Genomic DNA, 144,179 nt, shown 5'->3' on the forward strand with positions numbered 1-144,179 from the left:
TACAAAACTTAGCCAGGCATGGTGGTGCATGCCTGTAGTCCCAGCTACTCGGGAGGCTGAAGTTGGAAGATTGCTTGAGCCTGTGGGGTGGGGGTCAAGGCTGCAGTGACCCGAGATTGTGGCACTGCACTCCAGCCTGCACAGAGTGAGACCCTGTCTCAAAGAAAAGGAAAGAAAGATTAATAAAAACAAGATATGTACTCCCGCTTATTCCAGTTTAGGGTTACAGGTGGCCGGAGCCTATCCTGGCACAAGGCAGGAATCAGCTCTGGACAGCACACAGGACACCATCCCATTGCAGGGCACACTCATACACCCTGACACTCACTCGGACTGCAGGTTTGCAAATGAACCTCACCTGCACAGCTTTGGGATGTGGGAGGAAACCAGGGTATCTGGAAGAAACCCACACGGACAGTGGCCCTGGCCTCAAGCGGATTTTTTTTTTTTTTTTTTTGAGATGAGGTCTTGCCCAGGGTGGAGTGCAGTGGTGTGATCGTGGCTCACTGCAGCCTCGACCGCCCAGGGTCAAGTGATCCTCCCATCTCAGCCTCATGGGTAGCTGGGATCACAGGTGTGCACCACCATGCCCAGCTAATTTTTAATATTTTTGTAGGAATGGGGTCTCACTATGTTGCTCAGGCTGGTCTCAAACTCCTGGGCTCAATCCTCCTGCCTTGGCCTCCCAGAGTGTTGGAATTACAGGCATGAGCCACCATGCCTGGACTCATCAATGTTATCATGAAACGATCTTGCACAAAATGATGTTATTCAAGGATCTGCTGTATTAACAAAGGAGTGTATTAGCTTCCTAGGGCTGCCACAACAAAGTACAATAAACTAAGTGGCTTAAAACAAGAGAAATGTATTCTCTTACAGTTCTGGAGGCTGGAAGTCCAGAATCAAAGTGTCAGCAGGGCTGGCTCCTTCTTGGGGCTCAGAGGGAGAATGTGTTCCATGCCTTCTCCTGGCTTCTGGTGGCTGCCAGAATCCTTGGCATTCCTTGGCTTGGAGCTGCATCACTCCAATCTCTGCCTCTTTCTTCCCATGATATTCCCACTGTGTGTCTGTATCTTTTTTCTTCTCCACTTATAAGGACATTAGTCATTGGATTTAGGGACAACCTACTCCAGTATGATCTCATTTTAACTTGATTACATCTGCAAAGACTCTATTTCCAAATAAGATCACATTTACAGGTAGCAGGGGTTAGGACTTGAACATATCTATTTGGGGGGAATACAATTCAACTCTCAACAGGGAGAAACAGATTTTTTCATCTGACACCTTCTTACAGGCTTTAATTTCAGTGACTCTGCAAGAGGGGAGGACATAAAAACCATGTTTTTTTTTTTTTTTGTTTTTTTAAATGGAGTATTTTATGTAACTGGTGTTCTAAGGAACATGTTTGGGGAATAATGCCTTGGGTGAGTGAGGAGACTATTTAGCAGTGGCCACTCACTTTACGAAAGATTCACAGTCACTGACCATATAGTCTGGTTGCCTAATGGTAGATGCTTCTTATGGCTGTCCCTCAAGAGATTGTTGGCAGTCCCTGTGGCCTCTTTGTAAAAGTTCCCATATCTGGCTGGTGAGGCTGCAGTAGTATGGTGGGGGAGACTGGCCAAGCAGGCCATCCTGGAGGACAGTGTGTTTGTGTTCTGATGTTTGTGGCTACAGTGCTCTGGTTTCAGGCATCCTGGAACTTCCATGATGTTGCATTTTTTCTGAATTCTGAAAGGGGATATACAATCTGCATGTTCAAAGGTGAAATGAGGGACAGTTGACAGGGCTGTTTTATCTGGATGAGTAGGTTGTACAATGCATGTCTCTAGGGGTGGAATTTACATAGTGGAGATGGTAGATCCAATTTTCTTGTAATAGAGTGTCCTGTTCTCAGAACACCAGTATTTTGTGACAATTTTCCAGCAGGTGGCATAAAATGTCTTGAGGAAGGGGCACCTTTTTCTAGTTCTCACAAAGGTGACATATGGTAAAGAGGTGGCCCTGAGTGGGAGGGAGAAGCCATCATCAACTCTTGGAATGTGAGATCTGAAAGGCCTCTGAGAGAGTATTGGTCCATCTCTGGAATTGTTAGGACTTTTGCTTACAAATAATAGAAACCCAATTCCAACTGGCTAACACCAACAGGAAACTAATAATCAGAATGCAAGAACAGGAATGCAGCTGGGGCTCAGGAACATGCTGAATCCAGGTACTCTGACATGGTCAGGACTTACAACTCTCTCTTTACCTGCTTTTTTCCCTTAGTCCAAAACATGGTGGGTAGACAACTCCTGGGTGTCACATGTTGGAAGTTCAGCAGTCAGCAGAGACTGACCTCCTCTATGCTCCAGCGTTAAAATCTCAAAGACCTAGGATTTGATAGCACAACAGGGTGACTATAGTAAAAAATAATTTAATTGTACATTTAAATTAACTAAAAGATTATAATTGGATTGTTTGTAAAACAAAGGATAAACACTTGAGATGATTGATACCCCATTTACCCTGATGTGATTATTACGTGTTGCATGCCAGTATCAAAATATCTCATGTACCCCATGAATATGTGTGTACTATGTACCCACAAAAATTAAATATAACAAGTTAAAAAAACCCGCCCCATTACAGGAGAGGTCCAAATGAAAACATTTCTTTGAGTTTAACTGGCCACAGGTCCAATGGTTTCCTATCCACCACACAGTGGGTAAACAGCTCAAGGGCGGGCTGCCCGCCAGCATAAACCTTTGAGTGGCAAACACTACCAGGGTGGCCATGGAAAATGCCCTCTTGCTGACCATAATTGTACAGAATGTGTGTAAATAAAAGCTAAAAGGAAAAAGAAAGAAAATTCTTTAGCTCTTCCAGAAGAGGCAAACGGAGAAATGAAGAAATATAAAGAGATAGGCACTACATAAATACTAAGTACTATAAATAGGGCATTTCCCAACCCACTAAATATTTTGATATTTTCCAGGGATGGAGCCAGAGATGTTCTGGAAGGATAAAGGAGACTGCATGAGTAATTGGGGTGGGGTAGCAGAGAGTTTGCCAATCCCTACCTCACTGGGTTTTAGTTATGTTTCAGTTAATCTGCCTCCTCATTTATGAGGCAGGTATTGTTAGCTCCACTTTTCAGATGAGGATACTGAGATTCAATAAGGTTATTACTCAAACTTACGGGAAAGCCAAGATTTCACAATATTTCAACCCAACTCGAGTTTGTCTAATACCAGTGCGTACCAATGGTATTATTAATCCAGACTGGGCGATGAATTAAAAACTCTGACGTGACGTTTCTGCGGGTTTCTGGAACAAGCCTGGATCACCTGGGGACGGGGTGAAATTGGCGTTGCCCTCCTTGCAGTAATAGCTGCTATTGTTTTGCAGCAGTTATTATGGATCAGATACTGTGCTGGGTCTATGATCTCATTTAGTCCTTACGACAATCCTGTGAGGTTGGCATTACTATGATCTCTATTTTACAGGTTAGGAAACTGAGCCTTAAATAAACTACTGGCTTTTCCTGAGTATTCTGTGAATAAATTCCTATTACTGAAATACTTAAAAGGGTTAGATTAATAAATTAACAAAGCCTTCTTCGGAGCAACTGTGCTGAAATTCCGTACGCGTGACGTTCCCACCCTCTGCCACTCGGTGACGTCACGATCAAGCCCACCACTGCGTTCCCAGCCAAGCTCTACCGCCGCTATCTCGCGAGAGCCGTAGTTTCTTCCATTCTGTTTTGGACATGCGCGGGGCGTAAGGCGCTTTGGCGACAGTGGTTTGATGGTTTTGTGTCAGTCTTCCTACAGCTGAGCTTCCACAAGACACTTTTTCCCTTTCAGCCACCCCAGATCTCGCGAGACTTGCTATTCTGCGCCCCCTCCCACCTTGCGCTTGCGCAGATCTTCAAAGTAGAAGGTCGCGCTTGGAGGAAGTGGCGGCTTTGAGTCCCGTAGCCCGAGCGCCGTTACTACTTCTCTGAAGCTTCTCTCGGCTGCTTGCCGAGACACCCTGCCGCCAAGATGCCTCGAATTATGATCAAGGGGGGCGTATGGAGGAATACCGAGGTAAGTCTCCTTTTCCCGCCGTCCGCTGCCCTCCGCTCCCTCTAGCAGCTTGTGCGCACGCGCGCGGAGGTCGGGGAGGCGACGAGGAGACCCTGTGGGGTCTGCGTGTAGGGCAGCCCGGGGGCTGACCCTCGGGGCCCTTTCCGTGTGTCCGGCTCCGTGTTGTGCGAGCGCCAGTAGGACAGGGACCGTGATGTCACCACCTGGCTACTCAGCTCTAAGCTCACTTGTTAGGCCCTGAGTGAACATTTATTGACTTGAATACGCCCCCTCTCACCGCCCCCCCGCCCCTGGAGGAACTCAGAGTTCCAACTCAGCCAGAGTTGGTCCCCCGGGGCACCACCCACTCTTAGTCCGGGCACCACGACTCTGTGTGATACTCAGAAATAAAGAAGTTGTCGTGGCCACAACTTTGTTTCTTCATTGACTTCCTTGCAGAGGGGAAGCAGTTTGAGTGCCAGGTTCAGAGAGCCCGTTTATGCTGGCATCTCTCTGGTTATCTGTTATCAGGGCATAACCTGTCTGCCATCCCGACAGATCCCAAGGTCTGTCTCTTTCTGTCACTGCCTTTGCCTAGATAGAAGCCAGAAAGGAAAAACTGCCTAGGATAGTCTCTGCTTCGTAGTGGATAGTGCCACTGGTGAGCCAAAGGGCAGTAGAGTGGGAGTCAAATAGAAATTAGATTTTAGTGCATTTTGTGTTCAGAGTATACCGAATTTATCAGTTTCTGGAGCACATCATATCTTTTCATGCTCTGTGTCTTTTTTTCGTTACATTTTATGGCTTCTTTTTTTTTTTTTTTTTACATCTTTTGCCTTTCTAGCGCTTGACATCTTTCTGATCATCCTTCAAACCTAGTTTGGAAACACTTCTTGGAATCTCTGTAAGAATTAGTTGCACCCCCGGTATTCTCATGGTACCTTGTTCTTCCGTTTGTTAGAACTTGCTTTGTCTTTTTGTAAGCATCACATCCTCTGTGTGGTACTGGGTAAGTTTCTTAACTTCTGAAAGCCTCAGTTTTCTACTGTTTCTAAATTGGGATAATGATACTTACCTCTCTCGAGGATTACACGAGTTAATACGTTTGGAATATTTAGATCAGAGTAGGGCACATAGTAGCCTCTGAGTAAGTGCTAGTTGCTCTTTCACCTCACCAGACAGCATTGCGAGAGGATCAGGTGTTGGTATCCCTAGAACCTAGGACAGTAACCAACATGAAGTAGGTTGCTCGACAGGTGTTTGCAGAATGAATCAAGTAGAGTAGGTATCTGCTGTAGCTATGTAATTGAAAATGTGTTTAAGTGTAGTTGTACTGCAACCGAGTTACAAAAAAGACAATGAAAACTGCCTCAGCTTCCACCAAGGGAACCAGACTGTTTAAATTGGAGAAGAGATGACTTCTGAGGGAGAGACAGATATAAAATCAAGTAACAGTAGGATTCCTATGCAGTGGTCAAAGCTCTGCAGTCTTTTTAAAAAGTATCTTTGATCATGGGAGATGTAGAGGATGGAGTGGGGTGTCTCAAGAGGCATGTACCTCAAATCCAATGTGGGGAAAAAAAGCCTAGAAGTAAAATCGCCTAAATGCATGCATCTATGGCTCCATTAACTTTCTTGTCTTTGGCTTGGCTTGCCAGGCTACCTTGAGGTTGGTGCATTCCACATGGCGATGGGTGCCCTGGTGAAATGGTATCTAGAGACGGGGGGAAATTGGAAGGAAAGCTGACTGGTGGGGTTGGGGTAGAAATATGTAATTCTTAGGTTAGACCTGAGTTGTGGGTTCTTGGGTCATAGTTGGGGTTAAGGGGCTGGAGGGGAAATGCCATGTATAAACTTGAGACAGGAGGCTTGGATTGGAGAATATATTCACCAGAGTCCCAACTTGCTTCTTGAGGCCTGGATATGTCCTGTTTGATAAGACCTTTCCCTAAGACCTGTTTCAAGGTAGAAGTTCAGGAAGTGTTTTTTGAGTGAGTGTGTAAATGAATGAGTTATACCTTTTTGTTGTTGTTGTGTTTTTCAGTTATCCTTTTTGAAGAGAAGGACAGCCACACGTTGAAGAATACTTTTTCTTAATCTTTGTCATAAAGTAGGGTTTCTCAGATTGGGCTGTTGCCACTCCCAGTTTATTGGAGAGTGTGGTGTAAGGGTGGGTAGCTGTCTTTCTAAGGGATTTCTTCTTAATTTTTAATTCTTGGTTTCTGTGATTACAGTTAATGAGGTTTTCATCCTTAGTCTTTTAACCTAGGGGTGTGTATGTGCATGTTATGTGTCTCTTTCTCCAACAGCCCTATCAGAGTTAATTTAAATTTTGTCTTTTCCCACTTGGAGTTTTGTGACTGAATGTACTCTTTGGCATTTTTTTTTAGGATGAAATTCTGAAAGCAGCGGTAATGAAATATGGGAAAAACCAGTGGTCTAGGATTGCCTCATTGCTGCATAGAAAATCAGCAAAGCAGTGCAAAGCCAGATGGTATGTATCAGTTTAATAAGTGGAAAACAGAAAAGGAGCTTAATTATGATGATGGAAAATGTCAGCTCTGTGAACCTTATCAAAGAAAGCAGACATTGTAATATAACAAGGCATGGAGTGGGAGATGGAAGTTGGGTTTTTGACTTAGCTGTCACTTGCTTCCTGTGTGATCTTAGGCAAGCCATTTTTCTATCCCTCTCCCCTGCCCTTGTTTTCTCCCAATTAGGGATAATAATACTTGGTCCTGACTGATAGAGATGTGAGTTGTCATCTAAATGGGTTAATGTATTTGAGAGTGCTTTGTGAAGCATACAAAGTCTACTTTCAGGGACAGATGAGCCCCAGCTTGTAAATTAATTGTGTTCTAAAAGTGCATAAGTTAGCTGTTTTAGAACTTACTTTCTCAAAAAAAAAAATGATAAATAATGGCTAATTTTCTAAGTAAGCTTACAGTAGTTGAGTTTCCTTATAATACAGCTGAAATGTTATATATTTTATAGTTAATATGTTATATATATTAAACATTTAATATGTTATATATTATATATAAAACATATTTAATATGTTATATATTATATATAAAAAACATATTTAATATGTTATATATATTAAAACATATAAGTCAGCTCTGAACCTGTGGTGTCACCTCTTTTTTATTTTTAATTTTTGAGACGGAGTCTCGCTCTGTCGCCCAGGCTGGAGTGCAGTGGCGTGATCTCGGCTCACTGCAAGCTTCGCCTCCCAGGTTCACACCATTCTCCTGCCATAGCCTCCCGAGTAGCTGGGACTACAGGCTCCTGCCACCATTCCCGGCTAATTTTTTGTATTTTTAGTAGAGACGGAGTTTCGCCGTGTTAGCCAGGATGGTCTCGATCTCCTGACCTCGTGATCCATCCACCTCGGCCTCCCAAAGTGCTGGGATTACAGGCGTGAGCCACCGCGCTCGGCTGGTGTCACTTCTTAAATCATAGGGTAGTGGACACGTGAAGCTATTTAGGGTGTTCTTGGCATGAGTTATTTAGCACCATCCCCAACTCATGTGGCATTAGGAAAATACTTTGGATTGTATAAGAATGACCTAATTTTCTAGACACCTGGTTAGGGGAAAGGATCAGAATGTAGAAATTGGCCAGGCATGGTGGCTCACATCTGTAAGCCTAGCACTTCGGGAGGCCAAGGCTGGTATCACCTGAGGTCAGGAGTTTGAGACCAGACTGGCCAACATGGTGAAAACCCCGTCTCTTCTAAAAGTACAAAAATTAGCCAGGCGTGGTGGCTACTTGGGAGGCTGAGGTGGGGGGATCGGTTGAACCCAGGAGGTGGAGGTTGCAGTGAGCTGAGATGGTGCCACTGCACTCCAGCCTGGGCGACAGAGCGAGGCTTTTTGAATGTAGAAATTGGCTGTTAAGAGGAAGATGATTTTTAGGCTGAAGAAATGGTTCTGATTTCTGTTTGTCTTAGTGGTACCAGTTCCTGCTCTCATATTTGGTAGGACTTAAGTCCTGTTTGCCTGCCTGTCATCCAGCTAAGTAGACTGGATGGAAAAGGTGGGCTGGGTGGGGAATTAGGAAAGACAGAGGGGATGTCATAGTAGTTTTACTTAAATTTTAAAACATATCAAATGAAAGGATACGGTGAATTTAGTCAGTGTAAGTCAAATGCTTAAAGAAATAAGCCATGGTGTGAGGATCAGAGCATGAGAAAATAGTATGAAAACTGGAAACACTGTAAGAAGCGTGAGTTTGTATTGTCTTCCAAATATTTCAAAATTTCTAGAAAAGTATAAATAAATAAAAACATGATAGTTGAGAAAGAAGGCATATGATCATGATTCAGTGAAGTAACGTTTTTTAACCATTACTAATTTTGCATAATTAAAATAAAATAGAATGTGATGAGATGGGGAATATTGACTGGGGTAAGTGTAACCACACAGCAAATATTCTGTTGTCAAAAAGAACAGTTTTTGTAATTGAAGGATGAGAGCACAAGTCAGTGTATCCATTGTGCAAATTGGATATTTATGCCAGGTAACTGATTAATATATAAAATGATCTATTTTTAATAGGTATGAATGGCTGGATCCAAGCATTAAGAAGACAGAATGGTCCAGAGAAGAAGAGGAAAAACTCTTGCACTTGGCCAAGTTGATGCCAACTCAGTGGAGGACCATTGCTCCAATCATTGGAAGAACAGCGGCCCAGTGCTTAGAACACTATGAATTTCTTCTGTAAGTGAGTCTTCAGAAAGAGCATAGAATATATGTATATGTTCTGAAAGAGGCTGAATAAACTTTGAGTATTTTCTGTCTTTAAACTTTTAATTATGGATGTGAGTAAACCCAAAGCTAAAGACATTGGATAATATTTTTCAAATCTCAGATGGTTGATCAAAATTATGCCTTCTGTCATATACGTCCTAAAATAATAATTTAAAAGAATTATACACGTCATGCATGTTCATCATAGAAAATCTGGGGAAAAAATAGTAAAAGAGCAAATAAAAGTCACCCATAATCACACTGCTAAGAATTAACTACTGGAACATTTTGGTTCTTTATTAATAGTTTTTTTTTTTTTAATTTGTATGGCCGTACTGCATTTGTGATTAGGATCTGTTTGGGTTCTATTTCAGAGTGATTGAAACCAGTCGCTGAAATTAGCAAATTTTAATATCATTTCTTTCAGATGAAGTGATAGTAAAAAGGCTTTATGTTGTTAAAGCCCATCCATTGGTTTTTTTGGGGGAAAAATATTGTCAGAACTTGAAAATCTGGTAATTTTAACTCTAAATGGTACTACAGTGTGACTAACTCCTATGGGCTTTTTTCTAGGGATAAAGCTGCCCAAAGAGACAATGAAGAGGAAACAACAGATGATCCACGAAAACTTAAACCTGGAGAGATAGATCCAAATCCAGAAACAAAACCAGCGCGGCCTGATCCAATTGATATGGATGAGGGTAAGTGTATGCTTTGAGGAATTTATTTCTTTGGTAACTGTAAACTCCTCGGGCCTCACTCTTTTAGTTCCTTTCTGAACTCCTCTACTTTAGAATCCCTTTTTTTTGGAGACAAGGTCTTGCTCTGTTACCCAAGGTGGAATGAAGTGGCACAATTATGGTTCACTGCGGTTTTGACCTCCTGGGCTTAAGCAATCCTCCCATCTCAGCCTCCTGAGTAGTTGGGACTACAGGTTTATGCTGCCTTACCTGGCTAATTTTTAAATTTTTTTGTAGAGATGGGGTCTCCCTGTGTTACCCAGGCTGGTCTCAAGCTCTTGGGCTTAAGCTGTCCTCCCTTTTCTGCCTCCCAAAGTGTTGAGATTATAGATGTGAACCACCATACCTGATCCCCAATTCTATCAGCAGTGTTCTTATTCTAAGTATCTTTCCAAATATGTCTAGTGTTTTCTGTTATAGAGTAGTTGCTTTTTCTGAACAGTGCCCCTTCATCTTCTGTTTCTTCAATTCAGTTAAATTAAGTTAATTAAGTGTTACTAGGTGTGGTGGTGTGTGCCTGTAGTGCTAGCTGCTAAGGAAGCTGAGGTGGGTCGATCTCTTTAGCCCAGGAGTTGGAGGCCAGTCTGGGCAACATAACCCCTTGAGCCCAGAAGTTGGAGGCCAGCCTGGGCAGCATAACGAGACCCTGTCTTTAAAATTGAGTAGTGTAATTCTACTGAGTAGATTTTTTAGAGGCTAGAGGTGAGCCCTTGAAGATCCTGTTTCTCATTCCTTTTCCATGGAGAGAGACATCAAGTCAGAATATTGGACCTCAGTCCTCCTATTAATTACTTATTTGACTATAGGCAAGTTATTTATTCTGTGTGAGAAGGCAACCTGTGAGACGGTGATGGAGACTTAACAGTGATTCTGGGAGGCATTGAATCAGGAATTCCACAATAGAAAGTATATGGTATCAACCTAAGTGTCCATTAATGGGTGAATGGATAAAGAAAATGTGGGCTGGGCCTGGTGGCTCACGCCTGTAATCCCAGCACTTTGGGAGGCTGAGGTGGGCAGATCACTTGAGCCCAGGAGTTCAAGACCAGCCTGGCCAACATGGTGAAACCCTGCCTCTATAAAAAAATACAAAAATTAGCCAGGTGTGGTGGCGCATGCCTGTAGATCCAGCTACTGGGGAGGCTGAGGTGGGAGAATCACTTGAGCCCGGGAGGCTGAGTTTGCCATGAGCCAAGATCAAGCACTGCACTCCAGCCTGGGCAACAGAGCAGGACCCTGTCTCAAAAAAAAAAAAAAAAAAAAAAAAAAAAAAAAAAAAAAAAAGTGTTTCACACACACACACACACACACACACACACACGAATACTATTTGGTCATAAAAAGCAATGGAATCATGTCATTTGCAGCAACATGAATGGCACTAGAAGTCATTATGTTCAGTGAAATAAGCCAGGCACAGAGAGACAAATACTGCGTATTCTTCCTCATATGTGGGAGCTAAAAGCATTGATCTCATGGAGTTAGAGAATAGAGTGATAGATGCCAGAGGCTGGGTATGGTGTGTGGGTGGGAGAGTGGGATTAAGAGAGGTTGGTTAATGGATACAAACATAGATGGGAAGAAATAAGTTATAATGTTTGATAGCAGAATAGGGTGACTATAGTTAGCAACAGTGTATTACATATTTCAAAGCAGCTGGAAGAGAGGTCTGAAATAAATACTCAAGGTGATGGATACCCCAGATTTCCTGACTTGATCATTACACATTCTATGCATGTAACAAACTCTCACATGTACCCTGTAAATATGTAAAGTATGTTGTATCAGTTAACAGAATCAGGAATTGGATTTTCAACCCGTGTGTGCCACCTGTTAGCTGTTTGACCTTAGACAAGTCATAAAATCTCTCTGAGCTTTGATTCTCTTTCTTCGAGATGGGGAATACTAATACCTGCTTTACCTTAGCAGGGTTGTTGTGAAGCACTCAGTGAATATTTGTTGAGTTTCTAAAATGTAAAGTTTGAACGTAGTGGTTCCCAAAGGCAGGCTGTGGCTAGGCTGGCTGCATCATTATCACAGGGGGAGCATTTAAAAATAGAAATATCAGGGCTTCTCCTGTATATACTGAGTCAGTACATCTGGGGTGGTGTGGGAAGCAAGGGAAGAGAAGTGATCTTGGAATCTGAGTATTTTACAAGTTCCCATGTGATTAGTTGGACAGCGTTGCATAGGAGTTGTTCTAAGGCATCAATAGTGGCATGTATTATTCCATTCTATAGAGCCATGAAAAATATATTGGATGAGAGAAATTGTTCTGAGGGGAAAAAAAAGTATCTAATGATAGCAGTTCTCTCATAGTTAAATAGTTTTTACCCTATTTCACAATTTGTGCTGTGCCAGTTAGTTGATGATAATGAAGGATACAATAATTGTAGCCACTGTTTAATGAATGCTTGTGGGATGCTTTACATATTTCATTTTACTTAGCTCTTCTCAAAATCCTTGTGAAATAAGAATTCTTATTCCAATTTTATAGGGAAACCATGCTTAGGGAGGGTAAGTAAGTGACTAAGGTCACATAGCTAGCAAGTGGTGGGCCTGGTTTTTAACCTAGGTTCTTTGACTTCAAAACTCAAGCTGTTTCCATTATGCTACACCATAAAATCAGTATTTTTATGTTTTTTTCTCATTTTGAGCAATAGAGTGTCTCTTACATACCTTGCTTCTAGAGTATGTAACAACTAAGAAAATACTTAGTTTTTCTTCTTTTAATTTTTGCAGATGAACTTGAGATGCTTTCTGAAGCCAGAGCCCGCTTGGCTAATACTCAGGGAAAGAAGGCCAAGAGGAAAGCAAGAGAGAAACAACTGGAAGAAGCAAGGTATGTGTGGATATAGGAATAAAAAGCAAAGTGTTTTTCTCACATAACAATCAACACAGAATACTTCTGTGACCAAATATGTGTTTTTTGTTTTTTTTTTTCCCTCCCCACCAGCAATCAGGCAATCAATTCTGAGTGGATAGCTGGGTGTCCTCTAATTCAGTTAATTCTAATACTGTTTACCTGGAGATAGCTCCAGATCTTACAGGTGGAGGACTTAGTCCCACAAGACTGAACCCCAGTTTTGATGCTGACCCTAAACCCCAGGTTATTTTGCTTGTGTTTCTGAGCAGCGAGCTGGGTTCCACCGCCCCTTCTTCGGGTTCCATTCATCTGCTAGAGGACTCACAGAACTCAGGGAAACACCCACATTTACAAAGGATATTTTAAAGGGTACAAATTAACAGCCCCATGAAGAGATACATAGGGTGAAGCCTGGAAGGGTCCTGAGTGCAAGTGCTTATGTCCCATTGAAGTTGGGATATGCCACCCTCCCAGCCAAGTGGGTGTGTTCTTGTTCACCTTTTTGGAAGCCCCCATGTATTTGGCTGCCCACAAGTTCTCCAGACTCTGTCCTTTTGGGTTTTTATGGAGGCTTCATTAAATAGGCAAGATTGATTACATCATTGGCCATTGCTTATCAACTCGACCTTCAGCCCTTCTCCCCTCCCCTGAGGTTGGGGGGTGTGGCTGAAAGTCCCAAGCCCTCTAATCCTGCCGTGGTCTTTCTGGTGACTGCCAGCTATCAGTCAACTCATTAACATGCAGAAAGACACTTATCACTTGGGAGAGTCCCAGGATTTTAGGAGTTACATTGTTGGAAATGGATGAAGACCAAATACGTTATTTCACAATGTGTGCTTGTCTCCATTCATAGTTCAATTATTAGGCTAGGCATCCTTAGGACCAATAAAACTGCATGATTTATTAATAACCCTGTTGGGTGAATAATAATTGGAATTGTCCAGTTCCTACTTCGCTGGTATTCTTTACCTTCTTTATTTCTCTGAAACTATCTTGTATTTTTTCCCCCTAACCATTTCAGAATATTTATAGACAACCATATTTAAAAAAAATTTAAGCTATGGCAGAAGTAATGCCCAGTTTATCCAGTATGTTGAGTGTGTTCTGTCGGCATATAAGAGCTTCATTTGTTGTAGCTATTTTGGAGTCAGATGACTGTAGGACACACAAGATTATGTGTCTTTTCTATGACTGCCAATTAGTTACTTTCCTTGATTGGTATTGGGAAGGCACTGGCTGTGAAACAGGAAACTTGGCTGAACAAAGAGGGAATTAATGAGCTTAGAACCAAATTTTAGGCCCTCATAGAAATCTTTATTTAAAAAGTAAATGAATATATATTACACATTGTCTTTCACAGAGGATTTTCTTCACTTTCCCCTTTTTCCCTTTTGGTTAATTAAGTCCATGATGGATATCAGTCCTAATAGTCCAGAAACCAAGATGATGTCACTAAAGGGCAAATCTGGACTGTGTAACAGCTTATTAGCTTCTGGGATTCAGGCCCTAGAATAACCACCCTATCCTGTACAGTGCCCCTTGTGGCCCCCAGGTTGGCCTGCTGGTTCTTCTTGACCTGATGACTAGCATTATGTTGTAATTAATGGCTTTGAAGTGCCAGATCCTGGGATGGAGGGTTTTTTAATGTCTGAGGATGCATGTTGGCAGAGCTGGCCAATTGCTAGCCTAGAATAGTTAGCTTATTTGGGGGTATTAGCTGCCTGGGACAGTAAACAGAAGCCAAGAGGAGGTACTAACTATTCCACCATTCTTGGCCACCTCTGTGTTTTGTATACTCTTTAGAGTTAAGTACTGTGAGTAAGGTTGGAAAAAAATCACTTTTCCATTTTTATCCATGGTTGTAGGGGACCAAATTTTTAGAGCCCTTTAACCGTGTGGATTGGGCCAGGGACACAGCAAATGCATATGTGAAAAATCTCCAAGTGTGGCTAGCATTGATTGCTTTAAATAAAATTTGCAGATTTTAATTTACCCTGTAATTTCTTGTAGGCATTCTTGTAGAGTCTACACATCTTTGTAAGTTATATTCTAACTGGCTGGATTGGCCTCTATGCAAAGTGCAGCGCAGGGCTATTTGCTTTTAAATGTTAAATTACAAATCTACCTTGTAACTTATAGCAGTTTTTTATTGATTATAAAAGTAACACATTTTTCCTTCAAGTATTGTTAATGTTCTCATTTTGGGACATAGGTAATATAATGCTATATGGCTTGGTTATATTCATTTAGCATTATTGTGTAAAGATTTTGTAATGTGGTTTGAAGTCCTTATTTCCATTATTTAAAGAATGAAATTACTTTAAAATTTGATATATATTTTTCTAAACTTTCCTCTCTCTCAACATAGATGTGCATTTATGTGTATATATGTACACTAACATTTATACAAAGTTGGATCATACTGTACTGTTTTAATGAGAAGTCAGCTGTAAATCTTACTGAGACTTCCTTGTAAGTGTTGAATCATTTTTGTCATACTGCTTTTAATTTTAATTTTAATTTTTTTTAAGAGAGGGTCTTTCTCTGTTGCCTAGGCTGTAGTGCAGAGTTCACTGCAGCCCTGCACACCTGGGCTCAAGCAGTCCTCTGCCTTAGCCCCTTGAGTAGCTGGTTCTACAGATGCATACCACCATTCCCACCTAATTAAAAAATTTTTTTTGTCGAGACGGAGTCTCGCTATGTTGGCTGGTCTTGAACTCCTGACCTCAAGCTATCCTCCTTTCTTGGCCTCCCAAAGTGCTGGGATTGCAGGTACGAGCCACTGTGACTGGCCTGTCTTACTGGTTTTAAATCTTCTCGTTTTTGGCTTTCAACATTTTTAATATGATGTGTCTGTTTGTAGATTTCTTTTTGTTTATCTTACTTGGAGTTCATTGAGCTTACGGGATATGTAGATTAATGTTTTTCAGTAAATTTTTCAAAATTTCAGCCATTATATATCTTCAAATATTTAATTCTGCTCCTTTCACTTCTCTCCTTTTGGTACCCCTGTTATGCTTATGTTGGTGGATTTAATAGTGCCACATATTTCTCTGAGGCTCTATTGATGTTTCTTCATTCTTTTTCTCTGTTTAGATTGCGTAATTGTTACTGCTCTGTTTTAAAGTTTGTTAATTCTTCTGCCAGTTAACATCTACTGTTGAGCCTCTCTAGTGAAGTTTACATTTCAGCTTTGTACTTTCTTTTGTTTTGTGTTTTGAGACGGAGTCTTGCTCTGTTGCCAGGCTGGAGTGCAGTGGCGCGATCTAGGTTCACTGCAAGCTCCACCTCCCGGGTTCACGCCATTTTCCTGCCTCAGCCTCCTGAGTAGCTGGGACTACAGGTGCCCACCACCACACCCGGCTAATTTTTTGTATTTTTAGTAGAGACGGGGTTTCACCATGTTGGCCAGGTTGGTCTCGATCTCTTGACCTCGTGATCTGCCCGCCTTGGCCTTCCAAAGTGCTGGGATTACAGTGTGAGCCACCACGCCTGGCTACTTTATTTTTTTTAAATTAAATAAATTTTTTTTTCATTTTTGTTATTCCATTCCTTTTCTAAGTTAGCTGATCAGCTTTGTGCTTTTCAATTTGAGGATTTCCATTTGGTTCTTTTTAAGCATTTCTGTCTCTTTACTGATATTCTCTATTTGATGCAACATTGTTATCATACCTTGCTTTACTTCTTGGTTTCCTTTTGTTCTTGGAACCTAATGGCTACTTTCAAGTTTGTTAATCTGACATCTGGTTGCACTCTCAGGCAGTTTCTGTTGCTTGCATTTTTTCTAGCATATGGGTCATTCTTTCCTGTTTCTTTGCATGTCTTATAATTTTTTGTTGGAAACTAGACATTTTAGATGATATTGTAGCAATTTTGGGTACTCCCCCAGCCTTCATTTATTATTTGCTTGTTTACTTGTTTGGCGACTGGTTTATTTTATTTTATGTTTTTGAGATGGAGTCTCGCTCTGTCACCCAGGCTGGAGTGCAGTGGCATGATCTCGGCTCACTGCAACTTCTACCTCCTGGGTTCAAGTAGTTCTCTTGCTTCAGCCTCCAGAGTAGCTGGGATTACAGGCACTCTCTACTGTGCCTGGCTAATTTTTGCATTTTTAATAGAGACAGGGTTTCCCCATGTTGGCCGGGCTGGTCTTGTGACCTCAGGTGATCCACCTGCCGTGGCCTCCCAAAGGCCTGGGATTACAGACATGAGCCAGCGTGTCTGAACAATTTTAGTCAATCTATTCTTCCCTTACCTCCTGTGAGAAATGTGAAGTATCTGATGTTGCTCCTCACAGGGTATGCTCACAGACACCCTGGGATGGCATGGTTTGGGCAGGGCTGTCTTTGACATTCCTTTCCCTGTTAAGTTTCACTGATTGCCAGCTGTTTGCTGTGTTGTTTTCAACAATGTCCTGGGGCATAAGTTGTACTACAAAGTGATCCAGTCAAATTTGGGCTCCTTTGAAGGGATGCTTCCTGATATCAGTGTTTGAGATTTATTCTCACCCCAGGAGGGCTCCTCCCAGCTTTTATTCCCTGTTTCTCTCTGGCAAACTAGTAGGCCTATAGATTTGGTATCTCCATTGAGTCTGTCAAGTTTTTTCCCAACTTGCCTTTTACCAGAACTTCCACTGTTTTTGATAGTACCCTTAGGCTAAAACTTCTCTACCCTCTGTTGCAATGAAGTCCTTTTGTTTGAGGAGAGATGTGGATCTCTCAGTTCTACGTCCTGCTTCTTCCCCAGGGCTCTGACAGGATATGTCTCCAAGTGACAGCCCTACTTTATTAGCTGAGTGTTTGGTGGGAAGTAGGGGATGGACAGCAGCCCAAGGTTTCCTTGGCTTGCCCTCCCCGTCCACCCCCAGTGTGGAACCCTCATCTCATAAGCCAGGGCAAAGGCTATCAGGGCTCCAGTATTCTCAGCAGCACTGTGTCCAAAGCTAGGACTTCTGTTTGGATGGAGGAAGGAAGCCCACTTTTCAGCCACTCTTAATGGAACTTTGCCACCAGAAATACTGATGTCCTAATCCTCCTGGAATGAAAGCCCTACTACTGGGAGCTGGAGGGGAGAAGGAGTCCTGGGTTCTTCGCTGCACTTGTGTGGAGTGGAGTCTCCATTTCTCTGAGCTGGGGGGAAGGAGGGAGTGGGTCTTGATTTAAATATTATATTCTTGTGTTTCTTACCGAGTTAAAGTAGATTTTCTTAATTTAATGTTTATATATTTGCTGTATCTGCTTCAGATCCTCTTCAGAGACTTTAATTGGTTATTTTTAAAATATATGTAATTTTCACCATTCTCCCTGGGTAGTGAGTTTATGGAGTTCCTCATGCTGTCATGCTGGAAGTTACTCATAGATACTGTTTTGTAACTTGTTTTCCGTCTTTCATATTGTGAATAGCTTTTCTTATCACGCAATCATTACAGTTATAGCAACGTAGGAAGATACAAAGAAAAAAAGTAAACATTAAATGGAATTCCACCCTCCAATGACTATCGTTATTAATATTTTGGTGGACATCCTTCATATCTCCTCAGGCATATATTCATTGATAGATATGCATAAAGTTCTTACGTGTTGCTCTGTAACATGTAAACTTTGTAACATTTTTTACACAGTGGTATGTCTTGGGCCTCTTTCCATGTCAGAGTAGATTTATAGCCTTTTAAAAATTTATGTAAATGTCTGTATAATATCTTATAAATTCATTTAATTTCTTACTGATGTTTAGATTGTATCCAGCTATCTACTATTATAAACAGTGCTTAGTGAACAGCTTTGTAATTAAGTCCTTGCTCATGGTGTAACTTACTTCCTTAGGCTAAAGGCTAAGGAGTGAAATTGCTGCTCAAAAAAATATGAAAATCTTTAGACTATGAATGTGTATTTCTAACTTCTCTTTGGGAAGAGATGCACCAATATACTTTTTCATTGCTAGTGCAGCAGACTGTCCATTTTTTGCAGCCTTGCCATTAAAACAAAACAAAAAACTGAATGGTATTAATTAGATATGCACAAATGGTACTTGTTAATTTAATTTGTGATTCTTTAATTGTTAAGTAAAACTTTTGTCATTTTAGTTACCTGCATTTTTTCTTTTGTGAATTGTTTCCTTTTACTCTTTTTACACCCTTTGAGTGCATTAAAAAAAAACAACTTTGCTTAGACTCTTTGTATTTAACCATCATACTATTTGCAAATATTTTTTCCTACTATTTGCCTTTTAATTTCATTTATAAATTTTCATAGTGTTACAATTAGAAGTTTTATGTCTCAAAGCTATTCAATGTGCAGATGAGTGGATTAAAAGGAAAAAAAAAGCTGTTGATTTTTTTCCTTTGCCATTTATTTAATTTATATTTAGTAAGTACATTTCCATCCAGAGATAAGATATGTATTTACTTGTAGTTCCTTTTGGTTTTTCTTTTTGCCTTATTATGTGCATGTGTGTGTGCACCTTTAAATTAAAACTAGGATTTGTTTTGGTGAATGGTGTGAGGTAAGGATTTAAATAAATATTTCTTCCCCAAATAAATAGATACTTTTTTTTAACTGTATGGGATAATTTATCCCTGTCACATGGCAGATGATTTTCGAAGTGATTTTGCATTCTTTTCAGACGTCTTGCCGCCCTCCAAAAAAGAAGAGAACTTCGAGCAGCTGGCATAGAAATTCAGAAGAAAAGAAAAAGGAAGAGAGGAGTTGATTATAATGCTGAAATCCCATTTGAAAAAAAGCCTGCCCTTGGTTTTTATGATACTTCCGAGGAAAACTACCAAGCTCTTGATGCAGATTTCAGGAAATTAAGACAACAGGATCTTGATGGGGAGCTAAGATCGTAAGTTGCCTTTCTGATTTTGGAAATGGAAAGGAATAGTAGGAGGAGTCTTACGAAGGGCCAAGTATTATCCTTGTCAGAGCCAGATTTTTATTATTTATTTATTTTAAATTTTTTAAAATTAATTTTTTTTTGAGACAGGGTCTTGCTGTGTTGCCCAGGCTGGAGTACAGTGGCACAAACACGGCTTACTGAAGCCTTGACCTCCTGGGCTCAAGCAATCCTCCCACCTCAGCCTCCTAAGTAGCTAGGCCTTCAGGTGCACACCACCACACCTAGCTAATTTTTTTAAAAGTTATTTTGTAGGGTGGGATCTCCTTTTGTTGTCCAGACTGGTCTCAAACTCCTGGGCTCAAGCGATCCTCCTTAAAGTGTTGGGATTATAGGCATCAGTTACTGTGCCTGGCCTAGATTTTTATTAGTACAATGTGGCCTACATATGGTTTTATTTATTTAATGGATTCATCTTTCTGAGAAAATCACGGACTCTGGCTGTCATGTTTTCGGCACAGAATGCTGTTTATGGCTCTTGAGTTGAAATGCATGACTCTTAATTGACTGTTTACTCTTTGAATCACATCTTAACTTTTATGTACGTTTATGAGTAGGTTAGTTTTACTAGTGGCTGAGGAATCTGTCAAAATTGAGTCTGGTATTTTTAGCCTTTAAAAAAAATTTTTTTTTTTTTTTTTTTAAGACAAGGTCTCACTCTATCACCCAGGCTGGAGTGCAGTGACGTGATCACAGCTCACTGTATCCTTCACCTCCTAGGCTCAAGCAGTCCTTCCACCTCAACCTCCCAAGTAGCTGGGAGTACAGATGTGTGCCACCATGACTGGCTAATTTTTTATTTTTTGTAGAGAGGTGGGTCTTGCCATGTTATCCATGCTGGCCTTGAACTCCTAGGCTCAAGCTACCCTCCCTTTGCGTCCCTCAGAAAGTGTTGGGATTACAGGCATGAGTCACCACTCCTGGCCGTTTTAGTCTTTTCTAGTGAAAAATTTTACCTTGTTTTTATTAAGAATAAATTAAAAGAAAAAACTTACTGATCCTTTCACTTGATGGGATAGATATACATTTATAAAATCTTTATGTTTTAGGGCACAGCAGATTTTCCCTATTTCTTGAGATTTTTAGTTTCTTTAAATCTCATATCTGAATATTGTAGGGAGAGTATTTTATGGTTGTCAAGGATTTTTTAAAGTTTTCTACTCCGTTGACCTTTCATTTCTGTTGACATGAATTGTTACAAAACAACAGCTATCAGCCATTGTAAAATAGGATTTTCTTAGATGTACTCCACTGTATTTATTCCTCAGATTAGGACTTTGCTTTAGGTAGGCTCTACAAATAAAGAGATTGAACAGGAAAACTATTCATTTGGAAGGAGCACTAAGTGGGGGAGGCAAGAAAGACACACAGAAGGGGGGGAGGTATTCCTGGAGCTTTGAAAGACTGCTTTGAGCCTGTCTTTAGGCTTCCTAACCATGTTTAGATGTCACTTGTCAGTATTAAGACAGCCTTTTTAAAAAAAGTTGTGAATTTTAAGAATCATGACAATTTAATAACAAGTTTTAAAGGGAAATTTAAAAATTGTGTTTTAATTTTATTTCTTTCATACACATTTTCCTTTTTACATACTTGTCATACTTTTTCCTGTGTGCACACGTTTTTATTGAATGTATTCATAATATAGGAATAGTTTTTGTTTTGACATTATGTGGAATATTTTGTTTATCACAATCTTCATACTTATATGTTTTAATATTTAGTACTTCAATTAGGGTACCTTATTAATGATTTTGTTGCTATTCTGAGTTTGCTTTCATCTTGAATATAGTAAGTAATGGTGTAGGGGACTACTTAATGTATATTGTTTTTGCCTTTTTTTTAGCTGTTTTCTTTTTTTTTTTTGAGATGGAGTCTTTCTCTATTGCCCAGGCTGGAGTATAGTGGTGCGATCTCAGCTCACTGCAACCTCCGTCTCCTAGGTTCTAATGATTCTCCTGCCTCAGCCTCCCGAGTAGCTGGGATTACAGGCACGCGCCACTATGCCTGGCTAATTTTTGTATTTTTAGTAGAGATGGGGTTTTGCCACATTGGCCAGGCTGGTCTTGAACTGCTGACCTCAGGTAATCCACCCACCTCGGCCCCCAAAGTGCTGGGATTACAGGTGTAAGCCATCGCGCCTAGCCTTTTTAGTTATTTTCTTAGAAATGAGGTTGTTTGTTCAAAGGGTTTGAGTATTTGTATGGATTTTAATGTTTTTGCCTATATGTAACTTAAAAATCTCTTTTCTACTTTGATCCATGACAGTGAAAAAGAAGGAAGAGATAGAAAAAAAGACAAACAGCATTTGAAAAGGAAAAAAGAATCTGATTTACCATCAGCTATTCTTCAAACTAGTGGTGTTTCTGAATTTACTAAAAAGAGAAGCAAACTAGTTCTTCCTGCCCCTCAGGTAATCTGATAAAAGCAAATTTTTCACTATGTGAATTTATATGCTTATATCATTTATTCAGCAAATGTTTGAAGGCCTGTGTACCAGGTTTGTGCTGGATGCTCTTAAGAAATTCACAGTTTAATGGGTGAGACACACATAAAAACAAGTAATTGTGGGCTGGCTGTGGTGGCCCACGCCTGTTATTTCAGCACTTTGGGAGACCAGGACGGGCGGATCACCTGAGGTCAGGAGTTCAAGACAGGAGGAGTTCCTGCTCAGCTTGGTGAAACCCTGTCTCTACTGAAAATACAAAAATTAGGCGGGATGGTGCCACGCACCTGTAATTGCAGCTATTCGGGAGGCTGAGGCAGGAGAATCACTGAAACCCGGGAGGTGGAGGTTACAGTGAGCCAAGATGGTGCCACTGCACTCCAGCCTGGGTGACAGAGTGAGACTCTGTCTCAAAAACAACAACAACAACAACAACAAAAACCCAAAAAAAAACCCCACAAGTAATTGTGATATAGTATGATAAGATAGCTTCAGCTTCTCTGTATAAATTATTGTATCAGATCTTAAACTGCTCATATGATGGTTTGGTAAGTAATTATCAGCTCTTAACATTTTGTCAACAGGGTAGAGCTTTAGGCTTCTTTTTTGTAGCTGATGAGGGTAAAGGTGTGGTTTGGCTTTGTGGACTTTAAGCTGCCTTCTCCCAGGGAATGTTTTGTTGTGTTATGCTTTTTTTTTTTGAGACAACAGTTGTGAAAATCAATGTGGGAGTTGTGGAGAAAAGAGATACAAACGTTCTTTCATTCAGCTTATTACAGGCTGTATTCTTTTGACTTACTATAGTTGGTCAGAAACATGGGACCTTAGAGTAACCTTTTTTTTTTTTTTGAGACGGAGTCTTGGAGTCTCGCTCTGTCGCCAGGCTGTAGTACTGTGGTGCCATCTAGGCTCACTGCAACCTCTGCCTTCAGGTTCAAGCGATTCTCCTGCCTCAGCCTTCCAAATAGCTGGAACTATAGGCGTGCGCCACCACGCCCAGCTAATTTTTGTATTTTTAGTAGAGACAGGGTTTCACCATGTTGGCCAGGATGGTCTCGATTTCTTGACTTCGTGAGCTACCATCTACCCGCCTCGGCCTCCCAAAGTGCTGGGATTATAGGCGTGAGCCACTGTGCCTGGCTAACCCTTTTTTTTTTTCTGTTTTGAGTAGTACAGCTTTGTAGAATTGGACAGATTTAGTGGTGCAGAAGAAAGGACTTAGGAGACCAGAAGAACTGTTTTCCCACATGAGCACATTGGCTGCATCAACACAAGATTCTTGGGCATAAACGAGTTTCGTCATATCCTGACATTCCTAGTGGGGATATTTATTAAATTGAAATTTTGTCTTTAATTTTTTTCTTAGTACACCTTAGGATATTTATTTTGGTAAAATTACTAACACAATACCTTTAGATTTTCTTAGGGATCTTGTGGCTCACTAGACTCTTTCTGTGTGATATTTTAATTGGTTTTCAGTCTTCCTCCTCCAATTTTGTATAAATACTGCTATTTTACATTCTTGGTACACTGATACGTTGATTTGAAAGAATTTCAGTATAGAGATACAGCCTTTGTAGCTTGATTCTATATCATATGTGAATTTTCCCCTCACATTCTGTAGGGAAGGCTTTCTAAAGCTATATTATGGAAACTTTCAAAGCCACAAAAAAGGTGAGTACTATCGTGAACCCGTGATACTAATCACACAGCTTCAGCAATTCATTTTTCTGGAATATGGAAATTTAAAGCTGTGTCAGCTCTCAGTTAAAATGTTGGGTTTTTTTTTTTTTTCAATAGAGACAGTTTTGCTGTGTTGCCCAGATAGGTCCTGAACTCCTGGCCTCAAACAATTTGCCCTCCTCGGCCTCCCAGAGTGTTGGTATTACAAGTGTGAGCCACTGTGCCCGGCCTCAGTTAAAATGTTGCTTACTATGATAATTGTGTCCTTTTAGATTTCAGATGCAGAACTCCAGGAAGTTGTAAAAGTAGGCCAAGCGAGTGAAATTGCACGTCAAACTGCTGAGGAATCTGGCATAACAAATTCTGCTTCTAGTACACTTTTGTCTGAGTACAATGTCACCAACAACAGCATTGCTCTTAGAACACCACGAACGCCAGCTTCCCAGGACAGAATTCTGCAGGTAAGGTGTCACGTAGTAGAATGAGCCTTTTACTTCGTTTATTGTCCTTAGAAGTATCATGCAGGAGAACTAAGTGGTTTGGTTGTGTTTCTTTTAGTGTAAATGGTTTGAAACTGAGTCCTGAATGCATAGATCTTGCAACATTTCTGTAGTAGAGAAGCTAAATAGATTCAGCAATAAGGTAGTTTTATTTTCACATTTATTAATTTATAACTTTTTGAAGCCAGCCCTTCTACCTTCATTAGTCTTTTGTACCTGTTAGTAAAGCATAGTTTTGTAAAATTTCACATTGCCTACGAATCCTAGAAAGAAAGAAATACTTCCTTGCATTTCTGTACTTAGCTTCACATAGTGTGCCCGCAGTTCTACTTTCTTCCCTCTCTCTAACACGTGGGGTAGACACAGCTTTGTGTGTTCCCAGGGTGTCTGTATACCAGAGAATATCCAAACCTACAAAACATAATTGGGTCTTTTGGTACCCTTACATCTCATTTCCTCATCTCTAATAGTCAGGAATGTAATTTTAAGGCTTTGATTCGAGGCAAACAGTTGTGTAAGGCTTAGCAAGAAAAACACTTGTGCCCCTCATCGATAGAGGTGCCTGTTACAACTCTTTGTTTTACTTACTACTAAAAGATCTTTGTTACTCATTGACCATTTTCAGTTTTAGGCATTATCTGTTGTTTTTCCACATGGAATTTGACATTTGGCTTTCACACCCTCTGTGTCCGTCATGCATACATTTTCTATTCCCCTATTGTCTGTTATAATTTGGTTAGCTTTATGTTCTTGGTTTATCTTATGACTCTGTAAATCCTATTCATTGCTAAACCATGAATTACCTTATAATTTGTGTAAGTTATACAAATATGTAATATTTGTACATATAGTATGTAATCCATAGCATACCATTGTACTTTGTGGTATAGTATTTTGTTTTTCTTGGAGCTAATACTTGTTTTATTCAGTTGCTAAGTTTTTTGACTAAGCACTAATTCAACTCTAGACTACGCTGGCTGTGTCTGTTTTCTCTAACCTGTGCTGACTTTAGATAGTCTCATCTTTTTGAAGAAATCTTTCTTAGAACTTCCGAATGTTCTTGCCTGAACTGATTATTCTTCAGAGCTTGTTTATAGCTTGTTCTTTTGATTTCCCTTCACTGTCACCCTAGAGAGTCCCTTGGATCCCCTCTTTGCAGACTCCTATGTCTTTGGCTTTCTTGGTTTACTCCCTTGTTCAATGAAGAATATCATTCAGTAGCTTTCAGAGAAAGGGTTCATAGGAGGTAGAATTTTTTTTTTATTAGTTTTTTTCATTGATAAGGAAAAATTGTATCTATTTATGGTGTACAGTATGATGTTTTGATATATGTATACCTTATGGAATGGCTAAGTCAAGCTGTTTAACATGTGCATTACTTCACATATTTATCATTTTTTTGTGGTAAGAACACTTAAAATCTACCCTTAGCAATGTTGAAATGTACAGTATACTGTTATTCACTATAATCACTGTGATGTATAATATCTGGAACTTATTTCTCCTGTCTTACTGAAATTTTTTGTCCTTTGACAGATATCTCCCTGGTTCCCTCACCCCTCAGCCTCTAGTAACCACCATTTTACCCTTTTTCTGTGAGTTTGACTTTTTTAGATCCCACAAATAAGTAAAATCATGGGGAATTTGTCTTTCTGTATCTGGCTTACTTGATGTAATGTCCTTCAGTTTCATCCATGTTGTCACAAATGACAGGATTTCTTTTTTAAGGCTGAATAGTATTTTTTTGTGTTTATGTATCACATTTTTTAATTCATTTCTCCATTGATGGACCCTTAGGTTGTTTCCAGAGGTAGAATTTTTCAAGATCTTGCATATCTGTAAATTACTAATCTACCCTCTTGGTTGATAGTATAACTGGGTATAGAATCCCAGATTGTGGTGGTTTTTGTTCACAGTGTTGAAGGTAGCACTGCAAGGTCTTCTGGCTTCCACTGTGCTCTTGAGACCTCCTATACTTTTCAGTTTGTTAAAAGGAAACCTCGTTTTTTCTTTTCTTGAAGCTTATATTATCTTACATGATTTATGATGCATGTTTCTTGGTGAAGGTCTTTTTCAACCACTGTGGATCTTTTCATTCCAGAGACTCATGGCCTTCAATTTTGTAAAATTATTTTGAATTAAAATTGTTTTTCTCCCTTTCATTGATCTCTTTATGAACCTCCAGGTTTTCTATTAATTCCTCTGCAGTTTTCTATCTTACTGATTTTGATTTATTCGTAGGAGGTTTTCTCAATTTTATCTTTATTCAGTTTTTAATTTACTATCATATATGTAATGTTTAAGAGCTTTTTAAAATTTTGTTCAGTATTTTTTTGCCATCTCTTATTTCATGAGTGTCTTATTTTTCTGAGGCTGTTAATGATGGTTTTGTTTTTATAAGTTTTCTTTTCCTTGCATAGTTTCTAAGTTTTTTGTTTTGTTTCCTTTCTGTCTTTCCTTATGGGTATTTCCTCAAATGTCTGGTGCTCTTTGCCTGTGTCTAGAAGTGGGTTGGGGGCAATCACAAGCTGATTGGAAGCTCCTTAGGTGTGAGTAGGCCTTCTTGACTCCTGGCTTCCCTGGAGGCTGATCTGGCTGGGATGTTTCATTGGGAGAGTTCTTGATGTCAGTGTTAGTTCTTTTTGCTTAGGTTAGTCATATTCCTCAGAGAAGTAATTTCCAGTCTCCTATCTACAGGGTATAAAGTTGGCCAGTCTCTGGGAACCTAGTTGGGGAAAAAGGCTGGATGTCTCCAATCTAAAATAAAAACTTCTGCTTCATTTCTCTATTTTCATAGTGATAATTTTGCTCTTAACTCTTCCTGGTATTCTCTGGTTTAGAAATCTTTTTTGTACTCTCTTCAGAGAGTAAAGCCCCTCTGTTTTCTGTAAATCCTGTGAGAGACAGAGAGAGAGAGAGAGAGTGTGTGTGTGTGACTAAAAATCCTATAGTCTTTGTTTTTTATTATCACTCTCCTTTTTCTTCTCATTTTATATTGTTTCGTGAAAGTTTCCGAAATTATGGCACACTAGTTATTAGCCAGCTCAAGGCTTTGAGGAGGTCTGAACATAGGGTTTCTCAAGTAAATAAGTAAAATATCTAGCATATCAGAAGTTTTAAAAACAATAATGTGATCTTGCATTTATTTCCTTGGATTCTGAACACAAGTAAGGAATGTGTTTCAGGGTGTTCAAGGCCAGGTAAAGTGTCAGATAAGCCTGTTCAGGCAGACTGGGAAAGAGAAAACCTAACCACTCACAGAGGAAATAAGGAGGGACCTAAACAGTCCAGAATACAGACAGGAATCCACTTAAACTGTATAGACTGTTAATAACAGGGGGCAATAATGGCTATAGGTATTGTAAGAATCCCACCAGCCATCTTCTCCTGGTGGCCCTGAAGTGATGGAGATGCTTCTGATAGAGGCTCTGTCAGTGTTACATGGCTTAGTATTGCTCGTGCATGTGCAGCACTTAGGCAGCCCTTTCATTAAAATACAGAGCATGCTTTCCTGGTTCTGTCACTTTATCCACGCCTCAGCCTTTCAGATGTCTCCACTTCTTTGACAGATAGGAATAACCTGTCCCCCACTTTTTTTTTTTTTTTCAGACGGGGTCTCACTCCCATTACCCAGGCTGGAGTGCAGTGGCACGATCACGGCCACTGTGCCCAGCCAGTTTTTTTACTTTTAGTAGAGACAGGGTTTTGCCATATTGCCCCAGGCTGGTCTCGAATTCCTGGGTTCAAGTGATCTGCCCACCTTGGCCTCTCAGAGTGCTGGGGATTACAGGCATGAGCTACTGCACCTGACCCCCCACTTTTTTCAGCGGTGCTGTTTGAAGAAGTTTGCAAGTGTGAATATTCACACTTGAAATAAAAAAAAAATAGTTTTGTTTTAATTTTGGGAAAAAATTACATTATAGGGCAATATAAGGGACATTTAATGGAACTCTTTTCATGGTTTTTAAACAGTTTTATTGAGATATCATTCTTACAGAATTCACCCATTTTTACTGTGTTTACCAAGTTGTATAGCCATCACCACAGTCAATTTTAGAATAATTTCATCATCCAGAAAGAAAACCCGTACCCATTAGCAGTCATTCCCCATTGCCCTCAAACCTGCCAAGTTTTTAGGCACCCATTAATCTACTTTGTGTCTCTATAGAGTTCCCTATTCTGCACATATATGTAAATGAAATCATATAATATATGATGTTTCGTGACTGGCTTTTTTCACTTTGCATAATATCGTCAAGGTTCATCCATGTTGTAGCTTACATCAGTACTTTATTCCTTTTTGTCGTTGCATAATATTCCATTGTATGAACATACCATGTTTTGTTTATCCACTTATCAGCTGATGGACACTTGAGTTGTTTCTACCTTTTGACTGTTAGGAATAATGCTGCTTTGAACAGATGTTTGGGTGGACATGTTTTTTTCCTTACTCTTGCGTATATACCTAGGAGTAGAATTGCTGGGTCCTGTGGTGACTATGTTTAACTTTATGAGGAACTGCCAGACTGTTTTCCAAAGTCGCTGCACTGTTTTATTTGTTTATTTTTGAGACACGGTCTTGCTCTGTTGCCCAGGCTGGAGTGCAGTGGTGCAATCATGGCTCACCGAAGCCTTGACCTCCTGGGCTCAAGCGATCCTCCCAACTTGGCCTCCCGAGTAGCTGGTACTACAGGCATGCACTACCAGGCCCAATTAATTTTCTAATTTTTTGTAGAGATGGGGGTCTCACTGTGTTGCCCAGGCTGGTCTCAAACTCCTGACCTCAAGTGATCCTTCTGCCTCAGCCTCCCAAAATGCTGGTATTACAGGCATCAGCCACCGCGCCTAGCCCATTGTACGTTTTTATTAGGAATGTGTAAGGGTTCTAATTCTTTACATCCTCACCAGCACTTGTTTTCTGTCTTTTTGATTATAGCCATCTTATAATCAAACAGATCCTAGTTGTGAAGTGATATCTTGTGTTTTTGATTTGCATTTCCCTAATAGCTAATGACATTTCTTGTGCTTATTGGTCATTTTTATATGTTTGTTGTTGTTATTGAGACAGGGTCTTGCCCTGTCACACAGGCTGGAGTGCAGTGGCGCCATTATGGCTCACTGCAGACTCAACTTCTCAGGTTCAAGCAGCCCTCCCACCACAGCCTCTCAAGTTGCCGGGACTACAGGTGTGCACCACTATGCCTGGCTAATTTTTTATTTTTGTAGAGATGGGATCTCACTATGTTGTCCAGGCTAGTCTCAAAGACCTGGGTTCAAGCCATCCTCCCACCTTGGCCTCCCAAAGTGTTGGGATTACAGGCGTGAGCCACTGTGCCTGGCCTGGCCTGTGTGTGTGTGTGTGTGTGTGTGTGTGTATATATATATATTTTTTTTTTAGAAATAGCTATTCATATTCTTTACCCATTTTTAAATTGGGTTATCTTTTTTTTTTTTTAATTTAAAAGATTTTTTTGTAGAGACAGGGTCTTGCTGGTGTTACGTAGGCTGGTTTTGAACTCCTGGCTTCAAGATTCTCCCACCCGAGCCTCCCAAGGTGCTAGAATTATATACGTGAACCATTGCACCTGACTGGGTTTTTTATAATTGTAAGAGTTCTTTGTATATTCTGGATATAAGTTCCTTATCTGATATATAACTTGCAGATGTTTCCTCTCATTTTGTAGGTTGTGTTTTCACTTTCTTGATGTTCTCATTTGCAGTACAGAAGGCTTATATTTTCATGAAGTATAGTTTAGCTATCTTTTTCTTTTTTGCTTATGCATTTAATCTTATCCAAGAAATTCTTTCCAACCCTGGGTCATGAAGAGTTACTCCTATGTTTTTTCCTCAGATTTTATAGTTTTAGTGCTTACATTTAGGTCTGTGATCCACTTTGAGTTAGTTTTTTATGTACTGTTAGGTGTGGATCTACCTTCATTCTTGGGCATGTGGATATCCAGTTTTCCTAACACAATTTGTTGTAAAGACTGTTCTTTTCCCATTGTATGTTCTTAGCAGCCCTTAAAAAATCAATTGACCATTAATGTAAGGGTTTATTTCTGGACTTTCAATTCCGTCTCATTGATCTGTTATCTATCCTGTGCCAGTACCACACTGTCTTTCCTATAGCCTTGTAGTATCCTTTTGTGTTTTTAACAGGCTTTTTAACTGATTGTTAAAGAATATTGAAGTAATGAGTGAATGTTAACTGGGACAGTAGTAGTTATTTTGAAAAAGCACAAAACAGGTTTAGAACCTGAGCCATATGCAGTAAGTTTGGGGCTTGTAACTTTGGATTTCTCTTCTAAAAGATGTGGGGGAAGTTAATATATTTGTTGGAATTAGGTTTAGCTGTAACAGAAAACCTCTAACAGTGGCCTAAATAGAATAGAGGTTTATTTCTGTTTCATGTTCTAAGTGTTGAGAGATAAATCAAACTGGGGCTTGTGTGGTACTCCCTGGTGTCAGGGACCTGGGCACCTGCTTTTTTGTCCTCCCCCATGTCAGGTTTCTCTTCTTAGTTTCTCCTTGTGGCAGGTACAGTCGCTGCAGGGCCAGCCATCATGTTTGCATATAGCCTGCAAGAAGGAGGAAAAAGGGCACACCCTTTCCCTTCTTAAGAACACATCTCTTGCACACATCATTCTGTCTGTCCTGCTGGCCAGAACTTAGGCACACATGTCCTAGCTACTGGGACATGTGATATTTGTTCTGGGTAGCCAGTTGCTGGTTAAGAATTGAGGCTTCTGTTACTATGGAGGAAGAGAATGGGTGCTTGGTGACAAGAAGTCTCTGCCACGGTAAAATAAATATCTATTAATGAAAATGATTATGATTGGTTGAAGCCCTTTGGAACCTCTAAGATGAACTGACAGAAGTTGAGATTTAGTCTAGTCTGTGACATTTTTTTGTAAAATTTTGATAAATTTTGTTTTCACTTTGTGAGCTTTTCTTGGTTCAGTGTCTCTGTTCTATGTGTGATAAAGGTGGTACCTCTGGCTGCTGTTGTGTGTAGCTAGGGATAAGAGAGGTTTGCTTCTGTCTCTTGGCCTCCTCTGACGTAGTCTAGGGTATATCAGTCAAGATTTAATTAAGGAAACAGAACCACTATGAAAATCATGGAATAAGGAATTTGTTAGCAGAATTAGTCCCATATACCGTTATGGGAAAAGCAGGGCATTAAAGGTCTGAAAAGGAGTGTTAAAGATCGGAGAAAGGTCACCAGCCCTGGTGTGGAGTGAGTCATAGCTTATAGGGAAATCTGGAGGCCAGGCATGGAAGTCTGGAGGGTTGTTGACTCTTTGTCACTACTGTTTCTGTGAGTTTGAAGCAGGAGTCTGGTCACCAGGGCTGCCTGTAAAGGAGGAGAATTGACTATATGGAGCAGTGGGGTGCAAGGACACGCTGAAACTTGCCAGCTCCTCTGCAAGTCTGTCACTACCTCTGACCAATGATGGCCTTCAGAGTGTAGTGGTTGCTACTTCACCTCTGTCACCTCTGCTTCTCCTTCTGCCTCTACCTCTGTTTTACTTTTGATGAACTCTACTCAGTGCCAAGAGGGAAGAGAATTCTGGGAAACATCCCAGTGTAACCAGGTCGACAAAGGATAATTCACCACATAGGAGACAGCTCTCAGATGCACTGGCATTTTACTGGGCCAATCTCATACTGGGCCAAACTCCCCCACTCCTTAGCCACACCATTTTTGGGAGTGTTGCCTATTTGTAATTTTGGCACATATGATATTTCACATGTCACCCACTCTTCCAGGAATATATACTTTTGCCATTTGATTCTTATTTCTCCTCTTTCCTATGCAGAAGATCTAAGCCTACATACGTTTCTTTCTAGTAAATGCTTTATATTTGGAATAGCAAAAAGGACACACACAGGGCCTTTGATAATGTGAAATTCAAGATTTTTTTTTCATGAATAAAGATATACAGAATAATGGAATAAGTCTTGCTCTGGTTATTTTCATTTTGCCTCAAAATTTAGTGATTTATTGCATTTTACTATGCTTATGACTTCTCTGAGTCAGGAATTCAGACAGGGCACAGAAGGAGTGGTTAGTCTGTGCTCCGTGATGTCTAGGGCCTTAGTAAGGAGGACTCAGCAGTTCTGTGTGATTTGATGGATAGGGGATAGAGTCATTTGGAGGTGTTGTCTTTCCATGTCTGGTGGTTGATGCTGGCTGTTGGTGGGGTGGGTCCTCAGCTGGGAATGTGGAGTGAATCTGCATGTGGTCTTTCCATGTGGCTTGGGCTTTCTCATAGCGTAGTGGTCTCAGAACAGTTGAACTTCTCACGTGGTATCTCAGGGCTCCACTGTGAGTGCGGTGGGAAGCTGCGTTATTTTTTCTAAACTAACCTGGGAGGTCAAGCACTGTCACTTTTGTTGTGTTCTGTTGGTTTCAGGTGAATCACAAGGCCACCTAGATTTATGGGGAGGGAACATAGACCCTACCTCTTGATGGAAGGAGTATCACAGTTGGATTTTAAGAACATGAAACATCAGAGAGAAGGTTGTGACCATCTTTGGAAAATAAACTCTGCCACAGGCCCTAAGTTGGACATAAAGAGATTTATGGGTACAAAGATAGCACTGAGGACAGGGTTACAGTAGAGGGACTAAAGAGAACATGGTCAGTTCTGTCTAAAGAGATCAGTAAGACTTCTAAAAGGGACCTGACCCCCACAAGTTGTTTTCTTGTGCAATGGAAAGGTTGCTTGGGAGTATCTTAAGTTCCCAGTAGAAGAAACAGACCTCAGAGAAACTAATGAAGACTGGATAGAGAATTCAGTGGTGAAGCCAGACTAAAACCCAGGCATTCAGACATTTGGCCTAAGCTCACACTGGGAAATTTGAATTCTTGTATTTCATGATTATAGAGAGGTTTGGCACAGGTAATAGGAGAAGTTTTTGGGTAATAGTAATTTCATATGTGAGGCCACAAAAGCACACCTCTACATATAAAACTTTATTTGATGTATAAAACTTTTTTTTTAATTTTGTTATTATGCTTTAAGTTTTAGGGTACATGTGCACAATGTGCAGGTTTGTTACATATGTATACATGTGCCATGTTGCTGTGCTGCACCCGTTAACTCCTCATTTAACATTAGGTGTATCTCCTAATGCTATCCCTCCCCCCTTCCCCCACCCCGCAACAGTCCCCGGAGTGTGATGTTCCCCTTTCTGTGTCCATGTGTTCTTATTGTTCATTTCCCACCTATGAGTGAGAACATGCGATGTTTGGTTTTTTGTCCTTGCGATAGTTTGCTGAGAATGATGGTTTCCAGTTTCATCCATGTCCCTACAAAGGACATGAACTCATCATTTTTTATGGCTGCATAGTATTCCATGGTGTATATGTGCCACATTTTCTTAATCCAGTCTATTGTTGTTGGACATTTGGGTTGGTTCCAAGTCTTTGCTATTGTGAATAGTGCCGCAGTAAACATACGTGTGCATGTGTCTTTATAGCAGCATGATTTGTAATCCTTTGGGTATATACCCAGTAATGGGATGGCTGGGTCAAATGGTATTTCTAGTTCTAGATCCCTGAGGAATCGCCACACTGACTTCCACAATGGTTGAACTAGTTTACAGTCCCACCAACAGTGTAAAAATGTTCCTATTTCTCCACATCCTCTCCAGCACCCGTTGTTTCCTGACTTTTTAATGATCGCCATTCTAACTGGTGTGAGATGGTATCTCATTGTGGTTTTGATTTGCATTTCTCTGATGGCCAGTGATGATGAGCATTTTTTCATGTGTTTTTTGGCTGCATAAATGTCTTCTTTTGAGAAGTGTCTGTTCATATCCTTTGCCCACTTTTTGATGGGGTTGTTTGATTTTTTTCTTGTAAATTTGTTTGAGTTCATTGTAGATTCTGGATATTAGCCCTTTGTCAGATGAGTAGGTTGCGAAAATTTTCTCCCATTTTGTAAGTTGCCTGTTCACTCTGATGGTAGTTTCTTTTGCTGTGCAGAAGCTCTTTAGTTTAATTAGATCCCATTTGTCAATTTTGGCTTTTGTTGCCATTGCTTTTGGTGTTTTAGACATGAAGTCCTTGCCCATGCCTATGTCCTGAATGGTATTGCCTAGGTTTTCTTCTAGGGTTTTTATGGTTTTAGGTCTAACATGTAAGTCTTTAATCCATCTTGAATTAATTTTTGTATAAGGTGTAAGGAAGGGATCCAATTTCAGCTTTCTACATATGGCTGGCCAGTTTTCCCATGATGTATAAAACTTCTGATGTGATGTGTTAGATTGATAGAAGGAATGGAAACATTGAAATCTGCCATGACTGGTATTCATTTTCTCTGTTAGCTTTCATTGAGAAAATGAGTAAGAATTCTGCCTGCTTCAAGATTTGTATAGTAGGACCAGAAGAGATTCTGCAAGCCTGTCTAAACTTTTAAACGTGCTTCTTTGTCTTCTTGTTAATCAGGAAGCCCAGAACCTCATGGCCCTCACCAATGTGGACACCCCATTAAAAGGTGGACTTAATACCCCGTTGCATGAGAGTGACTTCTCAGGTGTAACTCCACAGCGACAAGTTGTACAGACTCCAAACACAGTTCTCTCTACTCCATTCAGGTATTGTAAATGAACACGTTTTTTATTTTAGAAAAACTTGAATTCAAGAACTTAGCATATTTGCTTTAGTAATGTTTATGGAGAATGACTACTTATTGTGTTGAATTTTCCTCTTTGATTTCTTCTTCACAGTAATAAATAATAGTGTCCAGGAAATGGTTAAATACTGTGGAGTGCCTCCCCCCCTTTTTTTTTTAAGATGGAGTCTCACTCTGTCACCCAGGCTGGAGTGCAGTAGCGCGATCTCAGCTTATGGAACCTCTCTGCCTCCCGGGTTCAAGCAATTCTCGTGCCTCAGCCTTCCGAGTAGCTGAGATTACAGACATCCGCCACCATGCCTAATTGGAGTGTCCTTTTGCAAAGCTTTGGATCCTATCACGTTATTTTTGAATACTTTGTATTTGATTTTAGAGTAGATTGATTCATTTTTAATGATTACTTTGTGAATTTTATTAAAATTGTAATCCTTTTATGTGTGTATTACTATTGCTTTCCCTCCAGCATTTTATTATGAAAATTTCAGGCATTTAGAAAGGTTGAAAGAATGTGTGGAAGTTATCAGTATTGAAATGGAGTCACTTATGTTACATTTTAATGAAAAAGGAACCCTAATGCGCATATGCCTATGACAGAAATTATTGCAGGGACCTTCTGAAAACCACACAAATTCCAGATAAGTTGCTTCTGTGAAGACATTGCCCTACCAACAGCCAGTACAGGTTGGGCATCCCAAATCTGAAAATCCAGAATGCTCCAAAATCCAAACTTTTTTTTTTTTTTTTGAGACGGAGTTTCGCTCTTCTTGCCCAGGCTGGAGTGCAATGGCACAAACTCGGCTCATCACAACCTCCGCCTCCTAGGTTCAAGCAATTCTTCTGACTTCGCCCCCCGAGTAGCTGGGATTACAGGCATGCGCCGCCACGCCCGGCTAATTTTGTATTTTTAGTAGAGACAGGGTTTCTCAATGATGGTCAGGCTGGTCTCAAACTCCTGACCTCAGGTAATCCACCTGCCTCAGCCTCCCATAGTGCTGGCATTACATGTGTGAGCCACTGCGCCCGGCCAAAATCCAGACTTCTTGAGCACCAACATGACACTCAAAGGAAACGCTCATTGAAATGTTTCAGATTTTGAATTTCCTGATTTGGCATGCTCAACCAGTAAGTATAATGCAATTATCCCCAAATCTGAAAAAATCCCATATCTAAAAGTCTTGGTCCCACATTTCAGATAAGGGATACTCTTGTCTATACTGGCAATGAAAACAAATGCCGCCTCCTGTGATAAGTCCCTGTAACCAATGGTCATTGTTTCAAAACAGTTTACGTAGACTCCTCCCTTGTATCTTTAAAAACTTCTCCTTGCCCCAGCACCCTCAGGTGTACCTATGGTCTGTCATAGCACACATATCCCACATTGTGATCCCTTGCCGTTCCCGAATAAACTCTTTGTTTTGGAGACCCAGTCTCTCACCCATTTGTCAACTTAAAAGTTGACAAATGGTAAAGTGAACATCCATATACCCACCACTTAGATTCTAAGATCGTTAATATTTTACTATATTTGCTTTATCACATATCCATCCACCAATCCATCATATTTTTTAATGCATTTCAAGGTAACTTGCAGATATCAGTTTGTTTGATCCCAAAACACTTCCACATGCGTTAACTAGAATTCAGTATTTCTTTATAACTCTTTTGCTTAGTTTTAAGTTGCCGTTTTTTAAGAAGAATCTTTAAAATACAAATGTTATGGAAGCATGTAGTAGTAAAATGGAATTGGAACTTACAATGGTTGGAAATATTTGGGGTTTACTTTGAATTTTAAGTGTTAAGATATGTCTTCCTACTGGTTATTTAGTAGAGAAAGCACTTCAGGCTATTACACATATCATGACAGCAGAACCAAGAAGCATTGGCAGCCAGTCTTAAACATTTAACACTTCTTGAGAGTCTTGTAAGAGAGCATAATCCCTCATTTCCTATGTTTAGTCGGCTCTCTGTATCTGAGGATTCCACATTTGTGAATTCAACCAACTGTGAATAAAAAATATTCCAAAAAACTCAAACAGTACAACAATAAAAAATAACACAAATAAAAATACAATATAACAACTATTTATAGAGCATTTACGTTGTATTAGGTATTATAAATAACCTAGAGATGATTTAAAGTACATGGGAGGATGTGCATACGTTATATGCAAATACGATGCCGTTTTATATCAGGGAGTTGAGTATCTGCAGATTTTGGTCCTGGAACCAATCCCTGGTGGATACTTAGGGACAACTGTATGTCTTGTCTCTCACCTAGATTGTAAAATCCTTGGGGGCGGGAACCATGTCTTATGTGGTAACACCTTACCTATCAGGAATAGCTGTCTGGCAGCATCACCATTCTGCAACACACCAATATACAGGAAATAGGCAACCAGGAAAAAAAAAGACTTTGAATAATTAAAATATAGGTTGCTGCAAAATCTGTGGATCTTATTCCTAGGAGAATCTCTTAGGCCTCACTCAGGAACTTACTCATGTTTAGATGTGATTCCAAAAGTGTGGTGTTTGGTTTCTAAACAAAATGTAAAAGGAGGAACTATTTAAAGTGTGTACATTGGTAATAATGACAGTGACAGTGATGTGAGAACCAACAGCTTGATAGGGAGGGAGGAGACAAATATACATCAAACTCAAAGAGTCATCTGGGGTCATTGAGTATGGTGGCCCACCTCCCTGCCCAGTGCATGTTCTTAGCTGCCCTAATGTGCCAAGAAAAGGTTGAAATAATGTTTAGTGGACGTAGTTGAGGAAGGCAAGAAAATATCAAATGTAGTGATTATTGTAAGTCAGTAAAATAAAAATACCATGCTAGCTAGACCAAACATTGATTTTAAGCTAGAGATCCTAACAAAACCAGCTAGGCAGAATTTCTGAAATCTTTATTCTTTTTTTTCTATATTTCCTGTGAAATAATTTATGTGAAAAACATTTGAAAGCACAATCCAAATGTAAGTGGCACTTCTGTTAATTGGGATTCCTGTCTTTCTAGGACTCCTTCTAATGGAGCTGAAGGGCTGACTCCCCGGAGTGGAACAACTCCCAAACCAGTTATTAACTCTACCCCGGGTAGAACTCCTCTTCGAGACAAGTTAAACATTAATCCCGAGGATGGAATGGCAGACTATAGTGATCCCTCTTACGTGAAGCAGATGGTAAATGTCAATTCCCTTTTAATACTCTTAAATTTTTTTTTAATATCTCATGAGTGCCAAATTAAAATTTCTCCTGTTAGTGCATATCATATATACCTTAAGAATCTATACACCTATGGATGCCAGAAAAAGAATGATTTGTAAGACTTGATGAAAGGGAATATTTTGGGCTCAAAACCCACCATTCTTTGTGCTTACTAGGTTTGTGAATATTGATGTTTGTTGTTGATTTCACTGAAGTTTTCTTCAGCAAGGTGAGGTAGAAAGCTAACTGTAAAAGTTAAGTTTTGCTTCTGCCCATGTTACTGCGTTTATTACTTTGCTATTGGGCCTTATTATCTAATGCCACAGAAATCATTGTGAAATTAAAAAAAATAACTTCTAATGATACTGGCTTGTCTTCAGTTTAAAATTAATTCTAACCTCATGTATATATTTGGTTGATTTATATATGTTTTTTAAAGTTCAAATTGATATCAACTAAAGCCAACTCTGAATGGATATATAAGAATTAAATAGATTAAGAACCTCATGCATGCAGAGCATGCATTTGGACATTTGAGGGGATCTAAAGTTGAATAAAGATGTCCTTTGTCCTAAGGAAATTTATATTCTGGAGAGATTGACAGTAACTAAACTAAGTCCAAAAATAATTGCAATATCAGAACAGAATAAGCCCTTTGAGTAAAACCAATGTGCTTAGGGTAGTTAAAGAAGGGAATAATCACATTTGTTGGGTAACAGGAAAGCCTTATTAGAGGAGCTATATTCTGAAGGAGGGTGGGGGCTGTCCCAGATGGAGACTACAATATGAGTAAGCACGGAGGATGTTTTAGATATAGCAACTCATCTGTTCCTCACACCTGGTACATGTAAGTACTGAGGATGGATGGGAAAACTCTGGGTACCAGGAGGCTTTTTTGGGAACCAGGACTCTACTTTCTTTCATCTGCATGGGATTTAGTATTTCCATTAAAAATAAACACATACATACAAATTCAAGTATCTTTTAGAGTGGGTTTTATTAGTCCAAGGACAAACTAACTTTTGAACCTGTTCCTTTTATTTGTTGTTAACTTTTGGTGTCAGAAATGTGTTCCCTCAAAGTGGCCTTTTTTTCTGCCCTGGCCTCAGACCTCCTGTTGGAATATCCCAGAGTATCTTCAGTGATCACAAGTGAAAGTTTTTGGTTGGTCTTAATGTTGGGAAGAAGGGGGGATAGAAAATAAACATAAGACTTGTCTTAGCTCTGACGTCAGGATTATTTTTCTAGAATTAATATTAGGGTGATTTTTTTTAAGACTTTTTTTTCTCTTTCTGTGATTTTTAATTTTTGTAGATACATAGTAGGTGTATATATTTATGGGGTACATGAGATATCTTGATACAGGCATGCATGTGTAATGATCATATCATGGAAAATGGGGTATTCGTCCCCTCAAGCATTTAACCTTTGTGTTAGAAACCATCCAATTATTCTCTTAGTTATTTTAAAATGTACAGTTATTTTGACTAGAGTCACCCTGTTGTGCTATCAATTTTTAAGAGACTCATAAAATACTGGTGGAATGTTTAAGATGCATGAATTGAGAAGGACCACTTCTTTTCTACAGGAGAGAGAATCTCGAGAACATCTCCGTTTAGGGTTGTTGGGCCTTCCTGCCCCTAAGAATGATTTTGAAATTGTTCTACCAGAAAATGCCGAGAAGGAGCTGGAAGAATGTGAAATAGATGATACTTACATTGAAGATGCTGCTGATGTGGATGCTCGAAAGCAGGTGGGTGACTGTACTGAAAGAAGCGTGAGTTTGGCTGAATGTGTCAGTAGGCTCGAAGAATGAAGAATAGCCATTAAACGTCTCAAGATCCCTACCTAGTTCTTTTTAATATTGAAAAAACTTCTAAAGTAAATAACTTATGTCATTAATAATGTATCCTCACATAATTAATATACTCACAATATTGTGATGGACATTCTTAAAAATATATATGGAAATTTAAATACATTCTGTCAAATTCATCATGCTTCTCTAAAATACACATAGGTAGTCTTTTAGACATTGCTTCAATCTAGCAAAGAAAAGATGTTATTGGTTAGTCTTAAAAACAAATACATCTTGGTTCCTGGGTGGTGCGATGTACGAGCCTGTAGTCTCAGCTACTCGAGAGGCTGAGGTGGGAGGATTCTTTGGGCCCAGGAGTTTGAATCCAGTCCGGGGAACATAGTAAGACCTCTATCTAAACTGGAGTTGGAAATTTAGATAGAGTGTGTCAGAATAATATTAGTAACACTTTGTACTAATATATCTTATACGTAATTACTTTCTCATTTGCATGTAACAGCACAGTGATATAAACAGGATCGGTATTACAGGTTGAACATTGCTAATCCAAAAATCCAACATCTGAAATGCTCCAAAATTCAAAACTTTTTGAGTGCTGACATGATGCTCAAAAGAAATGCTCATTGAAGCTTTTTGGATTAGAGTTAGTATAATGCAGATGTTCTAGAATCTGAAAAAATCAGAAATCCAAGATACTCTGGGCCCAGATATTTCTAGTAAGGAATACTCAACAAGCTCAGATGAATTCAGGTCTCATGGTCTCAACTTTCTCAGGTCTCATAGTGGGTAAGTGGTGAATCCTAAACTAGAACTGATATTTTATGACCCCTTTCAGTAAGTCTTGCTGCAGTCCATTGCTGGATGATTTTAGGGACCTTGAATCTCAGGGGATTGGAGTGAGAATGACATCAGTGGAAATAATATTTTAGGAGGGACCCATGTGAATGTGCTTTTCAGTGGGGAGCAGAGGATGATATTTTTTGTGTTTAGTTCTCAGCTACTTTGAGTTACATTTACTCCTTCAGAAATGGCATGAAATTTTAATGTGTTATCCCACATTCATAAGAATCAGGAAACAATACATTTTTTGGCTGGCTTTTTGAATTAAAAGTCAGTAATTTTGGAGTGAAAGGGAAGAAAGAGTTTTGTCGTGGGAGTCTCTTTGGAGTTTAGGTTTTCCATTTAGATGAGAAAAGTTTGTTACGTGATATGGATCCATGCAAGTTTGGAGAATGCTCTAGTAGACATTGGAAGCTCTTAGTTTCTATTATAATGAGAGTGAATAGACTGATTCATTTCTATTGCCTTAGCATTGCCTTTCTACAAACTTAAACCGATTTCTAAACTTTAGCTATTGAACACACATGATCTTACATACCAAAGTGTTTTTAGCTTTACTGAGAGATATCAAATATGCTATAGCTGCAATAAAGGATATAAAAATCATTTTTTAGGCCATACGAGATGCAGAGCGTGTAAAGGAAATGAAACGAATGCATAAAGCTGTCCAGAAAGATCTGCCAAGACCATCAGAAGTAAGTGTTAGAATTTCTGGTTTAGGAAGTTTTAAGTTTCTTTTTATATGATTGCTGCATTTTACATCATTCATAAAGACTATAAAACAAAATTTCATCTACTTTCTGGAATATAGCAAAGTAGTTCTCAAATCCAGTCTTTAAAATGTTTCAGTAGTACCAGAAAGAATTTAGAAGGAAAAAAAATGGAAATTGCTTTCGAAAATGTAAAACTGCTGTTTAATTCATGCTGTAACAGGTAATAACATTAATATATTATAGTGATATGTTTAGTAATTGTATTTGTTTTAAAATTTTAGGTAAATGAAACTATTCTAAGACCCTTAAATGTAGAACCGCCTTTAACAGATTTACAGAAAAGTGAAGAACTAATCAAAAAAGAAATGATCACAATGCTTCATTATGACCTTCTACATCACCCTTATGAACCATCTGGAAATAAAAAAGGCAAAACTGTAGGGTTTGGTACCAATAATTCAGAGCACATTACTTATCTGGAACATAATCCTTATGAAAAGTTCTCCAAAGAAGAGCTGAAAAAGGTATGATTGAGCTGGAATATTTCTTCTTGAGATTTAGGTAGTTGTTAGGTGCTGTGTATCATGGACAAATAATGAACTTATTTTTCTCCGTTGGTATTCGTAAACAACTGAAATGTATGATTAGGAGATGCATGTTTAGATTAAGTGTTATGAAAAGGACATGCTTTAAATACCTCCATCCCCCGTGTTCAGTGTGATAGACCTTTAGCAAATAAACACCGCCAGGGTGTTTTTGGTTCATGGGTATTAATAGCTTGGTTGACAGTTGTTACAGTTGCCGTTTTCTGTATTCAGCTCTGCTATCTCTGAATAAAAATTAGATGCCTTTAGTACTTAAACATCACTTATTTAGAATAATATGAAGAGGTGAGAGAGAGAGACTAATATAAAAATATTTATAGATTAAACCTTTTACCTTTTGAAAGGAAGGAAGTATTTTTTTTTTGCTGAATATATTCCCCTCACATGATTTCCCCCCTACTCTTTTGGATAAAGACATGAAGAAATGATTTCTTGTATGAAGTCTGTATCTGGTCTTTTCTTCTATATGCATTTTATTCCTTCTGTTTTGACAGAGCAAACAACTGTGATTGTAAATAGAAATCTCCATAATTGTATAAGAAGATACAGCGGGTCTCATAGTTGGAAGCAGAGTGGTCATTAGCTTGAAAGTCTTTTTTTCTTTAGCCTTCAGCCCTGAGGAGCAGTGATAGACCCATGGATTTGGAATGAGCTGCTGCATACTTAGGATAAAACAAACAAGATTCTTACAAACTCTCCTGTCTTCTCTCCTTCATTCTTCCTCTTTCTTCGCTTCTCACAATTTCTTACTTTGTGTTTTCTTTATTGCATAAGTAATACATACTTATTATAGGATTTTTAGAAAATAGAGAAAGGAAGGAGGGTTTCGATTTATATTTCAACAACTTGTCCCTGATTTCAGAATAACTGAGTCACTCATTTTTTAGCAAGTGCAGTAGGGAAACTAACATCTGTTGAGTTGCCTACTCTGTCGAGCACATTTGATCATTGAACTGGGATTGAGAATCAGGCTACGAAATTGATACTTGCACAGTTTCCTCTTTTTAAAGTGAAAATATGAGGGAAAGAGGAATTTAGGAAATAAATTTTCCTAAATTGTGTGTATGGAAACCTGAAACAAGGATCACATTGTTGCTTTTGGAGATTCTGTAGAGGGTAAACCCTAACACAATTTATGAAAAATAATAATTCTAAGTATTGGTTTGTAATTGTTTGAAACAAAGTAGCTTAAATATTCTCTCATATTTTATCTGTGTATATTTCTCTTTGTTCCAAAAAGAATTTGAAGCAGCTGTTTAGTTAGCAGATTATTTATGGGTAGTTTAAAGATAACTTAGCCATATTCTCTCCTAATAATTATAAGATCTGAACTTGTAAATTTTTACTGTGTACAGTTTCAGAGTGAAATAGCATTTCTCTTTTAATAAAGTGTCAGATTTTCTTTAATATACTTTAAGATATGTTAAAATTGATTTGTTTCCATTATTTCTCTTAAGTTATTAAGTGTCCATTTTTTCTTCTATAGAGATGATTTTCCATCTTTTGTTAAAATTTTTTATCAATCATTTCTCTTGATTTTGTAGATTTTGATGTGTTTATTTTCATTATTACTGGAAAGATTGAAAGCCTTCTGTAAGGCACAGAAGGTGGTTCCCAGTTTTTCATAAGCCATGAAGCAAAGGGCTGGGAAAAAATTCATATGCTTATGGAATTCTGTGTGTCTGGCATTGGGCTAGGCTCTGTAGTATATTGTTCACTTAATCCTAATAACAAACACATCTGATCTAAGGTCAGCAGCATCATTGCTTGGAAAGCTGTTTTTCAGCTTTCCAGGCTGAAAAAGCCCTGAGAAATGGGCTCAGATAAGTTAAGCAAGCTCAAAGAGCTGCTTCAATGGTAAAGCTGTGATCTGAACCCAGGCCTGTCCAGCTTTCCCTCTCATTCTGTCATTTTACACTATTTTCTTTAGTAGTGAACTAAACTGGTTTATGATCTATCATCTAATTTGTGCACCAGTCTCATTATCTGGCAATGTCAGGGCATTCCTTCAGGATGAGAAAAATGCCATGTGACAAAAAGATGCCTAGCTCCCTTTTACCGTCACGTGAGGTCCTGCACGCACAGTGGAGTGGGAGAGTGGAAGGAGCACACCCAGTGGTGCCATTTGTATTCTACCTCATCTGCCTACTAACGATGTGGTCTTAACAAGTGGTTGAATCTCTATAAGCCTTAGTTTCATTAGCTTTTTTTTTTTTTTTTTTGAGACTGGATCTCACTCTGTTGCACAGGCCGGAGTGCAGTGGCGCGATCCCAGCTCACTGCAACCTCCACCTCCTGGGTTCAAGGGATTCTTGTGCCTCAGCCTCCTAAGTAGCTAGGATTACAGGCATGTGCCACCATGCCCTACTAATTTTTATATTTTTAGTAGACACGAGGTTTTGCTGTGTTAGCCAGGCTGGTCTTGAACTCCTGACCTCGTTATCTGCCCACCTCAACCTCCCGAAGTGCTGGGATTATAGGAGGGAGCCACTGTGCCCGGCCAAATTTCATTAGCTTTTAAATGAGGTTAATATCGGCTAATTTGTAAGGTGATTGTGATCTTTGGATATAATGTAGGTAAAACTTTTAAACCTAGTTTCTCACACACATAATAGGTACCTGAGAAATGATAGCTGCTGTTATAGTGAGTGAAAGCAAAGGATGTTTATACTTTTGAGGAAACATGGATGCTTGACTTTTAAAAAGCAGTCTGCATTGACTCAAAGGCTTCTTAAGCTGTTTTTCCTAGGTATTGTTATCCCCCCTTCCAAAAAACAACCAACCACATCTTGGCTTTGACTCAAGGCATGAGGGAAAAAATTAGTCTTCTAAAGCTCTCTGGATATGGCAAGTGTTTGTAGTACTTAAACTTATTGAAATTATTATTGTAAACAGGCCCAGGATGTTTTGGTGCAGGAGATGGAAGTGGTTAAACAAGGAATGAGCCATGGAGAGCTCTCAAGTGAAGCTTATAACCAGGTGTGGGAAGAATGCTACAGTCAAGTTTTATATCTTCCTGGGCAGAGCCGCTACACACGAGCCAATCTGGCTAGTAAAAAGGACAGAATTGAATCACTTGAAAAGAGGCTCGAGGTTGGTATCCTTTTAAAATTTTTATTTTAAATGTACTTTGATTGAGATAATGAACTAAATAATGCCACTGGAGACAATCTCAGAAAAATACACCTGAGGTGCTTATTGCCTTTTTAGTTCTTGGAGAAAACTACACTAAAGTGTTAGATCTTCCTTGGCCTTGTTCATTGTTGTTTTTGTTTTGTTTTGTTTTTGTTTTTGTCTTTTTTTAAAGAATTGTTGGCCTTCATGACTAAAGAGTGCCCTGCAAGTTGACCAGAGATCAATCAGAACCTTTAGATGTGGGAGCAAGGAGTCAAGAAGCCAATACTAGTCACTCAGAACAGGCAGATCATTGCTAGCATAGCCTGTTTTCTCTAAAAAGGAATCTCAGCAGTACCGAGGAGTTTTCTTTTTATAGCAAAGAGAGTACATTTACAAAACTTAAATACAATTCTGTTCATCCTTGGATTACTGTGAGTTTGAGTTAGGGAGGGCAGAGCTGGATTCTCTAGATAGTGGCTTCCATGATTTTCCATGTCTGTGAAAATGTTGAAAACATACTAGATGCAGTTTCAGGTTATGTGGTTTCTTAATATAGTCTGCATATTTTGAATTCCAGAATCTGTGTAGGCATTTTGCCAATGGCATATAAATTGTGGTTCACAGACCACCAGGCTACCTTGTGCATTCTTTTTTTTTTTTTTTTTTATTGAGACCGAGTCTCAGTCTGTTGCCAGGCTGCATGCAGTGCAGTGGTGCAGTCTTGTCTCACTCCAACCTCCACCTCCTGGTTTCAAGCGATTCTCCTGCCTCAGCCTCCCTAGTAGCTGGGACTACAGGCACGTGCCACCACGCCCAGTTAATTTTTGTATTTTTAGTAGAGACAGGGTTTCACCATGTTGGCCAGGATGGTCTTGATCTCTTGAGCTCGTGATCCACCCACCTCAGCCTCCCAAAGTGCTGGGATTACAGGCGTGAGCCACCATGCCCGGCTATGCCTTGCGCATTTTTAATGGTAATCTTTAGGGGCATTTCTAAGGCCAAGGTGGGATGGGAGAGAAGGGGTACTTCAGGCAGTCATATACAGAAAATCGTCTTGGTTTCCTCTTTTATGTGATTACCAGTTTCTCTTTACAAAAAGTGCATTTGAAAATATTTTTATTTAGGGTTAAAGCCAGAAGTAGTAAAATCACTTGGGGTGGTTGGGGCTGTATGGGGCTGAGGAAATGAGCAGGAAAAAGCAGTATCTTTTAATTTGAGTTATTCTGAGTTTTAATTTAACCATTAAGATCACATATATATATAGGTAGCTGATGGTTAATGCCTGTGAACCTCTTTTTCTCAGTGAGAAATGACTGGTTCTGAAGTAATTCTCATCTTGGGTAAAATCTTAGCAGTTCAGTGCTGCTAATTATTTGTATTACCAACTTCCAGCAGGGTGTGCTGTTGCTCTGTGTTGTGGTTCAGTGTTAAAGCCAGGGAAAATAGAACATCAGTGGTTAAATTGTAAGTTACATTTTTTTTGTTGTGTAGGCTTCATTTCTTATAAATGGTAGTTAGCAGTGTAATTGTGATCTAAGGTCAGCATCATCATTGATTGAAAAGCTATTTGGAAAGCTTCTTTGTATTATTTATATATAAATACTTAGGTTTCTGACTTAGTATGAAAATCTTCTCATTTGAGATGGGTAAACTCTTTTTGCCGCAAATGGCAAGAACATTTTGTGCTTTTTTAAATGGTAGAAATTTTTTTTCTCCCTAAATCTCATTTACTTTGTTGAAGCACTAACTTTCATGACAGCAAATAAATGTGTCACACAGTGAGTGGTGCCATAAAGTACAGTAATTTTTATATCTGTGTTGAATTGGTCTTATGAATTTTAAAGGGAAAAATACAGAAAGAACTACTCCTGTTCTTTTGGAGATTTATTTGGGTCGTTTATGAGCAACCATTAAAAACATGTGGTTCTCTTTGTTCAGTTCAGTACCAGGAACTGAAATCTTCCGTTGAACTATTTTTGTTGAAGGATTGGTGATTTTGGAGAATATTCATAAAGCAGTCTGAAGTCATTTTTCTTTTCTTGACTCTTGGATAACTTACTTTATTGTTTACCCAGCTAGTTACTTTTAAAGAATACTTAATCAAGTCCTTTAATTTGGTAAACTGTGCTTATTTCAAATGAAAGTTCATGAAATCTTTTAAAAAAAGAAAAGCAGCTCAAAGACTTGAATAAACAAACCCCCATTTTATTTGTATCCATCGCTAATTCAGAACTAGGTTTCTTTTGGCTTGTTTTAGTTTTTGAAGACACAGTTCTATTGGTTTGAAATACATAAATATTTTATTTCAATTGTGGTAATTCTTTCATTTCAGTTGATTGCTAAATTATAAACATTATTCAAAGTTTGTTGTGGGGAAGGAACTCCAGTTATATTGTATAAACTAAATGCTATACTTAAATTATCCTTTCCACTCTTAGGTTCAGGAGATAAGCCCTTCTCTCTAAGCACTGTATGCCATGGCTGCCAGTGTGTTTGATTTTTGCTGCCATGAACTTTGGAACCGTGAATCTAAATTATGGCCCTATCACTGCCTATCAAGCAAGATGAAGTCCAGCTTTGTCGTGGCTGTTGTCTCCTAAATGGATTAAAAAAAAAAAATGCCCTGAGGTTTATATTGGAGGTAGTCTTTGAGCCATTCATTACTCATGATTAATATTTGAAACTTAGCACTTAAGTGAAAATCCTTAAGATACTCATTTAAAACTAATAGAACCATCTCAGATTTTATGTAGAATGTGGTAGAGGATGTGTGTGTGCAAGGAGTTTGCAATAAATAGAATCAGAATGTAGTTACAGGTCAGAAATAAGTGGAAAAGGCTTCTGAATTGTAACCAAGTCCATGTATTTTATTCTGCTTTGGAGGCAGAATTGAGTTTAGAACATTGCCAGACTTTTGTGTGTAAAATAAGACAGCAAGAGCAAACACAGCAATGACAGTTAATATAAGGAAAGGAAAAGTTATGAGAGCATACCATGCTGAGTCCATTTTTACATGGTGGCAAAAAGCCCAGTGTATTTTAATAGCTTTAAAGGCATTAAGATACATCGTAGGGGAGTAAAGTGATTGCTGTTTATAGTGGTGTCCCAAATTAATAAGAAAAACTTTATTTCTTTTCAGTGTCATGTTTTTTTAAAAGGACGGGATGGCTATAATTCAGTGTAGGAAAAATTTTCACAAATGGTTAAAAATAAAAGAGCTTTAGTACTTTTATTTATTCACACATTCAGTAATTATTACTGCCTATCTACCACGTACTGGATACTGTTCTAGGTCCTGGGGATAACAGCAAGGAACAAGGCAGACAAGTTCTCTGTGTTTGTGGGCTTCAGTTACCTGGAAAATGCTTAATGTGTGGAGAACCTCGTTTTCTGATGATGCCAGATAAATGAGTCATTATGGTATTTAGGAAGTGGAAATAGAATTTTAAGTGTTCTAATTTGTTTCTACTTTAAGTGGAAATAGGAAATCATCTGAAGACATAATTATTTTGAGTGAAATAATTTCCAGTGGGTGCAAAAGTGAAATGAGAAGTCTGAATTTAGGCATGCCGTTAAATTTAATAGTATTTGAAATAGTATCTAAACTGCTGTGTTGAGGAAGTTTGGCTGAAAAGTGGATTTTGTCATGTTAGCTGTAAAAATGGAAAGGCTTTCCTTAGAGATAGAAAGTAGGTCCAGAAGTAATACTACTTCTTCTCCCTGTAATTTACTGGCACAGTCAACTGTAGTCAAAAAATATTATATTACATTGACTTCTTAGAAGTAAAGTAACTTAACACAGATAACACACTTAAAATCCTTCTCAGTGTATTTGTAGCTCTTGTGAGGACCCCTGACTTGTCTGAAGGTTATATTTCTGCAAAATTGGCTGCACAGTAGATCTCATTTTCTCAGTGATTTTCATTATAAAGTCAGATATTTTTACACAGAAAAAAATTTCCTTAATACTTTAAAGAGGGAAAACGTAGGGCAAGGATTTAGTTAGTAGACAGTTCTGGGTAGAGGGCTATATGTTGTCAGATATCAGCAGGTTTATGCTTATGTTGCCTTATGTAGACGTGGGGGAAGTGACTTGTGGTACAGGAGAGGAATTCACAGTACTTTGGAATACTCTCTCTTTCCCAAATTCTATTCTCTGCTATGACCCTTATAGGTAATGACAGATTTCGTAGTTGTCTCTGGTAAGAACTTTATGAGCTGGAACAGACATCTTGATACAACCATTGCTTCTGTTATGCCTCAACATGAATTGAATTTGTTTTATGCAGTTTACGTGTTTCACTTCCTAATGTATGCAGATATACAGTGCTCTTGTATTGCTTTGTTCGTGTATTAGTGTCCTTATAAAGGTTTTTAGTAAGGTTTTGCCTTCCTGGTTAGCATGCTTTTCAGGGATGCAATCTGATGGTTGCTAACTCGTAGATGCAAACAATAATTACTTTCTTGGACCTGCATCTCATCAGAGCAGAGAAGGTTCACTGATAAAAATGCTGGTAAGTGGTATAGAGATTAAAGGAGAATCACTCATGGACTCCTGTTGTTTGCAAATGTTTTGGTGATTGAACCACATCTTGACTATTATATGGGATCATATTGCTGATTGATGGACTGGGAAGTGGAGCTCCCATTGACTGCGTATTTATTTTGGGTATCCTTAAACCTGTTTTTCCAGTGGTATAAGGTTATATTCTGGGCCCCCAAGCAAGAGTTTCAGTGAGGGGTGCTCTTAATGTTTCTGAACCTCACTGTAACGGACTTTTACTGAAGACAGTATTGGAGACCCAAGGATAATGTGTTTATTTTGGAATTACTTAAGCTTAGTAACCTTAACAAACTTAGTGAGCTTGAAAGTAACAATTACACTTTTATAAGTCCCATACAGCTCCCTTTTGTAATGACCCGAGGAAACACTTATGGTTCCACTGATTCATCTCCTGGGGACCATCAGTTTTCCATTGGTCTCTGGCCAGTATTTTTTAGACAGTTTCTCTTCTATGCATTAAAAAAAATAACATTTCTAGGCGTCTTTCTATAAATAATACCTGTGCTTTGTAGAAGTTTTAAAAGAAGTAGAAAACATAAGAAAAGGAACCTACTATCCAGACACAATCACCTTAAACATTGTGGTGTATATATGCACCCCCCCGCCACATACTCCCATGTATCTTTTTTTTTTTTTAATGTTTGGATGAAGGTGTTTAAAACTAAACTGGGATCGTCGTATTCTACATTTTTCATTTAATAGTTGTACATATGATTAAACACTAGTTATATTCCACCCTACTTCTAAAAAGGTGGTAAATGGAACTTTTTTTTCTGTATAATTTTTTTGAGAGATATTTGTTTTCTTATAGTTTTATAGCTTGTTAATAAAAGAATTTAGAATTTTAAAATACAAACTGAGGAAAGTAAAAGCTTTTCTCAGGTGTCAAAATTCTTATAAGTGGGTACATGTAGGTGAGAGTCTAAATCAGGGTAAGAATGATGGTCAGAATCGCTAATTAAGGTCTTATTTCTTGTTTACATGTGTCTAGAATAATTTATTTTCCGGGGAGCTGTCTGGTGACATTTAAGCCATTCAGTTCCACAGCTTAAATTTTTTCAGGCATGTTTGCATTTCAGGGGGCTGAGCCAAGGAGGGGGACATTTAGTTTATTAGCAGTGGTGTGACCAGTGTATTGGACTTTCAATTAGTGCACAACTGCATGGCATCATCCCCTGGTGGCTGTGGCCTAGGGCAAGCCACAAAGCCACTTGGTGATGATGCCAGCAGTTGTGCCCTACTTAACCTCTCTGGGCCTTACATTTCCTTATCTGTAAAATTGGGTGAGTAATAGTTTTGTTTTTGTTTTTTTTTTTTTGAGATGGAATTTTGCTCCCGTTGCCCAGGCTGGAGTGCAATGGCAAGATCTTGGCTTGCTGCAACCTCTGCCTCCAGGGTTGAAGCAATTCTCTTGCCTCAGCCTCCCAAGTAGCTGAAATTACAGGTGCCTGCCACCACGATCGGCTAATTTTTGTATTTTAGTAGAGACGGGTTTCACCATGGGTCAGGCTGGTCTTGAACTCCTGACCTCAAGTGATCCACCCACCTTGGCCTCCCAAAGTGCTGGGATTACAGGTGTGAGCCACCGTGCCCGGCCGAGTAATCGTTTTTATTTGATAGAAGCATGAGTTTGAGATAATATAAGATTAAATGAGATACTGTATGATTAGCAAATAGCAGGTTTTAGTAAATGGGAATTCTCCTCCCATGTCTCTTCAAGTCTGTATCACCCTTAGAGTTACCTAAATTGGATTATACTTGGTTTGATACTATGAGGTATTAGGAACTAACCTCACTTTAAACAATCGGGTGGCCAAGTTTTTATATTCTGTAAATTTTGAGGAATGTCTGAAATTTGAGACATGGGCTGATTTTAGGAGAGAGATTGTTGTACTGAGTGAAGCTTAAAACTCAGATTTTGGTTAGTGTAAATAGATTTTACATCATTGTGGATTTTAATCTGACATTTCATGTATACATTTTGGTGTGTTGAAATAGTTGACATATTTGTAAATTTTAATGTCTCATTATATTTCACTACATTGATGTTTCATGTTTTGTGGTGTATGGTCTTGAGAAGGTAGCCTTTAGAGTAGATACAATATTGAATTTGACTTTTAAAAAATCTTATAAGAATTTTCAAATGTACCCCAAAGTATACTGGTATAATGAATCCTCATGTATTCTCACCCAGCTATGACAGTCATCAATCATAGCCACTCGTTTCCCCTGTTATCCCCCCTTCCACTATTATTTTGAAGCAAATTTTAGATACCGTATTATGAAATAGAATTACGATGTGTGAAATTTGTCAGCTTGGCCTTCCTACCGATTTGTATGTGGATATATTCTTAATTTCCTGCTTTGAATTGAAGTTTACCCTTTCATATTTGATCAAGTCAGCTTTAATTGTATCAAGTGTCGGTCTACTTTAAATTCCTATCAGTGATAGTGAACTTCATTTTATTTAAGACTATTAGAAATTTTGTGTCAGTACATATTTAAAGCACAGTATGGTGGCTTCTAAAGTAAGGTGCCCATCAGGGCAGTTGCTAGTGCTTGTTTTAAAAAATTAATTTAGAAATCTGACTGGTTAAATCTGAGTCTGATTTTCCCTTTTTCTTTGAATTTTAGGAAATAAAGTTTTATACTGTCTTGTACCTCAGTGTTGTTTCTATGTGTGGATGGGTGTTGGGAGGAGCTGGGCTGATTTAAGCTAGTCCTGTCCCTGTATGCATGTACATTTCATGCTTGAGGTTTATTGGCTTGAAGAAGACCAGAAACTTAGGTTAGGATTTTTCCTCTTAAAGCATATTGAGCAGTCATAGGTTGAGCATTTTACAAAGCATTCAGATACCTTCCTTCTTGTTTTAATAATCAAATGACAGGCGTAAGATAACTAAGTTCAACTTGAATATTAAAAGCTGTATTCCATTTCTTCTTTATATGTTTAATGACTATATAGTTATTTGGCTAAATTAATTTTTTTCTGTGCTTAAGTTAATTTTTGCACAATTTATGTCCATATTTGCTTGGAACCTTAGCGCAATATTTGAGCCAGAAGACGTACAAAGCTTGAGCTAAATGAAATAAAATTGTTGGCATTAAATGAAAGCTAACAACTTTGAAATTTTAAAATCTCTGATGGTTTGAGAATAATAAATGACTCCATTGGATGAGGTGAGGTAATTCTAAGATACAGGATACTGATAATACTAAACGTACCTTGATGACTAATTAAGCAGTTTCTGAGTATAGGTATTATGCTGTTAAACCAAATTGGAAATGGACTATCCATGGAGCACAGTGTATAGCTGAGTTATCAATGAGAATGTTAATTCGTATGACTAATTTTTAAAAAGCATTATATGTATTAATTTGAAATTCTTTGCAGTTAAGGTTTTGGAATGTGTGTTTGAATCCAGATGTGATTGGAATATGTAATAATGGGTATTCTTAGAACATGCTGAATTGTTTTTCTTTTTTGGAGACAGTGTCTTTCTCTGTTGACCAGGCTGGAGTGCAGTGGCACGATCATGGCTCACTGCTGCCTCCAACCTCTCAGGCTTGGGTGATTCCCGCCTCAGTCTCCGAAGTAGCTGGAACCACAGGCATGTGCCACTATGTCTGGCTAATTTTTGTATTTTTTGAGAGACAGTGTTTCACTCTATTGTCCAGATTGGTCTCGAACTCCTGGGCTCAAGCGATCCACCTGCCTTGGCCTCCCAAAGTGCTAGGATTAGAGGTGTGAACCACTGTTGCCTGGCTGAACATGTTAAATTATAGAAGAAGGAACTTGAATGTAACTTGATGGATTTAGTTGTTCATATCTTATTGGAAATGAGGACTTTTTGGTAGGTATAGTTGAGAAAACAACTGATACCTAGCTTGTGTAATGACTCTGGCTGAAACAGTTTGACATCCTAATTGCCTCTTAGAATCATTTGGGAGTTTTTAAGGACACAAAGATCTGAGGCCATTTAAATCAGAGTCTCTGGAGTTAGGGCACTGGTGCTGGTAGATTTTAAAAACTCCACTGGCAATTCTGAAGTTTAGCTGTGGTTGAAAACCACTGGCTTAAAAAGACATACTCCAGAAATATTTGAAGTGGAAGAGAGTGAGTATAAATTATCATCTTCTTTCCTTGATGGTGTTGTAAAATTTATGTGGCGGAAGTTTTGTCTTTTTTTTTTAAACTCTAACTCCATCCCACTACCGCCTTTCTAGAACTTATACTCAGAAAGTACTGCTTTTGATTTCTGGGGAAAAGTATTTTTGCATTTTGTATCCAGAAGAATTGAAGATGAGGAATTTTTTTTTCTCCTGTGGAGGTAATGTTTCTACTCCTTGTATACCTTATTTTTATAATATCCTTACTGAGATATAAATTACATACCATAAAGTTAAGACCATTTAAAGTGTATAGTTCAGTGGCTTTTAGTAAATTGACATAGTTGTGCAACCATTATTAAAACATTTACATCACCTCAGAAAGAGATTCTGTATCAGCAGTTACTCCCCATTCCCCGCAACCTGCTCACCCCTAGGAAACCATTAATTTACTTTTTGTATCTATAGATTTGCCTCTTTTGGATATTTCACATAAGTGGAATCATGTAATATGTGGTCTTTTGTGACGGGCTTCTTTTATTTAACATAATGTTTTCAAAGTTCATCCATGTGGTAGTATATATTAGTATTTCTTTTTATGGCTGAGTACCATTCCATTGTGTGGATAATACCACATTTTGTTTATCCATTTATCAGTTGATGGATATTTGGGTTGCTTCTACTTTTGCCTATTATGAATAATGTTGCTATGAACATTCGTGTACAGGTTTTCGTGTGGACATGTTTTCATTTCTCTTGGGAAATACTGGGAGTGGAATTACTTAGATACTTCCTTCACCTCATTTGAACTTCAGGGTTAGAAAATCTTCCCATAGAGTTGGGAAGCACCGCGAGTCAATGTTCTAACGCTATTTTTACACTGTAGGACAGAGGTCCAGTGTGTGTTTGGTCTTGTGGTCCACAAGGGGCAAACTCCTCACTTAAAAGAAGGACCAGCTGTTTTTCCTTGCTGTGTTTCCAGGAAAGGGTCCACGTAGACTTATATCGAAGTTGGAATTTTAATGAAGCTTTTAAAGCCTCATCCTTTTACTCCCTTAGTTGTTAGAGAAAAGAGCAAAATGTTTGAACTCTTAGTATCTGGAAAATAATAATGGTAATCAGACCTGACATTTGTTGACTGCTTATTCTGTGCCAGGCACTGGGCAGCTGAGGCTTTTTATGTCTGTGATCTTATTTAAGCTTCATAACAACTTATAGCAATGACTGCCATTTTACTGATGGAGAAATGGAGACACATAGGTTAAATAACTTGCATCAGCTCAAAACAGCTGGGCAGCAATGCTCGGTTGTAAGAGTGACTCACTCTTACCCCACTGTACTGTGCTGCCTGCCTTCAACCAGTATATCCTAACTCCCTTAGGAGACATATAATCATGGCCATGGAACTTGGTTTGATTTATCAGAGGTTCATTTATAAAGGACATTAACAGTTTTCATGAATTTATTGTTCAAGTAAATTGCAGAGGAATAAAAGCTTAACTTTTATAAAAATCTGAAGAAATGAATGGTTTTAAAGGAGCTTCTTCATTTAAATTAATTTTAGATCCATCTCATGTTTGTAAGGCACATACATGCAGTGTTACTCCCCTGCCTCCACCTCCCATGGGCTTGACTTAGACTTATTTATTTATTTATTTTGAGATGGAATCTTGCTCTGTTGCTCAGGCTGGAGTGCAGTCGCCTGATCTTGGCTCATTGCAACCTCTGCCTCCTGGGTTTAAGTGATTCTCCTGTCTCAGCCTCCCGAGTAGCTGGGACTACAGGTGTGCACCACCATGACTGGCTAAATTTTGTATTTTTAGTAGAAATGGGGTTTTGCCATGTTGGCCAGGCTGGTCTCGAACTCCTGACCTCAGGTGATCTGCCCACCGTGGCCTTCCAAAGTGCTGGGATTACAGTTGTGAGCCACTGCACCTGGCCATATTTTTTAAAGTTCTATTTTAATTGACAAATAATAATTTCATATATTTATGGAGTAAGATGTGATCTTTCCATACACATATGTGAAGTGATTAAATCAGCTAATTAACATATTAATCCCCTCAAATACATACCATTTCTCTGTGGAGAGAACATTTAAAATCCTTTTTTTTTTTTTTTTTTTGCTGTGGAGTCTTGCTCTGTCGTCCAGGCTGGAGTGCAGTGGTGTGATCTAGGTTCACTGCAACCTCTGCCTCCTGGGTTCAAGTGATTCTTCCACCTCAGCCTCTGGAGTAGCTGGGACTACAGGCGTGTGCCACCTTGCCTGGCTAATTTTTGTATTTTTAGTAGAGATGGCATTTCACCATCTTGGCAAGGCTGGTTGTGAACTCCTAACCTCAAGTGATCCATCCACCTCAGCCTCCCAAAGTGTTGGGATTACAGGTGTGAGCCACCATGCCCAGCCTAAAAATCCCTTCTTTTAGCTATTTTGAAATAAACATGATTCTGTGATTACCATGCTATGTAATAGATCACCAGAACCTATTCTTCCATCTAACTGAAACTTTGTACCTTTGACCAACATCTCCCCTTTCCCTGTCTACCCTTTACCCCAGTATCCTCTGGTAGCCACCACTGTACTCTCTACTTCTATGAGATTAACATTTCTAGATTCCATATACAAGTTACATCATATGGTATTTGGCTTTCTGTGCCCGGCTTATCATAGTTAGCAGAGTGTCCTCTGTGTCCATCTGTTGTTGCAAATAACAGGATTTCCTGTTTTTTAAAGACTGAATAGTATTCCATTCTATGTGTATACCATATTTTAAAAATCCGTATCTTGGCTGTTGTGGATAATGCTGTAAAGAACATGGAAGTGCAGACATCTCTTTGACATACTGATTTCAATTCCTTTGGATATGTATACCCAGAAATGGAATGGCTGGATTGAAAGATAATTCTGTTTTCAGTTTTTCGAGGAACCTCCATACTGTTTTCCATAATGGCTGTACTTATTTACAATACCACCAACAATAAACAGGGGTTCCCTTTTCTCCACATCCCTTGCCAACACATACTGTTTTTCATTTTTTTAAATAACCAGTCTAACAGATGCAAGGCAATACCTTATTGTGGTTTTGATTTGCATTTCTCTGATGATTAGAGATGTTAAGCATTTTTTTCATGTACCTGTTGACCACTTGTATGTTGTCTTTTGAGAAATGTCTATTCAGGTCCTTTCCCCATTTTAAAAATAGAGTTACTTGTTTTTTATTGAGTAGTTTGAGTTTTTTTGTTTGTTTGTTTGTATATTTTGGATATTAACCCCTTATCCAGGCCAAGCGTGGTGGCTCACACCTGTAATCCCAGCACTTTGTGAGGTCTTGTTCTTTTTATTGATTAAAAAGTTCTTGTTCTTTTTATTAATAGCTATGCCTTTTTTTTTTTTTTTTGAGACGGAGCCTTACTCTGTCGCCAGGCTGGAGTGCAGTGGCGCGATCTGGGCTCACTGCAACCTCTGCCTCCTGGGTTCAAGCTATTCTGCTGCCTCAGCCTCCTGAGTAGCTGGGACTACATGTGCCCGCCACCATGCCCGGCTAATTTTTACATTTTTAGTAGAGACGGGATTTCACTGTGTTGGCCAGAATGGTATTGATCTCTTGACCTCATGATTGACCCACCTCGGCCTCCCAAAGTGCTGGGATTACAGGCGTGAGTCTCCATGCCTGGCCTACTCTATGCCTTTTGATTGGGAAATGTAATCCATTTACAGAGTAATTATTGATAGGTGAGGACTTAACCAGTGCCAATTGTTTTCTGTTTATTGATCCTTTGTTCTGTTCCTCCTCTGTTGCTTGTGTGTGTGTGTGTGTGTGTGTGTGTGTGTGTGTGTGTGTGTGTCTTAATGGCTTTCTGTAGTGGTATGCTTTGGATTTTATCTTTTTATCTCTGTCTGTTACAGACTTTTGCTTTGTGGTTAACTTGAGGCTTACATAAAACAGCTTATATAACAGGATATTTTAAGTTGATAACAATTTTAATTGCATACACAAACTATACACTTTTACACCCCTTTCTCACATATTTTGTGTTTCTGATGTTATACTTAAAATTTTTATATAATATTTATTCCCTAAACAGATTGTTGCACTTCAGTTGTTAATAGTTTTGCCTTTTAACCTTTATACTAGAGATATAGTTGATTTACTCACTGCCATTAGAGTATTAGAATGTTTGGATATGACAATGTATATACCATGCCCTGGCCTGGATAAGGGGTTAATATCCAAAATATACAAAAAAAAGTTTTATACTTTAATATATTTTCATGTTACTAATTAGTGTTCTCTTCCTTCAGCTTGAAGAACTCCTTTTAGCATTTCCTGTAAGGCAGGTCTAGTGGTGATAAAGTCAGCTTCTGATTGAGAAAGTCTTTATCATCCATTTGGTTTTGAAATACAGGGTTGCTGGTTATAGTATTCTTGGTTGGCAGTTTTTTTCCTCTCTCTTTCTTCTCTTTTTCTTTCTTCTCTCTCCTGTCCTGTCCTGTCCTGTCCTTTCCTGTCCTGTCCTGTCCGTCTCTCTTTCTTTTCTTTTCCTTCCTTCCTTTTCTTTTCTTTTCCTTCCTTCCTTCTTTTCTTTTCTTTTCTTTTTTTTTTTCTATTTTTAAATATATCATCCCACTCCCTTCTGGCCTGAAAGGTTTCTGCTGAGAAATTATCTGATAGTCTTATGGAGGTTCCTTTATACATGGTGATATGCTTTTTTCTTGCGGTTTTCAATACTCTGCCATTAGTTTTTGACATTTTAATTGTGATGTGTCTTGGTGGGTCTCTTTGAATTTATCTTATTTGGTGTCTTTTGGGCTTCCTGGATCTAGCTTTCCACTTCCTTCCCCAGCCTTGGGAAGTTTTCTGCCATTATTTCTTTGACTATGTTAGTTGTTCTTTTCTCCTTCTGGCACCTGATAATGCATAAGTTGTTCTCCATGAAGGTGTCCCGTAAGTCTCTTAAGTCACTCTTTTTCATTATTTTTTCTTTTTGCTCCTGGGATTAGATGGTTTCCAGTGACCTGTCTTGTAGTTTACTGATCTTTTATCTGCTTGATCTAGTCTGCTGTCAAACTCCTATATTGAATTTTTCAGTTCAGTTTTGGTATTTTTCAGATCTATGTTTTCTCATTGATACTTTTTAATATTTTCTGTCTCTTTGTGGAAGTTCTCAGTTTGTTCTTGCATTGCTGTCTTGACCTCGGTGAGCATCTTTGTGACCATTATTTGGAATTTCCTGCTGGGTAAATCATATATCTCCAGTTCACTTGAGTTGGTTTCTATTGATTTATTTTTTTCCTTTTTTTTGGAATATATTTTCCTATTTCTTAATTGTTCTTGACTCTCTCTGTGTTGGTTTCTGTGCATTACATGAGACAACTGCCTCTCTCAGTCTTCTTAGACGGCCTTGTGTAGCAGAAGGATCTCACCAATCCATCCAGCTAGAGATTTTAAGAGACCTTTTAAATTTTTGTATTTGTTCAGACTGTGGTCTCTATTCTTGGTGCCATATTCCATCAGTACCCTGTGATCAGTAAGGTAGAAGCCAGATGCTCAGATGTAGCTGGGAAGGTTGAGGTGTTGGGTATGTGTCCTAGTTCCTTCTGTCATCATGTTGAAGTCAAGTGCTTGATTCTTCCACTCCCTCTACACTAAGCCGTCTCTGTGGCAAATGCCTGTGCTTGTGTTGTGGCTGCACTCTATGATCCTGGGGAGATATCTGCTGGAAGTGGGCTTGTAGTATGTCCACCTCTGTTTTCTGTGGTTTAGGGAGATTCAGGAATGCAAAGCCCTGTCACTTCCAGAGCTTAGGTTGTGAAGGGTACAGTCCCTTGTCTGTGTGGAGCTATAAAAGTGTGGCACTCAAGTCTGTGGACAAACTCCTTTTAGGAAGAATGAGTAGGCCTGGAATTATCAGTGGGATGTGCTGGGGGAAAGGCTCAGGATATGCCAATTTCCTGCTAAGGCTGCCTGAGGGGTACTGTTTGTCTCCCCCATTAGCTCTCTGATGCAAGCTAGAGGCCAGGCTGTCAAGTAGCCACTGGAAGAATATGCAGTTATAAACCCTTTTTGGAGAGAAAATGAGAGCTGCATGTTCCACACTGTTTTCTTCACTGCTCCCAGGGAGTGTAGCCCTAGAAAGTATTTGCACACCTGTTTAGAACCACCTCCTTGTTTTTTTGATCTAGAGAGACATGCATATGCCTAGTCTCTTCCATTACCACATCTAGGAGATTTAGGATATAGTCCTTTGGGTGGGTGCTGTGCAAATTGAGGCATTTGATGTGTGGACAAACTCCTTCTAGGAGGAATCGGTAGGCCTAAAGTTACTGCTGGGGTAGGCCAGGGGGAAAGGCTTGGAAAGTGTCCAGCTGCTGCTTAGGCTGCCAGAAGACTACTTTGCACTGTCGCATTAACTCCCCCATGCAAGTTAAAAGCCAGGCTGTCGAGTAGCCACTGGAAGACTGTGCCATGAGTGCCTTTCAGGGAGAAATGTGGAGCTTCACGTTCTTAGCTGCTTCTCTGCACTGCCCCCAAAGGGTGCAGTCCCTGAAAGTACTTGCATGCTTGATTAAAAGTATCTCTTTGTTCTAGGGATTTAGTGATCTAGGAAGACTTGCGCTAGATCCCTCAGCTCCCAGAGCCAGGAGATTTAGGATGCAGGCCCTTGGATGGAAATTATAAAAGTTGGGGTCTTGATGTGTGAACAGACTCCCAGAAGTACATTTTTGGGATATAGATGATGAAGATGGCTTGCAGCTAGTCCCAAAATAAATATGTTGAATGATAGCAGAAGTCATTTTCAGAAAGTAGACATCAGTTTTTCCCATACTGTGACATTCAAGCCCTCTTTGAAGTTCAATCATGGGTCAAATTATTATAAATAGATTATAGATTATTTAGGACTCACCTATAAAACCCTTTAGGTGCAAGATAAATCCTTCTTAAGCTTGATATTTTGTTACAGTAATTGAGCTATAAGGAGTTCTACTGTATTTTTTGCTTTGAGGCACATACATGAACGAAGGGTACCTTTTTAGCCCTGTTATTTAATAGCCTGCTTTTCTCGTGTATGCTGATGTGATCTTCCCCTGCTCTCCAGATAAACAGGGGTCACATGACGACAGAAGCCAAGAGAGCTGCAAAGATGGAAAAGAAGATGAAAATTTTGCTTGGGGGTTACCAGTCTCGTGCTATGGGGCTCATGAAACAGTTGAATGACTTATGGGACCAAATTGAACAGGCTCACTTGGAGTTACGCACTTTTGAAGAACTCAAGAAACATGAAGATTCTGCTATTCCCCGGAGGCTAGAGGTAACGTTATATATTGAACTGTTGCTTAAAAAGAGTGCTGCAAAGAATTATCAGGGCTGTCCTCTTTCACTTCTCCTGTATAGACTGTCTCTAAAGTTGGTACTGTCAGGCTTTTAAAAATGAGAGCCTAAAGTGTTTGACTTTCTAATCTAGAATTGCCTCTGTGTAGATGGATAGACCAGGCAAGTTGTAGATACAAAGGCCTTCCCTTACTCATTTTCTGTTTCATATGTAGATACATTGTGAAATGGAATACTTAGCTCTTGTAATTTGTCCCCTTGAAACTTAATTGCATCCCATTCATGTAGCTCAGTGAGGGGAAACTAAACCAGTATCTTTTTGTTTTATAACTTATGTTGCTGGGAACATAGCTAGTCCTTCCAAACCATCGAATTCCTATGACCAGGTTTGGATTGAATTTATCTCCCAAATGTGCATAATAGCTCCTGTCCAGCTAAAGGGCAGTCAGGGCTTCTTGAAGTGCATTTGTGGGTATTGATAAGACAGTAGTGGTTTGTTTATTTGAAGTAGCAGCAGGATTTCATATGACCAAATCAAAGAATGGCTGTGATACTGGTTTTATAGCAGAAGTATTTGATATGTTTGTTTCTCTTTGAAAAATATTTACCTCTTAAGAATCATGATTTAACTCAGCTGGTTTTTAAGATAATAAAGTACTGTAGATTTTTTTCAGTATAGTTACATCTAAAATAATTACTTAATTTTTTTTCTTTAAGTGTCTAAAAGAAGACGTTCAGCGACAACAAGAAAGAGAAAAGGAACTTCAACATAGATATGCTGATTTGCTGCTGGAGAAAGAGACTTTAAAGTCAAAATTCTGAAGTACAGTTTATATTCTGTCACAGGATTAATTAATTGCCGGTTTTCATACTCTAGAAGGCTGAAACTGATGTTTATCTTCACTGACAAATTTACCCACCATTTGTGGTTTTTCAGTTGTTTATTTTAAATGATATCGATCTTACACATTCTGTGTATAAAGACCTTAACTCCACAGGACGGACATTTTAGAGTTTAAATTATTAAGGCTATCATTCTTTTAGCAATGTCATATTTGCAAACTTTTTTAGTTTTGGCCTTTAATTTAAAAAGCCTAATTTTAAAGTGCTGCCTGTGAGTAACTCTCGAATAAAAACAAAATATAAAAAATTGAGAATGTAGCCTTTTGTTTGAAGTAATTAGATACTTAAGAGTGCCCGCAAACCAGCAGCTATGTACTCTGTGTCATATTTAATGAGTAACTCTTGGGTAATCAAAATGGTGATGCAGTATCTTAAACACTTAAGAGGCAGTTCTTTGTGGCTTTGTTAGTTTCAGCGAAGAGTGGTCATTTCTGTATACACTGACAAGTTAGATTAACTTTTTAGTACCTCAAATTTTTTTTTTTTTAATATCACCTTAAAGAAGGTCTCTTCTCTGCCAGCTACTTAAATAATTTATGGGTCAGGGCTTAAAAGATTTAACTTTCCTTACCCCATTATTTTCTTATAAGTATTTTTTGACAAAGGCATTTTAAAAGTTAATTTCAAGAAGGCCATCAAACTTAAAGCTCTATGTTTAGCATAAGAAGTCAGTTACATCAGTGTAGAATTTGGGGAATGGATAGAGGTGGAGATACTTAATTTTATAGAATTCATATAAATTGATTTAGTTACAGTATCAGTTGGCTACAAGCTCATTGTAGGCCAGCAATGTTTTGACATCACCAAAAACGTTTGCCCAGTCTTAGAATACTAGGGACTATAGGAAGGGAAGGGATTCATTCATTCATTCATTCATTCGATATTGAATGTGTACCCTGTGCCAGAGTCTTAGAGAGAGAACAACGAACAAAATAGGCCTAGTTCTTGTTTAGTAAGCTTGTAGTCTTTTGAGAATGACAGATGATTAAAATCCAAATGTTTATTTGGTGATTCTTATATGTCAGACACTTAAGTGTTGGGAGATAAGCAGTTATTAAGACAGTTCTTGCTCTCATGGAGGTGACATTAGTGGGGAGGAGATACTAAGTATGTACAGGGAAAGTATCAGACCATGAGTTTTAGATTCTATGGAGGAAATTAAAGTAGGGTGATTATGAGATAGTGAATGAGTGGCTATTTTAGACTGGACGATCAAAGAGACCTCTTGGAAGGCAGCTATGCTCACCACTATACCACTGCACTATGCCGCGCCGTACCACTATAAGCTGCACGGCCAAAGAGACCTCTTAAAAAGGTGACATTTAAGATAACATGTGATTGACATTTTAGAATGGGCTATCTTTGTGAGATTCGAGGAAAGAACATCCTAGGTGGAGTGAATAGCAAACATAAAGCCTCTTTTGTATGTTTGAGGAACAAAAAGGACAATGTGGCTAGAGTGTCAAGAATGGCATTTCTGTATATAAGGCCTCGTTGTATAGAGCCACATAAATAAGGCTATAATAAGGAATTTGGATCTTACTTTAAATATGATAAGAATCGATGAGAAGATCTAAACAAAGGAATGACATGATCAGATTTGGTTTTAGAAACATCACTATCTCCTTAGTGTGTAAAATCTCACCAGGCTGGAGATAGGGAAGCCAGTCCATTTAGGAGCCTGGTGCAGTGATCCAGACAAAAAAATAATAGTGATTCTAACTAGGGTCCAGGTAATAGTAGTGGAGATATGTGGAGAGACATGATAGGTATATACTTAATAGTCTTATCAGACCATAAATTGATATTTTCCTGGTATGTAGTCACTTAATTCAAATACTTTTTTCAGTAAGTTCTGGGTTTTCTAGGAAAAACTTCAGTATCATCAGTGAATAATGATAGTGTTTCTTCTGATAGTTTTATTTCACTTTTATTGCATGTTTTGTTATCTGAAATGTTTAGGACAATGTTAAATAACAATAATGATGTTAGACATTTTTGTTTTTTTCTTATTTTAATGGGAATGTCCATAGTTTTTACTTTTAAGTTTGCTGTTGGGAGTTAGTCTATCTGAAAGACAGTGTCTCTCTTTTAGTTTTTAAAGAGTTTGAATTAGAAATGGCTCTGGAACTTTAAACAATATACCATTTGGGCATCTATTAAAGCATTCATATAATTTTTCTCATTTGATGTTTTGATGAGGTATATTAATAGACTTTCCCACATTAAATCATCTTTGCACTCCTGGAATCAGGTAGATTAATTTTTAAAAGAAATTTTAAAGGATTTATAGTTTATTTGCATTTTTTGTAGACTTGAATTATATGGATTTAAAAGTCGATCTAATATTAATAAAGGCGCACTTTGTTTTCGAAATTTGAAGTAATTCACATACTTATAGCCTAAAAAAATCGGCAGGAATTACAAAATTTCAAAACTGGCGCATTGTAAACTGCATATGCATTTGCCAGGTAGCAGTGCCACTTGAAATGGTGAACAGACACACTGTTATCCTGTGTTAGTATCCTGTAAAGCCCAGGATTCTTTACCAGCACCATGCAGCAATTTTGGTGACTGTTTTACCATTCACACTGAGGCCAGGGGTGGTGGGTCATGCCTGTAATCCTAGCACTTTGGGAGGCCAAGGTGGGAGGATCATTTGAGCTCAGGAGTTCAAGATTAGCCTGGGTAGCATAGTGAGACCCTGTCTCTATTAAAAAATAATAACAATAAAAATAACATTCACATTGGTATTGTTCACTAAGGTATTGGTCGTTAAGGCATTCATTAAGGTATTGTTAAAACTTGTGTTAAGCATGTTAAAGTCTCAGTAACTTTGGGATAGAAATAAAATGTGATAAAAAGCTGAAAGAAACCACCACAAGGGAGAGTCCTTTTTGAAATATTAGAGACATAATGCTGTATAATAAAAAATGACATCAAAGAAAAACTACACTACAGTGATTGCAGACTTAATGTTGGCCAACCATGCATCCTCCCTAGAAATGCATTTGAATTTGATTTACTAATCTTTTATTTAGGAAATTTACATTTTTACATTAGTGAGATTGGTCTTTTGGGCTATTGTACTTTTTTTTTTTGAGATGGAGTCTTGCTCTCTCACCCGGGCTGGAGTGCAGTGATGCAATCTTGGCCCACTGCAACCTCTGCCTCCTGGGCTCAAGTGATTCTCTGCCTCAGCCTTCCAAGTAGCTGGGACCACAGGCATGTGCCACCGCACCCGGCTAATTTTTGTATTTTTAGTAGAGATGGGGTTTCACTATGTTGGCCAGGCTGGTCTTGAATTCCTGACCTCAGGTAATCCACCTATCTCGGCCTCCCAAAGTGCTAGGATTACAGGTGTGAGCCACCATGCCCAGCCTGGTTATTGTATTTTGATACTGGGATTTTGCTAGCTCTTTAAAGTAAATAGGATATCTGTATATCTTTTTCTGTGCATTGAGCAGTTATAACATGGGAATGATTTGTTCATGAAAGGTTGAAAGTCTGTACTTAATAGAACTTTTGAGTTCACAGTGCTTTCTGGAAATAATTTCTTTATAACTGTCAGTTTCTTTTGTGACTATTATGTTATCTATTTTTAAATTTAAGCAACTTTAAATTAAAAAAATTGCTTTGAAATATATTTTTCCTTTTATGTTTATTTAGTACATTTAGGTAATGTATACTTTTTAAGAAATATTTTTATTTTGTTTAAATTTAAACATCTGTTGTTAGCAGAAAATTCTAATAACAATCTCTTTTCTATTAACTTTGCCATTTCTGAGTTCTAGGAAATTTAGCTTCTCTTAGTTCTCCCACTTTTTACTTGACTAGACTTGTTAAGGGTGCACATTTTCTGTTCAGAAGACTCGTGTTTTTATTGGCTTATCTATTGTGATTTTGTTTGAAAATATGTTAATTTCTCAATTGAGGCTTATTATTTTGTTTTCTGTAGTTTTTTTGACTTTTTTGAGACTGATGCTTATTTTTTGCTTGTATACAAATGAATGTGTTGAAGACTTTTGAACTGTCTCTTAAGTTCAAATATGTTCACATCCCAGCCATTTTGATATGTAGTAGTCTTGTTTTCTAAGTAGTTTATCATTGTGTTTTAAATTTCTGGTTCAGTAATTAAGGTTTTCAAAATATCTGTATGGTTGGCTGAAATTTTTTTTTTTTTTTTTGCTAGTTGTGGGATTTTTACCTTATGGAAAAAAAAATGTGGTTTATGTAGTTTCTGTTTATTGAGGTTTGGGGGCCTAGCATCTTTAAAAAATGTTCTATGGATGTTATAAATGAAGATTTATTTAGTTTATATAGGACAGAGGTGAATATGTATTTATTCAACCAGTTTATTCAAATTTAATGTTCTTATTGTTGTTATTTTATAGATACCCTACAATAGTGTTTTCTTAAAGTCTCTGATTATAGTTGTTTCAATTTCATTTGCTTCTCTAGAGCTTTTGCTTTGTGTATTTTGATAGTGTTATTTAGTATAAAATACTTGCGTCTGTTACATACAATTCATAAGGAAGACTTCATGGCCTAAAGCTATCCTTTTTGTTTTGTTTATGCTTTTTGCCTGGAATTTTACTTTCTTTATTAGAATTTCTCTTCTTTCTTTGCTTATATTTGCATGATAAATTGTCTATCCTTTTATTTTCAACTTTCATATATAATTTTTAGTTGTCTCTTAAACAGCATATCCTGTTGAATTTTGTATTTCAAACCATTTGGAGAGTCTTTGGCTTTTAATAGGGTCTGTTTTGTTTTTTGTGCTAATTAATGACTTTAGTCTTCTGTAATCATGTCTTATACTTTCTCACTGATGTCTATAAATGGACTGTAATTTCTTGGTTTTAATTTTCTTAGTGATTTAGAAAATATACATCGTCTTTTAAATCTTACAAATAATTATGGTATCATTCAGGGTTTAGGATCTGTTCAGGAGAAAGAAAGCAAACCAGTAATTTGAACAAGGAAGACTCAATATGAAGATTACTGACCAGTAGTAGGGAGTTAACTACTAAGAGGGACAAAGACATCTCTAAATAATACAGGAATGGCAGATGTAGGGAGCAGCTGCTACCTGCAGACAGAGAGTAACCGAAGGAGGACTTGGAAGAGCCCTTTCCCGCCTCCTCAAAGGCTGAGATTCACATCTCACGGAAGAGAGAGTGGGTGGAGAAGTTTGCTGAGGTGCCAGGGTGCCAGGGAACCTCGCTAGGAAGTCACTTGCTGAGGGTTCTCGTGATACTTGGAGGAAACCTGCCTCCTGGGGCGTTAGCAGAACTCCAGAGCGCCCACACCACTGGGTCTCCCACGCCTCCCCTGCAGAGAGAGGTGCCACTGGTGGCAAGGAAGCCACATGCTGACAGTGACACAGTAGGAGCAAGAAGGAAAAGCGCCAGAACCAGAAGTGAAGCCGCTTCCACTTGCTGTGTCCCTCAGTGGCTGTGCTGTTGGATCCACTGGCAAAACGGAAACGTGTCTAGGTTACAACTCCTGTGTCATAAAGCAGGGTGAATTTGGAGCTGGCACAATGACTGTTGTTTTTCAAAATCACACTCAAGCCTGTAGTTTTCTGGACTTCTGAGTAAAGAATGAAGCAGTGGTTTGAGCCAATTTTAATTCCTTTAGCAGCTCCTTTACACTGTGGTCAGGGGACGGCTTATATATGTCTCTGGGGGATCTCCAGGGTATGCATCCTATTCATTATTTAAGGCTGTTTATTTCATCTGGTTGTCCCTGGTGGCCAATCTTTGGGTTTGGTTCCAAGTTTTTCACTTCTGCCTGGCCCCTTGGGCTTGGATTATTTGGTGAAAGTGTTTCCTTGGTTCCTCATCCTTCCTGCAGTCCTACATTATTTCTTTGGGTCTCCTCTGCACATTTGCTGCCAGAGATAAGGCCAAGGAGGGGAGTTCAGGCAATATTACACTAGTCCACCCTTGAGGTTTCACTTTCTGAGCTTTATAATCTGTAGTCAGCATGGCCCCAAAATATTAAGTCAAAAATTCCAGAAAGAAATAAGTAATTCGTGCTTTTTAAATTACACACAGTTCTGAGTAGTGTGATGAAATGTCTCATGGTCTCACTCCATCCTGCCCAGGAGGCGAATCATCCCGTTGTCCAGTGTACCCGGGTTGTGTATACTACTGGCTCATTAGCCAGCTCTGTTATCAGATCAGAAAGTACAGCTACTCATCACTTGATGGGGAGGATGCCTTTTGAGGAATGTGTTGGTAGGTGACTCTGTCATTGTGGGAGCATCTTAGAGTGTACTTACACAAACCTAGATGATACAGCCTGCCGCACACCTAGGTTACAAATCTGTACAGCACATTACTGAATACTGTAGGCAAGTGTAACGGTCGACTATTTGTATACCTAACATAGGTGTATATATATATATATTCTGGCTGGTGTGGTGGCCCATGCCTGTAATCCAAGTGTTTTGGGAGGCTGTAGTGGGAGAATCACTTGAGGCCAGGAGTTTGAGACCAGCCTGGGGGTGAGGTGGAACTAGAAGGTGTGGAGAAAGTGAATCCTTGTATGCTGTTGGTGGGAGTGTAGATTATTGCAGCCATTATGGAAAACAGTACAGAGGCTCCTAAAAAAGTAAAAGGTAAACCTACCATATGACTCAGCAATCCCTCTCCTGGGTATACACTCACAGGAAATGCAATCACTGCTTTGTAAAGATATCTGGTCTCCTGTTCATTGCAGCATTATCCACAATAGGAAACACAGAAGCACAACTAACTGCCCATCGACAGATTCATGTGTAAACACACACGCGCACACACACGATGTAATATTATTCTGCCTTAAAAAAGGAGATCCTGCCATTTGCCATAACATGGATGAACTTGAAGGACATTATGCTAAGTGAAATAAGGCAGACACAGAAAGAAAAATATGGCACCATCTCACATGAAATCTAAAAACAAAAAGTCTAATATGCAGAGATGAAAATGGTGGTTACCAGGGATTGGGGGAGTAGGAAATGTGGAGATCTAATTTAACGGAAGCAAAGTAGCTCTGTAGGATGGACAAATTAGCCATCTAATGTACAATATGAGCACTATAGTTAACACTGAATTGTACTCAGGAGTTTTGCTAAATGAGTAGATTTTAGCTGCTCTTGCCACACAAGAAGGGTAATTGTGAGATGACGGCTATGTCAAACTTCTTCACTATAGTAGCGATTTTTACTATCCATATGTATTTCATATATTTCATAACATGTTGTCTATGTTAAACACAAAATTTATAAAAGAAAGGATATGTGGGAGATGGTTATTTGGTTACTCCAAGGTGAGCTTCCTGCTTCCCCACAAAAATGGTCAGGTCTGTCAACTATAGTTTGGGTTTTAAAACTCTTCATCTGAGGAAGGAGAGATCAAGAAAACCTGCCCAGATGTAGGCTTTGCTTGCTTGAGAAATCTAGAAGTTAGTTTTTTTGTAGTGACAGGATCTCTCTGTGTTGCCCTGGTTGGTCTTGAACTCCTGGCCTCATGGGATTCTCCCGCCTCAGCCTCCCAAAGTGCTGGGATTATAGGTGTGAGCCACCACGCCCTGCCTAGACTAGAAGTTTCAAACATCCATAGAAATTTCCAGTGTCTTCCCTCAAAGTTCTCTTAATTGGTTCTGAAAATCTGGTGGAAGAAAAAGGAGGATGGCAGCTGCCCACATTATTTTTTGTAGAGATGGGGTTTCCTCATGTTGTCCAGGCTGGTCTTGAGCTTCTGACCTCAAGTGATCCACTGGCTTGGGCCTCCCAAAGTGATGGGATTACAGGCACCAGGTCACATTTTATTTTAGTGTTCAAGTGGCAGGGAACCGAGAGGCTTGGCGAGAGCGAGCCACCTCATCTCTGCTTGCTGAGTTAGGAGGAGCCCATGTGGATGAACAGCTACTAAATGCTTCAGGGATTACACCTTGGGGAATTGAGCCTTGGAGAACTGAGCTCCCAGGGAAGGCAGGATCTTAGTGGTAAGCGTGCAGATGGGACAGGCACTAAACTAGAGGGATTTTTTTTTTTTTTTTTTCCAGCTGCTTCTGTAGAAGGTGTCATTTTCTGGGGGTGAGATGGAACAAGAAGGTGGAACTAAAGAGAATCACGACATGCAGACTCTGTGAGCCACAGACTGGGATTTTCTAAATCACCTATTTGGGTTTTTTTTTCCCACTATTGCTTCGATGGTAATCAATTATTAATATTTCTTCTTGTCTTTAATAAAAATTGGTTCTAAAGTGACATGCTGGCTGGGTGTGGTGGGAGGCTGAAGCGGGCAGGTCACTTGAGGCCAGGAGTTCCAGACCAGCCTGGCCAACGTGGGGGAAACCTTGTCTCTACTCAAAATACAAAAATTAGATGGGTGTGGTGGCACACGCCTGAAGTCCCAGCTACTTGGTAGGCTGAGGCAGGAGAATTACTTGAAACTGGGAGGCGGAGATTGCAGTGAGCTGAGATAGCGGCAGTGCAAGACCCTGTCTCAAAATAAAAATAAATAATAAAATAAATAAAATAAAGTGACATGCCTGTATGGTTGGTTAAGGAAGTGGTGGGACATCTCTTCCAAATTCCACCCGTCTCCTCTCTGTCTAGGCCCTCTTGGGGGGTGGTCCTAAACTCTGGAGCCAGCTGGCCCAGCCCACCGCGGCTCCAGTGCCATCTGGTGGTTAAACAGAGGAATGGCTTTTAACCGAGGGACCAAGAACTGGGTTAAGATTTTTTTGACCTTCAAATCCGAGAAGCAGAACATGTTCATTCTCAACTGTCATCACTATTTTTAAGCAAACTTGCTTTTTTTTAAAAAAAAATTTATTTGGAACTAGATGAATTCCAAAACAATACCGGGTCTTAAAATCCCTAGCAGATTATGAAACAAAAGCAATGCTTTTGCTTGATGACAAAACTATAGCAAATAAGTGCAGGGAAAAACCTAAACCAAACCAATGCTCTCTGAAAAACAGAGGTTCATTCGACCTGGGATTTAAGCCTCCCAAAAACAGACTGAGCGTGTAGGGTGGGGCTCGCCGTATTTACTGCTGAAGCCTGAGCGTCCAGCCCTAGTCGGGGCTCCAGGGGTGTGGAGGAGGAAATGAGTCACTGGGATGTGACTTTAAAGTGCCACGTCTTTGGAGCTGTTTACTGGGATTGTTTTGAATGCCTCCAGCAGTGCTCAGAAGACTAACCTGTAGGCAGGGCCCGTAATGGGGTTGGAGAAGAGAGAGACTGAGGCAGGAAGACCGTGAGAAGTTATTGCAGGAGTCTGCGAACAGGTGATGAGGGTGGGGTAATGGAGAAGGAAGCGGGGGTGTATTCAAGAGCTTTGGGGAGGCAGAGTGGAAGGTGTTGGTGCCTGGATATGTCTCTGATGGACAATGATGATACCTCTGACAGAAGGTGGCATGGGAAACTGATTTTGGAGAAAAGATGAAAGGTTTGCTATTAGTAGAAATGTCAAGCAGGTGTTGGAGAATATGGATCTGGAGGTTAAGAGGGAGGTTGTTTTTGGAGACTGATCTGTACATAGAACAAACATTGTAGGTACCTCTAATTCTAATGGCTTGTGTTGAGTAATCATCTGACATACTAGGGATGAGGTTAAACCCACTTATTCCTTGTCTGATATGATCCTCACAAAACAGAAGTGTAAGTACTCGATTGTCTTCCTCTTATAGATGGAGATCAAGTTTGAAAGGGCAAATTCGACCCATTTCCTTCCTACCAAAGACTAAATTAAGTAAGAGAGAGGAGGAAACAAGAAGAAAGAAACAGATGAAAAATCAACACGGTTACTGATAAAAGCAGATAGGGCTTAGATTCATGCTAGCAGTGGCTTCCTAGAGCGCCCACCACCGTTGGGCCTCAGAGCTGCCCCTTATGGGCCAGGGTGAGTTTGCAGAGTGGACTCCTTCACCCAGGCTGATGCCTCATTCTGGTCTAGGACGAGAAGAAAAGGAGAAAGAGGCCTGGGACTCCAGGCTTTTGGCTGTCACCCGCCAGTCTGGTTACTCCTACGTCTCTAGGCAGGAGGCCAGGAGAGTTTAGGGAAAACCCCTCTCTTAGAAAGCAGAGGAATGGAGAAGGAGTGTTCCCCATGCCTTCCCAATACAATTCAGTAACTTGCAGAGGGCACACATGATTGCAGACGCTGCATTCAGAAGACGAACAAGATGCGATTCCTGGCTCAGAGGAACTAGGTCTGCTCCGCAGGTGGGGAGGGGAGGTTAGGTGTGGCAACATGGTGACAATATCATGTAGCAGGTTGTAAAACAGAGCTAAGAGTCACGGGCCATGGAACACAGGTGGGAGCTGCAGCCTGGACAGGGCAGGTGGTGCATGTGGGGTTGCGTTTGTTGTCCTAAAGGGCAGATGGGCTTTTACCAGCAAGAGAGGAGAGAAGCTCATTGAGGTTGAGGCATGAGTAAAGGGATGGCGATGTGAACAGCCACTGTGGGTTCCCTAGGGTGGATAGGGCGGGGAGAAGTTCAGGATTTCAGGGCTGGACTTGACGCTCATCATTCGTTTCGGCCTCATAGTATGTACAGTCTCTTGGTATGTTCGTGGAATCCCCTCCTTGCTTCCTACCATAGAAGCTAAAAACTTGCTCGCCTCGGCTTCCTGGCAGTGAAAGCTCCCCAGTCACGTGCTGCTGGACTTTGGCTCAGGAACCAGGGATGCACAGGAGCCCGGGCTGTGTGGAATCCACACCTTCCAGCTCAGAAGGACCCGTGCATGCAGTTTCAGAGACAGCCATCACCACCGGAGGAATGCCCGGCAGAGGTGGTGGTGGTGGTGCGAGCCTCTGGGTGTCTACCCAGTGGGCATAGGACTGATTCTGCAGGGTGTCTTTTGGACATTGTTCTGGGCAACACAGCCACCATGCCTGGTTCTCTGGGCCTGCCTGAGAGAGTATGAGTTATCAACTCCCTTTGTGCTGAGACTGGTCAGTAGTGGTTTCTGTGGCTTGCAACCAAGAATTCCAGTGGGTAGCCCGGTAATGGATCCATATGGGGCAGTGGGGATGGACATGCAGGAGGTAGTGAAGCCAAGTGAGTGATGGGGATACCGGGCGCCCTGCTTCCCTGTGTGTGCCTAAAAGATACTGTAAGCTCTACTTCTTCCATGGAGCCTTCCTGATATCTTCATTTCCAATCAGTTATTTCCCTAAATTTTCATTGTATGAAAATTTCATACAATGAAATAGGGGCCAACAATTCTTTACTCTTCCATTTCTTCACAGCTGATTTGACATTCTTGACCTAATCTGGGCAAATAAAATCCTCTCTACTGGGAATCTGGAGCTGAAAGAGAGTTCAGTTTCCCTTAATGGTGGCATGAATGTGTAAAGCCAGGAGCAGAAGAGCTGCCACGTTTCCTCATGGGGATGGAGGAACAAAGAAAGCTGTCTCCAGAAAGGGGCAGAGATGAGCCCTAGGGACAATTCTAGTGGCTTCAGTCTTGCTTTCAGGATCTTCTTGAAAACTAGCTGCAGACCTCCCTTGGTTCCTGCGAGAGCCCCTACACATCAGCTAACTTGTGTTGGTTTCTTCTTTTTTTTTTTTTTGAGATGGAGTTTTGCTCTTGTTGCCCATGTTGGAGTGCAGCGGTGTGATCTAGGCTCACGGCAACCTCCACCTTCTGGGTTTGAGCCATTCTCCTGCCTCAGCCTCCCAAGTAGCTGGGATTACAGGCATGTGCCACCACGCCTGGCTAATTTTGTATTTTTAGTAGAGACGGGGGTTTCACCATATTGGTCAGTCTGGTCTCGAACTCCTGACCTCAGGTGATCCACTGGCCTTGGCCTCCCAAAGTGCTGGGATTGCAGGCATAAGCCACCACACCCAGCCTCTTGTATTGGTTACTGTTACTTGGAACCAAACCATTCCAGCTAGTGCCAAAATGAAAGACTGGAAAAAAAAAATGGTGGAAAACTGTACTTAGAGGACAAGTAGAGTTTCCAGCAGAGGTGTAAGGAGGAGGAGTCAGCATGGGCAAAGGACTGCTGGAGGCCAGCTTACAGGTGAGCAGAGAGCAAAGCAGACCTGAGCCGTGGGGGCAGCAGTGGTGGTGAACAAGACGCTGACATGTCTAAGAGGCACTAAGACGAGGGCAATAACTTGTGGGGAGTTAGGAACAGGCAGCATCAGGGATGACCTCCAGGTTTCTCACCTACATGGGCATCCAGGAAGATGATTGTATATATAAATCTCCCAAAGCTAATCTCTCAGGGCTTCTGAACTACAAGTTTGTTTGTTTGTTTTAGAGTCTGGGGTGGCATGGTCATAGCTTGCTGCAGCCTCGATCTTCGTGGGCTCAAGCAATCCTCCTTCCTCAGCCTGGGAAGTAGCTGGAACTGCAGGCGTGCACCACCACACCTGGCTAATTTTTAATTTTTTTGTAGAGATGGGGTCTTGCTATATTGCCTATGTTGGTCTTGAACTCCTGGCCTCAAGCAATCCTCTGGCCTTGGCCTCCCAAAGCACTGGGATTACAGGTATGAGCCACCATGCCCAGCCCTATCCTACAAATTTGGATGGGTTCTGGAAACTTCCTGGAGATCTGCAGATTGCTGGTTGCAGCAGGTGAGTTTATAAAGCGGAGCTGAATTCCTAGAAGGAGACAGGCTCCAAGATGCTTGTTTCAAGAGAAGCTAGCCTTCAGCAGGCAGGGTAGACCCAAGAGTCAGGGCTGGAAGATGTGGACGCTGTCTGTGAACTTCAGGGCATCAAGGCCTGCAGGGTCACTATGGGCCATGGCGTCAGCATCACCCAGCTCTGCTGAATGGGAATTTGCCTTTTAATGCAGGTGGGTGCATGCACGTGGAAGTTTGGGAAACACTGCTGGAGCCTCACCCAGGAGCTGCCTATACATGAAGGAGAAGCTTGTTTTTCTCCTGGCTGTCCTCTGCTCTCCAGATGGCTTGATTAATATTCTCCTCCCTGCAGAGGTCTTCCTGTTCTGAAGGCAGCAACTGGCCCTTCCTTCGATCACTCATGATATTAACAATTTGTCCGTTATTTGCAACCAGTGAAAAAAGCCTTCTCAAAACATGCCCTGAAACTCATGGGGCATATGTGATAACTTACTCAAACCAACCTGATACTTATTTAATTTCCCTGCATAGTCCACTCCAAAGAGTTTTTAAAAAGTAATTTTATGAAATCTTTGGATAGGCCATTTGTTGCACTATAAGACTTTTTTTCCCAGAGGGATTTGTGATTATAACTGGAATGAGAAAGCTCTGTTATTAGAAATAATATTTGGTTCTAGAAAGCTCTAAAGGCGTTGGGTGGAAGGGGGAATGTAGAAAGGGCAGGGGAGCTGGGGCGAGGGAGGGGAGAACAAGGGCTCTTGCTGTACCCACAGTTGCCACGTTTGTGCTTTGACAAAGGGTCAGAAAAACCCAAGGAAAAATCAAAGTTCAGACAGGTTCTGGTTCTTCCAGAACTTTGCAGTCCAGTATGGTAGCCACTAGCTATGTGCAGCTATTAAAACTGGAATTTAGGCCGGGCACAGTGGCTCACGCCTGTAATCCCAGCACTTTGGGAGGCTGAGGCAAGTGGATCACAAGGTCAGGAGATCGAGACCATCCTGGCTAACACGGTGAAACCCCGTCTCTACTAAAAATACAAAAAATTAGCTGAGCGTGGTGGCAGGTGTCTGTAGTCCCAGCTACTCGGGAGGCTGAGACAGGAGAATGGCGTGAACCCGGGAGACGGAGTTTGCAGTGAGCCGAGACAGCGCCACTGCACTCCAGCCTGGGCAACAGAGTGAGACTCCATCTCAAAAACAAACAAACAAACTGGAATTTAAATTAGCTAAATTTAAATAAAAGTAGATATTCAGTTCCTCAGTCACCCTAGCCAACTTTTTGTCATCATAGAAAGTTCTGCTGGACAGTGCTATTCTAGAAAGTCATATAGGGCTGTCAGACAAGCTTGTCTAACCTGCAGCCCGCAGGCCACATGTGGCCCAAGATGGCTTTGAATGAGGCCCAGCACAAATTCGCAAACTTTCTTAAAACATTACGAGATTCTTTGGCCATTTTCAAAAAGCTCATTAGTTATTGTTAGTGTTAGTGTATTTTATGTGTGGCCCAAGACAATTCTTCTTCCAATGTCGCCCAGGGAAGCCAAAAGATTGGACATCCTTGCTTTAAGACATACTGATTGCTAAGTTGTAGTGATTTATTTCTGGTTCAAAACTGCACTGCACATGCCAAGAGGGGCCTCAATGTCCAGTGTTCCCTGAGCATGGGTGGGTAAGTGTGCCTTTTTACTCTGCCATGCTTTGAAAACAGTGAATTAAACAGCAACGGTGTTGCCATTGCCTCTGTGGAATTTACAACGAGCTATAGGCCACATAGTGAGCCCAATTCAGAACACCCAGCTTCCTTGCCTGTCTCGTGCCACATTGGACAATTGGTAAAATCTTGGTCTCTTTATACAAAGACAATGTCTCTCACCACCTAGCAGGGTGCTGGTGGACAAGTGAGAAAATGCAGCTATGAATTGCACACGGGACTTAAAGGATGAAAACCTTTATGAGGCTGGAGGCAGTGGCTCCCAACGCTTTGGGAGGCCAAGGTGGGGAGATTGCTTGAGCCCAGGAGTTCGAGATTAGCCTGGGCAACATAGCGAGACACTGTCTCCACAAAAACTAATAAAAAAAGAAAACCAAAACCTTTATGAATTCTCATTTAGTTAAATAAAACAGCAACAACAAAATTAAACAACAGCAGAAAACACACTCCTGTCTCTTGTCTCCCTACACTCTGTTGATGTGCATATTACTCTCTCTAGGGGAAAAATCACTGGTGTATGTGGTGGAGGTAAGTTTTTTGTCTGTTTGTTTTGAGGCAGGCTCTTGCTCTGTTCCCAGGCTGGAATGCAGTGATGCCATCATGGCTCACTGCATCCTTGACCTCCCAGGCTCAAGCGATCCTCCCACCTCAGCCTCCAAGTAGCTGGGACTACAGGTGCATGCCACCATGCCCAGTTAATTTTTTCTTAAATTTTTTTAGAGACAAGGTCTCATTATGTTGCTCAGGCTGGTCTTGAACTCTTGGGCTCAAGCTACCCTGCCACCTCAGCCTCACAAGGTGCTGGGATTACAGTCATGAGCCATAGTGCCTGGCTTGCAATTTCTCCTTAAAACTGTATTAGAGGTGAGGCGCGGTGGCTCACGCCTGTAATCCCAGCACTTTGGGAGGCTGAGGCGGGTGGATCACCTGAGGTTGGGAGTTTGAGACCAGTCTGACCAACATGGAGAAACCCTGTCTCTACTAAAACTACAAAATTAGCCGGGCATAGTGGTGCATGCCTATAATCCCAGCTACTTGGGAGGCTGAGGCAGGAGAATTGCTTGAACCTAGGAGGTGGAGGTTGTGGTGAGCAGAGGTTGCGCCATTGCACTCCAGCCTGGGCAACAAGAGTGAAACTCCATCTCAAAAAAAAAAAAAAAAATAAAACAAACAGAAAAAAAACTGTATTAGAATATGAGATGTACAAATTTAATACTGCTTTTGAGATTTAATTTTAATTGGCTTGGAACTAACCTTGATGCAGGCCGTTTTACATAACAAAATCTTAGTTTGGCAGCTTAGCAAAATGATATTTTAAACACAAAGGTATTTGCATTCTTATATAGCTTCACATTTTACATAAGGAAGGGTTTGCACTTATGAAATGTGTCTGTTTCGGGCCGGAAACGGTGGCTCACACATGTAATCCCAGCACTTTGGGAGGCCTAGGCGGGCGGATCACAAGGTCAGGAGATCGAGACCATCCTGGCTAACATGGTGAAACCCTGTCTCTACTAAAAATACAAAAAATTACCCGGGTGTGGTGGCGGGTGCCTGTAGTCCCAGCTGCTCAGGAGGCTGAGGCAGGAGAATGGCGTGAACCCAGGAGGCGGACCTTGCAGTGAGCCGAGATGGTGCCACTGCACTCCAGCCTGGACAACAGAGCGAGACTCTGTCTCAAAAAAAAAAATTTAAAAAAAAAAATGAAATGTGTCTGTTTCCTGTCTGAAATTCAAAGCACCCTGGTCCCTGCAGTTTCTTCTGTGTCAGTGAGGGGAAAACTCTTTCTCCTTTGACTCATTTGGTCAGCACTGCTGATTGGTTCCCCTCATAGAAGTAAAACAGCATCTGAGTTAACTGGAAGTTTTTGCATTGGTCTTTGAAAGTATATTTCAACATATTTCAAACTCAGCTGAGAACACATCTTGTAGATATTATGTGAACACAAATACAAACTCCTGAGGGCCCCTGAAGGGGATGAGATAGATAAGGAATGCCTACGTTAGGATCAACATTTCAGAAAAGGTTAGGACAGAGCACAGTTCAGCCCTGCTTCTATAGCCACCCACTTCTCAGTCTTGCACCTGCTTTACCATCTTGTGGCTGGGGATATGGGTGTCACTGCCAGAGCCGTGTCCTCCTGACACCACTACAAACAAGCCCTGAAAATGATGATATATCTGAAAACCTGGGCACTTTCCCAAAGCGCATAAAAGAGATTGTTGATTGTATTTGAGTCAATGTGGAGTTCACCAATTGGCCTGGGCCCTCTCATACATTTGAAAAGCTTAGAGTAAGCTTATAAACCTTGATTTCTCTATATTTTCTCAAATACATGATCAGGGCACACATTACCACCTCACTGAGCTGGCAAGAAGCAGGACAGCAGCTCTGGGGCTGTCTTAGCACAGCAGAGACAGGGGAGCAGGGCAGAAGAAACCCATCAAACGCGGCAACACGGAATGCAATTAGAACACCTGGGAAAGGCCAGCACGGGGGCTCACACATGTAATCCCAGCACTTTGAGAGGCCGAGATAGGCAGATCACTTGAGCTCAGGAGTTTGAGACCAATTTGGGCAACATGATGAAACCCCATCTCTACCAAAATTACAAAAAGTAGCCAGGTGTGGTGGTATGCGCTTATAGTCCCAGCTACTGGGGAGGTCGAGGTGGGAGGATCGCTTGAGTCTAGGAGTTTGAGAACACCCTGGGCAACATAGGGTGACCCTGTCTCTACAAATAATTAAAACATTTGCTGGGCGTGGTGGTACACACCTGTGGTCCCAGCTACTCAGGAGGCTGAGCTGGGAGGATGGCTTGAGCCCAGGAGTTCAAGGTTGCAATGAGCTATGATTGCCACTCCAGCCTGGGCTGGAGTGAGACCCTGCCTCAAAAAAAAACCAAAAACAAAACAAAACAAAACAAAACAAAACAAACAAACAAAAACCTGGGAAACACTGTTTGCTTTTGCTCTTTAAGTGAGCAATTCCACATTTAGGGATTGATCTGAAAGGGGAATCCATCATTATTGCATTGTGATTACAAAAGACTGAAACAACCTACACGTCCTTCAGTGAATTAAACTCATGGTAACACCCACGCGATGGAGGACTGTGCTGCCTCCGCCCTCAGGGTGAGGGTGCCTCCCGGGTCATCCCCTACTCCAGGCTAGTCTCCTCTCCATTCTCTCCCTTGTCCAAATCTGGCCGGGCCAGCTTCAGCCCACCCTCTGCCCAGAACCCCCGTGGAAGGGCAGCCCTACTGTCTGCTGACTGGCAGTCCATGGCTTTCACGTCGTGTTGTGGTTTCTTCCTGTGTCACGTCTTCGCTCCTTAGCTAGGTCATAAGCTTCTTTAGATCACGCCTTCTGCTTATCTGCCCAGAAAGGGGACCGCTCGCTCAGCCTCTCTCTCCATCTCTGTCTCTGTCTCTCTCCCTCTTGTCCCCCAGCATGTCTGGCCACAAAACATCAGGCCCTCTCTGCAGTCTCCATCCCCAGCACCCACACAATGGATGGGCTTCAACTCTGGAAATTACCACTTTTGCTGCTCCACACAGCAGGGGATGGGAAGAGGGGGAGACATTGAGGAGGAACTTCTTGGGAACAAGAACAAGCTCTGTTCTCAGAGTCAGAAGTCCTGGGTTTGAGTCTTGACTCTGTTATTTTTAGGCTGTGTGACTTGAGACAAATTACTTGGCATTTCTGACCTTGACTGCCCTGTGTGAAGTGCAGCTGTTACTGCTTGAGTAAAAGGGGTCATGAGTCAGGTTGTTTGCCTCTGAGCCCCCAAGTGCCCGCACCTGGAAAGCTTTAATACCACCCATGCCCTTCATGATACTGGGCCGTAGTTCATAGAGAAAGATACCAGGGGTGAGCCTCACACCAGATTCAGGGCCATGAGCTTGGTTGTTTTGACCAAAACTTGGTACTTGGGGAGGAAGAGAGGACTTGAGCGCCTGGAGACTCATCATTCCATGAGGTCTCGTCTCAGACGTCCTTGGCATTGGTTTATGTCTCATATCTGGTTCACAGTTGTGCTTGGTGAACCAGAAGCGTAACCCAAATAAGTCACTCTGTGGTATTTAAAAAAATTAACAGGAAGAGCCTGTGTGGGGTGATGAGTGTGGATGCACATTTCAATTTTAGTTTTCACCATTTAGCACACATGTCCAGGAAACCGTGCTTCTGTCACCAAACAGTCAGCTGGGCGATGTCCCTTCCCACCTAGTTGACCTGGGTGCAGTGAGGGTGGCACTTGTCATACTCTGGTGTGGTCAGTGGACTGGAAAGAGCTAAAGAGCTTTGAGTTCCTGCAGGCTCTACCATGAAGGAGCTGTGTGACCTTGGACAGGTTACTTCCCTTCTCCAAGCTTTAGCTCTTCACCTGTAAAGGGGGGCCCTCCTTTACTGGGTCTCGAGAAGGTGAAATGGAAAGTATCTAGGGCCATTCCTGGCACACAGCAGGCCTTCAGTCGGTGGTAGGCATTACTGTCATTTAAAACATTCATACACGTGAAACAGAAGCAAACCACTGCTACTGCGGGGTTTTCTGTTACAGCTGAACTAAATTCCAATGAACACACTTACTTTACAGATAAATTCCACACTTTGGAAAGGAATCCAAAGTTACAAGCCCCACATTTCCTATACATGGCCTAATCTCTAAATGTGTTTCATATTTTAGCAAAATCACCAGCAGTCTCTCAATGGACATTCTCTGCAGTCTTTAACAGTCAGTCTTCAAAGCCCATATTAAGAAGGTGGCGTGTCTAAGTCCTGGCCAGTGGAACAGAACAGGAATGATGAGTGCAAGAGACGTGTTCTTAAGATGGGAGAGGCTGTACCCTCCTTATTCTCTTCTGCCAGCTAGAGGCAGACACTAGAGGCTCGCAGCCCTGTGGCCACTGTACCTGCCACAAGGAGACACTGGGAAGGGAGGCCAGGCATGAGGGACGACAAGACAGCAGGGGCCCAGGTCCACATACACCAGGGAGTGCCACGCCCCCCGGGTTGACCATCTCTGGACTTCCTGAATGTGTAAAGATATCCTTAAAGAGCATAATTATTTCCCCCAATGCAGAACTTAACATTGCTGGTGGTGGAACCAGGCCTTCAGGAGCATCTGATGCGGTTGGGCCAACTGTGAATAACGGAGAGAAACAGGAATAGGGAACACTCCAGCCAATATTACTTTTCACGTAAAGTAAAGCTTTTCATTAAATAACGGTAAAAGTCAAGAGAAAGACTTAATTACTACCTTTGTGTTTATAAAACTTTGTTTTATAAAACTTGATGTAACTATGGTCAAGATAGGACAATATTTAAAGAAATAAAAGCACCAAGGTACAAGGTCAGCACAAAAAGTTGTGCTGATTAAGGGAATAATGTCATCCCCAAGGGCGGTATCTGGCGGTGTGCCCCAGACTCTGCCCTTGACCCAGGACTGCTTAACATTCCAAGCATTCACTTGCATGAAAGCCTAAAAAGCACACTTATTACTTTCCGGGTTGATTTGAAGCTGGTCGGGAGAGCTCATGTTTTGAAAAATATTGCAAGATGCAAAAAGTATTTTGACCAAACAGAATGATGAGCTGAACGTACCAGTATGAAATGAGATAACGATGAATAGAAGAATCTGACTGATTTGGGACCTAGATACCAATGGCCTCCGTATAAGACTAGTAGGGGAATTGTGTTCAATTGTGAACTTTGGGGGAAACAGAATCATCAGGGTAAAGAGATGGGAATCATCAGGGTGGTTGGGCGGAGAGCTGGTGGGGCGTGGGAAAGTGACGTAAGAGCCCCGTGTTAGGTGCCTCGGGCTGCCGTGACACAGTGCCGCACACTGCGGGCTGAAACAATAGCGGGCTGTCTCTCCGTTTTGGAGGCTAGAAGTCCAAGGTTAAGGTGTTATCAGGGTTGGCTCTTCCGGGGGCTGTGGGGGAGAACCTGTTCCTTGCCTCTCTCCTGTCTTCTGACAGTTTGCTGGCAATCTTTGGCATTCATTGTACTGTAGCTCCGTCACCCCAGTCTCTGTTTTCATCTTCACATGGCATTCTCCCCGTGTGCTTGCCTCTGTCCACGCTTCCCTTTTGTGTAAAGACACCAGGTGTATTGGATTAGGGCCCACCCTAATGACCTCATTTTAGCTTGCTCATCTGCAAAGACCCTATTCCAGTTAAGGTCACATTCACAGGTATTGGGGTTAGGACTCTAACATCTTTTTTGGAGAAGACACAGTTCAAGCTGTAGCAAGCCCTTCCCCAATTTGAAGGGCTGTCACGTGCGAGAGGCTTAATTTTCTTTCATGTGACCCCAAGGAAGAGAAGCAGGGCCATGGAGGCAGATTCCAGTCCCGCAAGAAGACCTCAAAGTATGAACTCATTGTTTGCTGTGTAGCTCCAGGCTTCTTTCCTCTCTCAGTTGTGCCCAACAGCCATTTTTTCCCCTCCTGCCCCCATATAAGCAAAAACAAAGATTCAAATAAACCACTGACCATATATTCAATAATTTATCATCTAAACTGGGACACTTCTGAGAATGGTAACAGTGCGGGTGGTGAAAGCAGTCCAGCAGGACATACATTGACTAAAGACTATATAAATGGGTAAGAATTGGTCTGCTTTTCATTATCACCATGCAGTAGCAATCAGCAATTCTGAACTATATCAGTGATAACCTACCCCTCCTTAAAAAAAATCTTTAATTGGTTTAACTCTTAAACAATTGCTGTGGTTACTATTGTGTTAATATACATGTAAGCTTAAAATTGGCCTGTTTTAATTTCTTACTTTTTTTTTTTTTTTTTGAGAGGGACTCTTGCTTTGTCGCCCAGGCTGGACTGCAGTGGCACAATCTCAGCTCACTGCAACCTCCACCTCCCAGGTTCAAGCAATTCTCCTGCCTCAGCCTCCCAAGTAGCTGGGATTACAGGCACCCGCCACCTTGCCTGGATAATTTTTGTATTTTTAGTAGAGACGGGGTTTCATCATGTTGGCCAGGCTGGTCTCGAACTCCTGACCTCAGGTGATCTGCTCACCTCAGCCTCCCAAAGTGCTGGGATTACAAGCGTGAACCACCGCGCCTGGCCTAATTTCTTACCTTTTACTAAATAAACATATTTTACATGGAAGTTAATTAGACAAACACCCAGTTACACAGTTGACCCCTGGCATACGCTACACACATTTTTTTTGTGAATAAATTCATAATTATTCAAAGTCATCAGGCTTAGTGAACAGCTCATGTCTCCAACCCCTGGCAGAGAACTCCTGGATTTATTTTTATTTATTTTTTGAGACAGAGTTTCACTTTTTGCCCAGGCTGGAGTGCAGTGGTGTGATCTCTGCTCACTGCAACATCCGCCTCCCGGATTCAAGTGATTCTCCTGCTTCAGCCTCCTGAGTAGCTGGGATTACAGGTGTGCACCACCACGTCTGGTTAATTTTGTATTTTTAGTAGAGATGGAGTTTCACCTTGTTGGCCAGGCTGGTCTCGAACTCCTGACCTCAGGTGATCCACCCACCTCAGCCTCCCAAAGTGCTGGGATTACAGGTGTGAGCCACCGCGCCCAGCCTACTCCTGCATTTAAACAATAGATTTGAAATAAACAATGATAACGCAATGATTATCATAAAGATGAAAGGAATTGAGCTACTTTAATTGTCATTCTATGTGACCACTTGGAATTTTTATTTGTATTCAGAATTTAAACACTGAAACAGTGCAAACTGTGAATTGTAATATTTTTATTTGATAACTGAAAAATTTTCAACATGTAAAAAGTGGGATGTATTAAACTAAGATTTATTCTGGGTATCAAATATGCTGAGTTGGGGTATTAGTTCCCAGTTGTTTAATCTGATGTATTCCATACTATGGTATTGGTGGTCCTAATGCCATAATGGTGGTAACAATACCAGTGGTGGTACATGTTGGTGGCACCAATACCATAGTATGGGACACATCAGATTAAACAACTGGGAAATCTGGGAAAACTGGGCTATCCCAGGCAAACCAGGACATTCCATTACTGACCAAAGGTCAAAGGATGATTTTTGGGGAAAGAGTTCTTCCTCCTTTCTCAGAAGAGAAGAGAGAGAAGAGGTGCGTGGGGGAGACATAGTGACTCTAATGGGAGAGGGAGGACTAACAGGAGGGAGACATGTAAAAATGACCTGGGTATAGCCTTTGAAAATACATATAAATGTTTAATAAAAATGCGCTAGTAACGGACATGCAGTTTGTGATTGGCTTTCAAAAAATGTTACATGGTAAGTTTTTATGGAATTCATTTTTTTCTGCAATATTATTTGTAGTGGCTGTCATCTTGCTCCTAAATTCCCTTCTGTGTGTCTCCTTACCTTATCTCCCCACCTCACACCATTCACAAGAATAAATTCCAGATGCTTTAAGAACTTTTAAAAATTTAGGCCGGGTGCGGTGGCGCATGCCTGTAATACCAGCACTTTGGGAAGCCGAGGCAGGCTGATCACTTAAGGTCAGGAGTTCGCCATCAGCCTGGCCAACACAGCGAAACTTTGTCTTTAGTAAAAATACAAAAATTAGCTAGTGGTGGTGGCATGCACCTGTAGTCCCAGCTACTCAGGAGGCTGAGGCAGGAGAATCTCTTGAACCTGGGAGGCAGAGGTTTCAGTGAGCCGAGATCGTGCCACTGCGCTCCAGCCTGGGCAACAGAGTGAGACTCTGTCTCAAAAACAAAAACAAACAAACAAACAAGAAAAAATTGAGCTGCCATTTGCACTCATCAGATTGAAAAAACTGAAGTCTAATAATATCAAGGACTGATGAGGATAAAGAAGAAAATTGGCAATCTCATCCACTGAGGGTGAGAGAAAGTACTTTGGTAGAATCTAGTGAAATGGGTGTATTCTATGGTTCAACAACTCTGATTCAGCATTTATACACAAGATAAATTCTTCAACTTGTGCACAAGGAGAAGTGTACAAGGTTAGAAACGACTAAACCTTTCTAACCTTTCCCCACTCAGTGGTCCCCATTGATTGCTCCACAGCAAGTCCTCTTGAGACCCTCCCACATTTTATTTATTCTTTCCCTACCTTTGGACGTTCCATCCATCAGTAGGGAAAGAATAAATAAAACGTGGGAGGGTCTCAAGAGGACTTGCTGTGGAGCAATCAAAAGCGACCACTGAGAAAAAAGAGGATGCAGAATGACATACTTAGCAAGAGAGCATTTGTGACGATCTAATTCACAGGTGAAACTTTCTTATTATTGGTAGGGACAGAAGTTGATATGCAAATATTTAGCTGGAGTGATAATGTAAATTACATAATTTAATAAATACATCCAATATTTTAAAATATTCTCTTTTATTGTCTAAATTCTGGCAAAAATGATTTATCAAATACATCTTATAATTTCCAAGTTGTTAATTTTCAGGAATTGCTGCTGTGAGCTTCTGTTTGATGTGGTGGACCCTCGGTAAGTGATGCACTGGTCTGGGCCATGCTTTGATACAGGAGATGGCAGCAAACTCTTCCAAGAATTTCCCCATGAAATTATAGGCATGAGGTAACTTTTAGTCTCAATAAGCGGAAAATCTTTTGGAACATCAGATATTGTAAGTAGTGTTGATTTCTTCTCAGCTTCTCCTAAACTAACGGCAGCTAAATAAAACATTTTCGAGGCCTATAAAAATGTCAGAAGTTTCCATATATTCCATACCTCTATGAGTGATGAAATCATTGACATTCCTTTCTTGAAACATCATATTTAATTAGATCAAGTCTAATCTTTCGGGTGAATGAGAGAAGATGCTCAATGTGTGGGCTTCGTTGCCAGATTGCCTGGTTTTGAATTCTGATTCTCCTGCGTCAGTTTTGATTACCTCTGTCTTCAGGTTCCTCATTTATAAAGGGGGGTGGTGATGATGGTGATGATATGGATGGTACTTAGTGCGGCAGGAAACACTTAAAATGGTACCTGGCAGTGAGCATCACTACATAAATGTCAGCTCTCATTTTTATTAAGTTTAGATTCTTAATGCCAGTGATGGGCAGGTGTTTCAATGTTTTAATACGTGTTTTATTAAAAGAAGGTGAAATTCAGCCGGGCACGGTGGCTCATGCCTGTAATCCCAGCACTTTGGGAGGCCGAGGCGGGCGGATCACGAGGTCAGGAGATCGAGACCATCCTGGCTAACACGGTGAAACCCCCGTCTCTCCTAAAAATACCAAAACAAAATCAGCCGGGTGTGGTGGTGGGCGCCTGTAGTCCCAGCTACTCAGGAGGCTGAGGCAGGAGAATGGCGTGAACCCCTGAGACGGAGCTTGCAGTGAGCCGAGATCGCGCCACTGCACTCCAGCCTGGGCGACAGAGTGAGACTCCGTCTCAAAAAAAAAAAAAAAAAAAAAGAAAAAAGAAAAAAGGAAAAAAAAAAGGTGAAATTCAACAGGGACCTACCCCTGAGGAAAGAGGAACCTACCCCTGAGGGGACATGGCCCTCAATGCCCCTACAGGCTTGGGCCCGCATCCCTCCTTCTGTCGCACGGGTGCCTCTGCTGTCAGAACCAGCAGCATTAACCAGCGCCGGCCAAGTCACCGCCTGGCTACTTGCTCTCCCGCCTGGCAGAGCTCAGAGACCGCAGTTCCACACGTGGCCATGTGAGGGCGATGCCAGGGGAGTGCCGGTTTATGGGGCAGCTACAGCCTTTGGGTGTGGGGGTCGGGGGATGGCCGCACCACTGCCAAGGAGTGTCCAGGATGCTGGGCCAAAGAGGCATGTTGGGATAGAATCTCGCGCAGGAGCTTCAGAGGTTTAGTGGGTGGAGGGAATCCCCAGCCAGGCCCTCTGGGACTGTAACCTAGGTGCTGGAGGCTCCGTGACAGACGTCAACTCTTTAGTTGCTGGATTGTAGCCAGGTGCAGGAGCCCTGGGGAAAGGCTCAGGTGGCGAGAGCCATTCACCAACCTGTACGTAAGAACTTCGATTTTTTGCCAACTAATACAGCTGGGCACTACACAAACACAGATCCCTTGTCATGGATATGTAATAAAAGCTGAATAGGCATGATTATAGCAGTTCATGCCTCGTAGTAATGTTCCCAGTGAAATTGAAGAACTCTTTTTTTTCTTTTTTTTTGAGATGAACTCTCACTCTGTCGCCCAGGCTAGAGTACAGTGGCATGATCTCGGCTCACTGCAATCTCCATCTCCTGGGTTCAAGCAATTCTCCTACTTCAGCCTCCCGAGTAGTTGGGATTACAGGCATGCACCACCACGCCTGGCTAATTTTTGTATTTTTTTAGTCGAGACGGGGGTCGAGACGGGGGTCTCACCATGTTGGCCAAGCTGGTCTCGAACTCCTGACCTCAAATAATCCACCTGCCTTGGCCTCTGAAAATGAATAACTCTTAACTCAAGGTGGCGTGGATATGAGCACTGTTACTCTTTATACTCCTTTGTAATAAATTAAAAAAACAATTTGGATCATCCAATGCGTTTTTGAAAGACTAGAGCATATCTTTAAAAAATCAGCATAAACAAAGAAAACTACTAAAATGTCACTTGGCAACAGCAGCATTCTTTAGCAAAATTACAAGTTACACAAATTTTACCTTCCAAATTCCTCATTCTAGTCCCTGTGCCCCCTGCCCTGCCTGTTATCATGTCCCAGTGGCTGCTGCTGTTCTCCATGGTGTAAATGCTGCTACTTGTGAATTTCTTGTACAAAAAGATGTGCTGCGACCTCTTCCTCATTCACCTGGCCTTCAGCTGTTTTATTCTTGATTTGGGGCTCAGAATTGTTCCTTCCCTGAAGATGATCAAAGGACATGCACACATCCAAAGTTTTGCTCTGTGATAGCAGAGACTTCTTCTTGATTATGATTTTATAAAAACTGCTTTTCAGAAACAAAAGTCAAGATGCCAGATTTATAGAGGATTAGCAGCTTGTAGCCCCATTTTAAAACGAAGTAAAAATGAAATTCAATTGGCAAATTTATTATTTGCTGACTAAATTATATCTTTAAATGTAATATATTCAACTTGATATTAAATAACAAATGAATACATTGCCTCAGTCCAAAAAGGATCAGAGATAATGTCAAATGAGATGATTCAGTGAGCAAAAGATAGCACGAGACATAAAATTACAAAATTACTTCACGCTCCTTGTAATATGATATTACAATATTACAATATTTATGCTCCTTGTAAATGATAGCAAACTCCCTTTTCCCCACCCCATTTTTTCCTTTTACTTATCTTGCCTCCTCCATAGTTGGAACATTTTCAAAATTGTACAATTCCTGCTTAAAGGAATGAACAGCTGCTGGTGGAATTTCAGGTGCAGACACTCAGTTGGACAGGTCATCGGGGCCGGAAGTCCTTCCCAGGGCTGGTCAGGCTGCTCTAGGTGGACAAGAGCATGCCTCTGGGAAGTGAGAGGCCTGGTGCTGATAACCTAGCATCAGTGCAGTTGCAGACCTGTGTTGGCGCTGGCCGGGAAGGAGGGCCGCGGCGTGGGTTGAGGTCATGGAGGACGCTCAGGGCAGGCTTGAAGCTGGAGGGACATACTTTGCATACCAATTCCTTTTCTGGATCCTGTTAGTGGTGAAACTCCGAGTGTCCTTGTCACTGATGGCATAGTACAGACCACCTGGTCAGGGGACAGCCCTTGCATTAGGTTTCCGGGGGGCTCAGAAGCCTTAACCCTTTCTTTGGAAGATCTCTCTGCCATTGCCCCTGATGGGATAGATCAGCTGCTCTGTGGCTTGGTTTTTCTGACATCTCTCCTTTGGCCCCCTCCACCTGGCACCACCACCTCCTTTCCTCTTCCTGATGGGCTTCCAGAAATCTTCAAAGATTATTCCTCCTGCAACATTTATATTTTAAAAGGAGACAGTGGAGCAGACACTCTAACTCAAATAATAAAATGAAAACTATGCTGTAACACGCACCTACTGGGTATCAGGAGCTTGCACAAGTGTTGCTCATTTAATCTTCACTACAACTCTGCAAGGCTTTGCTTCCCTAGTTAACAGATAGGAAAATGGAGGCCTGGGGGTTTAGGGAGGTACAGTCAAGCAGTCAAGTTCACAGAGCTGGAGGCTCTCTGGTGGGGCTGGACTTGAATACGCTTTTGGTAGAGTCTTAGTCCCTAGGCCCCTCTTCATGACATCACCCCCTTCCCTCCCATCCTGCTTCAGGGCCTGGGCCCAGAGCCCACCCGGGAGCGAGGACCCTTGCCCCTTGCCCATGCCTAGGCTGCCGTGGGTGGCAGAGGAAGGGCTCTCTGGTCCAGGCTACCCTTCTGTGGCTTGAACAGGAAAAGACAAAGGTCCCATTTTAGAGCTGCAGTCTGTTTCCATGTCTCTAGTTGCTGAACCACCAGGAGGAAAAGCATTTGAGGTATTTCCATGGGAAAGGGTAGCCAACAAAAGCGCCGTTGGGTGGTATTCTAGTTAATTGCAGGAAGGCGGGCAGCCCTCCAGGATATTACCTTTCTTGGGCTGGAAAGTGTTTCTTTGAAAAACGTTTTGGTTCAGCCAAGGCCTCCTAAGTTTTCGCAGATTTGCTTGTTCATAACTATGAAGAGAGTCACCAAGTCGGTCCTTCAGGGGGCGGGGTGGGGGTAAGGTGAAGGCAGCATCGCTGGGAGGAAACTACTCCGATGACAACTTTTTGCTAAATGGTGGCTGGAAAACACTGGATTATATTTCCCCCGGTATAAATTCCTAAAGGGGGCCATTCCCCCGAGGCCGGCCTCCCCCAGACAGAAACAGAATCTGTGACCCTGAATGAAATGTCTCATGCCCCTGCGAAGGCGAGAGGGCAGGAAATGAAGAGAAGTGATCGCTCTTCTGAAACACACTTTTTTTTTTTAAACACTGTAAAGTAAAGCATTTGCAAAGGTGCATGAATCCAAGCGTGTTGCTCCTGACACATCGGTTTTGCATGTGCTTTTGCCTTTTCAGAATGTTTTCACTTCCTGGCAGCCTTGGGAGGTGAGCAAGGCCTCCATCCATCTCTGCACCTGAGAGATGAGGACACTGAAGTTAAATGGCTTACTCCGCAGGTCATCCCACTGGTAAGACACGGAGCTGGTGCATTCGATCAGTCTGTCGTGGCCACATATTCCTGGGCACCTCTTCTGTGCCCAGCCCAGGGCTGTGAAAAGGACATTAAGGCGGCCGCTGTCTAGCTGTGGATACACATGCCTCATTTAAGTAGAACGGTACAGAGCAGCCCAACATGAGGTACGGTCCTTCAACTTGAAGCTGACCTGGAGCTCTGTGCAGCCATTGCCGCAAGTGGATTGGAGTAGGGGGTAGGCTCACTTCTTGAAGGAGGCGTGAACAGCTGCTGAGACTGCGGACCCCTGAATGGGGCTCTTTCCATCAGGACCTCAATGAAATCTAGGTGCTGTTCCCCAAATGAAACATTTTAATTACTGCTGCCAATGACACGTTTTATATCTGCTAGTTGTTATAAATTCAAATATAGAGAAATAGGAAGTAAAAGATCCAAGTGTCATTTCCCCTATTCCTGGCAACCCCAATTGGCCCCCAACCCAAGATGAACACAGTTTGATATGTTGAGGTGTCTCTTTTGGACATTCTCATATGCATACAAGCTGTATGGGCCTGTGCCCTGGCTGCCTCCTCCACCGTACTCTCTGCCCAGAAGCTGACTGGTGTGCACTGCATCAAAGGGCTCAGCCTCTGCAAGGGACAGGAGGTGTGGCTAGGATATTCTTCTCGCTGGCTCCCTCTGTGCCAGGTCAGACCTTGTGGTCAGAGGGATGGTGGCAAACCCCGTTGTCAGAGGGATGGTGGCAGACCCCGTTGTCAGAGGGCTGGTGGCAGACCCTGTGGTCAGAGGGCTGGTGGAAGATCCTGGGGTCAGAGGGCTGGTGGCAGACCCTGTTGTCAGAGGGCTGGTGGCAGACCCTGTGGTCAGAGGGCTGGTGGCAGATCCTGGGTTCAGAGGGCTGGTGGCAGACCCCGTTGTCACAGGGCTGGTGGCAGACCCCGTTGTCAGAGGGCTAGTGGCAGACCCCGGGGTCAGAGGGCTGGTGGCAGACCCTGGGGTCAGAGGGCTGGTGGCAGATCTCATGGTCAGGGGGCTGGTGGCATACCCCGGGGTCAGAGGGCTGGTGGCAGACCTCATGGTCAGGGGGCTGGTGGCAGCCCTCGTGGTCAGGGGGCTGGTGGCAGCCCTCTGCTGGGAGTCATAGCTCCTGTCAGGTGGCCCCTTCACACATTTTCCCTCTCTGGATTCCCATAATGACCTCCTCCCTTTACCCTTCAGCCCTGCGGATGGTTACTGGCCCTTCTTCCCTTGTTGATTTCCTTAAACCCTGTAAGTAAACTCTTTTCAAGTCACCCCACCCTATGTTTTTCAGAATCTTGACTGAGAATAAGCGCATATATTGTTTTGTAATCTGCATGGGTGTGTGTGTGTGTGTGTGTGTGTGTGTAAAAAGGAGTTATTATATATAAATATCCTGTAAAGTCATGAAGTCCTGGGTCCTCAGATAAACACTTAGAAGGATGTTACTGCATCACCCCATTATTGATTAGGAAACAGAGGCTCAGAGAGGGTGGGTAATCTGCTCACAGTCACAAAATAAAGAGAGGAGTGGCCATTCTAAGGCCAGTGTGCTATTTCACAGCATTCCAGTGGGTGGTATAGATTATTTATGTAATCAGTCCCCCTACGGATAAACATTTAATGTTGTATTCAGTTTTTCTCTTTGATATCAAGGCATCCCCAAACACAATACATGATTTCTTCTGGAAGCCTGAAGCAGGCACAGAGCAGTGGGAGGCACAGAGGGTGAAGCTGAGCCAGCTCTGAGATCTGGGACAAGCCGTTCTGCTTCTCTCAGCCTCGATTTCCCCAGATGTCTACTAGGAAGAGCACAGACCATTGGACTTTGAGGCATGTGAGAGCCTGAGATTCTGCTGAGGCCTTGTTTTTAAATAGCTGCTCTTCTGAGGCTGGAGTGTGGGCAGTGATCAGCTGGCCACCAGGGAGGTGGCTGAAGACAGGGTGCCCTTGTCCCCATAAGGCTTTTGTGATACCACCTTCCAGGCATGTCCCATCCTGCTAATGAGCTGCAGAGACATTTGCTTCTGGAGGAAGCACTGAAGAGAAAACCAGCTGTTAGTACTAGGATTGAAACAAAGAGAAAATGAAGATTCTGAGAAAGTGATTGTTCTTAGAATCAAGAAGTGTTATGGGGGAAACGATGTGTTCTTGGAGCATTTAGGGGAGGAAATAGGTAAATCCAGGAGAGGATGCTTGCCACCGCAAGCTGGTCTAGCTCCCTGCACCCTCAGCTCTGTCCAGGTCCCTCTTCCTCCAAGTTCTTGAAGGCTGTGCGGGGCCCACGCTCCAAAGAGGACAGATGCAGCAGGCCCTTGTCCTTCCCTCCCCAAGGACCCAGAGCCCACAGCTCCAGCAGCATCTCCAGCCAGCTGCCTGTCTATAGCCAATGCCCCCCAGGGCTGCAGGGTTGGGCGAACTGGCCTCTCCTCTGCAGCTGACCAGGTCCCGAGCTTCCTTAGGGCTGCAGGCAACGAGGCTCCCGCAGGGAATCTGGAGCAAGGTGCATCCAGCGGCCAGCAGGTGTCACTGCTGCCCCAGAGACGGCCGGCCACGGGCTGTGGAGACACGGTGAGCTGAAACAAACCGCTTTGTTCTTGCTTCACAGGCTTTACCTTACAGCAGGGTTAGGAGCCTGTTTACCTGCACTTCTGCCTAAGGAAAGGAGTAAAAGCCCTTCTCCTCCTTCCCTCCAGAGGACCCCATGGAGGCCTGCTGGGCTGCGCCCCCCTCACTGGCTTGGCCAGGGCGTGTGGGAGCACCCAGCAGCTGGGGCTCCTGGGCACGCACTGCCTGCCGGGCTTTGCCCTGGGAGCTGTGGCGCCCACAGCCCTATGGACTTCATACTTCTGCAGGGGCGTGGGGCAACTTGAAGGGGTGTTGGTAGGTGTTACAAAGCGAGGCCCAGCCTGGGTCTGGCACGCTGAATCCTCCTTCCTGGCCGCCTCTCCTCACTCCTAAGGCTCCGCGGATGGTCTTGCTCCAGGTTGTCAGTTGCTCCTCTGAGTGGTGGGTGAAGAGGAAGCGGCTCCCGTGTGTGGGGCTGTAGGCGGACCAGCTGTTCTAGTTTGCTCATCACTGAGGAGTTTCTGGATGCACAGCTTTTGTGCTAAACTCAGAAAATCCTGGGCAATACAACAAGTTGGTCATTTGGGCCAGGTACCAGCCACTTTTCAGACATCACTTTGCCTAACCCACATTGTTGGTTGTGTTATCTCCCCATTGTAAAGAGAAACTAAGGTTGGAAGAGGCTAAACAAGCTGCTCAAACTCTCTGGATGGGGAGGGAAGAGTGGACATTTGAATTTTGGACCACCTGACCCGTGCTGTTTCTCCTGGATGCCTCTGAGGTTGCGAGATGAGAAGTGGCATTCACAGGCGTGAATCCGTGATGCCCAAATGGTAGACAGCTGTGGGCCACGGGCATGGACAATTATGCTGTGTGCTGTGGTGGCCGCCTAAACTGGGGCAGCAGCCCAGGAGTCCCTTGAGGGCATGGAGTTCTGAGGGGAGCAGCGCATCAGAAACAAGGGATGTGGGGGCTTTTAGGACCCAATGGTCAGAGCACAGGTAGCAGAAAAGCACACACTAGGCCAGGCCGAGGGGGCACAGCCAGGCTGACAGAGCCTGGAAGGGGGATACCACCGCCAGGAAGGCCCTGATACCTGCAGTGCCTCCTCCACGGCCCAGACGCTTATCTAAAATATCTTTTAGGACAAGAACCAAACCCCTAAGCCTGGTGAGCCGAGGACCTGGCTGTGTCTGGCTGGCCTGGGTGGGAGCTATGTAGGCAGAAGCAGATGCTGGTGGAAGTTCACCCAGGCCCCCTTTGCCAGGTGGCCAGGGACAGCATCGGCCACTTCCACAGGGGACCATGAAATGGTGTCAGCTTCTGACAGACACTGGATGGACATTCAGCCTGAGCATGGAAGCCAAAATGAAGGGATTCACCAGGTCCTCGATTCATTGGGTAAAATCAGCTCTTGTAGCAGCCAGGCAGCTGGCAGGCTGGATGCTGTGCTCAGGTCTACTATTACAGAGAGAAGCCCCAGCCCTCCAGGGCCTGCGGAAGAAAGCAACCAGCCCAGCAGCAGACAGGCCCTTCTGCAAGTCACTGCAGCTAGGATGAGTGACAAGCTTATCAAGACAGCTGGTCAAGGCACCAAATGCCTTCTCCTAGGCTCTGCACATGTCTGCTGAGCAAGGCTGCTGCTCCCTTGACAGGGAGAATTAGGAAAAAGAGCCCTCTCTGGATGGGCACAGCCTTCAGCAGCACAGCTTTGCAAGTGGAGTTCAGTCCCCGCTAACCCTCTTAGCTGAACACATTTGTGCAGTGCATAAACTGCACAACTGTACATGATGGTCCTGCCAGCAGAAGCTGTTTGTATCAAGGACTGATAACCCTTTTGCAGGCGGGAAGCAGGAGGTACCTGAGACCTGGGTGATGCCCTCCCCATCTGGTCCCTTCTGTGCTCAGAGTGGTCGACTCTTCCTAGGAAGCATCCAGGAGAAGCTATACAGGAGGATAAGGAGGAGGACAGGTGCATTGGGTGAAGAAATGTAACGTGCAAATGCACAGAGGCATAAAACTTCCCCATTGACTAGAGAGTAGGGTGCAAGGTGGGGACAGCAGGAGATGAGGTGGGCAGGGGCCACAGTTAAAGGCCTGGTCTTCTGCAGGCTGTTCTGTATTTGAGGCTCAGGGAGCTATGTGCCAGGCTGGAGGGAAGAGGGCAGCAAGGGAGAGCCAGGTGTGAGGTAACCTTCCTTTTCGTAGGCTCCTCTAGAGGCTTATTTCCATACCACATCAATGATATTCCCAGAAGCCTCCAGCAATAGTTCTGAGCTCTGTCTTCTGCCCATTGTGCCAGCTTCTGCTGGGAATCTTGGAAACAGAAGTTGGAGCCTTACTCTTAAGCAGAAATGCCAAGGCTAAAAAGGGAAGTCATGACCACACACATGTGTCTGCTGGGACTAACTGGGGACAGAGGGTGCAGTGGGGGGTTGGGAAGAGTAAGCCGCTGCCGCTGTGCTTGGGGTGGTCTGGGAGGACTTCTCATACTGTGCCCACTGCTTGTACACACCTGGGTATGAGCACAGTCTCCACCCCTGACTGAGGCACAGGATGAATCACACCCCTTCCCTTAGTTCCTCCACCTGCAAAAGGGTATAGCAGCCCCCACCCACCCAGGGCCCAGGGCATAAACTGCCCCAATGCCTTGATTATTTACTCTTCCTCCTGGTGGGTGGCAGCATCTGAGGGGCCAAGTCTTGCCTCACCCACGTGTGCAAGAGTACAGACCGAAGTTTGATTTGCCAAAAAGTTTAACTATTTTCTTTTCCTTTTAAGTTCTGGTTTCTCCTTTTGGGAGGTGCAGGAAAGAGGCTGGAAAGGGCCCCCTTGACTGCTGCTGATCGGGAAGGGATGGGAGTGTGTGGACAATGGCTGGTGGGCCAGGCTGGCCATGTCCCAGGGGCCAAGCCCCATGCTGGGCTGTTCTAACAAGAACTTGAACTGAACCGAACCATGACCCCCAAATTGGAAAACACTGCCCTGATTCACTGAACCCGAAACCGAATCCAAATATTATTATTTTTTGACTGAACTCTGAATTGAACTAATGTTTTTTCTTAAATACCTACCAAACCAGTTCGAACTAGACACAAACATATGTGTTTTCTGGAACTATTGAACCTGAACTTCAAAATAATCTCCTATCCGAGGGCAAAGTGAGACTTTATTTACTTGAGAGTGTTCTGTTCACAGCAGGCCAATAAAGCCTCCTTTATGGCAGAAGTGCTTTCATTTGTTCAGCGCTTTCGTTTTACTTCTCATTTTTAGAAACCGGGGTGTAATTTACATATAGTGGAATGCATTGATCTTAAATGTGTAGCTTGATCAATTTTGACAACGCATATGCCAGAGGAACTCGGAGGAACCCCAGTCAAGATCTATTGCCTTTACGTTCAGCCCAGAGGGTTCCCTCTGCCCCTCTCCCAGGCCATTCCCACCCCCACCAAACAACCACTGTTCTGACTTCTGTCTCCTTTTGCTTCTCATTTGAGGCTTCTGATCAATCTCCCACCTCCATCATGGAAAGAGGGAAGACTAATGTGATGATACTCATTTCTTCTTTTCTTTTTTCTAATGTTTATTTTAAGTTCAGGGGGATACATCTGAAGGTTTCTTACACAGGTAAACTTGTGTCATGGGGGTCTGTGGTACCGATTATTTCATCACCCAGGTATTAAGCCTGGTATCCATTAGTTATTTCTCCTGATCCTCTCCCTCCTCCCAGCCTCCACCCTCTGATTGGCCCCATTGTGTGCCGTTCCCCTCCATGTGTCCGTGTGTTCTCAGATTATAGCCATTTTATGGATGAGGGAATGAAGGCTCAGCTAAAGAGAAATGGCTTGTCTGAGCTCACAGAGCTAAGTATTAGCAGTGTTAGACCCAGCCAGGTTTCTGGTCTTCTAGCTCCTTCTTTCCATCTCAGGCCGTCTGCCGAATTAGATACCAATAACGGATCACTGGCTGTATGGATTTCCTAAGGAACATATCCCACCTCTGGGCTCCAGGGCACGATGGGCTGCACTCACCCCACAAGCAGGGTGGTTTTACCTATTTTTAAAGACCTCTCAGCAGAGAGCCTGGCATGTCTCATTCTGGGCTGAGCCACCCCAGCAGACGGGACATTCTCCTTGGGCCTCAGCGCATCCCTCTGGCAGCAGCCTGCACTGGGACGTCTGTCCCCTGTCTCCAGCCTGCCTGTGTGTGGCTGTCTGTCGGTGTCTCTGGCTGCCTGTATGTAGACAAACTGTATCTGACCCCCAAGAAGCACTGTCTGTCTCCCCTCGCAGCCGAGCAAGAGAACATTGACTAGGTTCCCAGGCTGGGTTTCCTGGGGAAACATTTTCCAGAGCCTACAACAATGTTGTATTTGATTTGATTTCCCCCCCTTCTTTGCAGGCGATTGTGTGGTTTGGGGTGTTTTGCTCCTAGTTATAATCCAATAAAGAGCAGCTGCTGAGATTTTTCCAAGAGTACCGCTTTCAACCGCCCTCGTTGAAAACGCTCTAATTTATTTCAGTCGCTTGTGGGAAAACCAGCCTTAGCTCAAAACAAAGGCGTCCTGTGCTGATGTAATTGCCCCAAGAGTTTCTCCTCAGCACTTCGGGCCTGCGGATGCTCACCAAGGAGATCCGGGAAGAAGCCTTCCTTCTCGAGGGCTGAAGTTGTCCAGAGGAACCTTGCTGTCTTCCAGCCTCTCAGGAGGATGAAGGAGTCTCAAAGCCCAGTGTGGGTTGGGGCCAAGATGTTCTCCATGGCTAGCCAATTTCCTGTGGCTCTCAGGGGTCGGTTCATCAGTCAATCACACCTTAGTATGAATTAATCTGATTTTTTCTGCTTATGTACTCAAGCCCTGTCCACTGAGGGGCTAGCAGTGTGGGTGAAAGGATTGATTAAGAGAGAGTTTCTGCTAAACAGACCTTCAGTGGGACCCAGCCTTGGGGGAAACTTTGGTAGGGATCTGGGCAGTTGGAGGTGAGGGAGTGGGAAGAGATTCCAAGTAGGGGTTGGAGGAGACCTCCAAGGTCAGCTTGCCCCGGGGCCATTCAGATTTGCCTGTTCTGTCTCCCGACTGTCAAGGCACCACTTGGGCCCTAACTTCAGTGATTAAAGAGGGTCTCATCAGTAACTAGGTTGGATTGCGCCCGAATGTCTTTCTCTTGGGAAGCACAAGGGCCTCCTGGACTCTAAATTTAAAAATGGCAGCCCCATGGCAGAGCGATGTGTGAAATGTTTTTGTTACTTTGTCAACTCACAGATGTGACACTCTGATCGAATTACACCTGGTGGTGCTGTGTGTTTGGCTATAACTGTATTTCCAGGTGAGTGACTCTGGGGGTGTGCTTTGGGGTTGGCTATCTCCAAGGCCCTGTTTTCCGTTTCATTTGCAAAGCGATTTTCATAGAGCCATGGAGATCTCTTTGTTTCCAAGTCAGAGGAAGTCACATGCCAGGGAGCATTTGCCTGTGAAGTGCCCTGCTTTGCCCACAGGCTGCCCTCTGCCCTGCCACTCCCTCCCTTAGAACCACCTGCAGGGGCCAAGCGAAGCAAGTTGACAGAGTCTAGCACAGGCAGGAGCGAGACCTCTTTCGGCCTTGGATTCTTAGCAGTTAGTTATAAAGCACTGGCATGGTGTAGACACAGAAGAGTTCCAAACACTTTAAAAGTGCTGTACAGATCTCTAGGATTCATAGCCTTCGGAGATTCTGGCTTAGTCCATCTGATGTGGGATTCAAGCATCTTTATTTTTCTTTCAAAATATCTTCAGTATGTACGTTCATCCAGAAAATTAAGAAAATGTCAACCATCATGGTTCCCTCCCTCAGATACTCGCATTGAACATTTTTGCGACTTTCCTTACAGGCTTTTTTATTGTGCATACATTTATATTCGGATTAGTGCTGCACACTCAGTTTGGTGTCATTTTCCTCTGAGCATCATGAGTATTTTCCCATGACATTTAATATTTTTTGAAAGCGTGGTTTGTACCGGCTGCACATAAGGGAATCTTTGTCTGCATGTCTGATTATTTCCTCGAGATGGGTTCCCAAGTGTGTGAGAAAACTCTAGAGTAGAGTTTTAAACACTTAGCTTAGCTCATTTCCTTGTGCTGGATTCTACTCCCCCCCAGTGTATCCGCCCCCTGTCTCCTGCCAATACGGAACATTTGCTCATTTATTTTCTTAGTTTTAGAATCACAAAAGCAGTGCATACTCAAGCAATAAGGACTGTATGAAACAAAAGCACCCAGTCTTTTGTTTCCTCTGCCATGCCTATCTGCCAGAGACTGGCACCATCAGTTTGGGTTGTATCTTGGAGCACCTTCCTCTTCAGCCTTCATTTTATTTTTAATACATTTCCCAGATGCTGCATGGGCAGACTGGGAACTATTGGTGTGGGGGAAAGGACAGCCTGGGAACCTGAGAACCTGAGAGCTGCCCCTGCCCCGCTAGATGGTGAGCACAAATGTCCTAGACCTTGCTTTCCTCTTTGCAGTGTAGGCATAATGATATCTTTGCTGTTTGTTGGTAAGATTGTTCTGAGATTTGATTAACCAGCTGTAGCAAACAAACAAAACAGGAATGAAACAAACAAAACCAAGTAGGATGCCTAGTTAAATTTGAATTTCAGATAATGAATAATTTTTGAGTATTAACATGTCCCATACAATATTTTACCTGCATTTTATCTGGCAGCCTACCTGAGATGAACATGTGGAAGAGACTTTGAAATGGGTTCTGGCAGAGCGTCCTGGGCCCCAGCTGGCTCCTTCATTTTGGTTAGCGAGGACTCCTTATTTTAGGGGAGATCAGGGCTTGTCCATCCTTGGACTTGAGACAGTCCCTCAAGCACTGACAAGTGGCAGGAAGGAGGAGCCTCTTCAGCAGTGGGAGGAAGGGGGTGCACCATCATTTACTGAGTACCTACAGTATCCTACAGTATGCTAGGCTGTTGGGAAACACCCAGTCTCCATGTGTGCCCAACTGCTTGTTGGTGCTGAGCCTGCTCCTGACTCTAATGCCCTCGCAGTCCTCAGCCCCCTATTCCTCTGCCTGAACACATTCCCAATTCCTGCCTCACCTGGCAGCATATTCAGATATGCTTCTTGGACTTGAGACCTTGCCTGCCTGCATGTGCCCTCAGGCAGCCTGACACAGAGGCCCTGGGCAGGGGGTGAGTTCCTCCAAAGACCCTGCTCTCCCCTGGGGACTGACCCCTCTAGCCTCCTCTGGGGTTCCTCTGCTGTCCCTCAGACCCAGGCTCAGTGTTCCATGTGGGTCTAAGTGGGTGGCATTGGTGGTGTGATTTGGGGTCCCCAGGACCCCTGCCATTGTCTCCCTTCTTTGGTGAGTTGCATAGACTGCCTTTCCTGGTCATCGCTGAGCAGAGGCAGAGAGAGGAGTATGCGAGGTGCCCTTTCTCTCTGGGGCTGCCTCCTGGGCTGCTGGGCGTGGTGCTCTCCTGCGTGCCCTCTGGGCCTCATCTGGCACCCCTCAACCTGGCCCTTCACTGAGGAATGGGAGTCAGGACTTTGTGGAGCTCCCCCCACCACCTCCCACCACCCTCCCTGCCCAGCTGTGAGATGCAGATACGTTGTACTCAAAATGTCTGAGCGTGGTGTAATTTTGTTCTAAATCAGATGCCATTTTAACCTGTATTATACCATGGGCCAGTGGCATTTCAGTAGAGACACATGTACAGTACGGGAATGCTTTCATCTGAAAATGTTCTACCCTCTGTGTGTACTTCGCTCAAGTACAGCGCACCTCCTTCGGGGGCTGAGTTTGAGAACCTCCTGGAGCCTCACTGTTGCAGCGCCTTCACGCCTCTGTGTCTTGGCTCTGGGGAGAGGTTAGGAACTCTAAAGAGCGGGACACGATGTTTTGCATGTATTATTTCTCCTGGCTAAAGTCACTAGCGCTACTATGTCTACCTTATAAATAATGATGGTAATAATATCTCAAATTTATACAGCATGTTAATTTTTTTCTAATCCATTTTAATAAGATTTAAAACAATATTGAAAAAGCAGTAGCCTCTTCCCTGCTCCCAGTTCAGTTCCCTTTATTTTCCAGTTTGCTGTGAACCCAGTTTGGGTTATAACCTTCTAGACTTTTCCATCCATACATGAACTATATGTGTGGTTTCTTTTTCTTACATGCCTGGCGTCACACTACCCATTTTGCTCTGTAATCCTGCCTTTTTACTCAGCAATAGATCACAAACATACAGTTCTTCTTTTTCCTTCTTAATTGCACTGTCCTGTATTGTTTGGGTATATACCAGTTCTTATATTAATCTTCTACTGGTTGACATCTAAATTGTGTCTGGTTTTTCCGCTGTCACAAACAGTGCGGCAGTGAACACCTCTGTGTTAACTGCGTACCCAGCTGTGCCCAATTAACTTAGAGAAACTCACTTCCATCTGATAGTTGGTGTGTGTAGGTCAAGCACTAGCCATCCACTTTACAGATGCAAAAACCCAGCAGGGAAGGGCAAAAGGTTCCTGTGGCCACACAACCAGCACAGAGCACAGCAGCTTGCTTTTGAGGCCCAATCTCAGGCCCTCTCCATATCCTCATGGCTGCCTCTTCCAGGAATGAGAGCATTTTAGACCAGCGCCTCTCATTCTTCCATGTGCACACACATGCCCTGGGGATCCCCTCAAAGTGCAGATTCTGATTGAGTGGCTGGAGGGCGGGGCCTGAGAATCTGCATTTTTAAGCTTCCAGCGACACCCATGCTACTGGGTCTGGACCCCACTTGAGCACTGAGGCTTCAGTTAAAATCACAAGTGTCTAGAAAGTTTTTTAAGGGGTGAAGTGGGGGGTCGAGGGGAGACACGTGGTGTGTGTGACTTCATTGAACTTGAATCTTTGATCTCAAACACTGTAAGCACCAAGGTTAGAAGTGCCTGCAGCACCACACAACCCTATAACAAGGAGGGTTCCAAGAGACCAGCGAGTTCAGAGGACTGGGCCTATCAGGAAGCTGACTTGCCCAAGGCTCCCGAGAGCCAGGGCTGCACCAGATGCCACGGGACCCCACCCAGGACTTTCCACCTAGGGGGCCGAGGATGCTGGGGTCTGGCTGTCCCACATGGATGTCCTGGATCCTGGCCCCCAAGAAATCTCTGAGAGCCCTTTCAATGTGAACATCCTGGGGTGTGGTTTGAACTGGGATGAGAGAAGCTGGACTTCTCATTTATTTTTATTTTTTATTTTTATTTTTTTTGAGATGGGGTCTCACTCTGTTGCCCAGGCTGGAGTGCGGTGGCAGGATCATAGCTCACTGCAGCCTCAACCTCCTGGGTTCAAGTGATCCTCCTGCCTCTGCCTCCCAAGTAGCTGGGACTACAGACACGTGCCACCATGCCCAGCTGATTGTTTTATTTTATTTTATTTTGTAGAGAGAGGGTCTCACTATAATGTTGCCCAGGCTGGCCTTGAACTTCTGGGCTCAAACAATCCTCTTGCGTCGGCCTCCCAAAGAGCTGGGATTACAGGCGTGAGCCACTACGCACGGCCCGGGATCATTTTTAAGGGCTTTCTTAGAAAAACCCAAATCATTTCTGAGTCCAGAGGTCACACACGCATCACACCAGGAGAGACAGGCAGACAGAAGGAAGAAGAAACAGAGGCCCACGTGGTCAGGGGCAGACACGGTGAGGGATGCAGAAAATAGGAAAGACTGGAGTAGAGACAGAGAGGGAGACAGATGGACAGGGAGAGAGCAGAGGTGGAGTGCGGAGAAAGACGAGGGGCAGGGGGAGCACAGGAAGAAACGGAGGCTCCCAGCTGGGTCTCTGTCAAGAGTGGAGCCTGCAGACCACAGCCCTGCCCCAGCATCCCGATCCCCCAGAAGGGGGCGCTGTCTCCAGCTTCAGTTGAACAGTTGAATCCACTTCAGACCTAAGGGTTCTCATTATTTCATTTCTCATGTTCATGTTTGAAAAAAAGACCTTCCCTTCCCCCTGCCCTCCCCGTCACCGGACTCTTGCCACCATCCCAGCCCTGAAGAGGAAGGACAGAAAGCCCTCTCCATTCATCAGGGCAGAGGCTGCGTAATGGCGGTGAGCGAGGGGCTGGAACTACCGTCTGATTGAACATTAGTCATGCTGCACGTTATATTCTCTAATGAGAAAATTATTTCAAATTGCCTCAAGGGATGGTTGTGATTAAACTATTTGCCTTGACTTCCTCTGCTAAATTGAACGTGTGCGCTTGTGTGTGTGTGAACACCCACATGCACACAATCTTCCCCACCAAATGTGCTCACCAAAGGCCCTGGAACACATCCTCTGAATTCCAGAGGGTTTAGCTTCCAACCTGTTCACAGTATGCCTTTTCCTGCTGCAATTCAGAGCCAGCCAGGTCCTGAGAAGGGAGAGGGAGGCTGTTAGTGGAGCTGTATCAAGCCCTGCCAACCAGCCCCCATTCCTGCAAGGTCTTAGTTGCCCATGTTTCAAAGGGAGCTGAGCTTCTATGGATGAGCTTCTCTTGGGTGTCAGATGTCTGTCTCTTAAAGAGAGAAGCATTCTTCAGGCAAGAATCTGGAGCTCTTTTCAGATCCCTCTTTATTTTCTCTGCTGTGAAACTCCAATTTTATTTGGACCTCCTGTGCATAAGCTGGGCCAAGCCATTAATATGCCGCCCCTGTTTGCCATTTTTGAAGGTTTTTGAAGCATATTTCAAAAGAGAACCAAAGCATACCATTAAGCAAGGAACTCAAAATTTTTTATGCAGAATTTATAACATAAAAAAGAACCCAAAAGTGCATGGTCTTGATTATTAGGACATCAATATGCCATTACCCCAGTTCCCTTCTCTCTAAATCCTAGCCACACTTCAAGGGGTAGTGCAAATAGTCCCTTCTCTGGAGTCTCTTTCTGACCATTGCCTCAGTCACAATTAAGCCCTCCTCGTTCTGGGCTCCCATGACTTTGTCTCTGGTTGATAGAATTCAACAAATGCTTATTGAGTCCATATTCAATGAGCTGCTGCTAGGCTATACTTGTTGAAAAACAACCCCCATGACTCAGTGGCTTATGGCAGTAGCCTTCCATGTCAGCTGCACACTGGTCATGACACTGCCTATTCATTCTGGGATCCAGGCTGAAGTAGCAGCCCCTGTCTGGGGCATGCCATTCTCCAGGTAGATGGAAAAAGAGGACAATCATCAAACCATGTGTGGCTTTAAAAACTCTGCTCAGATGTAGCACACATCACCTCCATTCACATCCTATTGGCCAAAGCAGGTCATGTGCCCAAGCCTGATGTCAGTGGGAAAGAATCATCCTTTTACTATGTGCCCATGTGAGATGTCCTGGGTATACAAGGATCAATTCAGTGCCTTTGGACTCCTCATCATTTGGAGCACTTTGGTGTCTATTCTTAGCCTTCTACCAAAATCCTCTTCCCAGGATCATTAGGGACTTTAAAATCACTGTATTTAATAATCCTTTTATTCTTTTTGTAGGCAAGTTACATGCTACTTGATATCTTTGCTGCATGTGATTCTGTTGACCACTCTCTTCTCTCAGCTTCTGGGATGTAGCTTTCTCCCAGTCCTCTTTCTACACCCCTTGGATACCCCACCTCTGTAGCTTTTGGTCCATCTCTCCCACCTCTCCTTTCAATTCCTTTAAACGTTATGGTTGCCTTTGGGTTGGGGAAATCTCTTCCCTGGAGTTAATTTTAACTTCTGCTTCCATCTCTATGACCATAAACTCATTTTTTTCCTGCTAAACCTGGTCCTCCTCTTATGCGGCAGATTAAATATGGGCCACACCATCTTTGCAGCTGCTCCTATGTCATATGAAATTGACCTCCTCTCCCCCTGAATCTGGGCTGCCCTTGTGACTTGCTTTGACCCATGGAATGTGATAGAAGAGGCATCGTGAGAGTTCTGAAGCCAGCTGCCATGTAAAGAAGCCTGTCTAGTCTGTTGGGGGATGAGAGATGGAGGAGAACTGAGGTGTCTCAGGTGACAGCCAGTGCCAATTTCCAGGCTCAAGAGTGGGGCCAGCTTGGACCTTCCAGCCCAGTTGATCCTCCAGCTGAATGCAGCCAAATGAGTGAGTCCAGGCATGACCAGTGGAGGAGACATCCAGCTGACCCCTAAAGCTTTGCTATTTAAGTCATTAAGTTTTGGAATGGTTTGTGATGTGCGATAGATAATGGAAATATCCTGTGTCCCCTAAATTGGTTAATGGCGCTGCTATCTAACCAGTTATATAACCACTGCTATCTAATGGCACTGCTATCTGACCCCTAAACCTGGTAGTCACCCTCTCTTCTCTCTCTGCTTCAACCCTACATCCACTAGGTCAATGAGACCCAACAAAGTGATCTAAGGGGGGAAATGGGAAACTGGAGTTTAATGAGTATAGTGTTTCAGTTTAGCAAGATGAAAAAGTTCTGAAGATTGGTTGTACAACATGTGAATATCCTCAACACTGCTGAACAGTACTCATGAACATGGTTAGAATGTTAAACTTTGTATGTATATTTTGCCACAATTAAAAAAAGATCTAAATATTTCCTGATTTTGCCCCCTCCTCTCAATCCCCACCCTCCACACTACTTTCTTTCTGAAATGCAGTTCCAGCCTTGACACTTATTTTAAAACTCAGAGCCTTCCTCTCTGCCTTCAGGGTAAAATCCAAACCCTGTACCAGGAACTGTAGGGTCACCTGTCTGCCCTCGTGTCCCACCACTTCTGTTCTCACTGAGGTTCTCCTGTTGCTTGTGTGCCTTTCCATCTCTTCCTTGCTTCCAGACCTCCTTGCCTTTGCACAAGAAGTTTCTTCCACTGGGATGTTCTTACTGCTTTTTATCAGATGTTGGCAGCACGCACTGGGTCTTCAGGGTTCCTGTTTTTAATGCAACTTAAGCTACCAGTATATACAAATTTTTACTTTTTCTAACCATTTGATCTAGTAATTCTAATTCTGAAACTCCAACCCATGAAAAGCATACAAATGCCAAATAACTAGCAGGACCTTGGGGATAATGGTTAAGAGTAGATGAGAGGGCAGGGAAGAAGCCATGGTTTACTGTGACAATCTTGTCACATCACAGGAGGTCAACATGTAAACACGTGGTGTCATGTGTTGCTGCAGCCGGTGCTAGTGTCTACCATGTGGGGGTATTGCCCCAGACACTTTCCATCTGTGTCTCTGATTCTTATCACACCCCCATGAGGTGTTTACTACCATCCCTATTTCACAGATGAGCAAATTGAGGCTCACTGAAGTATCACACATATGGAAACGTATACACATCATCTAGAGAAAGCAGTGTCCTGCAAGCTGAGAGAAGAGATTGGTTGACAGAATCATACGCTACCAAGATGTCAAATAGCATGCAATTTGCCTAAAAAAGAACAAGATAACCATGTGTGGTGGTTCACACCTGTAATCCCAGCACTTTGGGAGGCGAAGGCGGGAGGATTGCTTGAACCCAGGAGTTTAAGACCAGTCTGGGCAACAGTGAGACCCGGTCTCTATAAAATACGTTTTAAAAAATTAGCCAGGCTTGGTGGTGCACGCCTGTAGTCCTAACTACTTGGGAGGCTGAGACAAGAGGATCACTTGAGTCTGGGAGGTCGAGACTGTCGTGAGCTATGATCATGCCACTGCACTACAGCCTGGGCAACAGCGAGAGACTCTGTCTCAAAAAACAAGAAAGAAAAAGAAAAAAGAATCACTAGATTTGGTGAACACCTCAATGGATTAGTACAAAGTGGACATGTCTGTTGACCACTGCCCAGAACAAGAAAGAGAATGTCACCAGTGCCTCAGAAACGCCCCTGTGTCCCTCCTAGATACTAGTCCCACTGTCCTCAAAGGTAACCGTCATCCTGGCTTCTAACAAATCCATGGGCAGTTTGTCTAAAGTTGTGCTGTGAGGAAAGGGACCGGTGGCTTCTGTACTCCTCCATTCTGTCACATGAGCCCCAAAGGTGAACAGTGTTCGGTGGCAGTGACAGGAGAGATGGGGCTGACTTCCCAGCTCTGCTACATCCCGGCCCTGACTTTACTAAGTGTGGGCCTGGCCATCTGTGCGTCTGGGGAGAAGGCCATGCATTTCTCAGCACTCAGAGAAAGGCCTGCCACGGGAGCCTTTCTCTTTTTGTCTGCCCCAGGCAGGGGCTTGGTCTTCGAGGCGTGTGCCTGTGCACACAGACACACACAGACACCCCTATGATCTATCTCCAGCTTGGAGGCTGTTGCAACTACAAACCTTCCTAATAAATCCCTGATCTCTCCCAGAAAGCTGTTGTGAACTCAGTGGAAGGAAAGCTTTTAAAGTGACCCTCCATTTAAGTCCCGAGTCAAAGCCTTGTGTGTTTTCTTTCCTTTTCTTAACTGGAAGGTTATGTGTTTCTTAGCTACTGGTCAGACTGGATGAGACTGCCAAAAAGCTTTCAGGGAATTTCCTCACCATGTAACAAATTTATGAGTCATATGAAAAACTGGGAAACGCTTCAACCAGCTGCCTCTCATTGACTCAGAGCCTTTCTCACAACACCTTGGTGCTGGGGCCTTGGATGGAGCCGGCAGCTGGGTTTATGATAACTACAAATGGCCTGCCATTGTCTGGGAGGAAGCTGTCTTCATCTCCCCTTTTATCTCCATTCTCCTGTCCTCCCCAGCAGAAAGCTATAAACGTTCTCTGAGACAGTTCAGCCACTGAAAGGGCAACTGCAGAGGTCTTGATTGTCCTATAAAGGCCCCGCGGATGGGTGGGTGGGCTGGTGGGTAGCTGAAGGCAGGTTTGGGACCTCATTCTCCATCACTGTTAGATAACCTTTGGGCTTCTCAGACTCAACCTGCCTAAAACTGAGCTCTGATCTCCCCTTCTTCCACCCCTTGCTGTCTTCCCCATCTTACAAAATGCTAACTTCATCTGTGCCAGACTGTATTTTCCTGAAGTGGCCACAGTAATATCCCTCATCTCACATGTCCTTCTGCAGTGTGACCTTGCCACTTTCCCATGAAGAGGTAGAGGTAATTTTTCCATCCTCTTGAAATAGGCCAGGCCCTTTGACTGCTTTGAATAATAGAGTAGGGTAGAAGTGATGTGGTGCCATTTTGGGGCACAGCCCTTAACCAGCCTGGCAGCTTCTGCTTCCACCTGGAAGCCAGCCATCCCCATATAAGAGGTGGGACTATCCGAGGACCACCGTGCTGGGAGAAGCCCAAGCCAATAGAGGAGCCCTAGGGGATGAGACAGTAGAGAAGGGGATGGGGCTGGGGAGGGAGAGAGACAAAGAGAGACTAAGATTCTAGGAAGCGCCCAGGTGCTGCATGTGTGTGTGGGGGGCGCCATTTTGGAAGTAGAATCTTCACCCCAGCCTCCCCAGCTGACGTCACATGGAGCAGAGACAAATTACCCAGTCAAGCTTTTTCCTAGTTCTTGGCCCACAAAATCACGAGCAAAATAAATGCTTGTTTTAAGCCACTAAGTTTTGGGGTGGTTTGTAAACAGCAAGAGGTAACCAGAACACCATTTTCCCAGTTGCCAGACCAAAGACTTCCTGAAGTCATCTTTGACTTTCCTCTTTTCTCATACTCACATCCAATCTGTAGGCAAATGCTGTGCATTTATCTTCAAACTATATCCAGAATATATCCACTCCTCATCACTTCCTGTGACATTGTGATTTCTAATAATATACTTATTTGTCCTCCCCACCCCCCATGGCTGGCAGCCCCTGCATAGCCTCAGGATGGGAGCTGGTCACTAGAATGACCGAGGCAGGATTAGATGGTTGGGACTTTCAGCTCCACCCCCACCTCTGGAGAAGGGAGAGGGGCTGATGGTTGAGTTGATCAGCAATGGCTAATGATGCAATCAATCATGCCTGTGTAATGAAGCCTGAAAAAGCCCCAAAGAACTCGGGTTGGGAGAGCTTCCAGATGTCTGAACATGTCCAAGTGCATGGAGAATGGTGCACCCAGAGAGGGCATGGAGGCTCTGTGCCCCTTCCCACATGCCTTGCCCTATGCATCTCTTCCATCTGGCTGTTCATCTGTGTCTTTTATTAAGAAACTAGTAAGCATAAGTGACAGAGTTTGGATATTTGTCCCCTTCAGATTTTGTTGAAATTTGATCCCCAATGTTGGAGGTGGGGCCTGGTCGGAGGCATTTGCATCATGGGGGTGGATCCCTCACAAATGGCTTGGTGCCTTCCTCACCCTCGTAGTAATGAGTGACTTCTTGCTCTGTTAGTTCCCCCAAAATCTGATTGTTAAAAAGGCCTGGCACCTCTTCCCCACTCTTTCCTTCCCACTCACCATATGATGCCCACCTCCTTTCTCCTTCTGCTATGATTGGAAGCTTCCTGAAGCCCTCACCAGAAGCAGATGATGGCACCATGCTTCTTGAACAGCCTGCAGAACTATCAGCCAAAGTAAATCTATTTTCTTTATAAATTACCCGTCTCAGGTATTCCTTTATAGCAATGCAAATGGACTAAGACAGTAAGTAAAGTGTTTCTCTGCATTCTTTTTTTTTTCCTTGATGGCATCTGTGTTTCTCTGCATTCTGTGAGCTGTTACAGCAAATTAAGGAAGGGGTCGTGGAAAGCCCCAATTTATAACTCGCTGGTCGGAAGTGTGGGTGACAGTATACTACTTGTGACTGGTGTCTGAAGTTGGGGCAGTCTTGTAGGGCTGAGCACTCACCCTGTGGGATCTGATGCTACTTCCAGGTAGATGGTGTCAGAAATGAATTGAATTAGAGGACATATGCTGGCATCAGCTGGAGAATCTGGTGTCAGAGTGTTGCGTTGCATGAGAATAGTGAGCAGGAGAAACACGTGGGTTTTTTTCCTACCTGTATCTTCTACTTCCACTGCTGTTGCTCTAGCCTAAGCCCCCACTTTTATTTCTCACCCTCTTTTTTTTTTTTTGAGATGGTGTTTCACTCTTATTGGCCAGGCTACAGTGCAATGAAACAATCTCAGCTCACTGCAACCTCTGCCTCCCAGGTTCAAGTGATTCTCCTGCCTCAGCCTCCCGAGTAGCTGAGATTACAAGCATGTGCCACCATGCCCAGCTAATTTTGTATTTTTAGTAGAGACAGGGTTCCTCCATGTTGGTCAGGCTATTCTCGAACTCCCAACCTCAGGTGATCTACCCGCCTCAGCCTCCCAAAGTGCTGGGGTTACAGGCATGAGCCACCACATCTGGCCTTCTCACCCTCTTAACCACACCCTTCAGTTTGCTTCTACACAGATATGGCAGCCTGCAGGATCCTGACAAAAACCAAGTTAGCCTGTGCCTCTCCTCAGCTCAGAACCCTCCAGAGGCCTCTGTTGCACTCAGGCCCTGCTCCCTCTGGCCTTGTCCCTCTCTGACGTCACTTCCTACTGTCCTCCCCCTTGCTCATTTTATTCTGGGGGCACCTGCCTCGTGGTTGCTTCTCTGTGCAGCCTCAGGCCCTGCATTTACAGCATATTTTTGCAGAAACACCCTTCTCTACATGGCCGCATGGCTCTCACTCTCACCCCTGCACAGTCCTGATGCAGGTGACACCCGAGTGAAGCCCTCTTCTTGTTCCCACCTGCCTTGCTATATACACTCCTATCACCCTTTCCTTCTTCTCCAAACATGATTTTTCTTCATAGCATTTGCCAGCCAGTGGCAGCCTGGCAACCTGGCCCACTGGTTGGTAAGTACTATGAAGAAAAATAGCGTTTGATGGCTTCTCGGCCTTTTGGCTAAGATAGAGTGAAAAATAGCGTTTGGAGAAGCAGGGAAGGGTGATAGGAGTGTATTCAAAGTAATTAAAAGTAATGGCAAAAACCGCAATTACTTTTGCACCAACTGAGTATTTAGTACTGACTTCTCACTAGAATGTTGTCTCCAGGGGGCAGAGACTTTGATCTGTTTTGTTTACAGAAATAACCCTAGAGCCTAGAACAGTGCTGGCACCCAGTAGGGGCTCAAAACACACTTGCCCAATGCGTGAGCCTAGCTTTTCTGAGCCTCAATTTCTTACTCCAAAATGAGAGAAATTACAGTTGCTTTCAAGGGGTTGTGAGGACTAAATAATAAAACTTATATGCAGCACATGGTGTTGGGCCTGGTACAGAATTGCCCTGAGGAGCTGAGCCCGGAGAGGGTACAACTTCCAGTGCCTCTTTAAATAATGCCTATCCTTTTGAGACAAAGAACATATTTGACATTACCTTTAGGAATTCTTGAGTCATAATGGTGATTAACTCAGAGTCTACGATATATGGACTTTGGGTCGTTTTTCTCTAAGGCATGTCCTTGAACTTGAACTTGTTCCATTAAAGTGGCAACTGCTCACTCACACAGCCAGGGCTGGTCCTGAGGGTTCTTCCTGGTGGTGTACAGGATGGACAATGTCACAACAGTCAGAGACCTTAGGACTTATCTTCTAATAACCCCACGGTGTCCTTTACTGGTAGGAGAACTGTCCAGCTAACGGAAATGACATGTCCAAAGTTACACAACAGGGTTGGTGGCCGAGTGGGGACTTACCACATACCTCTGGACTCTAAGTCTCTGGGTCTTTCTACTCTCCCGATTCCTGAGGGTTAAATAACACCAGGCAGAGGAGAGTCAGGCCCAGGGAGAAACCTCATCCCTCCCTTGTCCCCTCCGATCCTTTCTTGTTTTGTGTCATTTGTTTGTTTGCATGTTCTAGTAGTTACCAAGTGACTCTATACGTCACACACAGTGAAGACACGGGCTCTGTCATGGGCCGTGGCAGACATTACCAGGACTCAAACACATGGGGCTCATGGAAGACTCACTTCCCACTTGGGAGGGATTTAGGAGAGAAGCATAATCTTGTAGGGGCTAAAGCACTGAGATTTGGGGTGGCTTGTTCCCACAGAATAAGCCCACGCTGACTAACACACAGCTCGTGTTTCAGAAGGAGGAATGAAGACGTTGACATTGATGCAGCATAGATGAGACGATAGAATAATGAAAAAAAAAAAAAACCCCACAGCAGAGAGAGTGACCCTCTCCACCTAGCTTGTGGAGACAGCCACAGGCGGCAATGCTGGGTCAAGTGTGTTTCTCACTTTGGGGCAGTGCTGGGGCCAGGTCGCAGCCCCAGCTCAGTCACCAATCTTCTGTGTGACCCTGAGCAAGTCACTTTCCCTCTCTGAGCCTTGCGTATGGAACGAGAGGGTTAGAGAGGATCACCTCTGAGGTTCTTCCCAGCTCTAAAGTTGTTTCAGGAAAGGAAGGGTGAGTTCATCTCGTGAGCTCTTGGTCTGCACTTCCTTCCTCCCGCTGGGCACTGGACCTTCTCCTGTGAGTCCACCCGGCCTTGTTGGTGAGGATTGATTGAGCAGGACACGAAGGGAAAGAAACAGTTGCTGTTCCAGCTTTTGGCTTCCAAAACAGTCATTGAGAATGCGGGGTTTTGTGGAGAGAAGAAAAGACACTTGAAAACCATCAAGGGAAGGTGCAGCATAGAATTGTTGCCATGACAACAGTCTGGGCAGCTCCCCCTTCCCTTCCTGCTCGTCGTTGATTTCCCCACAGCCACCACCCTGGGGGGCAATAGGGCAGGGATGATGGGAAGGAGCCCGCTGGACGAGTTTGACCAAATGACTCAGCTTCTGAGGGTCTCAGCCTCCTCCTTGGCAAAATGGGGCAATGGTACCTTGCTCCCTGCTGGCCGTGGGTGCCAAGTGGTAGCACGGGTATGAAGCACCTGGCACGGGCATGCTCCAAAGTGGGTGGTTGAGGCAATGCATCCATGCCCAGCCCGGTCACTGCCCTTCCTCAGTGTGACCTCCCCAGCCGTCCCTGCCTTGTTCATCTGCCTGCTCAGCCTCCCACCTGTCCCAAGGTGAGCGAGGTGGAGTTTGGTTTCTGTGGATCACAACTTCTCCCAGGTTCCAACTCTCTCCCACCCCAAGTGTCTCCACCTACCAACCATTACAATCTCTCAACACCAATAAATGGTAGCTATGGCCTGTTATCAAAAAGGAGGTCTCTTGAGGCTGCAGTGAGCTGTGATCGTGCCACTGCACTCCAGCTGGAGTGATAGAGTAAGACCCAAAAAAGGCCGGCTGTGGTGGCTCACGCCTGTAATCCCAGCACTTTGGGAGGCCGAGGTGGGTGGATCACGAGGTCAGGAGATCGAGACCATCCTGGCTAACACGGTGAAACCCCGTCTCTACTAAAAATACAAAAAATTAGCCGGGCGTGGTGTCAGGTGCCTGTACTCCCAGCTACTGGGGAGGCTGAGGCAGGAGAATGGCATGAACCTGGGAGGCGGAGCTTGCAATGAGCCAAGATTGTGCCACTGCACTCCAGCCTGGGTGACAGAGCGAGACTCCGTCTCAAAAAAAAAAAAAAAAAAAACAACAAAAAAACCGCTTCCTTCGATTTTGCCTTCTTGGTGCCTCTCTTGCCTCCCCTTATTCTGGCTGTCACACAGCCAATGTGTTGCTGATTTCAGTTAAGAAAGCCTCTAATGCGGTGGTTCCCAAACTTCAGTGAGCATCAGAATCACCTGGAGGGCTGGTTAAAGGGGGGTTTGTCAAAACAGAAATTGCCAGCCTCAGCCCCAGAGCTACTAATGGAATAGGTCTGGGGTGGAGCCCAAGAATGTGCATTTCTAGTGAGTTCTTAGGTGATGCTGATGCTGCCTGTCCAGGGACAGCCCTTTGAAAACCGCTAGCATAGAGACCTGCAGAGTGGCCCAGAACTCTCTTGAGGGTGGCTCAGGGAAGTTCCAGGAGCAGCAGCTCCCCTTCCCCAAGGCCAGGCTGATGCTGCATTGGTTTTTTCTGTTCTCTGGACTTGATTGCCCTGGCTGCTCGTGGTACTCATTTTGCCGGGCTCCTGGGCCCAGATACGTTGGCCTAATTTATGGGACTTGGCAGACACTCAGAGTCTGAGGAGGACAGAAAACTTCTAACACACTGCACACTGGCTCCGGTGTTTGGGCGTTCTTTATTGCTCACTGGGGATAACGTGCATGTGGAAAGCCTGTTCCTTTAGTTGCTGTAAAACTTGGTAATGGAGTGAAATAGGCTGGTTATAGAGTTTCTTGGGGGCTGTGTCTTTGCCTACCCTGGAGCGGGCGGGAGAGGGTCTCTCTGAAAAGTGCAGGAGCTGGCACTCAATGGCAGTTGGCTGAGACACATGCGCCCTGTGGGCTGCTTAATGTCATTGTGTACAGCGTCTCCTTGGCTCTGGTTGCTCCCTCTCTCCCCCTCCTCTGTGCCCATTTGGGTGGCCCACGCAGGGAATAGCCATTTAGGCTGTATCTGGTCAGGTGGAGTCAGGAAGGCCTGAATCCCCATCCAGTAGGGGATTGGGAAACTCACGGCAGAAGATGATGATGCACCCAGGCATGGCTCTCCTTCTTGGAGTAGTTGGATAATCACCTCTCTGGGTGCTGAATGACAACCGATACCCTGTACTGATCACCTGCAGGTTATATCATCTCATTCTCTCCCTAAAAAGAAACTGTGAGGCCCTAAAGCCCTGTGCCTGGCTCCTACTGTAGGCTCAGTCACGCTCTGCCGATGAGGGAGTGAGGGCTTTGAACCTGGCTCTTTCTCACCCCAGGGCCTTGTTCTTTCTGCATCACAAAGCAGGCACTACCCTCCTTTTGCCCACCCTACAGTGGCAGATTCCTTACACCCAGTGCAAACACCACCAAAAGCCAGGGCTCCATGCCTTTCAGTTTTGGCTGAGTGTGAGCAGGAAAACCAGCAAATGAATGAAGAGGCGCCAGCCATTCGTCTTTCTGGGAAGGTCTCGATCTCTACAAATAGCAGCAGAGCCGGCCAGGGTTACTCTCATTGGGTGTTGGGGCCACACTCGGTCTAGGCTGATATTTTCTCTTTTGTAAAACTGGTAAGGACAGCTGGAGGCAATGAGGAAGCCAACACCCAAGAAGTCACCAAGCTCTCTGGAGAAAAGGAAGAGCAGATGGGCACTGTCCCCCTTTCTCCCTGCTTGGGCTTCCCCAAACCCACATGGCCAACTGCCCTCTTTTGCCTTCTAGACATAAGCAGGTGTGGGGGTGAGATTCTGTTTCCTCCTTAATACAGCCAAGACAGCTTGGACTTTTCTAGAGAAACTTCCCTAAGAAACCAAAGATCAAGCCAATCCCCTTGCTGGGCAATAACAAAAGCAGTCGGCACTTACAGGCACGCTAGGCCAGGCACTCCCCCAAGGTTTTCCCCTCTGAAAACCCCTTTAACCCTCACAGAAGCCTTTGGTGGAGGTGCATTATTCATTTCCATTTTGTAGAGGAGGAAACTGAGGCTCAGAGAGTTTCAGTTGACATGGCCAAGCTCACACAGCTAGGAAGTAGAGAGCTGGGATTTGAACCCAGGCAGCCTGGCTCCTGAGAGTCGGCCCACCTGCCTTACCAGCTGCATCTCTTGCTCCTCCCCCAAGTTCTCTGGAACCTAAATCCAGGATTTCTCTCCCTGTCATGAAGACCGCAGGCTTTTCTAGGCTTCTTGACATTTGTGTGCTTGGCCTCTGCTTAGGCGGGCTGTTTGCTTGAGCTCCTCCCTGCCAAGTTCCCACTCACCTGTCTGGGACCAGTGGAAATGTGTGTCTGTTGGGAACAGCCTTCTCAATCCTCTGAATGAGTTGGTCAACTGTCCTCTGTGCTTCTGGAGGCCGTTCCATCACTGCGGTACACTCAGTTGTAGAGACAACAGCTGTCTCCCTGTGAGGCCCGAGGGCAGAGGCTTAAGGCTGCATCAACAGTCTGACTCCTAGGCCTGTAATTAAGTACCAGCATTTGGTTCTGTTCTCTTCTCTGCAGCAGCCACGTGGTCTCTGTTGCAGAGGTGGCGAGTTGTCCCCTAATATCCATTTTGCCTTCTTCCCCTGTCAGAGAACTTTTAGCTGAGCTTGTGGTGCCCAGAAGAGACATTCTACTTCCCAGGCTTCTTTGCAGCCAGGTGCATCCATGTGACGAAATTCTGGCTGCTGGAATATGGGGAGTGATATATGCAGTGTTTGGGTCATGCCCTTAGAGGAAAGGAGCACATGCCTCTCCCCAGCCCTTTTGGTTGGGTGTTGGACATGGTGAAGAGCTTCCTTTACCATGTGAGTGGTGGCCATGCTCTACAGATGGCAGAAAGCAAGATGGGAGGAGATTGGGTCCAGCTGCTCTCCCAGCTCAGACTTCTACTTCAAAGAGAAAGGAACATCTACCATGCTCAGGCTACAGACAGCTGAAGGCTCTGTCCATTATGCCCAAATCTATATCCTAAATAAATGCCCACTCTCCCATGTGGAGTATTGCCTTGCTCTGGGAGCTGGTCTCCATCTTTCTTGGCAGTTGGAGGTCGAACAAAGGTCATTTCCTTTTCAAGTGCAAATCCTCCTCCAGTTCATATGCAAGGGGCTTGTGCAGATCATGGCCAAAGCCAGAGCAATGAATCCCAAACCTGGCCATGCAATAACGCGCAGGGCTTGGTCTCCACCCAGTACCCAAACTTGACAGGTTCGGAATCTCTGGGCACAGAACCCAGACATTGGTGTTTTTATTAAGCTCCCCAGGAGACGTGGCCCCCTTGTCGGGTTTCCAAACCAGTTTGTTAAGTCCATTTATGATTTAGGACATCCCAGATTGGCCATAAACAAATAAATATTGTTTTTTTTTAAACAAATATTTATTGGGCAAGCACCTATTATGTGTTGGGTGCTGCTAGGGATATGGGCAACATCCCTGCCTTCGTGGAGTGCACTTTCTAGTAGAGGAGACAAGCTGTGAACAGCTAAGCATGCACATATGTAACTTCAGGCAGGGGGAAGGGCTATGCAACAACAGGAAGCAGGGTGATGTTATGGAGTGTAGGGAGGGGCCAACTCAGGTGGGCTGAGAGAGAGAAGGCTTCTTTGAGCAAGTGGCATCTGGGCAGGTCTGAATGACAAGAGCAATGTGGCTTGTGTTAGTTAAAGGCTGAGCCAATGCATCAACTAGACCCTCAAAATCAAATGGCTTCAAAAATAAGGCACATGGTGACTTCTCAACAATCCTTCAGAGCTGGTGTTTAGGCTGAGGGGCTGGCTGTCCTCTCCACACACATTCAGGGACCCAGGCTGATGGCTGCTCTACCACTTTAAATTTTGGCTTCCAAGGTCATCTCGGCATCACCATCTGGTTGGCTGGAAGGGAAAAAGAGCTTGAAAAAGTCTCTTGGGAGTTTTCTATGGCCCAGTTTGAATGTGACAGGTACCATTTATGCCCATGTTCCATTGGTGTGAAGTTGGCCACATGGTCATCCCACCTGCGAGCGAGGCTGGGAAATGTACTCTGGTCATGTGTCCAGGATTTTGGTGGACAGCCAAAGGCAGGGGTCCTCTGTCAGGGGCAGAGGGGACAGCAGGTACAAAGACCTGTATGGGGGAGTGAGTTTGGTGTGTCAAGGAGCAGCGAGGAAGCCAGTGTGACTGGGGTGAAGTGAGACTAGGGTAGAGGGCTAGCGGGTAAGGATGGAGAGACAGGCAAGGCCTATAGCTGAGGAGCTCTCCCCCTCCCACCCAACTTAGGAAAGGCTTAACAATGATAATCTTTTTGAGCACAGAGCATTTTCCCCATGTACACAAAAGTAAAGAGAATAACAGAGTGAACTGCCAAGCACCCACCAGCTTACCAATGTTTTGCCAAACCTATTATAATTTAAAAACAATGTACAAATTTCTCAGGTAGCAAAAGGAGAGTCTGAGTCTCTTGTAGATTTCTCCTTACCTCATATAATCTCTCAGGGAAAATCATGACAAGTATTTGAAAGTATTTTGGAATTTTAGAAGAAAAAAATACCATAACAATCCTGTGATTGTTGTCACTTTTATCAGAATTTCTAATTTTCATGTTAAATGATTAATTTTCATGTTAATCTTTTTAGAGATGGCATTAGTTATCTTTTGCTGTGTGATCCATTACCCCAAAACTAAGTGGCTTAAACTGACAATAAACGTTTACCGTCTTTCACAGTTCCCGTGGGTCAGGAATGCAAGGGTGGCTGAGCTGGGTAGTTTTGACTTGGAATCTCTCATGAGGATGCTGTCAAGGTGTTGATCAGGGTTGCAGTCATCTGAAGGATCTGCTCCCAAGGCGACTTATTCACCTAGTTGACAAGTTGGTGCTGGCTGTTGGTGGTAGGCTTCAGTTCTTCCTTCACATGAGCCTGTCCTCAGGAATGCTTCCGTGTCCTCACAACATGGCGGCTGACTTTCCTCAGAGTAAGTGATCCAAGAGGACAACGGTGGAACCACAATGTCTCTTATAACCTAGCTTCAGAAATCACACACCACCACTTCCATAGTATTCTTTTGGTCACACACATCAGCTTTGACTCAGTGAAGAAAGAACTACACAAGCTGTGAATAAGAAGAAGCAAAGATCATTTGGAGGTCGAACAAAGGTCATTTCCTTTTCAAGTGCAAATCCTCCTCCAGTTCATATGCAAGGGGCATGTGCACATCATGGCCAAAGCCAGAGCAATGAATCCCAAACCTGGTCATGCAATAACATGCAGGGCTTGGTCTCCACCATCTTGGAGACTGTCTACCAGAGGCCTTAGCTAAGGGCATGATAATAATCTATTTGGGAATGTTACCCACTGTAGAAAGGCCATTTTTGGAATTGGCACCCAAATAGGAATAAGCAGATTTCTGATGACTGATTTAATAGGATTGGGGGATTTTATAGTTATGAAGGAACTTGGGAGTAACTTATTTCCACATTTACATTTTACAGAGGAGGAAATTGTTTCCAGAGAGACAAAGTGCCTTGTTTAAGGCTACCGGGTGAGTTTGTGGCTGAATAAAGATTAAAGATCCAGTCTTCTAACGCTTGGAGCTGTGGTGCATGGGGCATGGAGAGAATCCTGGATTTGGAGACTGGAGATCTTGGCCAGAGGTCTCTGAATGGGTGACCCATTCCCTGGCCCTTTCTCCCTGAGCTTATCTTCTGGATAAAAATGTTGTCTTTCTGGGTCTGGGACTGTTAAATATTCTCAATAAAACTCAACATGCTCTCTAAAATGTTAGGTTGATGATGCTTTGTAGCCTTATCCATTTACTTATTCTGCCCTTGTAAATATGAGTCATAGATGTAAGGCCGTGTGACTCTACTTAGTTCAGTATGGACCTCTCAGACATGCTATCCAAGAAGCAGCAAACTATGGCACCCAGGGAACACCAGAACTGTCTTGTCCATTAGTTTAGCTTTTTTGTTTTATTTTTGGTCACATGCAACAGAAACCCCTTTGACTAGCTTGGGCAAAGAAAAAAAAGGACAGTAATTTGTTAGAAGGTCCATGGGAGTACCTCATAAATCAAAGGAAGCCTTGAACAACTAAGATTTGGAATGAAATGGGGCTACCCCTGATAGTTTAGTAGCAGGAGTATCCGGATCCTCTCTTCACTGGGCTCCCATGAACACAACACAGCCCAAAAGATTTCCAGCCCATAGATGTTCAAGAAGATGTCAAATTCCCAAGAAGCAGAATGTGCCAGACCCACCTGGGGTTGTGCATCCAGCTGTGGCCAGTGGCAGGATCATGTAGCAGAGACACGGCCTTTGAGCCCACCTTGAAATGTTTGGCTGTGTCCACCACCAAAGGGGGAGTTTCAGTGAGCCAACCAAGAAGTGTCTATAGTACCTCGTGGACTTCTACCACACCAGCAAGGCTTCACCTTGGACAGTGTACAAAGTCTTTCCTACCACTTTACTATGCAGGAAACCAGCATCCTTAACACCACTATTAACTCACTTGTTTTTACTTATTTTATGCCCAGAGCTTTGGGACTCTGGCCAGGACGCTTTCCTTCTTGAACTTAGCTTCTCATCTATATATAGAAGAAGTTAGTGTTGCTGACCTTTGAAGTCCTTTCACCCTCTAATATCTTCTGGCTGTGGCAGCTCAACAGCCCCCTGCCCCAGTGTTCATTATTCCCTGACTGGGTCTCTCACTGTGCATGTGAATACATGCAAGTATATGTGAGTGAATATAGTCTCTAAGGGCATCACACATGCTCATGTACTCAGACACATTCTAAACTGCAATGGTGGTGTTCTCTTAATGAGAAGGGCTGGTTGAAACCACTGCCTTTGGACTGAGCTGCTCATGTGATGAGTAGGAACCATCTGAATGGATTATTACATATTCCAAGCAGGAAATTCAATGGCTGATATATCTCTCTCCAAGATGTATAACTGTTGGTGTTATTTAGGCTAGAACTGGAATTAGAATCCTTCCAGGGTTTGACAGATAGGAACTGCAGTGATAAGTGGGAAATGGGATGGGTAGGTGGGTGAGGAGCAGAAAGGGCATGGGTGAATGAGAATGAGACTCCAGACAATCTCACACAAGCCCCTTAATGGTCAATAGCTTCATCGACTTGGAGGAACAAAATCTTTGGGAGGCTTGGAGGAACCCTCCAATCATCAACAATTGGGAAAACGCATATCTACCTCATGATTCATCTAGGGTTGTGGGGTGGTGTTAGGAATGGGGGTGAAGAGTGTGTCCATGGCAAGGACCCATCCCAAGCTGGGAAACACCTACCAACAGACTCTCAAATATCACCCCAGCTATGTCCCCATCCACAATGTGAAGTCCAACTCAGAGGTGGGTCCTGAACCATCCCACCCTTTTCTCAGGATCCCAAGTGAAAATCTTGTAGTTAGACTATGGCAGCCAGCCAAGTCCTCACAGATAACACAGCTCCATGCCAACACTTTCTTCGCAAGTTCTCCTAAACTCAAGGAACATCTTGGTGGGTGCACACAGGCAGGTAGTTTTCCACTCTGTGGTCACTAGTTCTGCACCTTGCCTGCTGCTGAAGAGATAAGCATCTCACCCTCACACAACTCAACCATTCAGGGATTATCACTTTTTTCATGGAAGAGAAGCTCTCTCGGAAACCCCCAACAGACCTTTCCTTTGGTCTCACTGGTCAGAGGAATTGGGTCAAATGCCATCCTGAAACCAATCACTGTCAAAGAGCAATTGGTGGCCACACCCAGCTCAGACTACTTCTGCTTCATTCTCTGGGGCTGGGGACCAGGCAGCCCTTCCCTGAGCCCCTGGCTGCCCACCTGGTGTGTGCCGAAGAAGATGGTGGGTGGATGTGTGCAAGATGGGGGAGCTTGAGTGGGGAGGGCTACTGGCTGACAGTGACACGGACTGTGATAGCACCCCACTTGGCCATCTCATTCATCCTTGGGATGTCAAGTGGCTTACCCAAGGTTGCCAATAAACACGTCATGCAGAGTTTTCTAAAGCATTTGTGTGTGTGTGTGTGTGTGTGTGTGTGTGTGTGTGTGTGTGAGAACGCACACAGAAAGAGAGTTCTGACAGAAAGAGAGTTATGACCTTAGGCCTTGTAATGTTCCTTCCTTAATTAGACTTGAGGAAATGCACCATTTTTGCTTTAAAAGAAGTGTAATGAAGATGGATTATAGTTCAGGGTCTGATTGGAAAGAGCCAGGAGCTAAGATTAATTAGCAGCAGCATGTGGTTTATTTTCAAGGTCGTTTTTACTTGGCTTCCAGAAATCCTGTCGTAATATCTTCAAACTCTCACTGAACTTTTCGTGTGCAATGAGGTGGAGGATTTTGCATTCTTGTTTGATGGGGAGAGGCACTGGCCCTCCTGTAACACTCTCTGAGCGGCCAGCCCCTGTCACTAGCCATGTTGGGATGTCTGTGGATGGCCACGTCAAGCTAAACCAACCCCTCCCACTTCGACCCTGCATAGCTTCAATGTAAATTGCTTTCCAGCTGACATTTCTCAGGGCATGTGTACATACTGGATTTTAGGGTGGTTTTTAATTCTGTAAGCTGTTTAAAGTCTCCTAAAATTTCTCATCATCTTTTCTATTAGAGCTTAAGATTTCCAAGATTTTCTGGAACAGAGTGAGAGCTTTGAAATAGCCTAGTCACTGCAGTCCCAGTGCTGGTTGGAGGTCTAAGCAACACTACAGGCAATTCCTTAGTTAGCATTTGGAGATGATGCCACTTGCTCTTTCAGCCTTTTCTTTTCTCCTATGACACTTTTGCTTCCTTCTACTCAAGGCCACCTCTTCTTCATACCGGAGGACTAGCTGTTGCACCCTGGTAAGACCATCAGCAGATGCCGCCCTCCTCATGCGGGCCTTCCTTGCTTCTTCCCAAAGTGGCCTTTTTTTCAATTGTCTACCAGCACTTCCTGTTTGGCTCTTCCGGTGCACTTAGTGCAATTTGCCATTATTTTACCTATTTGTGCATAGACTTGTTTGGTCTGTCTCCCCTGTGAGAGAGAGGACAGGATCTTGCCAGCATGTTCATCATTGTATGCCCAAGGCAAAGATGTGTCTTTATACCTCTCAAAGGCTCTTGCGTCTGCTGACCCCCCAGTAAATAGTTATTGACTGATTAATTAAAAGAACTCTGTTTCCAAGGAAGAATCTTCAGCTTCAGCTCAACTGACCACTGTGAAATGAAGCAAGAAACTAATAGACATTAGGCATTTGTATCAATTAGGATGTATTTGGATTGCAAGAATGGAAGAATGGAAGTGTTTTTGGTTTAAATAATAAAGATTTAATGATCTCACATACTCACAGGGAACCCCAATGGAGGACTCGCTACCTGCCAGCCTTTGTTCTAGATGCTTTCTTTCTATATATTCATATAGTTAACCTTGACATCATCCCTATGAGGGAGATGCTATTATGGTCTTCCTACTACAGATGGAGAAACTGAGCCTCAGCAGGTTTAAGCACTCTGCCCGAGTTCATGTGAGTGGTAGAGCCAGAATTTGACTGGTTCTAAGGTGATGTGGCCCCAGGGTCTACACTTGCCTACCACTTTGTCACGGCAGGTCTGGAGGCAGGTGTTCTGGGTTTGACGGGAGCTCAGTGTCAGGATGCAAGAGTCAGTGTGTCTGATTCCCTGGGTCTCCCCTTCATGGCTCCACGCCCCGCTCCACTACATGACTTCTAGAGCAGGAGGCTAGGGGTGAGGGGTGGGGCACAAGCACTCTTCCTCATGCTGCCCTCACCTCTAATCAGGCAGGACAGTGTCTTCCAGAAACACCCAGAGAGTTCCCCTAGCATCTCATGGACCAGAGTGGGGTCTTGTGGCACCCCACACCAGTGCTGACAAGAAAATGGGGTGGCCATGAGTGAATGATTTCAGTTGAAACAGTTCTTATTCCTAGGGACTAAATGTGTTGCCACCTGAATGAAATTGGGTTCCGTCATCTACAAGAAAGGGGGCTGGATGGTGGGTAGAACCCACCAGGCTTGGCCTAGCACATTTGCTTTATCCAAGGGAGACTCAGGGAGAGGACTCAGGCGCAGGAACCCATCCTTGCAGGAGGCAGGACCTGACCCTTGGGTGACATCAAGGACTCCAGTTCCCTTTCACTCTTAGTTCCCAGCAGGTCTAGTGTCACTCTAGAAAGGTTTATGCATGTGTGTGAGTGTGTGGATGAGTCGGGTAGGTCAGGGATCAGGCAGGAGATGATGGTTGGAGGTGGGGAAAGGGACGCAGCATGTTTTTCCTCTCTCTCTAGAATTCTGGCCCCACTGGATGTGCAGTTTATCCTGGGATTTCAGGCTACACTGAAATACATACAGGTAGTGTATGTATGTGGGGTGGGGGAGTGAGAAGGAGGGGCAGTCACTCTCTGTCCAGTGCAGGCCCTGAGCACCTGTTTGAGTGATCTGAGAATGCACATTGATCACTTGCCAGTGCTATGCTTGGTAGCAGGTACTTAAACCTACACCTACACCTCAGTTAATTTTCACAACTGCCCCATGAGATCAGTACTATTATTTTCATCTCCATTTTAAAATTGCTTCCTAGAGGCACCACTTTGGGCAGAAAGGTTACTTAACCTTTCTGTGCCTCCTTTTCCTTCTCTGGGGAAAATGGGGATGACAATAATTTGCCTTCCTCATATAAAGCACTTAGAATAATGCCTGACACATAGTAGCCAGTGAATAAATGCTAGTATTGTTACTGCTGTTATTTTTCAGATGAGGAAACTGAGGCTTGGTAAGTGAGGCACAAATGCCTGATCATATTCTAGGATGGGCTGAGTCAGGCCCTCCTGATAGCTATGAGGATGATGATGGAGGAAGAGGAGGGGAAGGAGAAAAAAGAAAAGGAGAAGGAAGAGAAGGAGAAGAAAGAGGAGTAGGAGAAGAAGAAGGAGGAGGAGAAGAAGGAGGAGGAGAACGAGACAAAGAAGATGATGTCGGTGATGATAATGATGTTGGTGGTGATGACAATGTTGATGATGATGACGAAAGAGGAAGAGGGGAGGGGAAGAAGGAGCAGGAGAAAAGTGGGAAGATGATGTCAGTGACTGTAATGATGTTGTTGACGATGATGATAAAATGACAGTGTTGATGATGTTGATAAAGCTGATGATGATGATAGTAAGAAAGACAAAGATATGATGAAAGCCAATAATAATTGAACATTCACCATGTCCCAGGCATTGTGCCAAGCATCTCACATTTATCGACTGAGGAAACTGAAGTGCCAAGAGGGTAAGAGCATCACTGGCATCATGCAGGTGGTAAGGGTGCAATCAGGACTCATGCCCAAGACTGCCTGACTCAATAGCACTTAACTCCATATGGGTGCCACCATTTTGAGAGAGTCTGGACCGGGAGCTCAAAAGAGTTGTCTCAATCTTCTCCGTATATCAGAATCACCTAAGGAGCTTTTTAAAAATACCAAGGCCTGAGTCTCAACCTTAGATATTCAGAATCCGTCGGTGTGGGGTGGAACCTGGGTATCAACGTAATTTATTCAGGTGATTTTGAAAACCACACTATCCAGATGATCACTAAGGTTGCCTGGTCCTGGTATTTCAGGCATCTCTGATCATCCTCTATTCTCCCTACCAAGGAGGCTGCAGGGAAGGAAGTCTGACAAGACATCTCACGGAGGAGAGGGAGCTGGAAAAGCCAGAGTCAAGTGAGCCCTGGGCAAGGCAGGCTATGAACTATGAAAGAACATGTAAATTGGCCCTGGGCACTGCCACCATTTTCCTCAACTTTCTGGCCATCTGCTGATTGTGGGGCATCTTAGAAATAAAAATAATATTCCTTGGATGTTATTTCATAATACTGTTCCTCCCTTCAAAGCAAAGGCAGTGTGTTGTCCTGGGAGTGAATTTACAAAGAATAGCATCATTTTATTTTGAAACAGTCACCACCTTAGAGTTCATTTCACCCAAGCTTCTTTTTTTTTTTTTTCCCAGGGTCTTGCTCTGTTACCTGGCACTATCATAGTTCACTGTTGCCTCAAACTCCTGGATTTAAGCGATTCCCTTCCACTCTCTGTCCCCCACCTCCCAACTACCTGGGACTACAGGCGTGCACCACCATGCCCGCCTAATTATTTCAGTGTTTGTAGAGACAGGGGTCTCACTTTGTTGCCCAGGCTGATCTTGAACTCCCGGGCTCAAGTGATCCTCCCACCTCAGCCTCTCAAAATGTTGGGATTACAGGCGTGAGCCACTGGGTTCAGCCCCAAGCTTCTTATTTGTAATGAGGAAACTGAGGCCCAGAGAGGGACAGAGGCATGCCCAAGCCCACAGGACCAACTTACTCATCATCCCTTGGAACAGCCTGCTTGCTGCTGCTGTGAATGAGGGCATGCCAGGATTCTTGCTATGAAGCCTTTATTAAAAAAAAAAACAACCCAACAAATCAATATGCTTTATATAATTTTTGTTCATCTCCTGGAAAGATGCAATGTGGCAGTTAAGTCCACTGTCAATATTTTTATGAACTCTGTGGAAAATATGATGTTAAAGGCTTTTGGTAACCACTTCATTAAGCTTGGCTTTTTCTAGGCCACCACAAAAGGTAAATAAACCCTAATGAGTAATATGCCCAGATTGAGATCCTGTAAGCTATCCAAAGAGTCAGTGCCTCAAAGCACACTCATCCCCCTACACCAAGCCTCAGAGGAGTCTGAGAAAGGTGATCCTAGCCCTGTGCTGCACACCAAGACCTTCAGACAAAGGCTTATTAACCCGCAAATTAGATACTAACTAAATAGAGCCAGAAATTCCATAGACGGAAAAGAATTGCATAGCATCAGTAATACTGTGAAGTTAGCATGCCACCAGTTGGGCTCCCAGAACAGCAGAATGCCCTGGTAACCAGCACATAGAGATTAATGGGGCTGCTGGGCCTAACAATGACCCCAGGCCTTACTCTTTCATTCCTTCCACAAATTAAATGCTAGGTATTGGGGATTCAATAGTGATTAAGACAAAGTTCCTGCCTTTCAGGAGCTCATTGTCTTTTGGGGAGAAATTGGAGTACAAGGAAACAGACTTGTCATCTGGGGGTACAATGGGATATATGGTGAGTGAATGCCCCATACTGGGGAGCAGGGTCAGGAATATTTCCTTGGAAGGACTTCAGAGTTGAAGGAAGGAGCTCATCTTTAAAATAGGAGAAACTTGAGTGTATTTACAGATGATGGGAAAAGCCATCAGAAAGAGAAAGAATTGAGGTCAGTTATTGGCCTGAGTTTCCTAAGAAGATATAAGAGGGCCGGGCATGGTGGCTCACCCCTGTAATCCCAGCACTTTGGGAGGCCGAGGCGGGTGGATCACCTGGGATCGGGAGTTAGAGACCAGCTTGACCAACATGCAGAAACCCCGTCTCTACTAAAAATACAAAAAAATTAGCCGGGCGTGGTGGCTCATGCCTGTAATCCCAGCTACTCGGGAGGCTGAAGCAGGAGAATCGCTTGAACCCAAGAGGTGGAGGTTGCAGTGAGCTGAGATCGCGCCATTGCACTCCAGCCTGTGCAACAAGAGTGAAACTCTGTCTCAAAAAAAAAAAAAAAAAAAAAAAAAAAGAAGGTATAAGAGAATGGAGCTGGGTTGGGGGATGAGCCTTTGTAGGAAGGAGAACCTGCCTGTGAAACAGATGAGAAAGAGACAAGGGTGGACACAGATGTGCATGGACTGGTGGGCAAGGAACTGGAGGTGAGGAAATGGGAAGGGGCAGCTGCTTTGGGTGGACTAGGAGGTGTGACATCATCTAAGAGTGTAGGGGGTGGTGAAGAGGAAGAGGGCTTCATGAAAGGGGAAAGTTTAACAAAGTGCCAGGAAGAACTGACATGGGATTTACTGTGTCATAGAGGATGTCTACCGGGAGGTGGTAGGGGCCCAGCTGTCACCAGGGACCATGAAAGAAAAGTAGCCTCACAATGAATGGTTGGGTGGGTTTCTCCAGAAGTCCCCAGCAGCCTGAGTGTAGGAGCAAAGAAGGCTGGCTCCATTTAGGATCAGTTTTTCCAGGTAAATATAAGGGCAAAAACATCAGGCAAAGGAATTAAGAGTTCTTGTAAGACAGGCTGAAGTGATGGCATATAATGAAGGGAGTGGAGATAGAAGGGGCTGATAGAGTGGAGAAAATGAAGTAGCTAAGGATCTGCATGTCTTAATAAGGTTAAAAACAGATGCTGTGAGATTAGTGGAGGAAAATGCTAGAAGGACAGTAATCGTTACTAGACTGTGAAAACTTCAGTTCCAGGTAATGGTGAGCTAGGTTATTTGGATCAACTGCCTGCTGAAAACAATCAAGAATGCTGCATAAAATATAAAAACATCTTAAAGGTAACAAGAGCTGACCAAATCCTAAGGAATTACCAGGCCGTTGTTGAAGGGAAAAAGAGAAGCCAATGAGCACAGAATCTGCTTTTGCCCTGAAGAATTCTGACATCTTAGCAAATCTGAAGTTTTGTTTTGTCTACCAAAATCAAAATCAAAGGCCAGCACAAAGTGTAGGAGTCTAATAGGAGGCCTCTGGCACTATAAGCTGGGCCTCCTAAGACTATTTCCTCTAAAGTAGGAGGTGAACTGAATTAAATCAATTCTTACATAGTTTTGCAGCTCAGATTTGTACCACCTAGGTGGGCCAGGGAAATTCAAATCTTGATTTTGGATTAAGGTGAGATTTCCAGACACATATCCTCTATAAACAATTTTTCAATCATAATAGCCAGCACACAGTCAAAAATAACTAAATATACTTAGAAATAAGATACAATGAGGAACCCACAGATGTAACAGACCCATAGATTTCAGATATTGGTATTATTAGATACAGACTATGAAAAACTATGCTTGCTATGATTAAAGAAATAAAGATCAGTCCTGCAGGGAACAGTAAACCATAAAAATGACATAGCAGATTTGAAAATCAGATGGAATTCTTAGAACTGAAAAATACAATAATCAAAGTAAAGAATGATGTTGGTGTTCCCCTTCCTGTGTTCATGTGTTCTCATTGTTCAATTCCCACCTATGAGTGAGAATATGCGGTGTTTGGTTTTTTGTTCTTGCGATAGTTTACTGAGAATGATGATTTCCAATTTCATCCATGTCCCTACAAAGGACGTGAACTCATCATTTTTTATGGCTGCATAGTATTCCATGGTGTATATGTGCCACATTTTCTTAATCCAGTCTATCACTGTTGGACATTTGGGTTGGTTCCAAGTCTTTGCTATTGTGAATAATGCCGCAATAAACATACGTGTGCATGTGTCTTTATAGCAGCATGATTTATAGTCCTTTGGGTATATACCCAGTAATGGGATGGCTGGGTCGAATGGAATTTCTAGTTCTAGATCCCTGAGGAATCGCCACACTGACTTCCACAAGGGTTGAACTAGTTTACAGTCCCACCAACAGTGTAAAAGTGTTCCTATTTCTCCACATCCTCTCCAGCACCTGTTGTTTCCTGACTTTTTAATGATTGCCATTCTAACTGGTGTGAGATGGTATCTCATGAACATCACACTCTGGGGACTGTTGTGGGGTGGGGGGAGGGGGGAGGGATAGCATTGGGAGATATACCTAATGCTAGATGACGAGTTGGTGGGTGCAGCGCACCAGCATGGCACATGTACACATATGTAACTTACCTGCACATTGCGCACATGTACCATAAAACCTAAAGTATAATAATGATAATAATAATAATAATAATAATAATAATAAAAGAAAAAAAAAAAAGAATGATGTTGGTTTTTGAGGTTTCTGAGATAGAGCAGTTGCTAGTGTTGATGTCCAAAGTGTGGCCAGTGGGAGTTTGCAGCTGAGGTGGAGTGGAGGAGTCATTCAAGGGAGTTGAAGTGATACAGAAACTGGGAGGCTAAAGGGTTGGGGGGATTTTTCATGTGGCCTGTGAAGTCATCCAAAATTATGGCAGGACTTGGGGCGGGGAGACAGGTGCCCGAGATATCACTGGATGAGGGGAAGTTTAGCAGACAGAGATGAAGAGAGAGAGTAGTCTTGACAAATAAGATTAAAACATAATGGAGTAAGGAATTCCAACAGGAGTGAAGAAGTAATCTGGAAATGGGACTGAGGAGTGAGAAGGATGGATCCCATCTCTCTGCCAAGAACTGTAAAGGGTCTGGGATTTTACGCTACCTACAAGCTAACAGCTGAGCCTGCTGCAGCTTTATGGATGCTGGCAGAAGACTTGAGACTCAGGTCAGAGATGAAGTTCAGTATATTACTAATGGCAATGGTAGCAGCCAGAGTGTCTGCATTTGTATTGATTCTTTGAGTTGCAATCCCTACAGGAGGATGTAAAGAAAGTCAAGTTATACCCACATGTGAAGTGGGTTAATTTTTAAGGAGAGGCATCTTGAATTTATGGACTCTGAATCTTTTATAATAAGCAGTAAATCAGCCTGCTGTTTGCTCTGGAGGGAGACATTATCTTTATTACACTGGTCAGTAAGCGTATCTGCCATTTGCTCCTGAGGAGACACTGTCTCCATCTTCGAAGCCTAATCATCATACAAACACCTTGAAAAGAAAGTCTAAAGTGAGGGTAACCAATACCTCTACTGGCAAGAAGTGGTAAAATGTGAGAGACCTGTGGAGAATTCTCAACACTTTTCAGCCCAGGTCTACTGGTTGTGAGGATAAATGGTTTTTACTTGCCAGGGTTTAAAGGAAGTGGTATCCTCAGAGGCCAGCAGGATTTTAGGTAGAGCCAGAATGTAGGATATATTCTATGAGAAAGTTAAGAATTTAGAAAATTTGTTCCTACTCACTAAAAAGAGAAGTGCTTGGATCATTAAAAATAAAAGTTTGTACCAAAATTCTGTTTAGTACAACATAATACTGTATTCAACACTCAACACTGTATTCAATACAGTATTCAATGCTGTATTGTAGTGCATTCCAGAAAAGACAGAATGAAGAAGGGCCTGGGCACTGGGTAAGGAATGAGGAGACTTGCGTGGTGGTCCAGCTCTCCGTTAACAGCTGACTTTCCCCTCGTGGTCATCATTTCCTCAACTGTAAAATGAAAAGGATGGAGATAGTTAACAGTTTTGAGATCTCTTTCTAGCTCTGTTGATATAAGATTTTCATGCTTAGAAAATTGGCAATATAAATATAATACCTGAAGAAATTCTCTATTAGCCAGAAAACCCTACTTTCTAGGACAGAGTTTACTAAAAAGACAACAAAGAAGAAGATAGTAGTGATAAGAATGACTATCAAACAGTAGATGGAAACCATGGCTCCCAGCCTAGTGCTGCCCTTTGTCTGCTTTGGACGCCAGAACTATCCATGGATATTACTGCTTAGAGAGTAAATTAGTTTTCACTTTCTGGAGAGGCTGACTGACCAACCCTGATTTCCTAACGCACAAGCAGACACTTAGAGTCTCAGAGAGGCAGCATGTGTCAGAGAATGAATGTGGGCTCTGGAGTCCAACAGACCTGGGAATAAATCCAGACTCTTCCACTTGCAGGCCATGAGACTAGAGTGTTACTATTTTGTGGCCTGCCCCATATCCCTCTCTTTTGGGAGCTGCACACTGACTTTCTGGAGCTTGCCCATACCCTACTCTATCCATGCGGTTCCTGTGGGAAGTGACACATTCTCACATGACCACGCCCCCTGGACACAGTTAATTGGTTAAGGGGCAGGTATCTGGCCCAAGCTGAGCCAATCAGAGCCTTTCCCTGTGATTTCTGTGATTGGAACTGAGGAGTGGCATCAGTCCTCTGTGGGCAAAGGCTGAAGATGACAGGCGTGTGAGAATATAGGCATACACACTCCCTGCCATATGCAGAAAGCCAGTCTGCAGTGAGAGCAAAGATGAGAGGTGGAGAAACAGGCCTGGTGGCGTCTGAGCCACTGCTTCTAGTTGTTCTGAGGCTTGGCTGCCCCTTGCCTTTCCCATGCATGGTTTGGTTCTCAAACACTTTGTTGTATTTCCGGAACCATCAAGTGTCCCTTTTTGTGTAAGGTTGTCCAAGTTGGCTTTGAACATTTGCAACCAAAAGAGGTCTGACTCATTTAGAAATCCTGGGCAAATCGCCCTCGCAGTTCCTCCATTTCCTGATTTATAAAATGGTAAAAATTGGGATCAAAATGTATAGTATAGCCGTAGGGGTAGCTGAGAAGATTAAGTGACATAACATAGGAGAAAACCTGGCACTGTGCCTTGCCAGTAGGGGAGCTTAAGAAATATTATTTTCTTTCCTCTTTGGCCTTAAAGTCATCCAGGGTGCTATTTTAAAAGCTAACATTTATTGAGCACTTATTGAGAGCCGGGCATTGTACTTGGCGTTTACAATGCATAATTGCATTTAGCCCCCACAATAATCCTATGCAGTAGCTACTATGATCTTCATTGTACAGATGCAGAAACCATGTGGATAAGGGGACTGTGAACTGTTCGCTGGAGTTAAGGCCTCCAGCCCCATCCCAAAGCCAGCACTGCTTGAGCCTCAGAGGAGGTGAGTTCAGACAATTAAAATACAGATGTGAGAGTAAATATTGAGAACTTACTACCTTGAAAAGAGATTTAGGTTGAAAACAGAAACAGTTCCGAGATGGTTTGGCTGAGGTCACTATGATGGGCTGTATGGGGTTATTAAGGGAGGCTGAGGCATTTAGAGCCCACATCTTTTGAACTTAACCTCATGGAGGAGACACTCCTGCCCTCAGCTGATGAGCATGACAGGGCCCTGTCACAGGAGGGCTTAGGACTGCCCGGAGTGGAGGGGAGGGAGATGCTATGGCTTGGGTGTCTGTGTCCCTCCAAAACTCATATGTTGGTACCTAATACCCAATGTGATAGTATTAAGAGGTGAGGCCTTTTGGGAAGTGATTAGGTCATGAGTGCTCTGCTCTCTTGAATGGATTAATGCTTTTATAAATGAGGTTGAAGGGAGTGCCGAGATGCCCTTCTATTCTTTTGCCCCTTCCACCACATAAGGACACAGCATTTGTCCCTTCCACCACGTGAGGATGCAGCAAGAGGTGCCATCTTGAAAGCAGAGAGCAAGCCCTCACCAGATACTGAATTTGCTGGCATCTTGATCTTTGATTTCCCAGCCTCCAGAGCTGTGATAAATAAATTACTATAGTTTATAAATTGCCCAGTCTAATGTATTTAGTTATTGCAGCACAAATGGACTAAGACAGGAGGGAAGTTCATTCAAATCCTGTTGGTGCTAAGATGCTACCCTGTGCCTCAAGGGACATGAAGCTTGGACACAGGACAGAGGTGGGGCGGGAGCCAGGGAAGGTGAGGGGCTGAACTGGAGCAGCAACCAGGGGGTGGTGGGGGATGAGATGAGAGAATTTCTTAAGATTGTTTCTTGGACAGACTGAAGATATTGAATAAATTTTGCCCCAGAAAAAAGAGGAAGGAAAGAAGGAAGGAAGGAAGGAAGGAAGGAAGGAAAGAAGGGAGGGATGAGGGAAGGAAAGAAGGGAAGGAAAGAAGGGAGGAAGGGAAAGGATGAGGGAAGGAAGGAAGGAAAGGAAAAGAAAAACTAAAAATCAGACTATAATATTTAATTATTGTTATGGTTTAGAAATAATTGTCATTTCTGATTTTGGAGGCCCAGTATGCATACATTTCAATAGACCTGTCATTGTCAACAGCATTTGCATTTATAGCTGCTTCTGTCTGGAATCTCTGTAGTTCTGGTGGTCTCCAGGAACAAAGTGTAATGATTTTGACTTTTCAGCGGCTTGGTTTGGAGATTGGGTGGTAGAACCAACAAGGTTTGGCACTAGGAGCACTAAGTCTTGAGTTTGTGTTGTAGTTCCTCTCTTAACAGGCTGTGTGATACAAGCAACTTGCTGCTTTTCTCTGAGCTGTGCAAAGAATTGTTTCAAATAATTTTCGCAGTGGCTACCTCTGGCCCTGCTTAAGGGGAGTGGAACCCCATCTTTACCCCACTTCAAGAGCCCCCACCTTCTATCTGTTTTAGACTCTGAGGTCTGGAAAAAACATTTCAATTTTTTAAAAACGTCTTATTTTTTGTTTTTAATTTGAAAAAAATAAATTTTATTGTGTATATTTAAGGTATACAATACAATGTTATGGGAGACATATAGATAGTAAAAAGGTTACTATAGGAAAACAAATTAATGTATTCATCACATTATATAGTTACCCATGTTTTTTGTTTATGTGACAAGAGCAGCTAAAATGTAGTTATTTAGCGGGAATCCCAAATACAATTTTATTACCTGTAAATCTCATGCTGTACATTAGAGCTCTAGACTTGTTTATCCTACATATCTGCTACTTTGTGTCTTCTGACCTACATCTTCCCATTTCCTCCTCACCTCCCACCCCAACCCCTGGTAACCACTGTTTTGTTCTCTATCTCCCTGTATTTGATTTTTAAAAAAGATCCCAGGTTGGGCATGGTGGCTCACACCTGTAATTCCAGCACTTTGGGAGGCTGAGGCGGGCAGATCACCTGAGGTCAGGAGTTTGAGACCAGCCTGGCCAGCATGATGAAACCCCATTTTTACTAAAAATACAAAAATTAGCCAGGCATGGTGGCACACACCTGTAGTCCCAGCTACTTGGGAGGCTGAGGCAGGAGAATCGCTTTAACCTGGGAGGTGGAGGTAGCAGTGAGCCGAGATCACACCATTGCATTCCAGCCTGGGCGACAAGAGCGAAACTCTGTCTCAAAAAAAAAAAAAAGATTCCACATATAAGTGAGATCATGCAATATTTTCTTTCTGTGTCTGGTTTATTTCACTTAGCATAATGTCCTCCAGGCTCATCCACATCGTGGCAAATGGTAAAGTCTCATTCTTTTTTAGGGATGAATAATATCCCACTTATCTATCTATCTATCTATCTATCTATCTATCTATCTATCTATCATCTATCTATCTATCTATCTATCTATCTATCTATCTATCTATCTATCTATGTATCTATCTGTCTATCATCTATCTATCATATTTTCTTTTGTTCCCTTTTACTGATTATACTTTACGTATTTGTAGGGTACATATGAGAGTTTGTTACATGCATAGAATGAGTAATGATCAATTCAGGGTATCTGGGGTATCCATCATCTTGAGTGTTTATCATTTTTATATGTTGGTATCATTTCAAATCCTCTCTTCTAGTTACTTTGAAATCTACATAATGTCATTGCTAAAGATAGTTGGCCTAGTCTGCTATCAAAAATTAAAACTTATTTCTTCTATTATCTGTATGTTTGTATCTCTCTTCATCCCCTCTCCCACCCCCTGCCACTCTTTCCAGTCTCTGGTATCTATTGTTCTATTTTCTGTGTCCATGAGATCAAGTTTTTTAGCTCCCACACATGAGTGAGAATATGCAGTATTTGTCTTTCTGTGCCTGGCTTATTTCGCTTAACACAGTGACTTCCAGTTCCATCCATGTTGCTGCAGATGTCATGATTTCATTCTTATTATTGAATAGTATTCCACTGTGTCTATGTACCACATTTTCTTTATTCATTCATCCATTGATGGGCACTTAGGTTGATTCCATGTCTTTGCTATTGTGAATAGTGCTGTAATAAACATGTGAATGCAGGTAACCCTTTGACACACTTGTTTATTTTCTTTTGGATAGATACACAGTAGCCAGATTGCTGGATTGTATGGTGGTTCTACTTTTAGATTTTTGAGAAATCTTCATACTGTTTTCCATAGTGGTTGTACTAATTTACATTCCCATCCATTCAACAGTGTATGAATTCCCTTTTCTCTGCATCCTCTCCAGCATCTTTTTTTTTTTTTTGTCTTTTTAGTAATAGCCATTCGAGTGGGGTGAAATGATACCACATTGTAGTTTGGATTTGCATTTCCCTGATGATTAGTGATGTTGAGCATTTTAAACATATATCTATTGGCTATTCGTATGTCTTCTTTTGAAAATTGTCTATTCATGTCCTTTGCCCACATTTTAATGGGATTATTTGGTTTTTCACTGTTGAGATATTTGAGTTCCTTACATATTCTGGATATTAGTCCCCTGTGAGAAGAGTAGTTTGCAAATATTTTCTCCCATTCAAGAGGTTGTCTTTTCACTCTATTGTTTCTTCTGCTGTGCAGAAGTTTTCAAGTTTAATACAGTTCCATTTATATATTTTTTTGTTTTGTTGCTTGTGCTTTTGAGGTCTTAGCCATAAAACCTTTGCCTAGACCAATGTCCTGAAGAGTTTTTCTTATGTTTTATTCTAGCAGATTCATAGTTTCACAGTTTTGGATCTTATATTTAGGCCTTTAATCCATCTTGAATTGACTTTTGTATATGGTGAGAGACTGGGGTTCAGTTTCATTCTTCTGCATATGGTTATCCAGTTTTCCCAGCACCATTTATTGAAGAGTGTGTCCTTTTCTCAGTAGATGTTCTTGGCAGCTCTGTTGAAGATCAGTTGCCTGTAAATATGTGCCTTTATTTCTGTGTTCTCTATTCTGTTGTTTGGTCTATGTGTCTGTTTTTATAGAAATACCGTGCTGTTTTGGTTATTATAGCCTTGTAATATGTTTTGAAGTTGGGTACTGTGTTGGCTCCAGTTTTGTTCTTTCTGCTCAGGATTGCTTTGGCAATTTGGGCTTTTTTGGTTTCATACAAATTTTAGGATCGCTTTTCCCAGTTCTGTCAAAATGACATTGGCATTTTGATAGGGATTGCATTGAATCTTTAGATTGATTTGGGCAGTATGGTCATTTTAACAAAATTAATTCTTTTGATCCATGAGCATGGGATATCTTTCCATTTGTTTGTGCCCTCTTCAATTTCTTTCATCAGTGTTTTCTGGTTTTCCTTATAGAGATCTTTCACCTCCTTGGTTAAATTTATTCATATATATATTATATATATATATATTCCATATATATATATTGTAGCTCTTGTAAATGAGATTGCCCTCTTGCTTTCTTTTTTGGCTATTTAATTGTTGGTGTATAGAAACTACTGATTTTTGTATGTTGATTTTGTATCCTGCAATTTTACTGAATTTGTTTATTAGTTCTAAGAGTTTTCTGGTGGAGTCATTTGTTTTTTCTAGATATAAGATCTTGCCACCCACAAAGAGAGAAGAGTTGACTTGCTCTTTTCCAATTTTGATGCTGTTGATTTTTCTTGCTTGATTGCTCTGGTTAGGACTTCCAGTACTATGTTAAATAGGAGTGGTGAAAGTGGGCATCCTTGTTTTATTCCATTTCTTAGAGGAAAGGCTTTCAACTTTTTCCTATTCGGTATGATGTTAGCTGTGAGTTTGTCATATACAGCCTGTATTATTTTGAGGTATAGTTCTTCTATGTCTAGTTTGTTGAGAGTTTTTATCATGAAGGGTGTTGAATTTTGTCAAATACCTTTTCTGTTTGTAGTGAAATGATCTCTATGGTTTTGTCCTTCATTCTGTTCATGTGATGTATCATGTTTATTGATTTGCATATGTTGCACCATCCTTGCATCCCTGGGATAAATCTCATTTTATCTTGTTGTATTATCTTTTTGATATGCTGTTGGATTTGGATTACTAGTATTTTGTTGAGGATTTTTGCATCTATGTTCCTCAGGGGTATTGGCTATAGTTTTCTTTTTTTGTTGTGCCTTGTCTGGTTTTGGTATTAGGGTAATGCTGGCCTCATAGAATGAAGGAAGATTCCTTCCTCTTTAATTTTTTTGCAATAGTTTGAGGATGATTAGTATTAGTACTTCTTTATATGTTTGGTAGAATTCCGCAGTGGATCCATCTGGTTCTGGGATTTTCTTTGTTGAGAGAGTTTTTTTTTTTTTTTTAAATTACCGATTCAATTTTGTTAGTCATTATTGGTCTATTCAGGTCTTCTATTTCTTCCTGATTCAACCTTGGTAGGTTGTATGTTTCCAAGAATTTGTCAATTTCCTCTAGGTCTTCCAGTTTGTTAGCATATAGTGGTTATAAGAGTCTCTGATGACTTCTGTATTTTGTGGTATCAGTTGTAATGTCTCCTTTTTCATTTCTGATTTTGTTTATTTGGATCTTCTATATTCTTGCATAGCGTAGTTAATAGTTTAACAATTTTGTTTATCTTTTTGAAGAACCAATTTTTGTTTTATTGTTGTATTGTGGTTTTTTTTGGTCTCTATTTCATTTAGTTGTGCTCTGATATTTATTGTTTCTTTTCTTCTGCTAATTTGGGGTTTTGTTTTTTCTTGCTTTTCTAATTCCTTGAGGTGCATCTTTAGGTTGTTTGTTTGAAATCTTTTTCTTTCTTTCTTTTTTTTTTTAAAATAAAGCTATTTATTGCTATAAACTTCTCTCTTAGCACTGCTTTTGCTGAGTCCCACTGGTTTTGGTATGTTGTGTTTTCATTTTCCATGATTCAAAAAATTTTTTGATTTCCATCTTAATTTTTTCATTGACCAAATGGTTGTTCAGGAGCATGATGTTTAATTTCCATGTATTTATATAGTTTCCAAAGTTCCTCTTGGTATTGATTTCTAGTTTAATTTCTTTATGATCTGAGAAAATACTTGGTGTAATTTTTATTTTTTGAAATGTTTTGAGACTTGTTTTGTGGCCTAACATGTGGTCAGTCCTTGAGAATGTTACATGTGCTGATGAGAAAAATATATATTCTGCAGTTGTTTGATAAAATGTTCTGTAGATGTCTGTTAGGTCCATTTGATCAACAGTCCCATTGAAGTCCAATGTTTCTTTGTAGATTTTCTATCTAGATGATCTGTCTAATGTTGAGCGTGCAGTGTTGAAATCTTCTGCTATTATTGTATTGGGGTTTCTTTCTTTCTTTAGATGTAGTAGTATTCGCTTTTTGAATCTGGGTGCTCTAGTGTTGGGTGCACATATATTTAGAATTGTTATATCTCTTGCTGGGTTGATCCCTTTATCAATACATAATGACCTTCTTTGTCTTTTTTTAAACTGTTTTTGACTTAAAGTCTGTTTATCTGATATAAGTATGGCTACTCCTGTTTGCTTTTGGTTTCTGTTTGCATGGAATATCTTTTTCCATCCCTTTACTTTCAATCTATATATGTATTTCCAGGTAAAGTGAATTTCATGTAGGCAGCATATAGTTAGATTATGTTTTTTTAAATTTATTCAGCCAGTCTACAGCTTTTAAGATCTAGAATTTAATCTGTTTACATTCAGGGTGATTATTGATATATGAGGTTTTTTTCCTGTCATATTGTTCATTGTTTTTTGGTTGTTTTGTATATTCTTTGTTTCTTTCTTTTTCACTTATTGATTGTCTTTGTGGTTTGCTGATTTTCTGTGGTGGTACTGTTTGAGTTTTTCAAATCTTTCTCATTTTTGTGTTTGCTTTATTAGTGAATTTTATATTTGTGTGTGTTTTCACGACGGCAGCTGTCAACCACTAGCTTCCAGGTTTAGGACTCCCTTGAGTATTTTTTGTAAGGCCAGTCTAGTTGTGATGAATTGCCTCAGCACTTGTCTGGGAAGGACTTTATTTCTCCTTCATTTATGAAGGATAATTTTGCTGGATGTAGTATCTTTGAGTGTCAGTTTTTTTTTCTTTTAGTACTTTAAATACATCATCCTATTCTCTCCTAGCCTATAAGGATTTTGCCAAGAAGACCACTGTTAGTGTGATGCAGCTGAGAAGACCACTGTTAGTATGATGCAGACTCCTTTTTAGGTTACTAGATGCTTTTCTCTTGCAGTTTTTAGAATTTTCTCTTTGTCATTGACTTTAGACAGTTTTCCTATAATGTGTGGTGGAGACCTTTTTTGCATTGTATTTGATTGGGAATTGCTGGATGTCTAAATCTCTTGCTACACTTGAGACATTTTTATCTATTACTTTGTTAAATAGATTTTTGAACCCTTGTTCTCCCTTCATCTTTGAGAATACCAATAATTCATAGATTTGGTAGTTTTGTGGTGTCTCATATGTCATGAAGACCCTGTTCATTCTTTTTTCTTTATTTTTGACTGACTTGGTTATTTCAAAAGACCTGTCTTCAAGTCCTGAGATTTTCTCTCCTGCTTGATCTAGTCTAATGTTGAAGCTTTCATGTGTATTTTGTATTTCATTCAGGGAGTTCTACAGTTCGATAATTTGTTAGATTCTTTTTTATTTATCTCTTTGGTAAACTTCTCATTCATATCCTGTATTGTTTTTCTGAGTTCTTTGTACTGTCTTTCAGAATTCTCCTGTATCTCATTGAGCTTCTTGAATATCACAATTTTGAATTTCTGGGATTTTGTGAATTTCTTTTTGATTGGGATCTGTTGCAGGGAAATTATCGTGTTCCTTTGGAGATGTCATATTTCCTTGCTTTTTTATGCTTCCTATGTCCCTATGTTGGTGTCAGTGCATATGATGTTATAGTCTCTTCCTCCAGTTTTTGAATTTGCTTTCATAGGGGAGGTTTTTTTTTTTTTTTTTTCTGAAGATGTATCAATTGTGTTGGTTGGATAGGGTCCTTTGGTTTTGATTCTGGGTGCATGCAGTAGTATAGTCTCTGTGTGATTTCTTTAGCAGTAAACAGCATCAGTTGTATCTGTGATCTCCTTGGTGGTTTAACATGTGGTTATTAGTGGAAGTTACAGTGAAATTTTGCTGGGAACAAGGATGCCAGGTGGACAGGGATAACAAGTGGGCCAGAGTGGTGGCAGCAGTGGGCTGAATGTGTCTGTTCTTGGGGTGCAAGGTAGTGTACACTGGCACTGATGTTAGAAGAACCAGGCAGGCCTATTTTGGAGCCTCCTGGTGGTTTGCTCAGATGCCAATAGTGGCAGTTGGCTGGGTGGGTGAGCAGGTTCTTGGGTCTCTAGGCAGTTGGTGTGGTGTGGGCAATGGCAGTACTGGGGCAACTCTCTGGGCTATGGGGCAACTCTCTGGATGCCAAGAGGTGCACACTGGTGGTGTGGTGTGGGTTGCCACCCACAGCTGAAGATACCCAGCTCTTAGGCTCACTTACTCTTAGCAGCAGCGACACTGCAGTGCCAAGCATCTGGGGAAGGACCTGCCTTTCATGCATGAGCATGGGCATGGAGGCCACATCACCATTAAGGGTACAGTTGCCACTCATAGCCTCATACAGGCAACTTTCTAGCTAGCCTGCCTCAGCCTCTGGTGGTAGCACCAGTGGCTGTGCCTTCAGTGGTGTGCGAATTGGGAAAAGCATTCCTGTTTTCTCTATACCTGAGCCTGCACACAGAGGCCACTCTGCTGGTGGGAAGGGATCTCACTTGCCTCTTGTGAAGCTGAGCACAGAGTTTGTGCTGCTGCTGTGGGCAGGGTCACTCCTCACAGCCCCAGACAGGGAGTTCTCGAGCTCTGGAAAGCCTATACTTTGGTTTTCTTTGCCTTAGGAGATGACTTTTCGGTGTGCTGCACCACTTCTTCCTTGGATTGTCTTATTCCCTAGCGTACTGGAGACCCCGGAGCACTGTGGGGTCCAGCCAGTGCCATGCCTCTGTAGCCCTCCCACTGGACACTGGGGGATGTCAGTGGGGGATCCTGGATGGAGCTATGGAGGCTGTGGGTCCCAGGTCATGATGCAGTCTTATGATGACCGTGCTCTCACAATGGTGCCCTAGCTGCTTAGGTCTAGGGTTTGGGGGTGTGGTAAGTGACTCAGTGCAAGTTCCCTGTCTGGTGCAATGCCCTTGTGGGGTCTCCAAATCACTGCCTAGCTAGTGTCAGGGTTTGTGTGGTAGAGGAGCTCTCTTGTGGTTTAAATTACAACAGTCTGTGGGTGGGGAGGGTGTGGACCACTGAAGTTCTCTCACCCATTGCCAGCAATACTGAGCCCCTTCAGGCTCCTGGCTGATCACAATTGTTCTCTCCTAGATGTGCTCTTCAAGGTCAGTTTTTCTATTCATAACTTTTTTTCTCTTTCTGAAGAGGGCAGGTGTTTAATGTCTCTAGTCAGCCATCTTGTCCCTTTCACCTATATCAAGTTTCTTTATCCATTTGTCTGAAGATGGACATTTAGGTTGTTTCCTTGTCTTAGCTATTGTGAATAATGTTGCAATGAACATGGGCGGGCAGATATTTTTAGGAGGTGGCAATTTCATTTCCTTTGGGTATATTTCCAGGAGAGGGATTGCTGGGTCATTTGGTAGTGCTAGTTGTAATTTCTTTAGAAATCTCCATACTGTTTTACATAGTGGCTACACCAACCTACAGTCCCACCGACAATGTACAAGAACTCCCTCTTCTCCACACCCTTGCCAGCATGTGGTGTCTTTTGACTTTTTGATATTAGCCATTGTAACAGGCATAATGTGGTATCTCATAGTGGTTTTGATTTGCATTTCCCCGGTGACCAGGGATGTTGAGCATCTTTGCATAATCACTTTTTGGCAATTTTTGTGTCTTCTTTGGAGACGTATCTATTCAGGTCTTTTGCCCATTAAAATTTTTTTTTCTACTATTTATTTGTATCAGTTCTTTATAAATTTTTGATACTAACCCCTTATCAGATATATGTTTTGCAAATATTTTCTCCCAAACTGTGGGCTGCAATTTCATTTTGTTGTTTGTTTTCTTTGTTGTGCAGGAGCTTTTTAGTTTTATGTAGTCCCATTTATTTATTTTTGCTTTTGTGGCCTGAGCTTTTGGTGTGATATCCTGAGAATCATTGTGAAAGCTAATGGCTAGGAGGTGAAGTTTTATAGTTTCTGATCTTTCATTTAGGTCTTTTATCCATTTTGAGTTAATTTTTGAGTATGATGTTAAATAAGGGTCTAATCTTATTCTTTTGAATGTGGAAATTCAGTTTTCTCAGGACCATTTATTGAAGAGACTTTCCTTTCCTCATTGTGCCCTCTTGGTGCCCTTGTCAAAATTTAGTTATCTAAATATGTTTAGACCTCTTTCTGGGCTCTGTGTTTTGTTCTGCTGTTCTATGTGTCTGCTTTCATGCCAATACCATAATGTTTTGATTACTATAGCTTTGTAATATTGTTTTAAATCAGAAAATGTGATGCCTCCAACTTTGTTTTTCTTTCTCAACATTGTTTTGGCTATTTGGAATCTTTTACATTTCCATATGCATTTCAGAATTGTTTTTACTATTTCTGTGAAGAATGCCATTGGAATTTTGATAGGGATTGTGAAAGGCTTTTTAAACCAGTGGATGAGACTATATACCTAAAGCTTCTTCCAGCACTTACGTTTGTGGGTTTCCTGACCACAGCAGGCCTTAAAGGATTATGGCAAGAGCTAGACATGACTTCATCGTATGCTAAACTGGGGCGCTCCTCATGTCCCAACTTTTCTAGTGTGAGTTAAGAATCCCTGTGTGTGTGCAGGTAGATATCAGCGCAGACAGGGCCTAGGGATGCTGCTGACCCAGACAGGGAAAGAGTTTGTACCTGCACCTGGCAATCATTACCTCACTCGCTCAGAGGGCCCTGTGCTCAGTGGGAAGCATCTGCCTGCTGCTAGCAGGACTCGGTTTCACTTTCAGCATAATAATTTGGACATCAGAAGGTTTTGGGTTACTAGTGCTGCTTTAGTCCCACCTGAAGGAGTAACAAGGGAGCAATGACATCTGAAATCAAGATTCTAATCATCTTTAAGGGTTTTTGATGTGGTTTAAGCCTGGCTATTGGCCCGGCCAGAGCCTCCAGGGCAGGCCCTGCCCAGAGGTGCACAATGTGGCAAGAGTAGAAGGAGCTGTTACTTGAGCTCACGGCCAGATACGGAGAAAGAGCTCCCTCCAGACAGTGGATGGTGCCACCCACTCATCTCTCCCAGACTGTGCATGGCTCAACCCATCCTTCCTGACCAGTCCAGGTGGCTGTGCTGCTGCAGGCTCCTCCCTGGTCTCGCACACTTTGACTTCCTTACTCAGGAGGCATTGTGAAGTCTCCCCCCAATGCCACTCCACCTCCTCTGGGATTCTCTGCCACTCAAGGTCTGTCCTCCTGCCAATGGTCCCTGGACTTCCTGGGGAGGCAAAGACCTGCCCCAGCTGGCCAACCCTTCCTTGCGTGTGGCCCTAGATGGTGGCCCTTTCTGTCTGTGCTTGCTTCGCCCCTCCTGGTTTGCTTGCCCACAGCCTGATCACCATGAAGGCAGCCCAGGGAGGGCAGGGCTGGGCCTTCCACGGAGCTGGAGGTCTCTGGGGCTCTCTCAGCCTCAGGAACAAAGAACTTGAGCCCTGAGGACTCTGGGTGGCTCTCGAGTGTACCTAGCAGGGACTCACTCACCCAGCCCCACTTCCTGTTGCTTCCTGTCAGACTCCTGGAATGCGGCATGAATGGTCTCTTTCGTGACAATTTTGCACACCCCACCATTGATCCAAGCCCTTTAAAAATGACTTTCATGCTTGTCTGGCATCTTCTCACTTCCTTCCTACACCTATGAAGTCTATGCTTTTGTCAAGTCAGTTCAGACTGCCCTTCCCCCAGCCCTTAGCCCTGGGTGGCATTTTTATCCTCTCACTATATAGCTCACCAGACCGCCTGGATATCTCATTATGGTGGGAAATGAGAGCTAAATTTCCATTTGGCCATATTTGTAGGGGACACTGCTGGTGCCTGGCCATAGCCCCTGGCCGCCTCCATTCCCGTGCACCCTGGTGGGGTCCTGCTGCAGCAACTGTGACTGGCTGCCCGAGGACTTGGCTGGAAGCCCCAGGGAGTCCACTCTGGGGAACATTCCTTCATGGATGCCATGGCGCATACATACCCCGGCTTTCTCACTGGTGTGGGGCAACTGTGAGGCATGCCCTCCACAGGCTCTCAGAGGTCCCAGGTGCCCTCGGCGGTAACCTGTTCACAAACACACACTGCGGTGGTCACCCATCTCAAAATCCTTGTCTCAGGGTCTGTCCCTAGGAGAATTCAGCCCAAGTCAATATCTTACTCCCATTATCCATAGGATCAAGACCCAAATCTTTTGCCTGCCACATCTCAAATTAGACCCAGACTCCATTATCAGTTCAGGGCCTGCTTTGGATTTTCTTGCAAGGGAAAACCAGCTAAGAATCATTTGCTCTCATTTTTTCTCTGACCACTGGCATGGTCATTAGTACTGGGTCCCCACTAGCCGCATGCCCATCTGTTACCATCTGCCTTGACCCCCAATGTGCAATCTTATTCCTTTGTTCC

At 42.6% G+C, this 144,179-nt stretch overlaps 1 protein-coding gene across 2 annotated transcripts; it reads left to right on the forward strand.

Moving 5' to 3' along the window:
• Positions 1 to 1,373: 1,373 nt before the first annotated feature.
• Positions 1,374 to 66,634, forward strand: CDC5L (cell division cycle 5 like). Of its 2 annotated transcripts, XM_054491239.2 has the most exons (16): positions 1,374 to 4,076; positions 6,446 to 6,549; positions 8,618 to 8,779; positions 9,383 to 9,510; positions 12,292 to 12,391; positions 19,037 to 19,255; positions 21,572 to 21,716; positions 23,705 to 23,893; positions 34,389 to 34,537; positions 37,589 to 37,751; positions 39,365 to 39,529; positions 41,050 to 41,130; positions 41,430 to 41,672; positions 44,649 to 44,846; positions 60,643 to 60,855; positions 61,593 to 66,634. In XM_054491239.2, the coding sequence occupies exons 1-16, from the start codon at positions 4,032 to 4,034 to the stop codon at positions 61,695 to 61,697; spliced, it is 2,409 nt and encodes an 802-aa protein (XP_054347214.1). In that variant the 5' UTR covers positions 1,374 to 4,031; the 3' UTR covers positions 61,698 to 66,634. The 2 variants fall into 2 exon arrangements, with proteins under 2 accessions (XP_054347214.1, XP_063522306.1); XM_063666236.1 differs by having other exon boundaries at positions 60,643 to 66,634.
• Positions 66,635 to 144,179: the final 77,545 nt, after the last annotated feature.

The sequence above is a fragment of the Pongo pygmaeus genome, chromosome 5 (assembly GCF_028885625.2).
Source record: "Pongo pygmaeus isolate AG05252 chromosome 5, NHGRI_mPonPyg2-v2.0_pri, whole genome shotgun sequence".
NCBI lineage: Eukaryota > Metazoa > Chordata > Mammalia > Primates > Hominidae > Pongo > Pongo pygmaeus.

Bases quoted from the DNA above. Each gene is read 5' to 3' on its own strand.
- CDC5L (XM_063666236.1), top strand. From the start codon at position 4,032: ATGCCTCGAATTATGATCAAGGGGGGCGTATGGAGGAATACCGAG. The intron at 34,538-37,588 runs GTATTGTAAATG...CTGTCTTTCTAG, and splicing joins GTTCTCTCTACTCCATTCAG to GACTCCTTCTAATGGAGCTG. The intron at 37,752-39,364 runs GTAAATGTCAAT...TCTTTTCTACAG, and splicing joins CCTCTTACGTGAAGCAGATG to GAGAGAGAATCTCGAGAACA.